General features: G+C 30.0%; 4 protein-coding genes and 3 long non-coding RNA genes across 9 annotated transcripts; 4 read left to right on the forward strand and 3 right to left on the reverse strand.

Annotated features, from left to right (window-relative positions):
* The first annotated feature begins 1,117 nt into the window (after positions 1-1,117).
* LOC136973447 (splicing factor 1-like) lies at positions 1,118-27,558 on the forward strand. Of its 3 annotated transcripts, none has more exons than XM_067268173.1 (13): positions 1,118-1,178; positions 1,279-1,432; positions 2,754-2,834; positions 5,088-5,261; positions 6,106-6,181; positions 13,967-14,119; positions 16,314-16,434; positions 21,659-21,811; positions 21,999-22,298; positions 23,054-23,212; positions 23,285-23,515; positions 24,783-24,920; positions 27,079-27,558. In XM_067268173.1, exons 2-13 carry the CDS (start codon positions 1,393-1,395, stop codon positions 27,343-27,345), a joined length of 1,893 nt encoding a protein of 630 aa, XP_067124274.1. In that variant the 5' UTR covers positions 1,118-1,178; positions 1,279-1,392; the 3' UTR covers positions 27,346-27,558. The 3 variants fall into 3 exon arrangements, with proteins under 3 accessions (XP_067124274.1, XP_067124273.1, XP_067124275.1); XM_067268172.1 differs by having other exon boundaries at positions 24,783-24,915; XM_067268174.1 differs by lacking the exon at positions 2,754-2,834 and having other exon boundaries at positions 24,783-24,915.
* Position 27,559: 1 nt separating this feature from the next.
* Positions 27,560-81,310, reverse strand: Sply (Sphingosine-1-phosphate lyase). The gene is given in 14 exon segments (XM_067268176.1): positions 27,560-27,754; positions 39,734-40,001; positions 43,964-44,081; positions 45,481-45,601; positions 48,931-49,077; positions 49,244-49,306; positions 54,509-54,616; positions 54,691-54,708; positions 54,711-54,729; positions 60,334-60,425; positions 60,521-60,772; positions 66,630-66,805; positions 69,259-69,424; positions 81,129-81,310. Coding segments are annotated over 14 exon segments (1,692 nt in total). The 5' UTR covers positions 81,162-81,310; the 3' UTR covers positions 27,560-27,643.
* A 10,531-nt stretch (positions 81,311-91,841) lies between these two features.
* Positions 91,842-92,616, forward strand: LOC136973439 (uncharacterized). Its single transcript, XM_067268161.1, has 3 exons — positions 91,842-92,249; positions 92,339-92,417; positions 92,513-92,616. Exons 1-3 carry the CDS (start codon positions 91,842-91,844, stop codon positions 92,614-92,616), a joined length of 591 nt encoding a protein of 196 aa, XP_067124262.1.
* A 207-nt stretch (positions 92,617-92,823) lies between these two features.
* LOC136973462 (uncharacterized) lies at positions 92,824-93,121 on the forward strand. Its single transcript, XR_010880497.1, has 2 exons — positions 92,824-92,906; positions 93,006-93,121. It is a non-coding gene; the product is annotated as an uncharacterized lncRNA (long non-coding RNA).
* A 59-nt stretch (positions 93,122-93,180) lies between these two features.
* LOC136973463 (uncharacterized) lies at positions 93,181-93,590 on the reverse strand. Its single transcript, XR_010880498.1, has 2 exons — positions 93,526-93,590; positions 93,181-93,440 (listed from the first exon to the last, which is right to left on the reverse strand). It is a non-coding gene; the product is annotated as an uncharacterized lncRNA (long non-coding RNA).
* Positions 93,591-96,822: 3,232 nt separating this feature from the next.
* Positions 96,823-103,999, reverse strand: LOC136973450 (uncharacterized). The gene is made up of 3 exons (XR_010880495.1): positions 103,758-103,999; positions 97,037-97,220; positions 96,823-96,963 (listed from the first exon to the last, which is right to left on the reverse strand). It is a non-coding gene; the product is annotated as an uncharacterized lncRNA (long non-coding RNA).
* A 19,936-nt stretch (positions 104,000-123,935) lies between these two features.
* Positions 123,936-124,760, forward strand: LOC136973440 (gustatory receptor for sugar taste 64a-like). Its single transcript, XM_067268162.1, has one exon. It carries the CDS (start codon positions 123,936-123,938, stop codon positions 124,758-124,760), a length of 825 nt encoding a protein of 274 aa, XP_067124263.1.
* Positions 124,761-144,179: the final 19,419 nt, after the last annotated feature.

Consider the following 144,179-nt stretch of genomic DNA (forward strand, 5'->3'; position numbering starts at 1 on the left):
CAAATAAAATTTTTTATATTTGAGAATAAAAAAGTACTATGAATAATTTGACTCTCTACTGAAATACGGTATATCTAACATCGAATAATGCACGAAATACTATAAATTTTACTACGTTCAAATTATTTCTATTCTTAGTAAAGATGAAATGGATTTGAATGATTTGATGAAAAAAAAGCGACCTAGTGTATGGACTATCTGCCATAAAGGGGTACCTCCCAGAAGGACTTTCTGTGGGAAACTGGTACCTATTCAAATGTTAGACGCGTAAAAAAATCCAGAAAACTTCACTCAGTCAGCCGGTCGAGAGCGAACCCGCGACCAACTACCAGCCTTCAGTAGGTTTTTCCCACTTGCTACCGATGGACATCTCCAAAAGGAAAACAACTAAGCTATTTTGGGATTTTTCCAAAGCATCTAGGTAAATCTTAGGCTACACACGTAATTCTCAGGTTTTACCGAAATTCGTGTTTTTACGCTAACAATATAGAACATATAGTGTAATGAAGGCCTCATGGCCGAGCGGTCAAGGTAGCAGCCTACCGCTCCGGGGACCCGGAATCGAATCAGGACGGGTCGAACAATTCCCAGGAATTTTCTGGGGGATGGTCTGTCCGGATATGTCGGGCCCCGTCCCTCACCCCACCACCCCAGTGTGGGCTTGACCGAACCCATACTAGGTTTGCTATAAGAGGACCTCTAGACGGCCGGATGGCCGAGCGGTAAAGGTGGCAGCTACTGCTCTGGGGGACCCGGGATCGAATCCGAACGGGTCGAATAATCCCCAGGAATTTTTCGGGGGTGGTCCGTTCGGATATGTCGGGCCCCGTCCCTCACCACCTGGTCGCACCATTGTGGGCCTGGCCGAACCCATAATGGGCCTACTAAAAGAGGCCCTCTTAGTGCCCACAGGGCGGAAAGAGTTAAAAAAAAAAAAAAAAAAAAAAGGGCAGAAAGAATTTAAAAAAAAGTTATATTAATTTGAAAATAGTTTAAATTTTTCAAAAGTTTTAAATAAAATATTATTATAATGAATAGAGAGAATTTTATTTAAAAAGAAAGAAAAATAATAAATAACGAATAATTCTGTTTTCTTTATCAATCAGCTATTGTCAATCGACAGAACTCGTTGCATTATGGGTATTAGATTTCGCCATATTGGCAAATTTTACTTAGGCGTATGTTATACTTTTACAGATATATTTAATTTTACGGTAAATTTATTTAATTATTTTAATTTAATTTCAAATGGTTAATACGTTGCGAACGTTTTTTTAGGTGTTTTAAATAGATGGCAACTAGCGCCAACATTTGACCATTATAGTTATTGACCTAGCGATCGAGCGACGTTTGGAAATTCTTTGTTGAAATTAAACCAAGTTATTATCAGCGATGAGTGGAAAAAGAGACAGAGATAGCGATTATGACTCACGTAAGCATGCTTTTCATTTATCGCCATTGAAAAATAACCGAGTTTAATTTAAAGAAATTCGCAGTTTTAACAAGGCCTAAGAATTAGGCTTAGAGAAATGTCTTTTGATGCATGCATTGATTACCGAATAATTACAATAGGTTAACGAAGTTTTCTTATTCTTTTATTTATTTATTTTTTAATACCTTTAATTCTAATTTAATACAAATCTTAATTAGAGTTGTATTAATTAAAGTATGAAGAACAAATATGATTGTCATATAGTTCTATATTGGATTTGAATTTTACGTTAATGTTACCTATGGTTCCAAAATGGAGGCTCGTCTCTGATTCCAGCAAATAGAAGGAAACAGTCGGGACGCACGTTCTAACCTAACCTATTCTAATAAATTACGATTATTATTACCAACAAAATTATTAGAATAGGTTAGGTTAGGTTTAGAACGTGCATCCCCACTGTTTCCTTCTATTTGCTGGAATCAGAGACGAGACGCCATTTTGGAACCATAGGTAACATTAACCGAATTGTATAATACTTTCTGAATAAATGTGTTATTTTTGGTAAGAATTTGAATTTCAATACTCGTAATCTTCAATACTTGAAGAGTTATGTATTGAATTTTCAATTAAATGATTTTTCTTTTGTAATTTGATAGTATGGAAGATGTTCTATTATTAAATAAATTACTTGGAAGGAAGAAAAATATATATAAAACTGTGTTTTCAGTTTCAGTGCTGTGTTAGATTATTGGTCAAGCATTTCTTTTTAATTTTTTAATTATTGAAATTTGCATAGGTTTTATAGATGAATGTAGGCCTATTCGAACCTAAACATTAAGTACTTGAAAGCGAGTAATCGGAAATTTTCAATTGAAAAAGTTTGTATATATATTTCACTATGAATTATAGGGAGAGTGGGGCTACAAGTTCCGTTTTTTAATCAACGTCATAATTTGTTAAGGAAACGAAATTCTAGCATAAGTATTGAGAGATTAAAATTTAGTAATATATCTAACTTTGCTATAAAGACAGTTTTTGGGGTTGTTTTGTGTAAGATTTTTTTATAATTAATAATACAATACCTAAAGTCGGAAAATAACAACTTACCCCGGTTCAGGGCTCGTTGTTAACAGGGTGGGGCAAATTGTTACGAGATCTATGGAAGGTGTAATATGTAAAAAAAAAAACAATAATTTATTTAACTAAGTATGTATTTAAGGACTAATCAATAATATCTTATGAATAATTAGTTGTTTTTCTTAAATTTATTATAAACTAAACATTTTTACTTTTTAACATTTATAATTTTTATTTAACGTAGATCAGCGATGTACAGGCTCCCTTTCCAATGTACCGGACTTCACTGGCCTGACTAAGATGGCTGCCGTCCATGCACAAAAACGTTCGATTTCATTTCGTATTTGCTAATTATATTTCTTTTTTTTCCTTATGGAGCTATTTCAATCAGAACAACTTACCCCGGGAACTTTTAGCCCCGCTCTCCCCTATTCCTGTTGAATTTGATTCAAAGCTTATAATTTAACAAAAGAGGTTGTTTGAGAACTGATTTCACAAATTTATAATGACTTCGTATACAATTTTATTATGACACTGAAATAAACTTAATGACTGAAAACTTGAAATGTATTCTGGCAGATTTTTCTTGTGCAAAATGTCATATCTTATCCTGCAAGAAAAGTGACAAAATTCAAAATTTTAATTGTAAAAAATAATGTAAATAAATTGCAAATATAATTAAAAACTAGAGTTATATTTGCAATTTGCTTTGAAAAATCTAATTATTTTTTTTACAAAACAAATGCATAAACTATATAAATGAAATGTGGAGATACAATATGGTATTTTGAAAGTTATGACAGATATACATTGATATTAGTTACAATTAACTTAATTCAGGAAAACAGAGTAGGCTATATTAAGTACATAGGTGTATCAAATGAAAACCTTAAAAGTACAATAAAATTCCAAAAAGTAAGATTGATTTGGTAAGTGACAGAAGTGTTCCGTGAGGTTCGTGAAATGACCAACAGGTTACAGAATGATGCTACAACAGAGGACAGCAGCACTATCAGTAAGCAGATGGCTGTCCCACTATCAGCATGCACTGCTGTAGAGCAGAGATCTGTGATGCATTTTTTGAGTAGCAAAGGTGTCAAACCTATTGAAATTAATCACAGGATGACTGTGCAGTACAGTGATTCCAGTTTGTCCCTATAGCAGGTGTACAAATGGTGCAGAAAGTTTTGAAGCAATGTAACTTCTGTGGTGGATGCCCCGTGACCAAGGCAGGCTCACCACATAGTGACAGACAAAAATATTGTGTTAGTGGAAGAGCTTATAAAGCAAAACAGCAAAATAGCCACAATTTTGGAGATTAGTTTTGGTTCAGTGCAGAATATTGTCCATAATGTGCTGCAGTTCAATAAAGTGTCTGTAAGATGGGTTCCAGTTGAATTGACTGCTGAATTGAAAGATCATCACGTCGATGCCTGTGAAGAACTTTTGCATTGTTTCCATGTCAAAAATGATGCATTTCTGGACAAAATTGTTACAAGTGATGAGACCTGGGTTCACTATCATCGACCAGAAATGAAAAGATCAAGCAAGGAATGGTGCCATAGCTCATCACTGAAACTGAAAACATTCTGCACTCAACCATCAGCAGGAAAAGTCCCGCTCACTTTCTTATGGGATGCAAAGGGAGTAATTCTAGAACATTACATGGATATGGGAGTAACAGTAATCAGTACTTCTTATGCAAATCTACTGAAAAAGTCAACTTTGCCTACAATCAGAACTAAACAATGAGGACTTCTGACTTCAAATGTATTGTTATAGCATGACAATACCTGACTGCATATGCATTTGACAGTTCAGACTATCCAGCATATTGAATTTGAATATCTCATACACCCACCTTATTCATCAGACCTCGTTCATAGTGACTTTCATGTGTTCAAACTGCTTAAAGAAGCAAGGCAGGCAAGCATTTCAGAAGAGATGAAAATGGGAGTGCACGAGTGGCTATGGTCACAACCAAAAGATTTCTTTAAATGTGGTATCCATGCACTTTTGAAGTGGTGGAATACATGCATTCAATGTCATGGAGATTATATCAAAATGATATCTATGATTTTTCTTAATTGTTACAATACAAAATGTATAGCACTTTTAAGGTTTTCATTTGATACACCCTTGTAAATACTGTTGTACTACTCTTTTTACAGTTGCATAATAAGTGTGGATAGTAAACTACAACAGACTTGAAATTATTGTTGGAAAAAAGACATTGTATAGTAAATATCAGTCAAAAGTAACTTGATCTCAGCCATCATAATAATACAGCAAAAGGCTAATTTATTAGCTATACAAGTGCTTTTAGGGATATTTTATAGAATTTACTTGATTTTTGTCTAGTAGTTTTTTAATAAAAGATTCCTTCATATCAGGTACTAGTACAACTGACTGACTGAATCCTGGCAATTACAATTAATAGCTCTGTATTGAAAACAACAGTAAATGCTTAAATGATGTGGAAATTTATTTAATCATGATTGATTACTTGTATGACTGGGTAGATCATAAAAAATATACTGCATATTATTAGGTACAAATTTAATCATTTTCTTCACAGCGGTCCATCAAGGATACTATGCAGAATCAACTAATTGGCCACCTGATATGCCTGACAGAAGGAAAAAACGTAGAAGTCGTTGGGGAGGCGATGATAAGGATAAAGTTTTTATTCCTGGTATGCCAACTGTTCTGCCTAATAACCTTAGTGGCAATCAGGAAAGAGCCTATCTTTGTAAGTATTTTATTTAAAGTCTCAAATATAAATTTAGTAATTACTATAAAATAAATCTCTCCTCTGTTCTGAAATAGTTTTTTATTTATATTATGATAGAATAGATGTAGCTAAATATAACTTTTGTTTTCTTAATGTAAAATTAATATTTAATAAATTAGACAATCTTAATTTTTTCTCATATTTTAAATGTTCAAAAATCGGCAAGTTTTTACTTGGGTAAGTATAAGAGTTGTTGTTTGTAATGGTTTTATTTAAAAGTCTATTTAAAAATGAGGATTACTTAATGGCAAAGATGACAATTATTCATACAGAATTTAAAATATTCCAGGAGAAGGATAAAAATGCAAAATAAGAGAATTTTTTACCCTGATGAATTAAATCTCAAATATTAATCATATCCGATATTTGAACATTGCTATCTTATGAAGAATTTTCATATTTTTTTTTTTTTTTTTTGTCTTACAATTTATATAATCTATTTTAAATATTTTGCATGTTTAGAATGCAGTAATGCATATTTTTAAGTATTGTGTTAATTTTTATCAAAAATTTTTAATTGATATAGTTATATTTTACTTAAAAAATGATAATAAAAATAATTGAAATGTCTAATTATATTTAAAGCAGAATTAAAATTTGTATGTAATTAATTAGTTAATTTCAGGAATATATGGACACTCATATAGGGAATTACATATTTACAGAATTTAGCATCTTTCAACAAAGAGTTGTTCGAGTGTCATCTTAACTTGCTTTTATGATCTTATAGTGACATGTTTTTTTTCCCTAACTTACATTTAATTTGGGGGTTTTACCCCTTCTCTAACCCCATCTCTTACAGTGCAACTACAGATTGAGGAAATTAGTCGACGGCTACGAACAGGAGACTTGGGAATACCTCCAAACCCAGAAGACAGGTTTGGCTGTTGGAGCCCAGCATAAAGCTCTCACCTTAATTGGTTTTTTTTCCATTTCTTTTTAAAACATACATTACTGTTTTGTACAAAAAGACAAGAATGTATGTAATTGAAAAGTTTGTTAATTAACAAAAAAAACCTCAGTAGAATGATGTAAAAAAATCACTGAAAAGATTTGACAAATTTTGGATTTCAAACTTTTATATTTATGTATTTTCAAAATTAAATTTGGCACAATTTTTACAATGTCAAATCTGCACTCAGTAAGTGTCTATTGCTTTTATTGATAAAATGTTTAAATATATCTTTTTTTACTTAAGATTTACAGTATATAAATTGCTTATTGAATGATGAAAAGAATTTATCATAATTTATATCATAAAGTGTGAAAATTAAATTAAAGTGTTTACAGTATTGCTGCATTATTTTTATACTCATTACAAATACTTCGTTCTTTTTTCAAATAATCTTGTATATACTCAAAGTTTGCCTTAAAAATTTCATCTTTAGATATAATTTTATCACATTTAAAAATATTTTATCCTTTCTATAATGTAACTTTTTCAATTTTTAGTATAACACATTTATTTTTTAAACCATATTATAGATTATCTATTTTAATATATTAGAGATTTGGGTATAAATTGCATGATATTTTTCATAGTTTGGTCTTTAGTACTGCATAAAAATATGATATGACTTGAAAAATGAATGTGTTATAATAATAAAAGGGCAAAGAGACATTCTAAGAAAGAAAAAATTATATTGTTAAAGAGAGAATTAATTTTAAGAAAGGTAAACTTATATTAAAGAAGAAGTATTTTGTAAGTGGTATAATAGCATAAATACTGTAAAATAAAAGTTAAACCTTTCGACCAAAAATACTTTAAAGAATGTTTTTTACATAACTGTTAATGTTATAGATCCAAATAACTTTAAAATAATAATTAAACTGTATTCATAAATGCAGATTTTCACTCCAAACGCATTCTTAATTTTAAAATTGATTTTATTCACAAGGTAACAAACATATGCCAAAGAATATAACATTAATACTGTTTACATAAAGATTTCTTCTGCAAATATTTGATTTGTGATTACATAGAACATTTCTAAATTTATATTTAATGTTTGCTCCTTCTGTGATATGCATACTCTTAGCAAATTGACTTTGTTTAAACTTATATTAATTATGATTAGAAAATTCAAAAATATTTTGTTTTATTCAAAACAAGTTCAGTTTTTTACATAATATTTAATAGCCTTACTTTATTCTTAATTTAAGCACATAATACAACAAAATGTAATCAGCATAATGAAATTACTCTGGTCCAAAATTTAAGTCATTTACAGTATAAATATTGGGGATAAATTCCCCTTTACAAAAGAAATTATAATAAACAGTAATTGTTAACATGCATTATGGAAATCTCCAAGATATGAAGTGCATAGAGATTTTGAGGTTTGTTTCAAAAATATGAGCAAACTTATTGTTAGTTTTCAAACAAACATTAATATAATTAAACAAAATATATACAAAAAAATTTGTAATTGAAAATATAATAATTGAAATCCAGGTAATAAGCATTAAAAAAAAAACTGTATATGTAGTTCACAATATTTTCAAATAGTAAAAATTATAAAATTGAATTTTATTGTATGCTTAATTATTTTTGGGACATTTTGTTAAGTATAAGTTTACTAAATTCTTATAATTCACAGTATTACTTAATATTCTTATTGATTAAAGGATATGTAGCATTTTTTTAAACAAAAGTTTAAAAAGTTATTCAGATTTGAAAAACAGACAGTTTTTAAATTAAATTCTAAATTTGACAATTTTTTCTTTATTGATTTCTTTTATGAATTTTAAATTTGACATTTCCCACTTTATATATATTCTATAAAAAATTATTTTATGGGTTGTTTTTATAATATGGTAATTTGAACTATTTCTATGAATCTATAAGAAACAATATTGCTTTCTATCCTGTATTATTATTTGTAATTCAAATGCCATTTGCTATCAATTGCAGTTAGTTTTAACTTAAAATAAATAATTCATAATTACTCATTTGAACTTATAGCTTTAAACCCTTAAATCTGTGACTAGATGTTGAAAATTAACTGTTCTATTATATGGAAATTGATTATAATTTTATTATTGCTTTCCAAAATAAATTCAAGATTAATTCAGTTCATTGACATTATTTTTAAAACTTTATTCAATTTGAAATCAATGTAAAATATTAAAAATTTTATAAGGAATTAATCAGTTTAAAACTTTGAAGTAAACAAGGACTTTAAGGCCATTGATAATGATACAGTTTTGATAGATTTCAATATATAGAAGATTAGATCTATTAAACGGTAGTAGAAATATCCTATAATTACATAGTAATTGAAACTATTGGTTTTGGATGATCTTTTTAAATCGTATGTTTTTGGAGTAGATGTTTTATTTGAATGATTTTTGGGTACAAGTTTGTCAATTGTAATCTGGAATTCTTTTCTAAACAAATTGATTATAGTTTTATTTGTTGAATGAAGGCCAGAACTTTAGTATACTTCAAATATTAGAGAAAGGATGATAAAAAATTAAATTTTTGAACTGATATCAAGTGATCTCAATTGAATTTCTATAAATTCATTCCTTCATAACCAAGAAACTATCTGTTTTTTTTAAGATGAAAATATACTACTATGATAGAAAAAGATTTTTATTAAATATTTTCCTGTAACTATTTAATCAAATTATACAGATCAATTTATAGACTAGTTTTAATAAATTCATTCAAATTTTAAACATTTATGTAAAGTAATTTAAACATTTAGAAAAACAAATTATATATATATTTCTGTTCTAATACTCAAAACATTATTCATTTCTCTACTTTAACATACACAATTCTGTATTTACAGGACAAACAATTATACAAGATTTTACATTATTCAATTGTATTGATTAAATTATATACTGTAATATATACTGTATGTATAAAGATATAATAACTGTTAATTTTAATATTATATAATTTTAAATGTATAATTATTGAAATTAGTAGATTAGTTTTTATAATATACTAAAAATTTAATATAGGGAAAAATGTAGCAAAGTAGATTTCTCTTAGAATAAGAATATAATTAATAAAAGCAATAGACAAGAATTTCTGTTACCAATTTGATAAAATTAATACTTTATATTTGCCAATAATTGTATATTTAAGAAAAATCAGGATATCTGCAATAAGTATTAATAGGTCATTTTTAAAACTAAAATATTTGTACTCTTAGAAACCAACTATAAACATGAAGATTTATAACTTGTATTATTACTTATTAAATATTTTCATAATGACTCAATCTTTAATGCACATTATGACAATCAAATAAAATATTTTAAATTAATTATTAATATAACTATAAACTTAAATGTACATTTAACTTTCACAAAAAATACAAAACATTTTTTATTTTTGTATACCCTCATTGTATTGAATACAATAAATTGTTACATATTATATACAAAAATTATATGAAAAAGTGATAGGAAAAAATTAATCCATTGTATTGCAAAGATATATATACAATATAAAAACTTTCCAATTCAGTTTTGTAGGAAAATTGTGTGTAAAGGAAAGCCATGAATACATGAATATTCTAACATTGAAATATTTGTTATGAAGAATTGGTATAACAGAATTAATCAAAACAGACAATTCACAGCAATTGATTTTGTAACTTTAAATCCTAACTTATAAAGAATAAATCATTTAAACAACTATATCTTGTTGAGTAAATTTGACAAGCAATTCTAATTTTTCTTGAGAACCAAATGAAACACATCCTTGTATTCATCTGTAATATTTACAAAATTTTTGTTACAATAAAGTTTATTTCATAAAAATATTTTTAAAATGAATGTTAATTATATAATTAATTTTTGGGAAAGCCATGCTTTTTGGTAATATAGCATTATTTTCCTTAATTTAAATAGAATTTACATATAACAATTAGCCAATAAATGTATTTCTTCAGTTTCATATATATATAAAAATAAATAAATAAAAATTACCAAAAACTATTTGCAAAGCTTCAGATTTGATAGTGAATATTCTAGTAAGATTTATATATTCATGTCAGAATATCAAATATTAAACATGATAATATAGAAACTTAGTCACATAATTTATATAGATTTATTAGATGACAAATTTAAACATGCATTACAATCTTTTGTATCCTCAATACCTCATCACTTTGTTTTTTCATGTATTTCATCATTCTTCTAAATTTGACATTTAATAATATAAAAGCTGTCGTCTGTGTGTGTGAATTTCTTAACTCCTGCAATTTTTCTCCAGTTCAGATGAAATTTTGGTTATATTTGTTTTATTTTCTGACAAAGTATAGGCTGCTTATTTTCAGAAATATTAGCTATGGACTAAATGTTTTATCGATTTGGGATTGGTGATCTCACTTATGTTGCAGTGTCGTCAGTAACCTTATTTTATTTATGATTGACCATGGAATTTCCCTTGAGTTGCATTTTTAAATATTTTGGCAAATGATGTATTTTAAATTTACTTCATTAAATTTAAACTTTAAAGAAAGATAGCTACATAATGTCACTTCTATAGCAAATTTTTAAAAAAACTTTCCATAGTGACCATGTGACATTCTATTATCCAGTTGGAAGTAACAATCTAACAAGCCTGTTATTTAAAATGTATTATTGCACTTTAATTATAAGCTATTGAATTTATGGAAATATTAGTTATTCTTCTTGATTTTCTTGAAATTGTACTTTTCTCAATTCTTCAGTCTTGTAGAAAGTAGTCCATCATACTTGATGGGAGAATTTCTAGATTTGTAGTCATGTTATATTTTTCAAATTTCTTCATATGAGATATGAGTATATATATAATGTGTTTGGTTGTTGCAATGTGATTTCCATAAAATTTAATGATATAGTTAGTCATTATGAAAATACTTTTGTTTGAAAGGAATTATATAAAGCATTCAAACAAAAGATTATTATTTCATAGGAATTTTTAAAAATCAAATAAAGCATTGTACTTTTTAAAGTAAAACTAAAATTTTTATTAATAATGGGGTCTTTTTAATATTCAGGTATCCTGATTAATTTCATCTTCTCTGAGGTATATTAATAAAAATGAAATTTTATAATATATAAGTTTAATTTTTCAGTAATCTTAAGTGTATAATTCATGTTTTTAAATATATTTGAATACATTTTTAAAACACATAACATGGTTAACAATCTATCAAATTCAGAAATAAAGGAAATGTAATGAAAATATATTTGAAAAATTAAAATAATAATGATTTTTTAAGGAAAATTCTAATAATTTTATACTTCAGCAACAATTTTTCTATCCAGAATATTTTCAATTTGTGAATAAATAAGTATTTTAGAGAAGATTAAAAATAATCAATCTTCAATCTGTTACATTTGACAAATATTTTAATACAACCAAAATTCTAAATATAAATGTTGAATTTATAAAAATCTAGACTATTCAAATTATAGGAAAAGGTCCATTACTCATGTGTTAATTAATTTACAAAATCATAGAGATGGTAAAAGACAACTGGCAGATGGGTTGCTGATCTTGGGGAGATGTCCTAATAATCTGTCAACTGAGAAAACCTATAGTAGTAGTATAGTCTAAAATCATCATTGCTGTTAATTTGGTTTGACTCAGCTTAGAGTATTCTGATGGTTGCCCAAAGGCTAGAAGTTCAACTTAATCGCCAGACAGTTATCTTTTATTATCTTTGATGATTTGGTAAATCAATTATTTAAGTTATTACTAAGTACAAATAAAAAACATCTTTAGAATTGGATTAAAATTTTTTGAATTACTTATTTGATTGTCCAAAATTTTCAAAATTAAAGTAATTAGTTATGAACAAAAAATGTTTAAGAAAACATGGAACGTTTAGTTCATTTGATTGAATTAATAACATGTTTTGCAGGTTTAATCTTTGCTTTTTGTTTGTCTTCCTACAAACTTTTAATGACAGTGATGTTTGTTTCATTCACTAATGATTGTTTTTGGTTTTTAAATGTTCAACAATTCAGAGATTTCAGATTGAATAATTTATTTTGTTTTAAAAAGAAACTTTTACTTGCAGCATGAAGAAATATTTTAACTAAAGAATTTGTTGTTTTACTAATTTTATTCCTAATTGTCCCAGGTTTCTATAATTAAATTTAATAAGACAATTTCCAACAGATCATTAATACTTTTTAGATCCAGTAGACAAATTCTTGGGATTGGCCAGAGCTCCGAAATCCATAGATATTAATGATTATAATAATAATAATGAAAGCCCTTTTAACGAGATTGCAGGAAATGAAATTTTTTCCTTTCAGCAATGGTGTGGTTCTCATGAATGGGATGGTGTAATTTAAATTAAATTAATGTTCTATTTATTATTTAGGATACTTGCCAAATTGGATGATTTAGGTTTATATTTATTTATAAAAAAAACTTGCCATAAAAAAATTAAAATAAAGGTTTAAAATTTTATCAATACTTATTTTAAAATAAGTTTTTTTTCAGCTGTCTAATATATAAATATGTAGTATTCAGAGATAGAACAATGAATTTAATAATCATAATTGAATTCCATACAGGTTGGGATGAGTAAGGTTTTATTACATGTGATAATTATATTAATCTAAAAAAAAGGAAACTACATGATGCTAATTGGTGTTTTTAATAGGTTTGATACCAGAACACCACCATTCTAAAATTATATAAATGTTATCGTTTGTTTCAAACTTTATTATAAGGTTTCTAATGCAGAAAAATTATTGTTAGGAATATTCTGTTGAATGTTAATTATACAGAAATATTAAAATACAAGTGTTGTGATTGCAGTTAAATTTCTTAAATGATATTGTAAAGTTTAATCTCGTCTGAAAAAAAATCAGTATTTAACTTATTGTATGATTTAAGAAATTTTCTGTTTAATACACAATTTTTTCCCTTGTTTTATACTGTACTAAATTTTTACAAGTAATTTCAGAATGCAATGGCTTTTAACATTAAAGTATTTTTAAGATAATTCAGATCATTAATTTTCAGAGAAATTATTAAGGTGATTTGTTGTGCTAAAAATAAAATATCAAATAATAATCTTAAATTAATTAAATAAGTTATTGATCATAATTTAGAAAAATTATTTCTAAAAATTATACACAAAATATTCTTAAAGAACATGCTACCATAAACATAAATTTTAATAATATAAGTTGCCTAGCAGATTTATTATTAATTTAAAAACATTATGGAAAATTTGTCATTTATAATAAAATTTGATTAATACCAACATTTAAAAAATTATCCAATTTTATAATATAATTTACATAAGCAGACAATTCAAAAATAAAAATTATTATAACAATAAAAGTATAAAAGTAATTAAATTCACATTTTAAAGTTTAAGCAAATGTTATAATTTTTTAAAACATTTTACAGTGTAAAATACATTGAAATTAATTTAATCTACATAATTTCAAAGACAGTTAACCCTTATACAAAATACATATGAATTAGGTGGATAAATGTAATAAATTACCCTAGTATTATGCTGATCTATAATAGTTTTTAGTAACAAAACTAAATTATAGTTTTAGTGTTAAATTTTATATTTAAGGAAAAATAGTAGAAAATTATAATAGATCTATAGTTACTTTTAAAAATGAAATCAATGCCATGAATTTTAGCATTTGAGAATTTTTAATTTCAGATCACCATCACCAGAACCAATTTATAACAGTGAAGGAAAAAGGCTAAATACGAGAGAATATCGTACAAGAAAAAGATTAGAAGATGAAAGACATACGCTTATTCAAGAAATGTATAAATTTAATACGGATTTTAAACCTCCTGCTGATTATAAGTAAGTAGTTAGAGAGAAATATAACTTTAAAGCATTTATCAAACTGAAAATAAAATTAATTATAAAAAGTTTATAAACAATTATAATCAGTAACAGTAATATCTGTAAAAGTTAAATAATCCTTTTATCATTAGGAAGTGAATCCTTTATATTCATTTTTCTGATAATTTCTTTATATTACTTCTCAAAATAAAGCAGAGAGAGAGAGAGCAAGATACTATTTTCTTTGATGCTAAATAATGGAAAGAAACAGTTCTTTAGTCCAGTATTTTATCTCAAATGAAGAAAATACTTTTGAAAACTACATTACTTTATTTCAGTAACACTAGACTTTTGTAATTAATCACATGGCATTCATTAGTATCAGAGAAAACGTACTTGAACATTCCTAGATGTTCTAAAATATCTAGGAATGTTATGTATGGATGTAAAAATGTGTAATTTAAATAGTTTTATTAATATTTTTAAAAAGTATTCATGTAATTCAAAAATCTTTTTATATACTGAATGATCAGTAAACTGGGTTGTAAAGAAATGAAAATAGTTTTAAATTATTAATAAATGTGAGAACCGAGGGGGACAAGCTTCTTGCTTGACCTTGCTTACCGGCAAAGTCTGTCACCATGTCAGGGGATGGCGATAAATCGAGTGGAGGGTGTAGCGAGGTCATGATGAGGTGTTGGTCATACTCAAGGATGACAACAGGTTTATCATAAAGAAACATTTAATAAAGCAAATATTGGCAGATACACAAACTACAAAGCTAGCATAAATTCTATACCATATTATTCTAGCATGACAATTAATACAGCAAAGTTCTTCCATTTTGTCATCGTGGATTCGGCCTAACTCGACTAAAGTCGTACAGGCCTAATTCAAGTTACATAAATTTGGAAAGGGTAACTAACTAAAACTAGTCGAGAGAGACATTGAGTTTCCGAAAGAATACCTGGGAGTTGTCAGTGATCGGATCCCGAATCTTTCCTAGAAATTGGTGGTAGTTTGAATGGAGGTTCTGGCTTCCTTTCGACGATCACCCAGAGGTTTAGGTGGAACCCCTTTTTATATCCGTCTTGTCGGAAGCTGACTAATACATCAGATGATGAAAGGGGTTATAAGTTCGATTTGTGACTAATAATTGTTTGTATTACCTGTCACAAATCAACGTCTCGTCAGATTTATTACTTCCGATATTGTTACTTATTTCATCTCAGTAATGACTAACATCTGCTAAAGACTCATAACAATTGTTTGAAAGTTTGGAAGGTTAAGATTTATCTCGCGATCTGTACAATAATTGTTTTTAGTTATGAATCATCACATCAGTGTTATTATTGACACAATCGAATGTGATAGGAAATGAGTGAGTTTATTTTGTTCGAACGCCTCGGTAAGGGTGACCTCTTCTCTACCCTCTGTCAAGTAATTATTCTAATTTTGCGCTAATTGGTTAACACAGTAGTTCGTAATGACAGTGAAAAAGGGTACAATTGACACTTGGTTGTGAGGGGAGAACCTTTCCATGACATACGAAACGCCTTTGAAAGAATAAAAGGTCACTTCTTTTAATGTGTCAGAGAAAAAGGAGAGGAAATAAAAGGTCATCCCCTTGACTTCTCACCGAAAGGAACTCGGAGAAAGAAGGGAAAGAATAATTAAAGGATTGACACTTACAATTCATAAGAGAGCTTAAAATCTCACATAAAGATGAAACATACCCAGTATTTTACAAAAATAATTGCAAATGCTTTGCAAACATTTCTTCATATATTAAAATTTATTTTCATATTTATATAAGCAGTGAAGTTTTACAAGCATCATTGTTGACATAAAATGAAATAAGAGATTATTAAATTTATTTATCAAATAGCATTTTAATTTTCATCATAATTAAACACTATTATTGCAACTTGAGTTTTTTTTTTTAAGTATATATTCTGGAATATATATGTGTGTGTGTAGAGATAGAAATCTCAAAAATAATGGTTTCTTCCTTATATAACTTAATGATTATTTATTTAATGTAATTTTAATGTACAGATTTAAAGAAATCATTTTATTAATGCATGAAAAGATTGTGTGAAATATATTATAATATATTATGGTATTTAATTTTTGAAATTTTTAAAAATAAATTATCCATATTTTATAAATTGTAAGATTTTAATAAAATTTAATTATAAATTTATTACAGACCACCACTTGTAAAAGTTAGTGAAAAAGTTATGATACCACAAGAAGAACATCCAGACATCAATTTTGTAGGGCTCTTGATAGGACCCAGAGGAAATACATTAAAAGCAATGGAAAAAGAAGTAATTATTTAATTATATTAACATTAATCATTTTAATACTGCTTTTAACCTTATTAATACAGTTTCATTATTATATATATAGTTAATAATTCATCTATTTTTATATTATAGGTATATCATACATTTAAGAGCATTAATAATTTAATTTATTTAACAACTATCATATATTGATGATATTTCTTTGACTGTTATACTAATATGCATTTTGGCTATCATTTAGAGCAGGGATGGGCAACCTTTTTCAATGTAAGGGCCACATTTCAAAAGTTTGAACTAATGCGGGTTGCATACAAGAGAAAAGAGAAAAAAATGCCAGTAAATCACAATTATTTATTCAAATAAAATTATAAATTAGCATAGGTATATTTAATTTAGCTTCTGAAACTGATGTAAACGTAATATATCGGAAATATTTGGTTAAATATTAATCACTGCTAGTTTTAAATTAGTTTCGATGTGTCTGTTAGCTTGTTTCTTGTTTTAATTTTTACTAAATTCATTGAGGAAAACTATTCACATACATAAGTTGTAGAAAATAACATTTGAATTTCTGCTGCATACTTCCTTAAGCTGAGAAATTGATATATTTATTCAAATTTTGTGCGACGTGGGCCGCAAAAAATATTAATGAGGCCTGAGGGTTGCAGGTTGCCCATTCTTGATTTAGAGCCCTCTTTAGTTAGTCTTTTTGGTCATGATATAAATTATTTAAAAACTATAACAGTCAAAGAAATATTATATGATAGTTATTAAATTATTTATGGTCTTAAATGTGTGATATTAAATTATATAAATTAGTATAATTTGATTATTATGTATATTGTTATTAAGGGAACACTTGGCAGAAATTGTTAAAAGACATAAAGTATATTTTTGATCAAAGTATAATATAAAATCATAAAAATAGCATAATCAAAGTATAATTTTTTGATTATGCTATTTTTAAATATACAATACATTTTCTGTATCAAAAGCTATTAAAAGTATTTTAAAATATTAGGTAATGCCAAAATCATTAGAAAAGTAAGACTTGTGATGTATATTCTGCTATTTTATTCCAAAAATGTCATTTTTATCAAAATTTGAACATTTGAGTCTCACTGTTTTCCAAGATGGTAGCCCATGTTATAAACTGAAAGCTCCTTTTTTTGTTTTTCCCACTGTTTGCACAGATTACTCAAAGAAACAGTATGCCCAGAGTTATAACATGTTTTATTGGCTAAGAATTCTACTTAATGTGTTTGGTGATTGGTCAAAAGTAATGTTGAAACATGTTTATTTGCTTATTACTATTGTGCCTGTGCAATGAGGTCAAATTATCACCTTCAAGTTGGAGTGAGTTGTTGTCATTTCTCAGTCATCTGTTTATTCTGTATTTGACATACAGTGGTGCCTCATTTAATGGACGCTGCGAACAATGGACTTTCTGTTTGGCTATTACGTGACTCGAGACAACACGGACTTTCCAGCATAATTGGTGACTGCTCCACAAGTGCGTTCTTTAATGGAGGTCGCTCTGCGTCTCCGCTACTACGGGAGTGCGCTGCTGTTTGTAGGCATTTAGGAACAACAGTGAAAGAAAGAAAGATGGCAGCGCCCGCACTATCGATAGTATCGTGATGGAGGAATCTATAATTCTAAAATATGAGCTTTTAAAGGCAAAAGAAGGCTCCCAATTGTAAAATTTAACCATAAAATGGATCATTTGTTGAAAGAGCATTCCAAATAGCCACGAAAAAAATTAGAATGCCGGCTACCATTCGAAAAAAATTCGTAAAGACACTTACATCACCGCGTGCGCGCTTTCACAATTTCTAAATTTTCATTCATAAAACCACATAATGGACCCGGAAACGAAACTATCTTAGCCATGGAGGACGCCATGTTGCTTTTCACTGTAAACTACTGTTTTTGCTGTTCGACGGCACGCACTCCCACCGGAATTTAGGAACACGTTTTGCAGGAATTTTTAAACGGATGTTGCTCACGCAGAGTTACGCGGAGGAATAAAAGAACGCACCCCATGTTCATTTTTTTGTGATACAGTACGGTTATTTTATGCTGCGGAACGAATTAGATGTTTTAATATGTATTTCTATGGGAAAATGCGTTTCATATAACGGACGTTTCACTTAACGGACATGCACCTGGAACAGATTAAGTACGTTATATGAGGCACCACTGTATTTATTTTTGGACAGTTTTATATTATTCCACATGTTACAGCAACAAAACAAGCATTTGGATTTAAAAAAAAAATAAATCAAGAAAATGAATTGGAGGAAGGAGGTCAACAAAAGCTGATACCATTGAAAATGACATGAATGTTGGAAATATTGATTCTAATTTAGAAAAAAAACTTTTGTAACTTTTCTAGCATCACCAGTTCTGAATGAGCCAGTAATTGATACAAATAAAGAAACTTCTGCTTGACAAAAACTGATATTTTAAAGAATTGATACCTTTCCCAAATGATGTTTTGGATATAGAATTGTCAATTTTAAATCCATTGGAAATTATCAAAATCACTTGATTGTCCAGATTGTTATCAACAGGAATTTAAAATTTTAGAGAAATGAAAAGTATTTCTGCAGTTTTTGATATATATTGTAATATTTGCAATAAAATAATTTAAATAGATCTACATACAATGAAGTAAACAAGACTTTGAACATTAATGTTAGCTGTTATGCCAGCAAAAAATAATGATATTGGTTTCAGAAAATGGATAAATTTTTTACTGGCATTAATATTACAAAACCTTTTCAGCTGAAAACATTCCAAACATTTTGTAATATTGTTGATGAAAAATTTCTTCAACTTTAGAACATTTACAGAATGTTGCAACAATTATAAAACATGAATATCAAATTTAGATATGAATGTAGCTATTAGTTATGATTATACACAAGAGAGGACACTCATCATTGTATGGAATTTGTGCTGTAATTGACATTTTGCCAGGCTTTGTTTTTGAAATTACAGTAATGATTAAATATTGTCATTGTTGTGCCTTGAAAAATAATTTTAAAGACAATAAGTACCAAATTAATTTTTGTGATTTATCAGGTAATATAGTAGGAGAAGCAGGCACTGCTGCTGTTCAAGTTTTATTAGTCACTTACATCATAAATGACGTTATAAATGTGACAATTTCGAATATGTTTCTCACCCCCTGAAATGGATAGCAAATTTTCTTCGTAACTTGACGTTCAAACGAGATTCAATTAAAATGGGATTTTTACAACCAAAAAAAGAAATAATATATTGCATATATATTTTAATTACTTATGCTACGTATACTTTTCAGTATATTCACATTTCTAATGCAAATTTGATATTTTCGTTATCCATCATATTCTTCACTTTATAATGACCAAGTTTAAATACAATATGGCTGCTAGCATGTGTCTCTGAATAGCAGACAAAATTCTCAATCCAGACAGTGTTTGCTATTTGGAGATTATATTGTGTATCCCATTTCTCTACATACTGGTGTTGATGGTCACATTTTATTTAAGTTTTAAGACTGATAGGATATAAAATACATACATGAAGAAAACAAGTTGTTTATTATTTATCCTTCAGGATAGATCACTCCTAAGTCTATGCATTGCCTGGCATGATTATATAGATTCTGTATTTCACTGTAGAACTCAGAAACTGGAATAAACATTCACATTCATCTGGATGTCAGAAATCAAATCAAACTGAAGCTTTTTTTAGGGAATAGAAAGTAATCAGCAGAAGCCATGTCTAGCAAATAAGGAGGGTGATTATGATTTTGACACTTGATTTTTGACAAAAAATTGCTTGACAGATGTATTGTGGAAGAAGCATTGTCATGCAACAAGAATCGGTAACCTGATTCAGCCAAGTGTGATCTAACATAAAATTATTTGGAGAAGTCTTTGTAACAATGCTTCGTAGAATGTAGAGTTCACTATTTGTCCATGTGATAAAAATTCATTATGCACTGTTCCCTGCCAGTCAAAGAAAATCATTATCATGGTCTTTGAGACTTCTGCACTTCTGCAATCAAACTTTCATTGGCTAAGGCAAATTTTCTCTGACCCATGCAGATTGGTATTTAATGGCTGGATCATAGGCAAAAGTTGTGTTGCCAGTTACAATCTTTTCAAAGAAATCTAGATCACCATCTGCTGATTCAATTAAATCTTGGCATGAATCAAATTGCTACTTTTTCTGCTTTTTAGTCAGTGTGTGTGGAAGTAATTGTGCACAGTTTTCTTTTTTTCAAATCTGACAGTGTTCTTGTTGATACCTACTTCTATCATTCTTAGTGACAGGTTGCAATTTGCAATCAGCAGTTGTTGAATCATGTCAATCACATCTTCATTTCAACACTCATTAGGGCAACTACTCCTAGGGTCATCTTCAAAGTCTTCCTATCCATCGTGAAACTGTGCATACCATGTATTTTTAACATGTAATATTGTGTTATTTTATATTAATAATTTTAAATAAACAAAACTGAAAATTCTGGTACTTAAATTACATTCAGAAATTTTAATGATATAAGCCTCTTATAAGAATATCCTTTTACTTTATCTTCTTAGAGCTTTATTACAGATAAATTTAGCTGATACATTTAACATGTTAGATTTACCATTTTTTTTAAATAGATTTCCTTAGGGCATTACAAAAACATTTTCAGAAAAGAATAAGAACTCTGAAATGTTAAACTGTACGTAAATAACTGTTATACCAACCTTACTAACATATAAATTTCATTACTCTGTATCAATTAGTAAAAAGTTTAGAAATTTCAGTAACGTGTTCCCTTAAAATTTTATTTTATTATTCTATTTTAAGGTTTTTAAATGTTGTTGATACTTTTTCTAGTTTGTTTTTAAAAATAAGTTATAAAAAAATAAATAAAAAATTTTATAAAATTTGTTTCAAGAAATAAAAAATAGTTAAGAATAAGCATAAAAAATTATTGACATTATGATTCTCAATCAACTAAGGAAAAGCCAATGAAGAGTAATTTTTTAATAATGACAAAAAAATGATTGTTGTGAATCATTTTGAATAGCCTGTGCAGAGCAGAAAGTGTAAATCTAAAAATTTTTTTCCATTTAAAAAATCATTTTGTGTTGTCTATGATGAATTGAAATATGACATAATTTATAAAACTTACAATAAATATAAGTAACTATAATAATAATTATTAATATCTAAAATCTATATTTTAACACAGACAGGAGCAAAAATAATTATTCGTGGTAAAGGATCAGTTAAAGAAGGAAAAGTTGGCAGAAAAGATGGACAACCACTTCCTGGTGAAGATGAACCTCTACATGCATTTGTTACTGCTAATAATCCTGAAAGTGTAAAAAAAGCTGTAGATAAGGTTTGTTGAACATTTGTGAAATTAAAACTAATTTTTAATTTTAAGAAATCGTAATTTGTTTTTCTAATAGTAATCAAACTATATGAAAAATTCATTTTATTATAATATTTTAATTATATCAATATATCTCTTCAAAAATTTATGGTTTACTGAAACTGAAATATAGAAATTTAAAATTTATTTTCAGATTAAAGAAATTATAAGACAAGGCGTTGAAGTTCCAGAAGGCCAGAATGACCTACGCCGCATGCAGTTGAGGGAACTTGCTTTATTAAATGGTACCTTAAGAGAAAACGATGGACCTCGCTGTACAAATTGTGGTTCATCAACACACAGAAGTTGGCAGTGTCCTGATAAACCAAATGTTACTAATAATGTTATTTGTACTAATTGTGGTGGTGCTGGCCACATTGCAAGAGATTGTCGTGAGAAGAAAGCTGTTCCTGGCCAGTTTGTTAGTACAGAAAAGTCTAAGATTGATGAAGAAGTTAGTTATCACATTATTATTATTTTTATTATTATTATGTTGGGTATACTCTGTTGACACCGGTTGCTGTGTACTATGCTGGACCAGAGTCAAGGCATAGCAACTGAAGCAAAACAAAAAACATTAATTAAAGAACACCTACTTTGGTATTCTTTAATTAATGTTTGCTTTGTTTGTGTATGTTCTGTACTTGTAGAATTTGCTCTCTTCCATGGATTCGATTACATCTCCAAGTGTAAAATGTCCTTTGTTCAAGACCCCTTTTTCTATGTAAAGTGTTTTGCATTTGTCTAGACCAAACTCCATTTGTATGTCCTTGGAGTATGAATGTGTGATTTGTAAGCGTTGATAAAGTTGTTTTATGTGGATGCATAAAGTTTTATGTCATCCATGTACAGTACACAAGATGTGATAATGTAAACTGTGTTGTTTTTTTCATGTCTCATATTGTAACCATGTATGTTGTTTAACATGTTAATGGGTTCAGGACTAAACAGAACCAGAGGACTAAAAATATCTTTGAAAAATTCCTTGCCTAATGGAGATGGATGTATTTTGTAGCTGTGTAGAATATGTAGCAGCCAACTGTATGGAACATTGTCAAATGCTTTCTGTAGTCTATATATACCATGTGTATGTTTTTGTGTTGTTTGTGTGCTTGCTATAGAATGACTGAATCTATGAGTAACTATTATTATTATTATTATTATTATTTAAATTTATGAATGCTTCAAAGTGATTATTTTTTTATACAGTATATGTCCTTAATGGCAGAATTGGGGGAGGCACCTCTTCCACCACCAAAAACAACTCCCACAGCAACATTTCATACTACTACTACTTTGGTAGCAGCTCCAGGTATACCTCGTCCAGTAATGCCACCTCCTTCATCACAAACTACACAACCTACAGTGGTATATATTGTTCTTTGTATAGGTGATTGTCTTTTATAATAAATTTATTATTACAAGCTATTTAATTTTTAGAGCGCACCAATAGGCTGGACAGGGAATGCTGCTAAACCACCAGGAATGATTGCTGCTACGCCACCACCTATTCAAGCTCAACCACCTGGAATGATGCCACCTCCACCACCTGGAATGGGTCCTCATGGCTTGGCCCCATTACATCCTCAGCCAGGAATGATGCAGTGGCCTCAGCCACCTCAACCTCCAACGTCTGTTGCCACATCAGCTGCAGTAGGCACCCTTGCACAGGTTTGTTACATTAACAGTTGAATTTTTTAGATTAAGTTTATGCAGTATGCAAAGAAGTTTTTATTGTAATTATCAAAATTTATTGTAAATTTACAAAGTCAAACTAACCGTTGCAGTTAACTTAAAGCATACAATACTTTAACCCTGAGTTCTTGGGTAAATGTGAATACTTTTAACCCAGTTAACATGCCATCTTCGGGCTTAAAGGACATAGGAATGCCAGTGCAGGATGAGATATGAAATAGGACGAATAACCAAAGGGAAATGAGCTATTATGATAGCAGATGGTGTAGAAGATGAAGAAGATTTTATGCCATCTGACATCTGTTTATAAATTTTAGTTTTTTTTTTACATAAAAATAGAAATATATATTTAATGATTACTAATGATTGGAATAAATTTTTAAAAAGCATGATAAAATATTAATTACTTTCAAATTCCCCCAAAATTAAATCAGTTTTAAATCAATTTGTCTTGTCTTTAATGCTAAATATGAATGAAATTGGCATTTTCTCACACAATTATTAATGTATGATGATAAATATTGGAAAACTACAAATATGTCTGACATTTAATTTAGTCTTCTGAGACAACATATGCTAACAAAACTAGATCTCACCATCTTTGCAGACTTGCAGATTTGTGCATATCGTAATCATCAGATCAACTACTTGTTGGTTTAAGAAACTGGCAGCAACTTGTTTGTTGAAGTGATTTAAAAAAAAAAAAGCTTGTGCCCTGATACAAAATGTCATTATGAGGTCATTATGTTGAAAAATAAATATGTACACACAAACTTTTGACAAGTGCCTTCTTTTTATTTATGATCAATCAGAACTTTTATTTTTCTATATACACAAATATTTTTTCATGTACAATACAGTACTTTAATAACTTATTTTATACAAAATCTCTTTTGTGATTAAAAATTATATATAGATAGCAATTTCTGCTTAGCAAAACTATTTATTTACAATTGAACTACATGTAGTTCAAGATGTTATATTACAATATATATTAAAGCGTAATGATTTATTTAAATATCTATATATATAATTGATCACTTATTGAATTAAAAAATGTTTTTAATTAACTAGAATAAATGTAAACTAATTGTATTATTAAATTTGATTTTTGGATGAAAAACAGAAATCTGTTGAGTTTACTCTGACATTTAAATAGTATCTGCAATAAATATATATTTATTTCCTTTTTGAAAAGATGATATTTAAAAACTATAATATCTTATTTTATTTTTATTTTTAGCCAACCTTAGGTCTTCAAGCAGTTCCTCCACCGCCACAACTTTTAGCGCAACCTCCACCTCCACCACCCCCTCCAAATAGTCAGCCTCCGATACCTTCTACTTTGCCATGGTTAGCTCCTCAACCGACACAAGGTAAGGTGATGTATTTATTATTTCTTACAATCTATATTCATTCTTTTTATTCACATTACTTTTCTTGAATCATTAAGAAAATATTTGTTTGTATAATTGCTTAATCTTAATAGTTACTAGAAATTACATATATGTATTTAATGCCTAATAAAATTGGTCAGATAAAGTTAGTATTCAGAACAATTTAATACTTTGAGTCACACACACAAATGTTTTTAAAACTTAAGCATAAGTATTTTTTAATGATCTTTTGAGAAAAGGCAATCTTTTTCATCAGTTTTCTGAATGTTTATAGTTAAATAGATATGACCTACATTGTCAATAAGCATATGCTAAAATATAGTTCAGCAGCTCAGAAATGACATAAAAGTAGAATTTTTTATCCTTAAATATAAAAATGTTAAAATAACCAAAAATAAATTTATCTAAAAGAAACTTGAAGATTACTTCTATAAATATAATAATTTTTATTACTGTATGTGTGCTTGTTCCTCTCTTTCATAAATTTTAAAATACAAACTTAATGCTGACATTTTTTCTTGTATTACTGGTTATATTTTCTATACAGTAATATTTACAAAGTCACTTTACAAATATCTGAATATTTGTGTGATAAGATTTCTTAACTGGAGGATGATAATAGACTTTTCAATGTGTGAAATAATTAGCATTCATGCTATGTTTTTTAAAAAATTGTAATGTTTTTCATATGTAGATAATCATCCTATACATTATGAATATTCTGTAATGCATCTTACATGTTGTATTATGGTAAAATAATATCTACTTAAATTACAGCAGTGTTTTTGATTGTTAGCTGAATCATTGAATGAATGGAAAAACTTTTCTTGTGAAATTGACTTTCATTTGTGCAATTTTATTTTAATTTATAATCTTGAAACAATAAATCTACAAAAGCAATGTAGGATTAATGGATGCAGATTTGTTACAAGTATGACAGTATAATCTTAATATGATGCTGAATAAAAAAAAAAGATTATTAGAACAAAATTTTTCATCATCTAATTTTTAAATGGTGATAAATTTATTTTATTGTAGTCCTTGGTCTGGTTTGCTGTGAAATGTTTTCATTCCATTACATTTTATTGAAGCTCAATGTATGTAAGAAAATAAAATCTTTTGTGTGTCTTTTTTCCCCATAGTGGGAAAATTGCAGACCCTGTTCTCTTTCAATACAGCTCTCAGGATTTTTAGGCAGCTAGTGTGTTGCATGATATGTTACCCACTGTGGTTTTTTTATTATTAATTGAGATTAGAAAAGAAACCAAATAAAAAATGTTTCAGAAATTGGAAAACAAAGAATATTAGTGATTTTTAAATTAAAAAAAAAAATTGTAGCTGAAAAAGAGCCTTGGAAATTGGCTGTTCAAATTTTTTAATGTAATGGTCAAGCTATTTCACTGCGTATTGTGCACCACTGCTCTGAAAAAGGTTCTCAAAATTTTTTGCAACACTCCATTTCTTTAGACTTAGACAGGTTGATTATGCCATATTGCTGTTAATTGAATTAATTATACATTTTCCATTCTCATTGTTTCAGTGGGTCTGCACCTAATTTATCTATTTTGTCATCTTTTCATTTATATACAGTTGATGTGATTTTGTATTTGTTCTTCATACCATATTTTTCAATACGTCAGTTTTATAACGTACAAAAACATAAATTAATAGCAGACTGTAAATGACAATTATTTTGCACTTCCCAGACACTAGATATTTACAGAGGCATGGCCCTCACTCATTCAACAGAGAGTAAGGAAGTAAGTCTAATGCATATTTCAGTTTCTGATGATAATGTGTACAATATTGTTTCCCTTTGCTTGCTAGTGTCTAGAATGAAAGGGAGAATTTTTACGAAGATAAATAGAATCAAGTTTCTGGTTATAACATGCAAAGGCACGTGTTGGACCAAAAACATGTTTTAACAAATATTTTTTTTCAGTACTCATTTATTTATTAAAAAGAAGACTATTAAAAGTGTATAATTTTTTCTGTCTAACACCAAAGTAAGTAACAAATTTAAAATCTAGATCGTTCTTAACAGTATTTACTGATATGCAGTAAGTATTTTAATATTAGTTCTATGCTAAGTATCAGTTAACGCATTATATAAAAATATTAAACGTAAAATATTTTTTGCAGGTGTTACAGCAGCATCGGTGGCACCTTGGCAACCGCAGCAGCCACCCGCCATGGTCACCGCCCCACTACCGGTACCTCCGCCTCCGGCGCCCGTGTTTCCCTGGGGAGGATACGTGGGAGTACCCCCTCCGCCCCCGGCCCAGCCCACTATGCCGCCGGGACTGGGAATACCTCCTCCTCCGCCGCCGGGAAGCACTCCACTTCCTCCGGCCACGGCGGCCGCCGTCACCACCACGGCCACTTCGAGTGCCCAGAGCGTGGATCTAACGGTCCTGGCCCAGGCCGTGCCTACATTGCTGGCCGCCCCTCCCCCGCCTCCTCCCAGTTAAAAATCCACGCTGGTCGTCTCTTTCGCCCGTTTATCTTCGTTATCTGTATATCTGCAGTGTCGTGCCACCCTCACCTGTTTTCACTTTCAAAAATTCTCATCCGACTTCGAATCTGTATTATCGATTATCGAATAAAACAAGTGAAACGAAACTTTTGGTAAATAACAAATTGTTTTTTATTGGCGGTAAATAATTGTTTAAAAAATTTGATGATAGTGTTGGTTGGCACGTGGACGTTACTCGGCTTTCTTCTGGTCGACGTCGTAACAGCAGTGGAGAAAAGCGGTGGCCAGTTCGGCCACGATCGATCGATCCGGAATACTTTGAGCTACGCCGTACATCGCAGCCTGTAATAAAGCAAAAAATTATTTTAACAGTGACCCGATCTTGAAATTAATCTGGTATTCGATGAGCCGGTTATCGATCGGTTGATCGATAACCGGCTCATCGAATAACCTGTTCATGCAAGCAGCTCTCCATCAGATACAGTACTAGATGTTAGCGCAATTATCAAAAATCTCATAATACATTCCGATAAAAAAAAACTTCCATTAACAGTATTAAGTAAAATGATAGTTTATAAGGTAAACCCCCCACTAATAAACTTTTTAAAACTGTAAATAAATTTGGTGAAACTAAATTTAATTTCTAAATATTGAACCGTGAAATATTGTGGAAGTATTTAATGTAGTACAATCGTTTAAAAAAAAAAAGCAGATAATAGGACCGTCCATTATCCATCCACTCCTCCCCTCTGGCGGTGGGGAGAGAACGTGCCGAAACGGTTGCAGTTAATAAGATCAACTCTGGAGATATCATACAGAAAATACATTATATTATTTAGTAGAATGCTCAATAATTTCAAAATGTTTTTGCTAGTAGTGTCTATATAGCAGTTTATTTGCATCTTGCATCCGCGAAATGTTTGATAAAACCGAGGAGTATGAACCCAGCTAAAATGGTGGGTTAGGCTGGAAACCGTGCATATATATGCCCAAGGACATATTTACACGCTATTTAACCGTGTGCACAATAGCACTAGTCTAAAAAAGTGCAAAAGTAAAACTCAAAGCCTAAGCAAGGCAAGACAGAAAATAAGATTATCAGGCGTATGTACAGTATGCTGCTTTAAGGCACTTTTCAATGTGACGATAACCTTTATTATTATCAACTTTGGACAATTGAATGTAAATTTTATAGTGTGCAGTAGACACGTAATAAGTCTTCAAATTGAGAAATGGCAAACTTTACGAAACAAAATAACAAATTCAAAATACCCGAGGCTGCGTTTACACTTAAAGTCCTAGGCACATCATTACGAGGCCCAAAAGGTGAGGCAATCCTGGAACAAAATACGTATTGGGGCTATATAATAAGAAATAAACGAAAAAATATTGTATAGGGAGCCACTAATTTCTCGGGCCCAGGGCAATTTGTACCGACTTGAACTGACCTGGCAGGACCGCCCAGAGGACGGCAAAAGGAACAAAGTAAAAACTTTGCTTCAAACGTTTATTTTTAAATACAAAAAATATTGATAAATCGAACAAAAATAAAATAATAATCTTTTTTAAATGTCTTGTTAATTTTATTAAAATGAGTTTTCACCCAAATATAGACTTTAATTTTTTGTTTAGTTGTTTATTTCAGTTAAATTTATTTTTAATCATTTTTGGTTGTTGTACTTAAATTAATATATTATGTATCTAAATATGGGACAGAGATAATTAAGCCTAAACTTCGTTTTTATTTCCTTCAATTTATCAATAATGGAAATTTTAATTGTCATTTGATATATGAGCAGTAAAACGGCAAAATGCAGGGAAATCAAAACCACACCCAATTTAACTTTATTGACCTATGTCAATTATGTTTAGTCAAACACTCCCCTTTTCTCTATCAAGTGTTTTGTTTAGAAGTTTGTATAGTTATAATATGTTTAAATACTCTTGCATAAAAATTTTGATTTAAAAAGTTTAAATGATGTACAAATAATCAAGTAACACATTGTGCAAACCATAATTTGGAACAAAAAATAACAGTGAAATATATACCATAATATGGGACAGAGTATGTTTAAAAATAATCGGTTCAAATTTAGATTAAAAATAACAGTTTTTCTGGCTTTACTTTTTATAATTAATTGCGTACATTGCATTTATTATGTGTCTGATTCAATAAATAACAACCATAGGTTATTAGTTTCATTCTGGCGCAAGTTGCTTCTAAAATAATTTTTAATTCGTTTCAACACTAAAAACGAGCGTTTAGAACTTGTGTTTGAAATGGGCATTGTCAAAAATATTTTTAAAATTGTTTCTACGTTCGTGAAGGTAGAACTTAACCATTATAATAATAAACCATATAACCACACTACTATGCAAATACGCATGCGTAACGACTGAGTTTCGTTACCGCTACCATTAGCATGAATGATGGTTAACTTCCAATCTGTTGCCGCTATGCAATAGAATATTTCAAATGGAAACGGAGGCCACAAATTTTTCAGGAGTCGCTAGTTTTTATATTATAATTGTAACAGAAAATACTTATTTTTAAATACTAAATTCATAACTACTATTTTTATATAGTTGTTTGTGAATAATGAGTAGGCTCCCAGTCTGCACGTAATGCGCGTTGTAGTAAATGAGGCGCCTGCCATGGATCAAGGTCAAATCTAAGATGGCCATTCAATGAGGCAAGGCAACCTATATTATACCAAAGATGTGTCTATTGCCAATTTCTCACAAATTTTTGTAGAAATGACGTCACTGATCGAAGATCTTCAGTAGGCTAACTCTGCCCCCTATTTAGCCGACTGCAAGCTTCCTGCAATTACAGTCAAACTTGTTTTTATGCGGTCTTTTTTTGTGCGATTTTTTATTTGTGCGGTATAGTCGGCGACTAGTCTCGTGCGATTTGTCATGTCTCACGTTGACTTATTATAGCTAAATAAAACTTATTATAGCATAAATGAACTTATTATAGTAATATTATTGCATGAATATGCGAAAAATGAAATAATTTATTTTTTAAGTCAACAAAACACCACCTGGACAAAAATATGTAAAACACGATGGACAAGACGATGCAGTCAAGTGCAGTCATTTGTTGTCAATAAATTCTATTTCGTACGGTTTTGAGTTATTTTCTATGTGAGACCTTTTTTATGCGGTCCCTATTGACCGCATAAAAAATATTTTTTTAATTCTGTTGCAAAAACTATTTTTTATAGCCACTCGTGAAGTTTCGTGCAATTTTTTTTATGCGGTCCCTATCCACCGCATAAAAACAGGTTTGACTATACTTTTAATTAAGGTTTCTCAAACGGGATCCCGGCTGTTTTTTTAACTCTGGAAATTCTTCTCATCCCGGGAAATCTCGCAAATTTCTTAAAGTTCACTTTTTCTTTTTTTGTGTTAAGGTTGAAGAAATTTTGTAAAAAGAAAGTATAATTACTGTACATCTCGGCAGATAAGAAGATAATTGAATGATAAAAACAAGCCCCCAAAATCCGAGGTCGTCTTATAGGACAGATACAAAAAAAAAATTAGATTGAAATTTATATAAATTAAAAAACCATTATAAAAAAGCAGACAAACCATAATTATTTACTAGTACAGAGTAGGGCATGTCCACAAAATAGAATATAGCCCATACAACGTTTGTGAATAGTCAAGGTCACTACCAAAATTCCCGAATTAGTGTGAATGTTTGCAATAATCGCAAGGCAGTGCTGCCGGATGCAAGAAAATAAAATTTGTTTATTCAAAAAATTACGAATAGGACATAATTCCGTACACGCTACACAGTATTATTATTCAGATGATGATCTAAACTAAATTCATAGGCCGTTGATAGTTTGGGGGTCGTCTTATAGGACAGATATATGCTAAAACTATAAAACATCGACGAAAATTTATACCTCGTCTTATCTGCCGAGATATACGGTAACTCAAACTGTCAGAATACATTTGTATTTATTAATTTTAAACCTACTTATTAGTTTTTTAAATTTTTGCTCGTTGTGTCAACTCAGATTGTCAATAATCAATACGTATTTGTGGCAGGACTCTGAAAATTCTTTACTTGTCAGAACCTGTAATACCTGGAATAATTGTGTTTATGCTGTCTTAAGTTTTAACCATGCCCAGTAGCTTCAATAACTGCATTATGCCAGGTTTGTAAATTGGGCAAGCATAGAAACGAGTACGAAGTCTGCGCGTATGAAGTTTTTCTTCATAAACCTGATTATTCAAAAGCCAAACGAACTGCCGAATTATCGGGCTATAAGCTTCATGCCGCTATTAAAGCAGCTGAGGTAGACAAATCAACAATACTTGAGAGCAAAAGAAGTACTGCAATGCATCTCGAAAACGAACTAGAAATCTGGTGAAAAAGCATGTAACATTTGTCTTCTCTTAAATGCATTAAAGATGATTCCATCCACATCAATTGAATTAGCGGGACTTTTCATTACTAAAATAAGAATCAGATTGAGTGATCGAAGTATTGACCATCCTTGCTTTTTAAAATCTTATTATAAAAATTTACAATAATATTTTGTATTATGTTTTATTTAAAAACGAAAATTACCTTTATGGTTCATTTTTTTAAATTTTCAACTCAATTCAAAGCATTTTTCTCGTTGTTGTTGTATATAGTTTCCAGCAAACTTTAATAATTTTTTTCTATTTGTGAACATTTCTACATAATTCAAAGGTAATTTTTAATATATAACTTACACAGCATTATTATGATTTTGGAGGTTGCGGAACATATTAAATTACAGTAGAGCATCGATTAACTGACTTATCGGTTAACCGACCGCGTTCTAGTCGGCAAATTCAAATGTCCGCTAGTGATGTGGCGCTACAATATTTGGTTATGTCTTGGCTACTTTAATATTATTTTTGTTAAATTTTTACATGTTTTAGCTGGCAGCACTGGCTCGACCATGAAAGGGAGGCTAGTATTTAAGCCAGGCCTAATACGCTACACTAATAATGTATTTTTTCATACTTTTCGGTTATCCGACTTTTCAGTTATCCGACCAACCCCAGTCCCCAATTAAGTCGGATAATCGATGCTCTACTGTACTTCAAAAAATGAAAAATAATTATATTATTTGATTTCAAGATATTTTGTATATCTTAAAAGTAATTAATTATATCCCAGGAAACAGTTCACATTTTCCCCGAAATCCCGGGACAAGCAAAAGACCGGGAAATGAGAAACCCTACTTCTAATCTAATTCTGCAAGTTTTCTATTCTTGATGTCACTCCTCTGGGTTAGTTAGGTTGGGGACAAGCATAGTCAATCATGCCTGAGCTATTATTTAATCTGTTCGCAACAAAATGGCTAATTTTCATATTGCTATTAAATAAAATTTTCAAAAGAGGAAACCATTAAAGCTAACGTTAAACCAGTGGCTATATGGTCTCTTCAGTAGTGCATGTAATGGTGAAAATTCAAGCCATTATAAGTACTTTTGAATTAAGTAAATTAAATTAAAAATATTCCGGTTTATATATAAATTTAGAAAATTTACGCGTAAAAATTATGACAAAGTCAGACGATAGAACAAATTTTATTTTCGGACATTTTGTAAGATTGTGATAACTGATAAGTTACAAAAACTTTTTGCATCAGTAAATAAAGCAGTTCATTTTGTCTACATTTGAGGAGGTGCCATGCAAAAGCAAACAAGTCCACTAAGCAATTGTTGGTAAAACGCAAAAAACTAATTGAATTTATTTTAAACTCCACACCTGTTAAAATTTATTGTTATTTTTCATTTTGTATCTAACATCAATATTTGAAGGCAGGTTTTGATAGGAATATACAGTGGGTGATCGGTTAACGAACATAATCCGTTCCAAGACTTTGTTCACTCTCGGATTATTGATTTACCATAGGTTTTTATGGGGATTTGATTAATTCGTTCTGGAGAATCCAACAGATAAAAAAATATATACTTTCTTACTACGTTTATTTATATGTAGGGGAAGGTGGGGCAAGATGAGGACTTTAAGGTTTGAAAAGCCATAAGATGGGATGAGAACGATAATTTTTTATTCTCAGCAACTACATCATTTGATAATACATAATTTGTTTTTAAAAACAAGAAAATTTAATTTTTTAAAATTACATGTAAATGCACCATCTTGCCCCCACCCATGGGATAAGATGGGGATATTATTTTTATATACAAGACGGACAAATTAAATGATTAAACTGTCGTTTTCTTTAATATTGGCGCAAGAAAAGTGTGCCCATTTATCACAACGCCTACATTTAGCCCAACTCTCGGTAGATGCAGATTATAACCATCCACAATAGAGGCATTCTGTGTCATTTGTCTTTTGTTTCTTGTTAGGCCTACCCTTGCTGATGCCTGTAACTTTTGAGTTTACGAAATTTCTTTCGGTAAACAAAGACCATCTTCCTGGAGGTGCCGAAACTGTTGTTGATTATTTTTGTTGTTCCATCAGCTGCTGCTTGTAGGTGTATCTGTTAGGATTGCTGTTTTCCCTGTCCTTCTGCTATTTTCGATTTTTTTCTTGGTTCCAACATGTTGAATTGGCATTATTTCTATGGGAGAGACTTGAATAAAAACTGAATGAGTAGGCCTACTCGTAATGGTGTAATCAGTGACTTGTTTCTGCACCCAGATTAGGCATACCTCCGTTTTCATGGTTTTAGTTGTCCCAAAACGAGCATCCTAGTGTGTCCTGTTGCTGAAGGAGCCTGACTGTCGTCTTTGCAACAATAATGTCTGTCTCCAAAAATACTTCTGGATTCATTGGCCATATTCATGATCAACCTGGGGCAAGACCCCATACTGACTGCAAACACAGGTCAACTTTATTTCAAAACTAAACAATTTCAGTCATAAAGGTTACTTCAAATACGATAATATCTTCATCTAAAAGGTAATGTAAAAGTTAATGATGATACTTACTTTGTAGCAGGCATAAAATTAGATGAAGTATTGCTAAAACATGGAAAACGTGTCTTACTTCCAAACAAAGAGCGATTCGGACGTTCTCTCCTCCCATGATCCCTTTTGAGGTTGACATTTAGTTCCCCAAATAACAGCCAAATGAAAGCACGTTAACCACGAATAAACAGACGTCTCCGTCTAACCCCATGGCCCCATCTTGTACCACCTTCCCCTAATAATAAAAATACATATAAAAATTCAAAACTGTGTATATTAGTCATGTTTTTTCTGTTTGTTGGAGTTAAAGAATCTGTCCAGTGTCGATTACTTTATTCTCTTCTTCAGGACTTTTCAGAATTAATTAATAGCATTGTAATTGTAGAGATCCCTGAGCCTATTAACCTTAACCTGGTTTGGATGCCATTCTAAGATGTTGTTCTGACATCTTCCCACTTCTTTACATGTTTAATAGCAGATATCGGCATTTATCCTCTTTTTTTGAAAAGAACACATATTGATATTTGGGCAAGTTTCTTGGTGTTTTTCATTCAAGAGTTCTTGGCGTTCTTCTGTCGTCAGATCAGTTTCGGATTCCATTATGAGCTCTTCAATGTTCTGTATTTCTCAGATGTGATTTTTGTTACTCCTTTAGCTGCTTGAATCATCTTGATTATACTGTATCTTTCTTAGATAAGATTGAACTGCGGCCTACTGTAAACCTGTTCAAGCCATACTGCCCAGCAACATCAGACATATTCTGCACACTCTATACTTTTGCTATTATACTCTCACCTTTCGGAAATAAAAACCCATGCAATACTTAACACGTGCTGCCCAACAGTCTCGCAAATACCATAAAAGAATTGTTTCTGCCAGAAAAATAAAAGGCTGGAATTACGAGGGAGAGTTTCAAAGTTCAGAGGAATACTGTTCAATCAGCATATACCAGGTTGAGCATCGATGTTGACGTCTCCCGCGCTCCGAAAAGTTTCGAATTGTTGCCTGAAAACAAGGGAAGACCAATCGGTATTCATATTTTACGTCGCTTCTTCTTGTGTTTGTTCTGTGAAGTGTTCGTTATCCGATTTGTTCATTAACCAATCACCCACTGTAGTTAGTATTTAATTATTTGACATTAAAATATGGACATGTTTCTTTTTCTTGGACAGAGTGGATATATATTTTTTATTTTTTTGCATGAATTATGTGAGGTTTTTTTTTCATTTTTCTGGCCACTACATTCTTTTTCACTTTGTTATACCGGCTACTACTTTGACTTTTCCGGACTGGCACTTTCTTCCTTCTTTAACTGCAAGTCCATTTTGTTGCAGTAGCTGCAAATGTCACTTGCCGGTGATTTAAAACCAATGTTAAATTCACCAAATACTCTACAAAACAAACTTCTTCACTTGTAATGCTACTCCAGAATTATCGTACATCTTATACAATTTGTCATGTTAAGATCGGAATGCAAGTAAATTTGCTTGGACTTTTTGCGATTGTAGTGGCTTTCTTGCCCTTTCAATTTTCTCAAAAATTCTAGAACAGCAACTTTTTTGCCTACTGATTGTAGCTAGTATGATCTCCATACCACAAGCCTCCCTTAGGCTTTTATTTTCCATTACCTTTTTAGCTATATTGTGCAACCTCATTGCTTTACTCTAGTTAGGTGCATAAAAAATTTTTTGCAGACAGGAATCACTTTTCCCTTACTGTTGAAAATGCTATATTTAACATTAAATTCACGTGGTTTTAAATTAGTGTTAGGGTTATTGACCTGAAGTTGATGCTTAGGTTGTCTTTTCTTCACATTGTAAAATAAGTTCATACCCAGGTTTTAGTAATCTTGTTCATACTTATCTGAAAATTCATAGATAGATTTTCTTAATGTATCTGTGGCCTAACTTTGTACACTTAAATCATTTGTTGTTATGGTGACATGACGTGAAAGAGTTGCACCCAAAGGAGCACTGTATTATTGTATTTTCTTTTTTACCCATATTCCAACAGTTTTAGATTTCTTTCTAGATCCAACATTGCCTTCTACACTTATCAAACCATCTTCATCCCTTTTTCACTCAATTATAACACTTAAATACACATTTATTAGTACACAATTTATTATACAAACACTTTAACATCAAAATCTCTGTTCCAATAGAACAGCAAAATGACACAACAAAACAAAACCACTTGTTGCATTCTGGAAGTCACCTGACTCAATCATAGCTTTTCATTGGCTGCAATGGCTATTTTTTGCTCAGAACACATATAGAGAGATGTTCTTTTTTGCACAGAATGTTGATTTTCAAAGCTCAAAAAATGTTGGATGTGTATTTTTTTGAATGAAACCAACTATAACACTAGATAGGAATGAGGCTGAAAAAAATAATCAATTCTAAACTCAATTTTTTTATGGATTTGTTTGCTTTTGCATGGCACCTCTTCATTTATTATTCATCGCTGCAATCTTATCCCTTGTAATTATGATACTATAAACTCAAATATGCAAAATATAAATGTATTCACTACACTAGAAGGCTCCAAATAAAGCCATACAATGAAAAAACAGATCTCCAAACTGCAACAATAAATAACTTATTCGGCAATTTGCTTATAATTGCACTACAATATACGAGTGGTAACCCCAGTTTATGTGCATCTTGGATTCTGACCTTGATCCAAGGTGGAGGGTACTGTGCTGTTTCTATGTAATACAGTAGAGCATCAATTATACGAATACCGATCAACTGAAACATTAGTTGATCGAAAGCGTTCTAGTTGGCAAATTCAAATTTTCACTAGGGCTGTGGCATTGCAGCACTCTTCCCCTCCCTGCCAAAATGAACTGTAGGCCTAGTTTAATGTACTATATTATGTAAGGTATGTATTTGTAAGACGTGATACAAATTATATTCAGTACAGTTTTGTGTTTAATATATTCTTTTGTAAGTGATCAGTTATCCGAACAACCCCAGTCCTGAATTGTTTTGGATAATCAAAGCTCTAGTGTACTGTATTTATGGATGAAACTAACGATTACATACTAGTTAGTTCGCACAATATTCCAAAAAAGTCATTCGTTCTGGTTGTGAAGATGCACATATTGTTGATCAGCATATTACAACAAATGTAATAAAGGAATATATCTCAACAATTTGGCTCAAATGCATATTTTTCCACATATTACTGTCTATTTTACTGTGGTTTATGTAAAATTAATATATGACAATCATTTGTAATCGTTTGCTGTAAATGATTTTCTATGCAACACCTCTTGCTCTCCTAACTGTTTTACCAGTGTATACGCATACAGTACAAAATTTGAACAATAAATATTTCATGATGCAATTACCGTATATCTCTGCAGATAAGACGATAATTGAATCACAAAAAAAGGCTCCCGAAATCTGGGGTTGTCTTATAGGACAGATACAAAAAAAATTAGATTGAAATTTATATAAATTAAAACCATTATAAAAAAAATGGATAAACCATAATTATTTACTAGTAGAGAGTAGAGTATGGCCACAAAATAGTGTGAGGACCAGGTTTAACCTGGCCCAAAATCTTTTTTTTTTATTGTTCAAATCCTCTCGTGAGAAATTGGAGAAACGGTCGAAATTCTAAGGATGTGCAGCCTTCCGCCATCGAAACACACTTCCTTTCCCTCCAGATCCAAACTGAGTCACGGAGATCGAATCATCAGCGATTCACCCACTATCGCGATTGGTGATCGAAGATAACGTGACCTGTAGTATATAAGGGGGGAAAAGGCTGAGAACGGGGTCGCTGAAGGTCCGCATAAGACGCCCGACCCGTAGGATCCGTCCCGAGAATCGAGGGCCGAAACCCGAAGCCACCAAGCCCGCCAACGACGAGCCGCCCCGACCGAATCCTCCTGCTTACCTCCACGACCGGAGAACCGAGATGATTAGTACTTCGATTACCCCCGATATATCCTAGGAAGAGGTATGACCCCTAAATTTGTAAACTCTCTCTCTCCCGTGGTTAGGAACTGGACGCATTAGATTTTCTGTATTTGTTTATCCGTTTAAATAAATCGTTATTTGTTTTCATCATGGTCTCCATTATTTCGAATATCACCTTAAACTTGTCGACGAACCCACACACTTCCTCCACTCGACCTGACAAATAATTACCCAATCCCGACAAGTCGGGATATCATAAAAATTTAGCCATCCTTGACAGTGGGGTGGGTCTTGCCGACCTGTTCGCCAAAGAAAAAGGAGGTACAACTCCGTCCTACCTCCCGGCGTTCCCACAATAGAATAGCCCATACCACGTTTTTGTGAATAGTCAGTCATTACCGAATCAGTGAAAATGTTTGCAACAATCACAAGGCAGTGCAAGAAAATAAAATTTGTTCATTCGAAAAATTACAAATAGGACATAATTCCATATACGCTATACAGTATTATTATTCAGATAATGATCACTGATCTAAACTAAATTCACAGGCTGTTGATAGTTTGGGGGTCGTCTTATAGGACAGATATATGCTAAAACTATAAAACTTCCACGAAAATTTATTCCTCATCTTATCTGAAGGTTGTCTTATCTGCTGAGATATACAGTAATTTATTTTATATGTTAAAATATTTGGATACCAGTGGATTTTTTTAGATAATTTATTACACAACCTTTAAAAAGTTTTCAGCCTTTCTAAGGCAGTTTCAGTTAAAGAAAATTCTTGGAATAGAACATCGAATTCTAAAAATATAAACTATTGTTCAATTCTATATGCTAATTTTAATATTTAAATTTAAATGAACAAAAAATACATTCAAACATTACATATTCAAAGTAATTCTCCACATAAACATGTTGGATGTTAGTATGTTGCAAGCTTACATGTGGTTCAAAAATGTAATTTAATCTCCTGTTGCCATTGGATACTGAAACTTCAGTATTATCTCGCCTAGTACTAAAATATTTAGTACTACTATATGATTTAAATTTCACATTCAATGAAGAATGCCTTAAGTATTAAAGCTTTGTCTGGAATCAAGCTGGATATTTTAACTGTTTTTGACTACATTAATCTATTCCACTGTATTACAGTAAAGGCAACCATGACACTGGCTAGAAATTTAATTTGCCATAAGACAGACTTAAATATTAAATTATTTTTACATATAAAATATTTGGCTATCTAAAAAAGCAACACGAATTTCTAGTTTTATAACATGGTGCCAATAATTTTGTAATTTATATGTTAATTGAAGCAACTGAATATAAAAATAAAAAATGATAGCATTGAAGTCAGAAATCAGATAGAATTGAAATGTTTATGTTGTCAATTACATAATAATTTATGATTAAGAAACTATTGCATAACTTAAAGAACGTACTCACCATTCCTTTTGCAGGAGATTTGGGATCTTTCATTATCAAAGCAGTACATTCTCTTATGTCATGTAACAAAGAATCTGCAATTCCTTCTTCAGTGTGTTGTAATGTAACACATATGTGAAATCCAGATGGATATTGGAGATTATTTAAATTCCAACCACGTTCATTCAGTAGAGAAATCAAACAAAATATATCAAATTCTTTAGAACCGACTGCAATTACACTCATCTGTGGTTTTCCAAATACAAAAATCCCTGGTATGGATCTTAATCTGAAATAAAAACCTACAATTAAAGTCTATAAATTATTAATCTATTTTTAATATTGATTAATCAAAGAAAACAATGAAAGTTATTGAAACTGCTTAAACTACAGAACTGGCAATAAATTTTCGATTATAAGTAATGACTCAATAATAATAATAATAAAAAGTTAGTGAATGTACTTTTAATTAACTTTGAGCTTAAAACCAGAAATTTCATTAAAACACATTTATACTTAAGCATAGAAAGCAGTGGGAAACTATTATGCATTATTACTGACAGAAATTTCTCCTTAGTAAGATGAGCACAAGAAGAAATAGAGACAAAAATGACATTAGGGTTGTAACAATTTCCAACTGCAACACCTTGCCCAGTAGGGGAAAGAAGGGACTTCCCAGATTGTCAGCCTGCAAAACCCTCATAGAAACACTTGAGTATTGGAACTTGGAATGAGAGGACTGCAACAAAAACTGGAAAATCTGAGAATGAGATGAAAATAAATAAATTAGACATAGTAGGACTAAGTGAGATGAAAAGACTGGAGAATCAATGAGTGACAATATCAAGCTTTGCTTTTTAGGTGAAAGGAAAGCAATGGAGTGGGGATAGCATTGAAAAGTGAATTTGCATTCTGGGTAATTAAAGTTGATTGCATAAATGACAAAATCATAATGCTCAGAATTCAAGCAGAATCAAAAGATCTAATACTCATTCAAGTGTATATGCCTAGCAGCTCTCATTCAGATGAAAAGCTATAAGAAATATATGAACAAGTGAAAGAAATTATGGAAAAGGAAGAAAGAAATGCCTGTCTATTGTTATTAAGAAATTGGAATGCTGTGGTGGAAAACACAAGAGAGGAAAATATTGTAGGAACATATGGATTAGGAAGCAAGAACAGGAGAGGAGAAAGATTGATTGAATTCTGCAAAGAACATAGTGTGGTGATTATATGACATGGCTTCAAAAGCATAAGAGAAGATTATATACATGGAAAGATCCTGGGGACAACAACAGATACCAAATAGAATTACTGTATCTCTCTTTAATTAGTATGTAGTCTATTATGAATATAAGCACCTGTCCAGGTACAGATAGACTCAGATCACAACTTCTTATTCCTAAAACTCAAAATAAGGTTCAAGAAGATCACAAAGAGAAAAAGACAAGTGAGAAATGGGATTTAGAAAATTTGAAAAGGAATAGTGAAATGTTTAGATTAGTATCTCAATAAAAAAGTCAAAGAAATAAATGAAGAGGATGCTGAGGACCAAACAAATTGTGAATATCAATGGAAGAAAAGATTTGATAGAGGAAATGGTGAATAAAATGAATAAAGAAGGTGGAAGAATGTGAACTCTGAAGAAGGAAGATTAAAATACAGAGAACTGAACAAATAAGCTAAGATGGGTGATCAAGCAAGTCAAAACAATGTGGTTTGAAAGAGAATGTGAAGAAATTGAGTCTGGAGAGGTCAAAAAGATTCGAACTAATGTGTGACAAAGTTAAGAATGCATTCTGGTTCAGAAGGGCTAAGAGAGTAACTATTAGTGACAGAAATGGAGAGAGTATAAATAATGAAAATAAGATCCTGCACAGATAACACAAATACATAAGTGATCTATACAGAGCAGAAAATACTGTAGAACTGAAGATAGAAGAAAGTGATGTGGATAAAGATAGGAGGAAGAGCTCCAATCTTGATGGAAGAACTTATGAGTACAGTAGGATTAAGAAATAGAAAATCGAAAGGTACCAATAACATTCCTATAGAATTCACCAAGAATATGGGAAAAAATGGAATTAAGAAAATTGTTAGGCTTTGCAATGTGATCTATCATACAGACACTGTTGACTTTCTGAGGAATATTTTAATTCCCATTCCAAAGAAAGAAAAAACTACCAAATGTGAAAATTAAAGAACAGTTAGCCTGATCTGCCATATCTCAAAAATCCATTTAAGAATATTAGAGAAATGCCTTTATGGAAAACTGAACCCATTCATAAGGGAAGAACAGTTTGGGTTCAAAAAGAAAAGAGGCACTATAGATGCAAAAGGGATGCTGAGAACTGTAGGATGATGATACATTGAAAAAGGAAAGGAATGTTGGTGTGTTTTATAGATCTAGAGAAGGCATTTGACAAAACCGACTGGAAAAGATTGATGGACATTTTGAAAAAGAAACTATATAGACTGGAAGGACAGGAGATTAATACTAAACTTATACAAATATCAGAGAGCAGCAGTTAGGGTCGAGTTATAAACTCTGTATCATATCCGTATGGCCAGACCGTATTCCGTAAGAAAAGTTTGGATCGATCAAACTTTTACAGTAGGGATATGGAAAATTGACCAATTGCACATGCGCTAAGTCACCATCAGTTGATATACAATTGGAAGTTGTACAGGAAGCAACCAACGAAACTTTGACAAATTAGTTGAAACCTAACTTTTGACCAATAATGCTGCTTCCGAATAATATAAAATTTTAAGATAAGAGTTACTTTAGTCATAAAAAAAATAGAAAAATGATAAAATGAATAAATAATTATAGTATTAGATGTGGCAACATCAGCCAATGATTTTGTGCATGCTCACGATGGGCTGCTTTGTAAACTGTAAAAAAGTCTGTTCCTTTACTGATATAGAAACAGCCTTTCAGTAGTTTATAACTATTGCTATAGATATCCAGTGTAACAAACATTTATGAATATGGATATAGTTGTTACAAAGTTTATAACTCGACCCTAAAAGTGGATGGTCAATACAATGAGGTAATCAAGATTTAAAAGGGTGTTAGGGAGGGGTGTTGCCTATCACTGCTTCATTTTCAACATATACTTGGAAGAGATGATTATGGAATATCCAGAGGAAGAGAAAGGCATTAAAATTAGGGGAAGGCAGATTCAGTGCCTAAGGTATGCTGACAATATGGCAATTTTGACAGAGTGAGTGTAAAATGAGAAAGATGCTGAGTGAATTAGAGGGGGGGATGTGCAGCCTTCAAAATGAAAATTAATGTTAACAAAACCAAATGCTTTGGATCGGAGAAAAGGAAAAAAAAGTCAACATCGATATAAATGGTGACAAAGTGGAACAAGTAAACGGGTTTAGATACCTGGATGCTTGGCTTGACTCTGAGTGCAGAAATGGGAAAAAAATCAAGAGGAGAATTGTATGTCAAAAGAGGCATTTAGCAAAATGAAAACACTTTTGTGCGAACCTCTGAAATTAGATTTGAGAAAAAGACTGGTCAAATGCTATATCTGGAGTGTTTTCCTCTATGGTGTTGAAACTTGGACAATACAACATTAGGAGAATAGAGGCCCTGGAGATATTGCTCTATCTGACATTCTCTATTTTTCTCCACAGCCATAAGGTCAGAAATGAGAAAGTCCTAAGAAGAGTAGGTAAAAAAAAGGAGCATATTAGAGACAACAAAGAGGCAAAAAGCTAATTGGATGGGACACAATTTGAGAAAAAGGCTTATGGAATTATGTTATGGAAGGAATGGTTGCAGGCAGAAAGAAATGAAGAAAAAAATGGTGGATGACTTAAAAGAGGGTAATTAGAGGGGAGTTGCTAAAAGATTAAAATGCAATTTTTTTTGTAGCTCTTCATGTAATATTTCAGCTGTCTATACAATTTTCAACTTCTTTGATTAGTTACAGAATAAACAATTCAAATTTTAGTGTGTTCCATATGCCCATTTACAAAAATTATTTTTTTAATGTATTTTAATAAGTCTAAAATTAGGCATTCAATTATTTTTGCCATATTTTGTAGTAAATTTAGTACAAACAGATTTGTAAACAACACACAAAACAAAAAATAAATAAATGTTTATATTAAAATTTTTTACTATTATAATAAAAATTATTGGAGTCCTATTGTAAGCCATGCATTCACTGATAATGAATGAATATAATAAAAACCTACTGCTAGTATATCTTATTATTTATAACACACCCATTTTCAATGTATCTGGTTGTTTTAACTATTCTTCTTGTGGTTTCAATGTAGCCATCTTCTCCATAATACATCATTGTGGCCCAACAAGTAGCAATATTGCTTCCAGCACGAGAGCCTATAATTAAAAATAATTTTACTTTAAAAAAATATATAATTTATTTTCAAAATGATGAATTCTATTATGATGATTTAAAGAATATTTATTTATGTAAACTTTCCACACACAGTGACAGAGTGGCATGCAACTATTTTTTTGTGACCAACCTCCAAAATCCTTCAGTAATGGAAGTATCCAGTAAGTTCTCCAGAGATACACACTGTAGTTGTTAAATGATAGCACTGAGCTTATGGCTATGTAATTCCAAATGTATGCATTTTAAATACTTCTTGTAATCCACCAATAATCAGCTTGAAACTCCCAATTTAGAAAACACTGCATTACATAGATTGGTGAGGCAATAAAAATATCTGCCTGTCATGTCAGGAAATATGGATTTTAATTCAGGTAGACACAGACTATATCCATGAAAAAGTCTTAAGATATATTGGATCCTGTTCTTTGCTATTCAGTCTGACTATGATGTCTAGCTGAGATCATAACAAGTACTGTATTTCCCTGAAAATAAGACCTAACCAAAAAATAAACCCCAGTTAAGATCTTCAGCCAGGCAGTTGTATTTAATATGTCTGTTGCAACCCACAATGAACACCCAGTCTTGTTTTCAGGGGAAACATGATACATAATAAAAGCTGCTTTATTACCTTCTATGCAACTAAAGAAGATAAAATAATTAAGCTATTTTTTATTAGTTAAACTATTACAAATGTATAAAATATTATCCTTCTCAAGTATATACTTTTCAGTCTTCTAAACACTTTCCAAGAATGTTTTCAAATCACTTTTGTATGACTCAAGGTTACAACAATATAAGATGCAAATTGTTGCATAAATTTTTGGTACCCAAGTAGCTAGGTTTTGTTGCCTGGCTATCTGAGATAATTCAGGTAATGCATGTCTTCAGGCATTTTATATCCAAATCATTGAAGCTTGTTTAACTTTTCAAAAATTGTATTAATTTGCATTTTTCCATTATGATTTAAAAAAATAGGAACTATTGATGATAACAGTAAAACCAACTATAATATATAAAAATTAATGACATGTTGACTTAATGTGTGAATATAATACATTGCAATATGACAGACATATAAAAAAACGATATTAGTATATTCAAACATGTCCAATAAAATAAAAATTATAGACAATAAACTTAATTAATGAAGAAAAAATGAAAAGGATTAATGTTTTTAATATCTTTTTATACAGTGATATCATTTAGATACCACCCACAACCTAACATTAAAATATATGAAACAATTTTGAAAGATAAATCTTAGAAAGAGAAGAATGTCAAAAATCAGAGTAAAGATAATTCTTGCATTTCTTTGAATTTAAATAAATTGTTTTAAGAATGATGTTTCTATTAAAGTTACTTCAATGTAATGAAACTTACCTCCTATATTTGGTGTAATATACACACCTCCTGGCCAATCAGTTTGTACTGTATATTGATAACGTAGATATGTGGGATTTCGATACAAAATTACAGATGATCCTTTTGGAGTAAAGCCATACTATAATAAATAAAATCCAAATTTAAAAATCAAAATGATAATAAATTTAATCCCAGGTAAATCAACTGTTTTTATAAAATTAAAATATATTTTTTTACATGTATTTTTCAAACATGATTACAATGCTATTTAAAAATTTGTACAGTATCAAACTAATTGTTTAATATTTTCATTTAAATTTTTTTCAAATCATATTTATACACTATATTTTATGTTTGAAAGACCACCTGTATTTTATTGTGTGAATATCCTATGACAAATTATATATCTGAAATCAAATTTAGTAACATTTACATATTTAGAAAAGTGATGAAATCTCTTAAAGATATTCAAGAACTGTTCATTTATATTTACATCACTTTAAATTCAAATGACTTAAAATAATATAATATTTCATAAAATGTAGTCTTATCCAAAGGCTTACTGTTCTCAGTCAAAAAATATTTTATTTACCTAATCTCAAATTATGAAAAAAATATAAGATCATTATTGATTATTAGAGAACAACTTACAGAAGCAAGAAATTTGAGCCGAGTTTTAAAAATGCACACAGGTAGTTCTACTTAAAACTAGGGCTGTAGTCTGGTTGCTGTCTCTCATCTTCAAAAGACAGTATCTGCATAACAATCCAATCACTGATTGGCCAAACATTGTTTACTTTTTGAGAGATCATTGCTTCAAACACAATTCTGGATGACTTTTTTTCTTGAAGATTAGCAGATATAACAAAATTGAGGTTACAGACAACAGACATTATCTAATATGGACAACTGTATGCTACTTGGAAAAACCATTGACTTAATGATTCTACATCAATTACTGAACCATTGAATATACTGTTAATCTTATTCATTACTTCCAGCCATCCATCCCTCAACCATCCATTTTTCAAAATACTGCCATGTAATTTTCCCTAAGTATCTAATGTTTTTCTAACTGTTATTAAAATTTCTATTTGTTAAGAGAGAACATTACCCAAGGCACTTTGACATTATAATCTGTAAAAACTTTATAAAACAACACAAAAACATATCTTTAACAAAACCACATGCTTTACCAATCTCTTGATTTCTTCACCATGTGCCACATAATTATGTACTTAGCATTTTCAAAACTTACAATTTTATAGGTTAAAATTCTGTACTGCACAGATAATCTGAACATGTATAAAACCTAGAAGAATTGTGTCATCAAGTACAAAGACTTGTTAAAAGTAACGGGAATTGCCTTTGTCTCTGGAAAATGAGTTTTATCTCTCCTTTTGACATCATTTCTCTTTGAAAGAGATGAGAACAATTGACCAGATATGGCCCCTGGTCTATTTACACAATAAAATCATGAAAGAATTTTTTTGGTAGACTGTTATATGTGATATTGATAATAAGATTTTTATGAATCAAACTTTTTTGTCAATGAGGATATCCTCATTGACACAAAAGTTACACTTCCAGATAGAATTGTCTAATTATTCAACAAACAGGCATGCCCCAAACAGGTTTGTAAATAATTACTGTTATGGTTCAATTTCATGCAAGGTAAGAGTGCCTTCATATCACTTCTACAGTTCACTACCATGTCACCAAGTTACCTGCCATCTAAGCTGATCTTGTGTGATAGTCATAGGCATCAACAGATTGGGACAAGTGGGGCATTTATCCTTCTCTGGGATCAAGTAAAAAATTTCACAAATTATAATTGTAAAAGTGAGATATGTAACCTTATACTTTCAACTATTGGATGCCTTTTCTGTCTTTTTGTATTGATGAAATACTGTACTCTATAGTATACTGGTGAAGAAACCTATAAAATTAAATAATAAAATAAAAATTTATTAAAATAAGAAGTAAAACAACTACAGTGCCTGTGACCGGTGTGCTTCTTCTCCAAGGAAATCAGAGAACTTCGCAAATGTTTTCGAACCTTTGAAAAATTTATTGATGTAATTATTTGTTTCCAAGTTTTGTCCTCCTTGGAAAATTTTTTGCAGATGCCCATGGTCATAGGTATTGGAAACATGAATGTCAAAATGGACAGGCTCTGCATGTCATCATTTATCTGATGGCATGCAGAGCCTGTCCATTCTGTCCACAAGACCATCAGAATATATCATTATCTAATCATGAGATAAGCACAAACAGCTGCAATGGCATCTTTGTCTATCATCACATACAAGTGAAAGTCTCACTACAGAACCTTGTCTTTTGTTGTATCATTGGCAGACAGCTAGCAAAAACAAATTTCTATGAGTAATAACAGCTTTTCATCCTGCCAGTTTTGTTTGTAGTAGTGCAGTGACAAAAGCATGGATTGCTATACCCGGGCAATGCATCATCTTTAATATCATGATTGTTCATTCCCAAACAGAACCTGGGTTTCAGGTTCTGTTTGGGAATGAACAATCATGATGTTAGAGTATGGAGTACTATTAGTGAGTGATGGAGAAGGTCGATGTCACATTTCACAATTTCTTGCCCATTGAGCATTTGGAACACCAACTTTAGCCATCTATAAGAGAGAGGGATCTGGAGCAGCAGTTACATCTATGGACAAATCCATTGTAGGCTACCATACAGTGTCAGTGTGCTTCTATGCTAAGCCATATCATTGCATAGCATGTATCCAGGTATGGAGAGTTCCAAGGTATTAAGAATTCCTTAAGATTGTACAATTGTTACACAGAAAATTACTCTTATGTTATGATATTACAATCAATAATTATTACTGTCATTATGTTCACACTAATAAAGTTTTATTCAATTTCAATGCCTCCTTTCTGGTCATAACTTTTTGGTCAATGAGCGTATTTTCACTAACCGTCAGATATGTATGCATGTGCGTATTTTTTCCTTAAATGCTTTGATGTTGGAACCTTGATATAGATATGATTTGGGTCCACATATAATATGATTTTTACATATTTGGGACTGTATTTTATAAACTTTACAGGTTGTTTGTACAAGTGCTACAGATATCAGAAATAAATTACAGATTATTTGTGAATAACACAAATAATCTATAGTTCATTTCTGATATCTGTACAGTGCATCTTTGCACATGTATAGTTCATCTGGGAATTATCACTCTTCTATCCAATTATAAACAAGCATGCAAAATTCTAATGTTTTACATTTGAACTATCTAATTCAATTTTTTTTAAAGTTCCACAAATGAACATGTTTTGTGTTGCCATACATTTTATTGATCATGTAATATTGTTCAGAATTGATTTGATATATACACCCTGCATGAAACATTCTAGTAATACTTTTCAAGATCTGTTTAAAGTATTATGACATTCAAATGTTGTATTTATAAAAAATAAAATTTACCTTGTGCATGTCAGCTGAAATACTGGTAACCCCAGGAAGTCTGAAATCACATACTGGAATATCGAATCCTGCTTCTTTCATAAATGGAAGTAGAAAGCCACCCAGACAGGCATCGACATGAACGGGGATGTTGTATTTCATTCCTAACTGCAACAATTGATGATAGTGTCATATGGCTATACAAGATGTAAAAACTACAATGACATTTTTGATTGTTTATTGTATTGAATATGTTAAAATATGTTAACAGCAATTTAAAAATTACAAAATTAAAAACTATATGCTAAAAAAATAAATAATGAAATAAATTTACTTTAGCAATTTCTTCTATAGGGTCCAATATACCATGAGGAAAAGGTGGTGATGATCCGACCAGCTATAAAAATAAAAACATTTCCTTCATTAGTCATTTAGTTAATTAGAAAGGTTACAAAACTTAGGTGAAATTAAATTAGACATAATTTTTTATTCTATTCTTTATAACAATAATTTATTGAATAAATGTATTTAATACATAAATTTTTTGATTCATGAAATAGGGTATATTATATGAAATTTTTATATAAAGTAAGTTTTACAAATTACAAAATTCAATCTGTCTTACAAAATGATACAAAGGGCATCCAAAAAATAAAAAATGTTTGGTTATAAGAAAGAAAAAGAAAACAGTAATGATAGACAAAGTTTTATTAAGTAATTAGTACAAGACCAGTTATTTTTCTATGTAGTCACATTATGAGTTGAGCACTTGTTGTAGCATAGCGTTAGTTTTTGGATTGTTTCCTCATTGACTTCCACTGCCAGTTCTTTCACCTTGTCATCCATTCCACAATGTTTGCCACCCAAAAACTCTTTTTCAGCTTGGGAAAGAGATGAAAGTCACTGAGAACCAGGTTGGGATTGCATGGTAAGTGTTCAAAAACATCCCAGCCAAATTTCTGAAGTTGACTGACTAGCAGAGTGCAGGTCGCACATTATCTGCCTTGATGAAATATTAATCATCATTTTCTCACATTTGCTTCATTCATAAGGTGATCACCATATACTTCAGTGATTTGTTAATGAATTTCTATAGGACAAACTTTCTTTGTATTTAGAAAATGAATAACACTTTGCACTTGATAGAATTTTTGTATGTTTTAACCTTGACAAAACAATAACAACAGTAACATGCCATTATCAAAACTCTATGCATGTTGATCTAACACAGAGACAAATTGACCTTGAATTGATACTAGTCATTCACATGTGCAGAGTGCTAGATGCAAACATTCTTTATTTTCTGGACACCCCTCATCTAATTAGAAAACATAGTGCTAAATTATAAACATTTGTTCATTTTGTCAGGAAAGCATAAAGTGATGAAAATTTGACTCTTTAAAGTTTTTATACATAGCAGATTGAAAATTATGACAAAATGACACAAAAGTATACAATTTCCTGATATGACAGGATGAATAAATCTTGTAATATAAAATTAAGTCATCTTTATGCACTAAAGAACAATAATAATCTACTTAATTTCCAATTCATAAATATTTTTAAAAGACAAAAAAATGTGTTAATTAAACAGATAAAACTTGACAGTTAATGGATGAGTTACTCCAAATACATTAAATGTATTATCATCATAAAGCTATTTACATTGTAAGCTTGGACAAACCAGTGACAAGCACTGCTTTATTAGACTCTAAGATCCGGGAGATATTTGGTTTAAATAAAAGGTGGGATGAGGAAGAAGGCAGGTCTTCTAGAAATGAAAATTTGAAACTGTTTTGTAAACAATATAACACTACTTCCCTAAAGGACCTAAACACACAACTGCAAGTTCTATATAAAACTTACATGAATAAGTTTATTAAGGATTCATAGACTGTTTTACTAATACTTTACTTTAAGGCTTTATATTTCATTTGTGGGTTTAAATGCATAGCACATATTGAAAACAAATTAACATTTGTTTGCTGAAGACAAATAAAAACCCTGTAAAACTTAACCATAATGCTTGAATCAGATTGTTTCTATTTGAAGCTGAATATATGGTACAATATAGCCAAAGATAATACATAATTTCTGATGCCTCAGCATCTGATGCATCAGCTTACAGGATCTTCTGTACTTTTAAGTATGATATGAATTCATTTAAGTGTTCAGAGACTAATCATTGTCTGAGTCTGTTGCAAACTCTGTTCATTTTTGAGAAGGATCTTTTCACTTTTGCAGTTCTAAGAGGACAACAAAATTATTCCTGAAAGTCTCCAAAAAATAGTAAGTGCATCATCAATGTCATTGTTTGAGGGGTCTTTAAGAATGAGAGACATGCAACAAGAACCTTGCTACTCAATTTAAAGTAATAGGAGAAGCATTTATATTCCTCTATCTATCTATCAACATTCACTGATAATGTTTTGACCAACAACTTGATTTCTTCATTTCCATAGTCTTGTTTGTCTTCTAATGATACTTTTTTGGTCCAATAGTTTGCATGCTACAGCAACAGCTTTGTTTCATCAGAGAAGTGCTTTTTGAAGTTACTTTCAGTCATATTTAGGACAATTACCTTTCAGTAATTTTTTCAAAAGATGAATTCTTAAAGTTTAGCAAAGTAACAACTATTTATTCATAAATCAAGTATTCAAAAATTATTTTCAATATCCTTTAACTAAATCCATATTATTTGCCTTGTAACACAATCACCATCTTCAAGCAAACCTAGTACAGTAGAGCATCAATTATCCGACTTAATTGGGGACTGGGGTTGGTTGGATAACTGAAAAGTCCGATAACTGAAAAGTATGATAAAATACATTATTAGTATAGCATATTAGGCCTGGTTTAAATACTAGCCTCCCTTTCATGGTCGAGCCAGTGCTGCCAGTTAAAACATGCAAAAATTTAACAAAAATAATATTACAATACCCAAGACATAACCAAATATTGTAGCACCACATCACTAGCGGACATTTGAATTTGCCGACTAGAACGCGGTCAGTTAATCGGGGGTCGGATAATCGATGCTCTACTGTACTTCATTTGTCATACCCTCCATAAAGTTTTGTCTGTTTATATTTCCATGAAAAAAATATAGACCTATTAGGTAACCATTAACATTTTGCATGCATATTTATGTCAATTCATTATTTGAAAGAAAAGAATGATTCCACCAAATAATAATAGTTTCATAATGACACTTTTACCATTTTTCTTCCTTTCTTTTCAATGCACTTCACAGACAGCCACAGATATACTGACATGTGGTGTGACAGCTGCATAAAGTTCAAACATGCATAACTTCTGATAATGTTTTTGATAAGAGTTTGTTTTTGATGTAGAAACATAATATGCAAAAAATGGCAACATGTAAGAAAGCAAAGTTGATCCTGTTTTCATTGATTGTAGCATCATCTATAACAAAACTGATAGCCGTATCTTGTGGCCCTTTGAAGTCAAGCATTTTAGGTCCAATAAATTTACGTAGGATGTGTATTTTTCAGGTAGTTTCAGTGGATTGATTAAAATAATCCATCCTGAATATATGCTTACACTTACATAGCATATGTAAAATACTATGAGTTATAAGTAAGAAATTATCCATGTAAATATAATTATTACTAGTTAAGTAACGCTGCATCAGTGTGTAGTCAGAACGAAGCTGCTCGCACCTTTATTTTCTAGATTCTGAGGGAAAAAATAAACAAAGAATCATTCGTTCTCAACAATATATTTGATTTCTATTGGATCATTTAAAGGTACAAATATAAGGTCAGAATAAGCCATTAATTAATTGCTATGCCAATGTTTCATGAAATTCTGGCTATCACTACGGGCCTTGGACTTACAGATTGCCTTGTAGCGATCTTTATTGTAACTCTTTAAAAATACTGAGTCAGTTATTTTTTTCACTCGACTCAATGTAACATAGCTAAGACCGATAGCTGTCTCTTTTTCCCTATATCTATTTTGATTTTTGGAAGAGTTAATCCCTGTGATTTATGTATAGTCATCGAGTATGCTAAGGTAAGGGGAAACTGTCTACAAGATCACAATATACTGCCATCGTTCGAAGAGCGTATTATGTGGATTATTGGAAACAGATTACCATAGATGAAAGGTCCCTGATAGCTATCGAATTCCACTAAAATAAACAGAGGAAGAGCTGGAGGGCGAGCATTAGGAGCATATATAATGTAGTGTATAGTTCCTAGTGAACCATTGACGAGACCTCCTTGCACCCATAAGTTGACTCTCAGCATGATTCTGGCATTAACTGAGAGATACAAATACTTGGAGAGACCAAGAGCTGAGTCATCTTTGGACGAAGGCGGGGCAATATCTGGAGTGTTTTCAGATGCTATATAAGCAAGAGGGCATCCAGTTGACTGCAAGTAGTCTTCGTTGCTTTGTTTAACTTGCTCGTTTGTTGGATATAGCTCTACTGCCGTTTGGAACTGATCAAGTTCATCTCTGGATAAATAGGCTCGATTTCTTGTCGTCAGAATGTTCAGATCTGTATCAGAGAAATCACCCGAAGCTAGATGTTGTAAGACATCTGTGAAGGAACTATCTGCGCTATTTTGTCTATGAGAATTACTAAGTTCAATGAACTTCTCAAAAGAATCAAATGCGAATGTAATGTAATGTCCCAACAGGGTCCCTACCTTGTTGGGACATTACATTGTAAAAAACACTCGAGTAGAGAGGAGTATCTTTAACAGGAGGAAGCTGACGAAAATCACCAAACAAATAGATAAAGAATCCACCAAACGGCTCATCTTTCTCGGGGTTTATCTCCCTCAATCTTCTCTCGATCATGTAAAGCATTCTTGCACCAATCATTGACATTTCATCGATGATGATGAATTTGAGCGACTTCATCTCAATCTGGAATCTCTGTGCAGCTTCTTCATTTAGAGATCGAAATTTCGTACTAACGATAGGAAGACGAAGGAGAGAATGGATCGTAAAGCCATCAATATTGATCGCTGCTGCTCCACGTTTTAAAAAGAAAACTTTTTAAACTTATTATTCTATAAAGATTCTTTATATTTGTTGTGTGTATCTAGTTAGCGATAACATTTACCTTTCAAAATTACTGTTTTAATGCTTGTCATATTTTCCGACCACTAGATGACGCTTCTACACGTGCGTGCAGGAAGCGACTAACACTTGACTTCATGCATTCCTTGTCAACATTATAACTCTAGAATGAGTTGTCCGATCTTGATGAAATTTTCTAGGACGACTCATCATCACTCAAGGATGAACTGATTAAAATTTCAACTCTCAAAAATGATCCATACTGAAGAAAAACCCCTATCTCCAGTTCTACAAAAACGGATCATTTTTGAAAGTTGAAATTTTAATCAGTTCATTCTTGAGTGATGATGAGTCGTCCTAGAAAATTTCATCAAGATCGGACAACTCATTCCAGAGTTATTTTGTTGACAAGGAATGCACGAAGTCAAGTATTAGTCGTCACTACGTTCTGACAATAATAAATGGAACTTATTTGATAATGGGACTTATTATAATAAGTCCGTCCCATTATCAAAATAATTAAATATTAGTTATAACTTACAAGACAAGTATTTTTGGTGATAGCTTTCTTCATTGCTTTTGTATCAACTTGCATTGTTTCCAAATTCATCGAAATCTTCTTTATTCTTATTTTTAAGTAATGAGCAGCCTATATGTAAGCAAAAATTTTAACAATTGCATTTGTTTATTATAAATTTATATTTCATTCTTTAAAATTTTTACCTTTTCAAATGCAGCATGAGAGCTGTGACAGGCACAATTCTATGAAAATAATTTTTATTATGTGAAAAATGTAAAAAAAAAAAAAATTAAAGAACTATTAAAATATTTATAAAACAATGTTAAAAATTCTTATAACATTGATATTTTTAGAACCTAACCACAAACCAAAATTAATATTCTAAATATATAAATGAAATGTCATAAATTTTTTAAAATGATAACTTACTATTTTTGATTCAATGAATATTGTAATTTAGCCTAAATATAAGAAGAAAATACAAATATAATACTATTCCAGTTAAATTTATCTAGATCAAAAAACCAATCTGTCTCTACTTGTTTATACAGAGTGACAAAGACCACTCATAGACCCCTTTTAAAATGAAGGGAAGTGAGCTTCATCAAAAATCCTAAAAATTTTGATAATTCAATTGGGTATGGTAATATTTTCAACTTCCAGTACTAACTGGAAATGGTTATCAGACTGAAAATCAAATTTTTTAAAACAGAACTTAGTATTTTTTAATTTAGATTTGAATAAATAAAATAATAATAATAAATTTGTCCCAAACATTTATCTGAAAACATCTCCACTGATCATGAGATGATCATGAAAATGATGCATGGAGAAAAATGATACTGTAAAAATAAGAAAATAACTTGTGTTACAAAATGTTTTTATTGACATATTGTTGATGTAGACAAAACAATAAAAATGTTGGCACAAAAATCACATGTAATTGATGCTGAGTTAACAAAAATTGTTACTGCTGCAACAGTGTTTTTGATGAACAAAAATACAATATATCATTAGTAACAATCTATTTGGTGATGATTTTAACTACTGTTCAATGAATGTTCAAACTGAGCACTCTTTTTACTGCTGCAAGCATCTCTGCTTGAAAAAGAATTTGTTGCTTGGAGAACTTCTTAGGACATGGCTACATTGCATGGCTACAGACTTATCAAAATGTGTCCTAGTGACACATTTTAATAGGTGTGTAACTGAAAATGAAAACTTATTTGAATGAAAATACAACACAATTGTAATGTTTAAATTTGTTGATACTGAATACTCAGCTAGCTAAAAATTATCACAACAAAATTGCTTGCAATAAGGCTCTACCAAGAAGAGTTCATCACACTTTTGAGATCATTTCATAGTCAGTGGCGAAGTTTCCAGAGAAAGGCTGAGACAAAATAATCTTATTTTTTTTTGTCTAATCTGGATCTAAATTAAAGCACCATGTTCCATTTTTAAAAAAATTTAACTTTTGGTCCAGATAGCTCATTTCCAGCCAGTACTAGAAATTAAAAATATTATCATTCAATAGAGCTTAACCGATTTATGTATCAAAATTTTTAAGATATTTGATGAAACTCACTTTCCTTTATTTTAAAAGATGTATATGGGTGGTCTATGTCCCTGTATAACTGTAAATTTTGCATGTGTGTAAATGATGGCATGTAAAATAGTACTGACATAATTACAAATTACTTTTTAGCATACTGAAGTAGTAGTAATAGTAGATTTAAATTAGACTGTAAAGAAATATTCCTGCAAAATTTGGATATTAAGATAGATTATGCTGGAGCTAGAATTTTGGAATAAATTATACACAAAATATGTAAAGAAAACATTTATCTATCAGAAGAATTTGGAAGATGAGTTTATTCTACAGATATTTTGTTAACATTGTTTATGAATTTAAAAACATTTTTATTTAGATTATTAGATTATGTCTGAGTTATTAGTTTATTAAATTTTAATTTCAAATGATTTAAAACTAAATCCAAAAAACAATTGGTCCAATTTAAAAGATGATTTACATCATTAAAAAGCAAAAAATTGATGACATAGGAAAAATCTTTATATTGATAAACTATATTCATTATTTATTTTTAAATGTAGAAAATAATTTATTTGTATTATGTAAAGGAAAAGTAGTTTAATATATTTTAAATGCATTTTTTTAACTACTTTTAGAATGTATTTGATTATCATCTTTGCAATTATACAATTGCAAAGATGACTTTACTGAACAATTATAAATCTCATCTTTTTCCTAATGATTTTGTAGGAGTAATTTATAAGATTAAAATATCTAAAATCTGAATGATTGTAAACCACTTTTACTTTTTTTATATACAATTTAATATAGATGTATGAAGGAATGAAGAAAATAACTTTATGAGGTCCAGTTTAAAAACCAAAAAAAGGTCAATGTATCTCTAATGGAGGTTAGTAATAATCCAGATTGAAAATACGGTTTAAATGATCCATGCATTCAGTATAGCATTAAAATGTAAACATTTTAAAATGATGTAGCATTTTAAAATGACGACAAGGTTAGAAAAAAAGTGGTTTCCCGAGGAAGTCTGAGCAGTTAATCAATTTTTACAAACCAAAAATATTCCATTTACTAAAATCCTCTATCAATTGATGGAGTGAAATCTGTTTGTTTTAAAAAATTTATATATGCACTGAGAACTTGTATCTGATGAAATATGACATTGTCTTCTTGCACCGAGATGAAAAAAGACAATATCATGTTACATGAAAGTGTTGCAGAGTAGTCTGCAGCAAGTCCACACTGAATTGTGGAGTTACTGCAGACATTTCAACAAGAAGTTTATCATCCAATTTACAATTCAGATCTGACCCTTTTTGATTTCCATTTTTTCCCATATTTTAAGGAATACATACATGTAGTCTGTTTATTCTAATCTTGAACTTGCTTTCATAAGAAATAATTCCCTCTAAAACCATAAATTAGTAAGACAGATTTAAAATTGTTTAATTACCAATAGTAACAAATTAAATGAGTTAAACCTACAAAGCCTTTTCTTTACTGTAGGTTTTCCTCTACCCTTTACTTTTGAAAAAAAGTGAGAGTGGAAGTCCTTTTGTGGATGTAAAATCTGTGTACCAAAGAATTGCTTTAGTTCTAGGAGTTAGTAGAGATACTATGTCAAAATATTCCTCAACTAAACAAAAACTGTTGACACCTAGAAAAAAAGGTAACAGAAGCAAATCTGTAACTGAAGTGGATAAATTCACATTGAACTGCATACAAAGATTAGTTACGAATTATCCAGCAATAATATTAATGTTGCATTAGATAACTTAATATAAACAACAACTCAACAAACCTGATTTTTGATTAAAGCCAGATGACTTGTGAAATTATCAGGCTATGATCAGACAGTTAATACAGGTAATAAAATGTAAAGATATTGAGTTTAATGGCAATCATTCATCTCTTCATAATGTACTAAATGTGACTTTTGGGTTTTTTCCAAGTAAATCCAAAGTATCTACTTAATTGTTTACATGAATAAAAGTTTTGGTAATCTGTCTTATGTAAAGCTTTGATTTTTACTTATTTTCAGTTTTTTTTTTAAGTTTTCAACCTTCCATGTTAGAAGAATGAGAAACAGTGAAAGGATAAATTTTGTCCAGCAAAGAGAAAAGGTAACTGTATATCTTCTCATAGTCATGCACAAGGTTAAAATAAACAGATTATAGTCATCTTTTCATTATATTGATATAGTGGTAAAAGTTGTCATTGCTAAGTTGTTGAAACAAAAAAAGTTTTTGAAGATGGAATGAATAAACTTGTTACACATTTCAATACATGCCTGAACAGGCTGAGTAACTAAAAAATAGTATATTGCCTGAAACATTTCTTGTATGCTTCATTTCGACAAAATTATTCAACTGCATTATTAGCTTTGTAGAGTTACTTTTTAATCACAATATATTTTCAGATACAATTTTTCCCTGATTCAGTAAGATGTAGGAATATTTGATATTATCTGTAATAACTATTCTATAAGAACAAAGAGTAAACAACTGTCAGATGGTGTTAAAATTAGTGATGTAACGAATAGTATATTCAGCCTCAGCTGAATACCAAATATTCGGCTAGGAGCGTGGCCGAATACCAAATATTTGGCCAGGAGTGTTGCCAAATGGCCGAATATGCAGCCAAACTATTCGGCTTGATTAACGCACGTATGAAAATTGGCGCACAAACCGCATTATGACAAAGATCGCACACCCTGCTCTCTATTGGCCCACTGTCACTAGGATTTTTTCTTCCATTAGGTCTAAATTATTTAAATTAATTAAATTATAATTATTAAAGTTAATACGAGATGGAGCCTAACATCTACCTCTAGTGCAAAATTGGTTTATAATTTATGTAATAGCCGTAAATAGCCCAATATGATTCGGCAGTTGTTGGTATTTAGATGTAAGTTATAACTTATAAGTTATTTTATTTGCAATCGATCTTTTTAACTCTTTAATTAAACACTAAAATTTTGTTTTTACTATGTATTTGTAGACTGAATAGTACCCTAAGGATATACTTTAGTGGCGACATATGGTCTAGTTTCTCCCCAGTTGTGGAACAGTTCAAATATATTATTGGGGAGTTTCTATTTTGTGATATTTTGTTGCTATTGTTTTTGTCAATATTTTTAAAATTAACATGATTTCAAATGTTATCTTTTCGCATATAATGAGAAATGCTCATTCTTTGCTTTATATATAAAATAAATTATATATTAGTTACTCATCTTCTAGAAATAGATAAATAATTCTTTCATTAAATACGATAAGTTTCAATAAAACGTTTCGTAAATCATTTTAAAATATCGTAAAAAATATTAAAATATACATGAATACGAATATAACATAATTAACTAAACAATAACATTAATGCCCAATACATTCTAACCTACACGCCATCAATGCCATAAGATATCGGGCTAGATAAAAGCTATAATATTATTTAATTACAAAATAATTTAATACTAGAGTTAGATGCTATTTTCTTATTAACTTTAATAATTATAGTTTAATGTTCAGCATTAATAAAAGTTACCAGAATGATTAATTTACTGTTTTTGTTATTTCTTACTCCTGTTTTTAGGTATTTGGTATTCAGCTGAATAGTAATTAAATATTCGGTATTCGGCTGACTAGTGATTTAAATATTCGGCATTCGGCCGAATAGCCGAATACCAGGTAGTAACCGAATATTCGTTACATCACTAGTTAAAATCCTTTTAATAATGCAAGTACTTTCAATGATACAGAATTGTCATCATCAGAATAATGAACATCTGGTAAGCCTGAAATTCCATTAAAATGTTTAAATGTTAATAAAATCTTACTACATGTAGAGGAATTCTATTCCAATTCCAAATGTTCATTAACCTGATGGCAACGATTCTGTATCATTGAAAGTACTTGCATTATTAAAAGGATTTTAACATCATCTGACAGTATGTCCATTTTATCTGTTCTTACATTGCAACATTTGGTGTGCAGTTTAACTTAGATTTTGTCAAATAAACTATTCTGAAAGTCAATAAAAAAATATTCTTTTGTTCATCACTCATCATAATTTTAAAAATAAAGTTTATTGCATTTGATAAATCTTAATATATTAAAAATATATTATTTTTGGAGTGTGTCTAATAATTATATAAATTATTTTTTATTATAAATAAGTAATTATAGCTTTAAAATTTACATTTCAAATTTTAAGTATTTTAATTTTAAATTTTTATGAATTTACCAGTTATTACTGACAAATTCAAATGACTACTTAATTAATGGCCACCTACATTTCAGGACACTTGATACCTTTTTCATATTTTGCATATTCTCTATATGTTTTACATGCTAAAATAATACTTTCTGTTCCTCCACTTGTAACCTAATTCCAGTATAAAACAAAACAAAATTAACATAAATAGAATACATGTTAAAACACATATTTAATTAGATAAAAATATGAAAAATAACACTTACCATACCACATTCTTCATTTCTTCCACCAAACAAATGACAAACCATTTTCACAATTTCAGTTTCCATTTTAATTACATCAGGAAATACATCAGGATGTAATGGATTAGTCCAAGCAGTCTTGTTAAATACACAAGTCATAAGATCTCTAACTTCAAGATCATTATTACCATACACAGTTCCAGACACACGACCATTTTTCCAATTAATTTTCCTACTATTCTGATATTTATCAATTTCTTCCAAAATGATTTCCTGAAATTCATTTATATCACTTTATTTAAAACTTGATTACTATATCACATTAATTCATATATAAAATATCAGAACCACAATACAAACATTTATAATCATAAAACATAATTTTTTCAATGAAATTCTTAATAACAAAGTTAATTTAAATACTTAACCTCATATATAATTCTCTAATTTTTAAATGAGATTTCAAGAAAACCAATTAAAATATAACAAATTTCTAATAGAGAAGGCAACCAGCAATCTCTAAAAACAGAGGAATCTCCCAGTGGCGTAGCAAACATAACTGGCGTCCAGGGCACAACACTTTATTGGCACCCTCTCCCTTCTCCAGAAACACACATAATTTGTCTTGGAGACCATTTGGGTGCCCCTCTGCGAGTGGCGCTTGGGGCATGATACACCCCCTTGCACCCCCCCTCGCTATGCCACTGGAATCTCCAAAATTTAATCTTTTATATATATATATATATATAAACCAACAATATGACAATAATATACAGTTGACTCCGCATAAGTCGACACCCCAAGGGGAAGTGAAAATGTGTCGAGTTATCTAATGTGACGACTAAAGCGAAGTTGAAAAAAACCACAAAACTACAGTTAAGAAAATACAGTAGTGCATTATACAGTAGTATAGGCTTACAATACATTGTGTCTTCCATTTACAATTACTCTGTAGATGAAAAACTGAAAAATTCGTTAATGTTGTTTATTTTGAGCACTTTTTGACTTTCTTTTTCAACGATCATGAACACCTTGAAAACATCATTTTCGCAATTGTTGGCAAGTAACGTCTAAGGATTCTTAATGCCTCTAGCATGAGAAAATACAAAATTGGATTCTGGTGTGACGTTGATGTAGATTGTATATTTTCTTTTTGTTTATCTGTTATTATTTTATACATAAAAATACATAAAATGTTAAGACATTTTTATTACTATGTATATATATATATATTTTTATATTATTAAATATATTAATATGTATTAATAAATGAATTGACTCCCCTTTTGAAAAAAAAATGAGTTTGCACCACACGTGTGGAGTGAATTCATTTTTCAGAAGGGGGTAATGACTTATTGGTGTGTGAGACAGCAAAAGTATGTCGACTTATCCAGTGGTGATGAGTTAAACGGTGTTGAGTAAACTGGAGTTTTTTAACATTAATGTCTATGTAAGTCGGCCAGGACCATAGAAACTGACTACTTAATCGATGGTGTCGAGTTATCTGGGTGACGACTTATGCGGAGTCTACTGTATTTTTTTTTTTTTAAAAGTGACAAAAAAAAAACATTTTTATTCATTTCATTAATTTTATGTATCCATTTTTATGAGTTTTGAAAAGAAAGGAACCTGATGTTTTTGACTGACCTATTCACCTCTCTCTTGTTTTATTCATAGTTTGTCTTGCATGTTATAAACATTACTAATATTACTAATCAACATAATATGTTGATGATCTACAGAAATTTGTAGATCATCAAAATATTAATATATGATTCAAAATAACATTTATAAAAACTGTACAAATATTTTTATTTTATTATGTAAAGTTTCATCACATAAAAGAACAAAATGTGACCTTCAAATCAAATGCTAGAATTTATGTGATTTGAAAACAGATGAATTAAAAATTGCTACTACAAAAACAACAAACAACTTAGTTTTGTTTAAATGCATTTAGTTGTGTATCGTTTGCATTAACATTTTCAAAATATGATTTGTAAACTTAGAAAAGTTAATTTTTTATGTAATAAAATGTTTAATCTTTTAGAAGAAAATAAAAGTTCAGTTGCTTTTAAGACATTACATTTTTGTCTGTCTACTATCTGATGTTGCAATTTCTGGAAATACATTCACTTACATTGATTTACACCTGATAAAACATTACATAATAAAACAAAAGTACGTACTTTATTATATAATGTTTTATATATATTATGATATAAATATATAAATATTTGTAAGAAATATGATTAATATTATCAACAGTATGAGATGTAGTTCTTGAAAAATCAGCACTTAAATTATTTTGTAAATGCAGACAATATATTTATGTAAGAGGAATTATTTTCACTAATTGAAATTTAATATTTGAAAACAGAAATTAAGAAAATGGCATCACTAAAGTAATCAGACATTCTAAATTATGTGGGACAATTTTGTTTTTAATATGCTGTCCCAATTTTTAAACTGTTTGAAAAATGTCACTTTTGGATTATTTCACAGTTATATTCAAAAAGAGCCAATATTTATTGCACAAATTGTAAGTCACAATATCACAAAATCACAAGATGAATCCAGTTATAGCATAAAAATTTTAATAAAAAATTTATAGAAACAGTAGGCCAATCAGCAATTTATTGTCCTGTCTGTCAGAGAGCAGTGAATATATAACATGTATTGTACAAGTTTCACAGTCATTTGAATTGGTGACATAAAAAAATTGATTGTTTTTGCTAATTATCTGGGTTAAAAATCACCAGTTATAGCTAACAAAACTACACTCCAAGTTGTAATTAACTATTAATTGTTGCTTTCATTGTAGGTCATTATTTTGTAAACAACTAGGTGTGTATTGATTGATTGTAACGTAGGCGGTGCACACACCGCAATGAAACCTTAGCACACGTCCTGAGCCACTGCCTCCCGAGCATGGTGGATATAACCAAGAGGCACAATAACATCCTGCATCGCCTGGCCAACACCTTTGACAAAAAAGGAGGAAATCTTCTCATCAATCAACGGATTCCAGACTTCCCAAATAACTGCCGGCCAGATCTAGTACTCCTCAACGAGTCAGCAAAGGAAGCAACGATAATTGACGTGATGGTGCCCTTTGAAAACGGGGAGGATGCCTTTCCTACTGCTAGATCTGCAAAAATCGAAAAATACAAGGCCCTAGCTGACTTTTTAAAAGGTAGGGGATTTAATACCTTTGTTGATGCATTCATTGTAGGTGCTCTGGGCAGCTGGGATCCAGCCAATGAAGCTACCATCAGACATCTAGCTATCCCTAGAAATTACGCCAAAACAATGAAGAAACTCATGGTCAGTGATACCATCTGTGCAAGCCGAGAAATATACATAAAACATCTCAGCGGCAGTCACAGCAGCAGCAACTACTATTGAGATCAGATAAGAAACAACACCTCTGTGTACCATAGTAACCAGTACACCAACTCATACCCCTCCAGGTTGCGCTGAGCTGATCAGGTTAGCTCCATCACTCAGACTCTCACCTACGATTATACTCTTTTTGGCTGGCTATGTGCCCTTGGTCATGCGTCTTCCTGTCCTGTAAATAATGTATGCATTTTCAGCTGGCTCTGTGCCCATGTTAACTCACATTACCTACATCCTCTGTGAAAACCTACTTTGTTTAGCAGGCATGAGTGCTGTTAGCAGCTCAGTGCTGATGATACGTGTGCCCATGGCCACGCGTATCATCAGCACTGATGCTGACTTGACTTGTTTATTCTGATTCATATAACCAATGTATTTTAAAGATAGTTTATTAATAATAATGAAAGGCTTTTAAATCTGTCATCGATGATATCAGAAGGCTAAAAAACTGACAGTTATCAACCAGAATCAATCACAACTCAACTGAGATCATATCAAAGTACCAGTCTAATATCCCACTTCTTACATTGCAGGATCTGATGACTTTAGACATCACTCTGGACAAACATTACATTGCATGTAAAGCAGATGTTAAAATACTTTGATAAATGTACTTTAACATCTGCTTGTTTTTAAAATAAAAAATGTATTTTAACATTATCTTTAATGAAACATAAATACATTATCAAATTACAAATTCATCTTTGAGTAAACTAATGCCAACTGTTAGCAAGATAGTTATCATCACAGACACACATTTAAAGATCATAACATCAAAAACATTAGAAAACTTTAAGAAAAAATAGTTTTATTTGCTATAAAGCTTCAATTATTTTTGAAGTTTATTCATTAACCATTTTAAATGAGAAGCATTTCACTACTTCTAAAGTTGACCACTAAGTTCAAAGTTTTTATCATAAATCCACAACAATTCTACAATCTTTCTCCCTTGCATTTCGTTTTTTAGGACTTTTGCCTGATCCCAAAAAGCTCTCATATTTTTATTAACACTTTTTGAGATAGGGCTTTTCCTGGCTTACATCTATAATGTGTTTGTAAACTATCTAAGTCCTCTTTTGGGTATTCTTATGTACTTGAAACTTTATTTCCTAAATTTATTCCAGGTTTACAGTAGACCTATTTTCTACATCCTCATCTCTCCTTTATTGTTTCTCAACAGTTAAGTATTGAATTTCTTTTAAAAACTTAATTTCTTAAAATACATAGTTATAGCTGAATAACTGAATATTGCTAAATCATTATTCACCCAAAAGCTTCTTCATATGCAAAAACTGATGAAAGTCAGATGATGCTGGATTGGGATTATACAGATATTATTCAAAGATTTTCCACTTGAAATATTTCAGCAATTCCTGTGCACTATGGCAAAATGTGACCTTGTATTGTTTTCAGCTCTTTATCTTTGTAGAATAACAATAACCATCAAAAGTTGTTGTTAGACCCTCAAAAATTACAGCAGACTATTCTCAGGAGTAATTTTACTTAATAATGCAAGGTCACATTTCACAAATTGGCAGGTGGCTTCTTTGAGGTGACGAAAGCTTAACTGTTACTACAGAAATTTTTGAAAGTTTTACAAAATTAAAATGCAGTTGCCTAACATTTTATGTAGTAGTTGTAACAGGATTTTATTACTGTTATTAATAATGTTAATAAATTTTTTTAACCTATCATTCACTTATAATAAATCAATAAATTCAGAATATGCTTCTTCAGTTTGAAGGCTAAAGTTAATTTCAAGCAATTCAAATAATTATTTATAGACAAACAAAGTCTGTTTTAATAATTGACTAATTAGTTAATGTGAGACACTTGCATATTTAGGCTACACAGTCAGCCACAATTCTGTTCATTACAGGAAGTCCTGACCTGCAATAGGATTGACCACATAAATAATGGATGGGAACAATGCCTCAACCTTTTCATACTATTCAAGAAAAATTATCGGAATTTGGGTATACAGTAGAGGTCATTTAGCCGAAAGCCGATCAACTGAAACATCAGTTAACCGAAAGCTTTCCAGTCGGACTGTGTCATGCTGAGTCGAACATTTTTGATACTAGATTAACTTCTAAAGTATAAGTTTTTTGTTTTTATATTTTTCAATATATTTATTTTGTTTGTACAAAATAAAGAAATAATTTTTAATGATACAATAGCCACGATTATTATTATAAAAATTTTCGTTAGGCTTAAAATCGATGAAAATTCAACGCAAAGCGACATGCAACAGAGAGAAATTTCAACATGGGATAGGTTAATATATTTTTTCGTACGTAATCAGTTATCCGAACAACCCCAGTCCCCAATTCATTCAGATAAACGAAGCTCTACTGTAATTCAATTGAAGAATCACTAGTAGAGAGATATCTTTTATTATGCACAAAGTGCAAACTCTATTTTAAATTTATTTCAAACTATAAATGATTGTTAAATTGTACAAAGCACTGAACTGATATAAAAAGTGATTTTATGCTAGGATTATGCAAGGAAAAACAAGAAATGATGATGATAAAAATCAAGAATATATAACATTTCCAGCAAGATGTAATAGTCATGTACTGTACATGTTAAATTCTCTAATTTGCCAGGTTGTGAATTCTAATCCTGTTTCCTATTTTTCAGATTTTATTGTTTGTAAGGGTACACATTACACTTAAATATTAAATAAAAAATTTTGTTTAATGCAATATTTTCAAAATATTACCTTTGACCAACCTTCCTTTGGTAGCTGAAGGTGGTAGTCTGGATTACTCATCATCTTTTTTGTATTGTTTCTTATCTGTAGAACTGCTTTCTCTATCTCCTTTGCAACAATTGTCCGAATTATTGGAAGTCTTTTTATTATAGAAAAAACGTTTCTCTTAATTACTTCCAACAGATCTGAAATGAAAAATAAATATGAATTTAAATATGAAGAAATCATTTAACATTTATTTTTAATAAAATAAACTATAATTATAATGAAACAATCATAATTTTTGTTTAATTTGTTTAAGGTAAGAAAAAAAAATTCTATTTATTTCAACAATCAGAAAGCAAATAAAAAATATATATATATTTTGCATGCTTTGATTTTATTTAGAAATATTCTATTGACAATGTATAAAATAATTCGTTTTTGTCTTTCTATTCTTCAGACACTAAGAAATCTTTACTCATGTTTATTGTGGATGTGGTTTGGTTTGGTTTGGTTTATTTGGTTATGACAACACAACACATGGGTGACCTACCAAGGGGAATGCATCCCAGGAGTTTCTACAGGAAATTTGTTCCTACTTAGGTGTTACTAGTGTAAAGAAAACCCAGAAAACTCCATGTGGCCAGCCTGTTGGAAAAGTGCAAACCCACAACCAACTTCTAGTGTTCAATGGTTTGTTGTGGATGTGATCAAGTCTACAACAGAATGGGTGAAGGACAGATGTCAAACTTCAGGCCAAAAAACTCCTATAAAAGTTTAAGGATCCAGCTTAGACTCAAGCATAGATCCTTTAGAATGGCAGAACAAAGTCTTTACTGAAGGATTAAATTGGGCTATATTACTGCTACTATTAATAACAAAAATAATTACTGGCCAACAAATTTTTTGTTGAATATCTATCAACACCTGTTCTTAACTAATTTAAGGATGCTGAATTCAGATCAGGGATTCCTTTCTTTCAGAAAGCTCTTGTTTTTTTTGCAGTCTATAAATGTCAAAATTTCAATTTTTTATGTTTTACTCATTGATCTCTGTATGTATTGATCCATATGTGGATAGATATTTGATGAAACACTCTCAAAATGAACTGGGAAATAAACATTAAATTGCAACATAATGTAAATGTCTTTAGTAATACAAACTGAAACCCATATCATCATAAACTAATTTAAAAATTAGCTAATTAACAAACATAGTTGCATAATAGTGTAAATTCCTTCATTGCTACAAAATGAAACATATACAGGTATAACCTATCCTAAAATGAGGTGATTAGTAAACATTACATTGCAAAATACTCTACATGTCTGTAGTGGTATAAAACATGGAAACACAGACAGGCATCAACTGATTGCTACATAACACATTTGGTTCTATACTGGGGGCTAAGCACAAGAGGCAGAAATTTGCATTTCAGGCTCTTTCATTTGTGACCTATTTCAGGACAATCCTGTTTAATGCTCCAGCAGTAGTCTGCCATCATATGTTTGTCCCATCTCCCTTGGTAGCACTCTTCCATGATCTTCAGGTCATGGAAATTCCAAAAGGTAACACCTTACATTTCCCTTTCAGACAAATCATGCAGCATTTCCTCACAGTTGTGACATACCCTATGTGGAGCCCATTTCTGATCTTGGTCTCCAATAGTAAGTCCGAAGTATGCTTTATAAGCATGCCTCACAAAGGAAGTTATATTGTCTTTGTTGAATAAGGGTGAAGTATCCACAAATGTAGCAGGAACTGTCTGAGTTGTTTATACATGGACATTTCCTTGTTGCCATGATCAGATCTGAAAAAAAAAATCAATTTCCATATCTACACAATTTTATTATATACCATGCCAATAACATAAAGTGCTGGAATGCAAAAGTTTGAATTACATGAAAACTAGAGCATTGAGAAAAAAACCGTTTGCAGATTTGAAATCAGCACACCCAAATTATTAAGAATCAGTGAAAAAAATCTCATGCAACTGAGAATTCGAAAAAAATTTGTTGGCCAGTGTTATTAATAATAGTAGCAGTAATATAGCCCAATTTAATCTGGCAATAATTTAGTTTTAATATAATTATTGGGCTTAGAGATGTTTACAGTATATATTAACCATTCAATCATTTAATTTAATTAATATTAAAAATTTGAAAGTAGTAAATTTATTTTATGAAATTAATCATATCACTTATTAAATTGCAATTATTTTGTTTATTTTTCCCAGAAAAATTAATTGCCAAATCAAAACATTTACTCTTTCAGCAGCCTTAAATAAGGAATAAGCAATGTTAAATAATTTGTGTTTCTCAGCATAATAGGACACATGCTAAAGGATAACATGTTCACTGCTGGTTGATGCAATTTTGTGTCAGGTGACTTTCATGACACAAAATCACATAGATTGGTAACAAATATGTTAAGATATTTTTAATCTGTGAAAAACAAATTACAAAATATGCCAATGTATGAATGAGAACAATGTTCTCTTACAAAACATTTGAACTGAACTGAATTTGTACTTTGAGTAATTTAAATTTTTACCAGGACATACATATACACCCTGTATCAATACAGCAAATTAAAAATAATAAAAATTTTTTGTGAATAATTTAATGTTTTTTATAAAATGTAAATATTACATTACTTTCTTCATCATTAAAAATTTTCCAAATCCAAGTAAGTAATAATGTTAAGGAAACACTATATAATATTAAAAATAATGGTTCTATGTCTGTTGCTGAATCATTAATCCATTTTCTCACTTCATTACTCTTCTCTGTAAATTCCAACCAAATTGTCTCAATATGTTCCTGAAAAAAAAAATAAATACAATCACATTTCTTACTTTTAAAATCAAAATAATTATTAGATAACATTTTTCTTATAAAAATGTTCACTTAGATTTAAGAATAAATACTTGTAAAATGTAAAAGTTGTTTAATTTATATAAATAACAACAAACTAGTTACAGATGAAAGATTTTACAATTAAATATTTATCATATTTAGAACTTTTTTATTGAAAGTTATTTTCATTGTATGAAAATTTTAAAAGAAATCATTCATTCAGTATGTATATGCTTCATCTAATTGTTTGACTATTGTATGCACATTTTTGGAAAATAAGAAACAATAAAATTTCAACATAACCATTAATTTTCAACTCTATTCTGAAGATGTTATGACGTGACTATGTTATCAGTAATAAATATTTTATAAATTTTTCCATACTTCCTGCTCAGTAGCTTTCCATTATTGTGTATAAAACCATTATTAATCATACTGACTCAGCAAACTTCAATCATTGGAAAGTACTGAATAAAAAGTTAGTTATCTGATAATGAAGAATATATATATAAATTACATTACATATATATTCATGTATATTTATATATAAGTCCTTTCATCTTAAATTTCTAGAGAAGAACTTTATTTGAGTTCAAATTTCAAGTAGTAATACTATATAGCAGGGGTGGCCAACAAGTCGATCGCAATCGACCGGTCGATCACCAAGCCAATTTTGGTCGATCGCTAGCGATGTCTTGACTTAATGTATTATATTTGTAACCGAACGCAACTGTGTGCATGCAGTTATGACTCGACTCACAAGCAGTGAGTGCACTTCGTACTGAAACAGTGTATAAACATAGTATGTATTTCACACTTCCCCCTCCCCACTTAGACTATGCCTATGACAACAAGTCGATCGTGACACGTTTTTACGATAAAAAGTAGATCTTATGTGCACAAAAGTTGTCCACCCCTGCTATATAGCAACATAATATACATGAACTACAGGAATACAGGATTCATATACAATTTCAAACAAACATTTCAAAAATTACTACTTAAATCAGAATTACAAATCATTATATAAATACAATCATAAAACAATAAAAAGTGGATACTCTGTTTGCCTTTAGTGTCAAATTCATATGTAATTAAATTTCCAATTACAGATAATCTGATAGAAATCCAATAGTATGATCATGATTAAATATTTATAAATTGTGACAGTTAACACTGATTCTACTAATTTCAACATCATTTACTATAAATTATAATTCTAAAAACTAACTATAATAAATATAGTAATTAAGTACAAGAAAATCAGTGAATAAATCTAAATAAAGAATAAAATTAATTTATTCAACAAAACTAAATTTGCTACTATATAAATAAAATTTGGTATAAATATTGCAATTTATTAGTTAAATAAACTTTCGCATATCTGGTAAGGCATTAAAAAATTGTGCCAATTGATGTAGACACAGATATAGATGAATTCATCTCACATTTTATCTAATCAACATATCAATAATCAACACTTTGTTGTCAGTGTTGATCAATTTTATTTAACCTAATCAAGAGAATACTCTGCTAAAATCTATTTTAAAAAAAAATCATATTAGAATCTTAATTCGTCTAGTTTCCAGATTTCTAAAATTGGATTAAAGGACACTTAAAAATAACTAATCTTCAGTCAGGCACATTTGACCAATTTGATACACCATGTACATTTTGAATTGTCATTTCTTAATAGAAAATTGTAGCCATGCCTCTTTACAGTAGTTTCATTTTTCTCATTCTTGATGGTGACTTCAATTCTTAAAATTTGAAAAACCTTCAAAATATTGGCAAAACTCGATTTTACGCCAAACTAGTTTGACATAAGTGTGTCAGGCCAAATTAGTTTAGAATTATTATTCAAGTATATTAATGATTAAATATATTAATGGTTCAAATAAAATTAAAAGGCAATCAATTAGATGAACAATATTTATTCAAATATAGTCTTAGTTATAAAAAATGGGGTTAATGTTACCCTATGTATCGAAGGTGGCGGCTCTTCTCCGAGTCCAGCAATCAGAAGACAAAACAGTGGGGACACGCATTCTAACCTAACCTAACCTATTCTTCTCAGTGTCAAATGTGGTAGCTGTATATACGTAATGTGAATGTATGTCTCTTTAATCCGAATAAATAAATCCGGTAGACTCCGGAAGTCTACCAGATTTATTTATTTGAATTAAAGAGACATACATTCACACTAATCTATTCTAATAAATTACCATAATTATTAAGTAGACTATGTTTGAATAAATATTGTTCATCTAATTGATTGCCTTTTAATTTTATTTTAACCATTAATATACTTGAATAATAATTCTAAACTAGTTTGGCCTAGGCAAAACTAGTTTGGCATAAAATCGGGTTTTGCCAGTAACATATACATATCAATCTTTTTTAAATATAATTTTGATATATTACACCTCTTCCCATTATATACTGAAAATTTAAAATATTGCTTGGTTTTTTCGGTAAGTACAGTAAACTCAAAAAATAATATTTAGATGCATGAGAAATACTATGCATGAGAAAGTGAAATAAAGTATGTATGAGTAGAATGAGAACAATAAAAGATTAATTTGTTAATTTGTATTTGGTTATTGATTTTCTAATAATAATAATGCTTTTAAACTAAACAATACATCAGAAATAATCAGTGGCGTGCTGTCATTGGAAGCGATGGAAGCGCCGATTCCACCTTCCAATGACCTTACCTTGTATTTTATAAAATATAAATTTTCATATTTTAACATACTTTGCATTAATTAAAATTAATATTTTATTATAACTGCATTATGTATCTTTTACAAATTTCTATACTACATGTGAAAAAAACAATAAGATTGCTATTGTATATTCGAATAATTCGGTGGTGGAAGGAATGTCGAAACCAGGTCAGTTTCTAATCAGCCAGATTATATAGGCATCGGCACATGAGGTTTACAGAGCACCAACCTCATCCGGTTTAGCTGGTAGAAGCAACACACGCATAAAGCATCTAATTTTATATCCCAGACCACAGCTGTTAGCCACCTGCCTGCTAGATATTCGACCGCCCTCGCCCGATTATGTGAATCATAAGTAGACTAGATCAACGGCGGGCAACCCCCGGCCCGCGGGCCAGCTACGGCTCGCAAAAAGTTTCTATCCGGCCCGCAAGATCTTTAATAGATTATTAAATTGGAAAAATAACTAATTAATAGTTATTAATTAAAATAACTAATTAATAGTTATTTTTCCAATTCTTTGTAATTTTCAAAAACGTTAAGAGAAATAAATGTAGTAATTAACTTTTCATTTATTTATTTCATATTTGCAGACTAAAAAAATTGCAAGTCACAAGAAGGCATCAATTAACTACTACAGCCCACAGAAAAAACGTAAAATTTATTCTGGCTCATGTTATAATAAAGGTTGCCCACCCTAGACTAAATTTGTAACTTAACCCAACCGACAGGAGTTCACTAGCATGTTTTTATGATAGTTCTGTATAGTTGACAGGAGTTTTAAAAAAACCATTAAAATATTTGATATAGTTATTCTGCGTTTATTCTGCTCTCCCATCTTATATTACTTACGGATTTCAATGTTAAACCGGTGATATTACGATTTAGTATGTCCCATCTGTAAGGGGATGGAGGAAAAAAAAGTGTACAATTCTAGTACAGTGTTAAAAAATTAACTGTTACTTTGGCAGCATCATTTACAACCAAATTTAATGAATGAGACGTACAATGGTACAAAGAAAGCTCTAGAATTTATTTTCCTTAAATTTACGATTTATGTATCGGTTGTCATAAAAAGTTCTTTCCACTTCTTTCCCAAGACTACAGGTATTCAAGTACAAAGTAACCGGTTTCAACTTATTTCTACTTAAGAAGTAGTTAAATAATTAAGAGATTAGGGAATTAGAAACATAAATAAAACCCTGATGAAAGAGCCGAAATTTTACTTAAACAGAAGCTTAACCGAACCAATCTCTTGCCAAGTACAGTGGGGTCTGATCTCTTCATAATATTAGATGTAATAAAGACAGAAATTTTTCCAGTTCAATGAGAGTGACCGAAAAGTTGTAAATTTTGGAAATTTCCGTGAACACTTGGTCCTAAAATGAATTAGTTAGAAAACGAACGATGGACAATCTGTTAAGTTTAACATATTTAGATTTTTACAGCTATGGTGAGAAACGTTTAAAATCTACAACAACCCTGTCGCGTCCTTTGAGATATACTAGTGATGCGACGAAAGAGGCATTTGACATTGACCGGTATTGGCACCCTCAGGATTTGGCATGCACACACCTACCTGGACCGTCTCTGATTCCATTCATTAGCCACTCGTAGGGAGCTATTTCACTAAGTGGATTGTTTTAAGATTTAAAAAGTAAAGAATATTTTGTTATTTTTATGTACGTTTCTTCACAAAGTTATATTTAATTATAAGTTTCTTTAAAAGTATATTCATACAATTGAAGAATTTTTTGTACTAGGCATGTATATTCATTACACATTTTGTTTCACCAAGTAAGTTTTTCTTATAATTTTAATTTTAGCCCTTATATCGTGGCTAGTGATTCAAAAATTTATTTTTAAAAAGTTTTGATTCAAGACCGTGTAATGAAAAAGAAAACATTATTAACAGAGAAAGACTAATACCTAAATTAAATATAAATATGTCACCAAAAAAATTTATGACGAATGACGATTCTTTTGTAAAATTGAAGCAATTTGGAAATAAAAGCGGAATAGAATTTAACATTGGTAGACAATATAAAATAAATATTGAAAATTATAACAAGATAATTACGATTAATAGATATATCTAAATTAATAGATGTTATATGTTTTTTCTCAAAGCAAGAATTGGCATTTAGAGGTCATAGGGAATTTATTGAATCTAATAACAGAGGTAATTATCTTCTATAAGTATTATATTGAACTTTCTTATTTATTAAGTACGTCAGGTAATCTATTAAAAATACATTTAAAGAAGTGTACAGTTTTACTGGCTTATCGAACAAACGAATACAAACGGCCCTGACGTGCAATTAATTGATTGCCCCTGTAGGTTGGCTTCTTACAGAAACACAGCTTCCCTATCATCAAATGTCACGGCACACCACTGGAAATAATATTTCTAATATACTGTAAGAATTCATAAATTATTTGCTTAATAATCAAAAGTTAAAAAAAAGTGTAATCATTTTGATACATTGTGCCATCATCTTTAAGGCTCTATGCTTTCCAAAAGGCTATTTTCACTCCATTTTATCCCACACCAAAATAATTTTACTTTTAACTAAACTAGTTTAATAAATAAACAATTATTGTTTAGTTATTTAACTATGGAAAATAAAATACAGTAGAACCTTGGTTAATAAACACCCTAGTTAATAACTGTTAACAAACTTATTTCGCAAAAATTCTCTCTCAGATAATGGATAACGAACACAATGGTTTTTTGTGTCAAATTTTAATTGTTGTTAGGCATGCATGAGGTAAACATTTCTTTTCTGAGTGTTTGTGCTAAACTTGCTTTTTTCAGTTTTGTGATTTATATATTTAATCAATAGGGCACCCAAGAAAGAAAAATGTTATAGTGGCAATAGAAAACATTTTAGTGTAGCATTAAAGAAAGAACTTATTGCAAAACACAAGAATGGCATGTGTTTCTGATATTACTAAAGAATATAATGTGGCAAAATCAACTATCTCTACAATTATCAAAAACAAAGAAGCACTTAAAGCTGCTGAAGTGGCAAAGGAGTAAATGTGATATCAAAACAAGATCTAAAGATCTAATAATCAACCATGTAAGTTATAAAAAAATTTTTTTTAAATATATGTATTATTATGTATGATGTAATCCTTATCTAGCTTCCTTTTGTAAAGTATAAGAACTGAAGAGGGGTCATTAACACCCAAAATGCATTTCCTCCTATAAAACTTATATCAATAAATGCTCCTTGTATGATATGTTACTGAAAAAAACCACTAGCTTTTAATTCTTTAAAAGATCTAAAGTTTCAGATGAAGTTGAAAAACTGCTGCTAATATGGATCATTGAAAAGCAACTTGCTGGAGACAGTATTAGTGAAGATATAATTTGTGAACAGGCTAAAAATTTACACAGTGACTTGTTGACCCAGACACCCAGTATAAGTGCAGACGGGCAAGACTTTAATAAAGTGGGCCGAGGGTGGTTTGATAGGTTTCATCAAGGAAGTGGCATTTGCAGTGTCATAAGGCATGGGAAGGCTTCGAATTCAGATGAGCAGCTGAGCAGCTGATCTGAATTCATCTGAATAAAGCAGCTGAGGTAGTAGACAAATCAACGATACTAGAGAGCAAAAGAAGTACTACAATCTCAAAAACAAACTAGAAATCTCCAGGCTACAGGTGAAAAAACACACAACATCTGTCTTCTCTTAAATGCTTTAAAGACGATTCCACTCACATCAATTGAATCAGAAAGGGCATTCTCGGTAGCAGGACTTTTCATTACTAAAATAAGAATCAGATTGAGTGATCGGAGTATTGACCATCTTTGCTTTTTAAAATCTTATTATAAAAATTTACAATAATATTTTGTATTATGTTTTATTTAAAAACAAAAATTACTTTTTAAGTTCATTTTTTTAAATTTTCAACTCAATTCAAAGCATTTTTATTGTTGTTGTTGTATGTAGTTTCCAGCAAACTTTAATAAATTTTTTCTATTTGTGAAAATTTCTATGTAATTCAAAGGTAAGTTTTAATATATATCTTACACAGCATTATTAATATGATTTTGGAGGTTGCAGAACGTATTAAATTACTTTAAAAAATGAAAAATAATTTATCATTTGATTTCATGATATTTTGTGTAACTTAAAAATAATTAATTCTATCCCAGGATTCCGGGAAACAGTTCACTTTTTTCCCAAAATCTCAGGACAAGCAAAAGACCAGGAGACAAGAAACCCTAATTTTCATCAAAGAAAATCCATTTTACAAATAAAATTATTCATTCTAGCCTGAGGAATTTTTGTAAATTGTATTTGCATTAATTTCTTTGGGAAAAATTGCTTTGGTTAATGAACAGAGTCGCAGAACAGATTAAGTTCATTAACCAAGGTTCCACTATATCACTCATTTTATTTACAGGTTTTACATTTTAATTTAAAAATTAGTATCCATATTGACTATAAACATTTTCAGATTTTAGTTTAATTTAGAATTTAAATAATTAATGGTACACCATAGCTTTCTATAAGGAAAGACAAGGATTGGTACATGACTATAGGTATATGTCTATGCAAAAATTCATCACCACTGTTATAAATCACAGGTGATAACACATGAAAATAAAAGACAAATAGCATTCTTTCTTATTTCAATAAAAAAAATGGCAGTTTAAAAATGACTTTAAAAATAATGTCTGGCAATCATTTGGAATAATTTGCAATGCATTTAAAAGACAAAAATTATTAGTTATGAAAAAAATTTATGCTGAAAACTTTGGTGAGTGACCATTATATAAGACTTTACATTAAATATTCACACTAACATAAAGTTATTAATAGATAAATAAAAGATTTTGTAAATTAATTTTTTTCTAGTTTTCCATCTGTTACATAGAAATAAATATATCTAATTATATTCTCAAGATGAACATATGAACATAACTTCAAGATCCTAAAGATAAATTTGTATGATTTGCTGCAAATTTTAGTTTCAAATTACATAAAAATTTTATATAAAAAAACTAATTGAATTTGGTTGAATGAAAAGAATCAAAATGTTACTAAAACATGTTTAAGAAAATTAAATAAATTACATTATTTAATACAGATATTGATTTTTCAAATAAAACTGCAAAGTGTCTGATATTTTCAGAAAATATCTCTACTATATGTGCATTTGGTAAATGAATTACAACAGAAAAAATCTCACAAAGTAAATTAAAAATATCTGTAATAAGATTAATAATACATGTCCAAAAACCATATTTAAATAATATTTATTAGATATAAAAACAAATTTTAATAATATTGATCAATTGAACAAAGAGGGCTACTTGTATTTGAGACAAAAATCCTTGCCATTTTTTAAAGTATACAAACAAGCAGCCTACAAAATGTTTCTTTTTCAATTGCAAAAATTTAAAAAATAGATTACTTAAAACAATGGAGTTGGATTAATTTCCAATTTTACGTAATTATATTGTAGAAAAATACACGAAAATTCAAACTTTCTTTCTTTTCTGACTTACGAGGATAAGCAACTTCCAAAATATTCTAAAACATTACATTAATAATGAAATAAAATTAAAACGGTAAAAGACAAACCAACTTTGCAGAGAGAAACACTTTAATTACTTTGGTATATCCCCTAGGGCCTAGGGGATATAGCCTACCAAAGGTTATCCTCCGTAAGTTGGAAAGGAAAGAAAATTTGAATTTTCATGTATTTTTCTACAATACAATTATGTAAGATTGCAAAAATTTAGAAATACATTAAAATTATGCCTGTTTTTAAAAATAAAATATTTAAATATCATATTATTCTTATATAAATGACTCAAACACTAATAAAGTTCAGGTGGCTCTTATCTAAAAGTTATCTTTTTTTAAACCAGAAATTAAAAATACATATTTAATAGAATTTCTAATTAAGAGAGAAATTAATATGATTAATTTTAAACCCACATATTTATTAACATTAGACTTCAATCTTTTTGGCAGTTAAAATAAATTATTTGTATTCCTAAAAAAGTTATATTATATAGATCTTCATACAACCATTTTTATGCCTTTTAGTATTGAAAGGTATTATTTTTATTATTTAAAAAAAAAAAAAAAACAGTTAAGGACAGAATCTTGTCATATTTCATACATGGAGGGAATTTTATAAATAGAAAAATTTACTTTACATAGAATCAAAGTTAAGAAATTATTGAGAAAAAAGTTAATAAGTAATAGGCAAATTTTGTACAAATTTTCACAAACAAATCAAATGTCCATATTCAAACTTAACAAATGCAATTAATAGCAGTTGTTACAACTAAAATAATTTCTATTTTAAATTTACTTCCAAAAATTTTTCCAATTCTAAATAGGCAACAAATAGTTGTTTGGCTTAATCATGTTTACAATAATTTTTCAAGTGTTATTCAATTTGATGAAATTCATTAACACTCCTTTCATTACCATAAACTTGTGAGTTAGACATTTTCTTACCATTAAATTCTTTGAACTTTATTCTACAAATTATGTTACGACTTACAAAATATCTTTTTTGATACATACACATACATTAATTCATTCTTGTGTGCAACTTTTATAGTGATTTAAGACAAATTAATTTAGTGAAAGAATTAACTTCCTAGATTTGTCTAGATTTGTGAAGAAAAATTTTTAAATATATATAATCTATATATAACAAAATTATGACAAGTAAAATAGATCACAAATATCTAATTTCACAAGTATACTGTATTTCACTTTTTTTGTTAATCATGATGATGCTTTCCTTATTTAGAATAATAATCAAGATACTCAATAATATAAAACTGGTGAGTTAGATCTAAATATAGATAAATGGAATTATAATAATATTCTAATTGAATATTATCTCACTTATTTAAATATAGCATACATAATGAAAATAATAATGATTCAAAAATATTTCTTTATCAGCAAACTTCTAATTTTAGAATTTAGGCTATAAAATCATTAAGTCTAATTATGAAAAATCATCAGGTCACACTACTTTGCAATCAAATGATGTAAACAGACCAAATGTAAAAATGATAAAATGAATTATCTGATTTTGTGTGTAAATTTTTGAATAAACTGTGCTAATCTTCAATTTCTTTTTTCCACAAAATAAATATTTTCAAATTTGATACAATAATCAGTTTGATAGAATCAAAGGAATATAGAAATAGTTAGAATATTTAGCTTTTATATAAGAATTTAATGCTTTATTGCAATATTTTTGTCAACTTAAAAAAAATTAAGAACATAAGAAATTGAAATAATAGTGAAACTTTTTATAAAAATGACTTTCATATTTTCTTTATTTTCAACTTTGACTATTCTTTATTTAAAAGTTATTTTTCTAATATTTACGATTTATCTAAAGAATCATTATTCATATATATATTTTTCCTTGATTATAAAATTCTTTATACAAGAACAAAAAAATTTTAATTTCTAAGCTTTTCTGAATTGCATTGCTTCATCCTCAAGGTTACATCTATATAAACTAGCATTCATATAAATTCAAACACATTTTTAATAAGCATTTAAATAGCTTTGCAGTTTATATACGTATTTATTTATATTCTTAAAATAAGGCGCAAGATCACAAAACATTACAGTTAATTTTGATGATATTTTTAAGGTATTATTTTATGTAACTTAAATTAACCTTGTTCACATATTTGGAAAAATTGTTATGATAATATTTGATAACCTTGAAGATGAATCAAAATCAATTAAAAAACACTTGGAAATAACTTAAGAAGAGATTAGTAATAAAATAAATATTTATATTTTTAACTTAAATTTAGTTGATAGGCAACTTTCCAAACTGACATTTTAACCTTTATAATAAATAATTAACAAAAATTTATAGTAATTTTCTCACTATTACATCAACTTAGTAAATCTAAAATTACAATAGTGTGCAAAACTTAAGCAACAATTGTTTTTTGCTGTAACTCCACAATAAATCACCTGGGAGACATGAAATTCAGAATATAGAGACAGTATTTTGTACTTAAAGGATGAAGAGAGCATACTAGCACAAAAATGAATAGAACACATACAGTATGGAATCAAAGCCTCCTTCTTATTGTAATCTTTCACTGTTTACGCTTACTGCACACGTTCTACGTGCCCTCATGTCACCTGTGATGTCTTCTTCCCCAATACAAATCACCTTTCTACCAAGTTGAGTGTTTATTGTACTGATTGCAACAAGCCCTTTTCTACAATTTCATGGCTGTCTGCTTAAAAATTACATTGTTGCTTTTGCACACCAGTGTATATGTTAGTAATAATTGTATACACACTCATTTAAAAACTATATCAGAAATAAATTAATAATGAAAATACTTGTTATTTATGTTTGATAATTAACTTCTAATTAAGTAATTATTAATTAAATAAAAAGTGTAGGAAATATATGTGTATCAAACTGATTTAAATCCAAATCATTAGCAAGTACCACACACATAACTTGATACCACTTAATTAAGGAATTCTTCAATCACATATTTACTAAAAGTTTAAATTACAAATTTTTTCACAACATTTTTAAATAAAAGATTGGTTTAAGGTTCATAAAACTTGATTAGAATAAGCTTTAATCATTATTATTTTTGAATATTTTTTAATCATTAATATATTCATGCTTATAATGATTATATATATAAATATCAGCAGAACTTCTGAATCACTTATTATATATGAAGCGCACAAATTTAATGAACCTTGATATTTTAACCTTAACAATTAAACCGGAACAAAGCAAACATTTCAAAATATCCTGTTCATATGCATTCACTGTACGATTGTTTTCCTTTTTAAATCATTGGAAATATTCATTCATAAATTAACAACAATAATAAGGGAGAATGAAATGTACATTTAAATCATATGAAATTGATCACTTACTATTGATTTACGAACTATGATCATACGTTCCATTAAAGCTCTATTAAAGCGTGTATTTTTTTCTTTCTTCTTCTAGATTACGCTATTTCATTGATAAATTAAAAGAAATAAAAATAAACAAAACAAAGCGAACAACCCAACAACCAGCGAAAACTCATACTAACTCCATGACAACGTTTGTTTTGTCTGACGCATGCGCATCTTGTTTATCGGATGCGTCATATCAGTAGGTCACATATGCAAATTACTAGTGTTTCGTCACTCTTTTTTTTTGTTCTCTCCCTTTTTGTTTTAGATGCGCTTACGGTCGATACTTTTATTTGTTATTGTATTTTCTTTTTAAACATTATGAATGGATGGAATGTAAGGTGAATTTACTTCACACATTTTGTCATTTTATAACATGTTTAGAGTATAATAATAATATTTAATGTAAATGTATACAAGAATAAATAGTTTTTTTTTTTTTTATTAATACTTATTTTCGCATAAAATTTTAATGTTTTGTCGGAAGAATGTGGATTTTTTAACACAGAAATGCTTTTCTTTTTAATAGGAAAATGCGTATTTTGACAAGAATTCTCATCTTAACACAATATTTTAGAACAAAGAAAGCTTTCGGTAGAAAAATGCATACAAAATAATGCATATAAGTTGCATTTTAATACAATAATTGTATTTTTTAGAAGGATAATGCTTCTATTTATGAAAAACACATTTGCAGTATTTTAAAGCAAACATGCACATTTTTTAAATAATAAAATTCATATATATTAAGATTATTCATTTTTTTAATTATAAGAATTTTTTAAATTTTCATTCCAGAATTAGCTAAAAATGATACATTTTTAAACAAAAATATATACTTAAAAATTCTATGATAAATATACAAGGACAAATACATTTTTAATATTCTGATGTCTATTTTTAAATACAAGAAAACATAATTTACATTAAAATATATCGTGCTTTATACAAGAATTAATATTTTCTGTCAGCTGTTAATATCATAACATTTCTATTACTCGTTTCACATCAAATCAGATTAAATTCTTATTTTTAAAAAATAAATTATCTGAAACAGAGAATTACAATAAGTGAGTCACGATGGTGCATCCGAAATAAATTCTGAAATTTTGGTATAATCATTATCTGTATTTTTTAAATTAAGGCATGACGCTAAAAATTTCGTGAAAAATTAAATATTACGCAGAGATAATTTATAAAAAATATAAAAAAATAAGACAAATCTCTGTTTTAAACTACGCATATTTAACAACTTAAATTAAACTAAAAATTTAATAAACATTTAAAGGAAAATAAATGATATACCTCATCAATATTTACAAATTTTATTTTAAATTGTTCTTCTTGTATAATAATTTTATTTATTTTTGCTTTACTGTTTTATTAGGAAATAGTAACGACGGTTTTGTAAGACCCTAATCCACGCGTGACGATTTTTAGGTACTGTACAATACATGCATTGAATGTTTAGAAAGAGCAATAAACTTTCGATTTAATGGACTAATTGGGTAAAAGTGGTGACCGCTATTGCCGAAAGTCTGTTAAATCGGATGTATCTTTAAAAAATTCATTAATAACGAACTTATAAAGTGGTCCTGTGGTGAAAAGTCTTAACAGGCCACTAATTATGAACCTCAGATAGAAAAAGCATCATCAAATAAACATTATATTTTTCATTATGAAATAAAATATTTCTTTTTCCGTTATAATCACATTTTTATTTTATTTTTACTTATACAGTTTCTTGTTATTTTTCTGTTATAAATTTAAAAAATGTTAAATAAAGTAATATTTGTAAGCATTTTTTATTACTTTTTAATTATTCAAATTAAATATTTTACCCGCGATTTTGAGTTATCATATTTCGAATTCAATATTCACTCACATTCGGAAAAAGGGTCGCATTCATTTCCCTAGACCAGCGTGGTTCTGCGATGCTCCTTTAATGTACTGTATAATATACGAGGAAATTCCTTATTACGTAAAACCTGATATTGTACAATATGTAGGATTCGAATTTATTAGTTTCATTTCTACTACAGCTTGCTTGAATTTACTAGCTTTAAATCCTAGCTTGAATTCTATACCTTGTACAGATTGCGAGTAGGATATTGCCCAAGTTCGTGTATACAACTTGTGTGCCGAGGCCCTAAAACGTATTAGAATCTAGACAAAAATCTGAAGTTATCTTCACTGTTTATTTACTGTAGTTTAACTGTATGTGAAACAATTACAAAAGGCATAGGCTATTCTTTCAGGCATATTTTTTAAAATTGTATACAGAATATAAAACTCAGTGAACTGATAATCATTTTTTAGTTTATCTTCATACTCATTATTATTTGTATTTTATATTTTTAATAAATTACAATAAACAAAAAATATTTGCTGACGAATCGTTAAAAACATTTGTCGGGTAATTATCGATCATACGATATCCTTGAACTTGATAGACCATTAGGTTAGATTAAATTTCATATATGGTATTCTATGACGACGTGATTTTGTTTTTTGTAAAGCTATACGATTATGTAAATTTATATCAACGATATAATTGATATAATTATTAGATGAAGCAATACTGTAATGTTATAACCAGGAAGTTAGGAACAAAATATTGTATAGTCCTTACGAATCAGCAAGGACCTTACTCCACTCAGGAATCACACGACATCGATCAAGCGCTGTCGAGAACTTGTTTGGGGCCCTAGGATATAGCAGGCCCCTTTGGCTTTTTTTTTTTTTCGTTTTTTTAAAATAAATGAAATACGTACTGTACATAGAATATTTCTTTATTAATAAAAACAGTCTTAAAGATTTTATTTTCTATCAGTAAAAATAATAGTAATTTTATAGGGAGAACGAACCATTAAGGACCCGGAGGAAAATTTCCAGCTTCTTTCACCTCTCTTCGTCCCAGCACCGATGGCAGTCCGTATTGACGAATTCGAAGCATTCGTCGCTACACTCGGCCGTGATATCTACCTCTCAGGCCTTATCCACTGAAAGGCTATCGCCACGCTCACTCCTAAATTGCGGTCTCCTTGGAACAGAAGATCTGTAATTTTCGTCGTAAAGCCGTGGTCCTGATCAGGCATCCAATAGGAGAGCATTTGAAGCAGGCTTGAGAGCAAAAGGCACTCCACTCTCGTCCTGAACAAAACAATAGAAGACTCGTAATTTGACCGAAAGTCACGGTCATAGATCAGCCAAAGAAATAATCGTGCCAGCAGTAGCGTAACAAGATCTGATATAAAAGGAGGACTCACTTTAAAATTTAATATGAAACACTGAATAGTCTCTATATTTTAATCATTTTGCGGCTGTAGAGACAGACTAGAAATTCTTAGAATGCCGTCCTTTCTGACGTAGCCAAAACGTAGGCTAAATGCTTCTGACATTAACCAGAACTTTCGTTACGGAATATTATACTAAAGTCTATCAGATTTTATACACTTTTTAAGTATGACAATTATACGTTTTACTAAACGGCACGGTTAACAATTTTTAATTAAAAATTACATCATGCATATTGTTGTGTGTTTACATTACAGAACTAAGTGGTAAGAGCAATTTACCTGATTTAATCAGATGGATTATTTAAATTATCTTCACTTATTTATATAGACGTTTTTTTTAATTAATTATAAATATTGGCATGTAATATTTGAAATAATTTGCTTTTTCTTTTGTGAGAGACTTACCCTATGTTCACCAATTTTGACATCTCTCAAAATCTGCCACTTTAGGCCCAGATCTACTGTGCCTATTTAGAAATCCTACTCATTTCACAGATTATCTATTTTTTCTTTCAAATTATGATAATGAAAGACATTTCCTATAGTTGAAATATGTATAATATGTACTGTATATCCTTATCAGTTTATTCGAAAAAGTATAGTAATAACGTGATAAAGTGAAAAGATTTTAAATACAGATATTAACAAGGACGTTTATTATCTTGTTTATAATAGATAAATAACTTGTTAAGTTTTATGATTTCTTGATAGTATTTGGAGTACAGTACACTTTTGATTATTATAGAACTAGGATCAACTAATAATGAATATTTTTAAAAATATATTCAATGAAAATAAAGCATATTTTCTTTTAAAATACATCTAATTTTCTCTATGTGTAATAATTAAAATAGTCATGTTTGTAAGGACTTATCACTGGGCTGAAATTTGAAAAAAAATTGTAGACCTATAAATTCCCACTGTCATCCATTGTCTGTCTTTCATTAATCTCGAGAACGGAGTTAGATCGATGGGTTAATGTAACCCTTGGTGCCAAGAATGGCGGCTCGTCTCTGATTCCAGCAAGGAAACAGTGGGACGCACGTTCTAACCTAACCTATTCTAATAATTTGGTTGCTGACGGCCGGATGGCCGAGCGGTAAAGGTGGCAGCCTACCGCTCTGGGGGACCCGGGATCGAATCCGAACGGGTCGAATAATCCCCAGGAATTTTTCGGGGGTGGTCCGTTCGGATATGTCGGGCCCCGTCCCTCACCACCCGGTCGCCCCATTGTGGGCCTGGCCGAACCCATAATGGGCCTACTAAAAGAGGCCCTCTTAGTGCCCACAGGGCGGAAAGAGTTAAAAAAAAAATTAATAATAATAATTTGGTTGCTAATCATTATGGTAATTTATTAGAATAGGTTAGGTTAGGTTAGGTTAGAACGTGCGTCCCACTGTTTCCTTGCTAGAATCAGAGACGAGCCGCCATCTTGACACCAAGAGTTACATTAACTGATCGATGAAATCCAGATGTGGAAAGATTAGCGATAGGAAGCCCCGATTAACTATATATAAAATTCCAATGCAACCGGAAATTATGTTATTTCAAAATTTCAAAATTTTCCCCTGAAAGATGTTAGATATATGACTGGCACGACTCTATAGCTAACGGAAAAGTATGATGTAAGGGCAAGACACTACAGTACCAATTTCAGGTGGAGAGCATATATTTTAAATTAAATAAATTAAAAATTGCAGCTTGAGCAATAGAATTTGATGGATAGCATTGGATGTTGCAAAACTTAGTGTATGATGTTCTTTCTATTGTCTCAATTCTTCCATTACGAATTGGGCGTCCATGGTAAATTTAAAAAAATGGACTCTAGTGTGAATATCGGTAAGCCAATATTTAATATATTACTACTAAGTATTAATATAAATCTAGTCTACTGATAAGTTCAGGTAATGTATCAACATAGTTAATTTTATGTGGTTAGTCTTAATTATTATGACTTATCCACTTTATGGTAGATCAGTTTGGATGAGATGGAAAACGATGTCCCGGAATGAATTAAATTATGAAGAGTCTGATTTCAAATAACAAAATGACAAAGCAGGACGATTTCGATCGGATAGAAAATCCGATTTTCATGAATACAAGATTCAAGAGAGGGTAACAGAGAAGTTCGTCTTTACTGGATACGGATCTTCCTGCTGATTTCTGTTTTTCCTTGACGTTGGAATTTTATTAATCACTTGTTAATAAGATTGGCTGTCTTCAACTTGGGTGATGGACTCCCTTGTTTTTGAATAATTTATCATAGTAATTTAATTTTAAACTCCTCAATAAAATTTTTTTTTTTTTTCACAAGTCCAATAGTAGGCCTAAATATGTTTACAGTTCTGTAAACCTCATGGTTGAATACATATAGGCTATGTGTATAAAGCAGTTAAAATTTCTATAATTTTAAAAACTTATCTACAGTTTCAAGACTATTTGTATTCAATGAATTAAAATAAAATATTTTAAAATGTTGTTTTGTTTACATTACGAATGAAAAAAGTGGGCTACATACTTGAAGTTTCACTACAAATTCGAAATTTTGAGTTGCTTGCTTCTGAGAAATTTGAAATGTTTATCATCATCGATTAGAAAATAATGTAAATTTATTTAATTGATATACCTTTACTAATAGGCTCAGAAGAAATTTATAAATCTTTCAAATGAATGTAATCTTATGCTGATATTACAAATTTTTGGTCACAACCATATGACATCGTTAGGACGTAATGTGAATAGGTTTATAAGTAGTTCTTTTTCCTTCTTCCTTTTGTGGGTAGATTTAAAAGGACATGTAGATTCAAAAAACTAAGATTTAAGGGAACCTTGGGCCCATCTACTTCTCTTTGAATACACCTCTAATTACAGCTATAAATTTATATACACTGCCAAACCTTGATTTAGTGCTACCATTTGTTTGCCTCTGAAACCAGCACTAAACTGATTCTCAAACGATCAGTACAGTCTTTTAGTTATTTGCACTGTATTTCTGATCAGTACAGTATTTCTTTATGTATAGTAATTAGGTCTACACACGAGTTTGAGCTTTAGAAAGTTGTCGTTTGCGATGCAAAATTGTATATTTTTCGTCGCAAACAACAACTTTCTAAAGCTCAAACTTGTATTGCAAAGGTTCACAAGTAATTCACAATAAATTGAAAGGTTCTTTACTTAATATTTATGAGGAATATCCATTTACAATACTCTTCGGCACTTTACGAGAGTGATGCTATTTAGAAGGACGTTATATCGAGATATTACTACATTTGTAAAACAATAATTTTCTAAAAATATAATGATCATTTTGCTTAAATATTTCTCTAATAATTTAATAGCTTATTTATAAATTCTTATTTATAATACAAAAATTTATTTTTGTATTCATTTATAACTTTATAAATCTCAAGTAGCGAAAAAATTAAATTACCATTTTTTAAATATAATAGAACAAAATCATTTTAAAACACGATTACCATTATGTTAATTTTTTCGTAGATTACATTAAATACTTTGCCCAGTTTAAATTTCAAATTAAATGTAATTACAAAGAATACATTATATATTAAATAATAATTATTTTAAACATTTTTATCTATTAATTAATATAAATGAATAAAAAAAAAAAAAAAACAGGAGATCCAAAGTGGTCGATATCGACTCCTAGGAGTCGATAAGCCGTTTAGGAGTCGAAAATTAGTCGGAGGTCGATTAAAGACGATTGGATAAAAATTATTTGTCTAATGAATTATGTTGCTATATAACATTAAAGATGTAAGTTCCCCACTGTAAATAGATATTTTGTATGAAAAAGGTGTGTGGATTTATACTGAATTACCAGATTTATTTATTTATTTATTATTGATTATATTAGAAAAGAAAGAAAGAAAACGAGGTCGAGAAATCTTTGAAACGGTCGGCAGTCAAAAAACTGGTGTTCATGATAATAATTAAAACTTAAAAAAAATGAAGCAGAATATATTGATTAATATAGGTCGTATAAAATTTAACATTATAATAACCGTAATTATACTAAGTGATTTCCATCATGTAAGTTATACTAAGCAGTTAAAGGGCTTCTATTAATTATGTGTATAGTTTTTGAGTCATTTTGAACCCTTCCCTTTTATGTACAGTACAATGATGTACTTTTCGCAATCCCTTTCCTCCCTTAAACCCGTAATTAATAGACGGCCCCTAATAAACTTATTGAAAAAATTTAGAATTATTTTGTAAAAATTTAAATATTATTTTCGGTTAAATATGTTTATAAAAGCCACTAAAGAAATGTAAAATCATATTTATAAAATTATAAATAAGAAACTTAGTTGTTATTATTATTTAATTGTAATTATTATCTTTGGCAATAAGTTCAACATATCAGCGAAACAAAAATATAAAGCATTAAAAATATGTAATAAGTAAAAACTTGTTATAGCAATGCTGCAAAATGCAACAACATGACAGAGCTCGTGTCATCAAGACAAACTGCCAATGTCACAGGTTGTTACATTAAATCAAGCAGAATTAATCAGAATAATTTAATATATATTTAAATCTTTTCTATTTGTCATATAGAATATGGCACTTCCAACATGATCCTCCATATAGTTCTCTATTGTGCTATTTGCTCAATCTCTCTCCAACTCTTTTCCAAACTATCTTCTCCGTGTCTTTCAATATTCAGATATTTAAATTAAATATGTGTATTGTTGTTCTAGGTAGACTTTTCAGTTGTTACAAAAATATATTTCTAAAATTGTTTTCAGTATAAGGAATCAGACTGATATCCAGTCCGGAATTTCATAATATTCAAAGAATTCTTATCTTTAATTTTGATTTCTTAAATTTAATTCACCAAGCTAATGATGTGATATAACTTAAGTTATGAAGTGTATGATCAATGATGCAGACCTGATATCCTGTGTTATAATTACTTAATCTTTAATTTATTTTTATTTAAAAAATATTGGAACAGTCGATAAAAGTAAAATTTCGTAATAAGATTCTCACAAATTTTAAAATAATGCATTAGGAACGTCAAAACTATTAAAACTACGTTACTAATAATTTAATAGTGTAACCAGACGTCCTGTTTTTTCCGGACATTTTTTCCTTTTTGGCTTTGTTTCTGATGTCCAGTAGAATTTTTAAATTGTCATGTTATATATTTGAAAAATTTCTAAGTGTTTTTAGAGATGGACATTAGGTAAATAATTAAAATTTACAATAAATGTATTGATTTACGGTGTAAATTAAATCAGTATTTGATAACTTTATTTTATTTATTGAGAAAAAAATTGAGGCCAACTACATTTTGGAGTATAGTGTCTTTTTTTTTTTGTTTTGTTTTGCTTACCATAAACAATTAATAATTAATTTATTTAAAATTTAAACTCTAATTTATAAATTAAAAACAAAGATTAAAAAAGAAAAACAGTTTATAATTTGTTTCATTAAAAATTCAATAAAATTATAATTTTATAAAAATAGAAATTATATCAGTTTAAAGATATAGGCTAAATTTCTTTTTTCATAATACATAAAAATAATGACAGTCAAAAATTATGCTGATTTGTATTTCTGTTATTGTTTATTTACATTTGTTGCTATGGTGTTTAACATTGATCGAAGAACAATGTGGTTTTACCTAGAAACATTACAATTAATTGCCTTATAAACACTTTCATACGCTAAACTCTTTAAATTTAATTGTTTGAATAGTTACAAATATATATATATATATATATCATTATTTAAACTAATTATTAACTTAAAATTAATATGTTATAAATTATTTAAACGTAATTTATCAAGACGATAATTTATCATAGTTCGTTTTAAGATATCGGTTCACCGAGTGAATAAAACCACGGAGTTGGTCGAGGGTTCGTGCCTGACCAATGGGCTGGACACGTGGCGTTTTCTGGATTTTCTTCACGTGTCCAACAGCCCAGTTTCCCGTAGAAACTGCTTCCTTGACAGATCGTCCACATGTTGCATTACCGATTCTATTCCATTAAACCATATTAAGATAAACTGTTTATTCTAGTTTCATTAAGTGATTTCGTATTACGTGTTACCCGCGACACTTTTCTCGTGTTACGCGAGCAACTGAAATGCAGAAAATTATCTTATTCTATAATTTATAGGTCTAATAATGTTCTTCTTTCCTCTATACTTACGGTAGAGGAAAACACTCTGTCGGTACAGGAAAATACTATGCTATAATATAGATATAATTTAAGGTAACTTGTATGACGACTTTTTTTATGGCGTTTAAAGTACCTAAAATAAATAGTTAAGTAGAATTTTTAAAAATAAATATATATTAAAAATGTAAATGGTTATGTAAAGTAAATATAAAAGTATTATATGTAATCATCAAATCGAAATTCGATAATGATTATTAACTATTAAGTATCTAAATATTTTTTCATCTTTTAATAATGTATTTAGTTGTTTTTTTTCAAAATGGAGTGCATACATATACTACTTAATACAAAACTCAATAATTTAAAATTATAGTATTGAGTATATAAATAGATAAATTATAAGATTGATTTGCAAAAATTTCGAATTAAACTTTTAAAAATGCACAAAATTTAATATTTAAAATAATATTTTAATATGTTAAAGTTGATATTTAAAGTAATTAAATTAATATAAATTTATTAAAAGTAAAAATTAAAAATAAAAACAAAAAGAATAACGACGATCAGAATTAAATATTAGTAGTATGGGTTCGATACATTTTGAAGTATAAAACTTAATTTGTATAGAATTTAATGTGAAGTAACGATGCAAATTGAATTATAAAAAAATAAAGACCGGTACAAAATGGATTACACTCGCGCCCTCTACCATACAGTCCGTACCGTGAACTAACTAGTGTTGACCCGCGTCGTGTTCTCTGTTCATCCTGACAGATAAACACGCGCTCCATTTGAAAGTTTAGAATCATCAACGACGTTAGAAATATCGTGTGTTATCGCAATATATTTTTTTATCTGTAGATAATATACGATCGGCTGTTAGTTTTTTAAAAAATCTGATTGGCTAGTATTTTATATAAATTACTTTTTTAAAGAGAGAACTAGTTTCTTCTACTAAAGAAAGTCATGTTTTCCGATTATGGTAAGTAATTTTTATTTTAATAACAATAATAATAGTAATATCCAACTTAATTTAGATTATCAAGTATTCTGGTCGTTCGTAACGATCTCGTCTTTGTCGTTGACGTCACGATTCTATTCGGTTGATTATACATGTTCGGGTTATCTGCGCGCGCAACGCGGTATAGAATTTTAACCAATGAAATTGTACAATTTTCGAAAGTGCAGAATACGAAAATATAGAGCACGTGGTACGGCACGAGGTAATCAAGATGTCTCGACTTATGTTATCATCGGAACAAATGGAAATGTTGGTAACCGAGTTGCAAAAGCGTCCATATTTAGCTAAAGGAAAATTGGACGGAAATATTTCCAAAAATACTTTACGAGATGGATGGCAAGAAATTAGGGATAAAGTGAACTGTCTAGCTGATGGTCCACTGATCGAAGTGGAACAATTAAAAAAAAGATGGAGTCAGTGGCGTTCCCCAACGAAAAGTAAAGCGGCTGCTTTAAGGAAAGATATACTTAGAACAGGTGGAGGGAAAAGAAGTACTCCACCATTAACAGATCTTGAAGAAAAGGTGTCATTAATTGGGAACGAAGAATTTGGATTGGAAGAAGAAAATTTATACGAGCTTGGAGCTTGCACTACAAGTTCCGTTGAACCTTTACATAATGTAAGTAATACCTTTTTATTTATAAATTCATTTTTTATATATTAAATATAGTCTATATATATATATATATTTATATTTATATATCGTAGATACAGAATATAGTTTCCGAAGGAAATGATGTGGAACCACATCGTGAAATAGTTGAGAGGGAAGATCTTGAATCTGCAAGTAAGTTATTTATTATGTCAAGTAATTATATTTCTTGACTTCAAGTTTATTTAGTTTTAAAATTAAATGTTTTAATCTTCCCGTTGTAATGCCAGATTCTGGATGTCGTCGTCGTCGTCACCGATCTTCAAATGAAGATACTGTAACTTCATTTATAGAGCAATCTGCATCTAATCAAAATTCATTATTAACAAGGTAAACCTTATAATCTTTTTGGAATTTATTTTACTTTGAAGTTGACTTCATTGATTAAAATATTAATATAGTTAGATAAAAATATTAAAACATTTCTCTTTGATTAAATGCTTTGTCTAGTTTCATTAAAAGTATCTAGTCATTTATGTGTATATATATATATATACATTTTTTTTATGTAGGCTTTCATCTATAGATGAAAACCTAGCAGAAAATAATGAACTAATAAGACGACAAAATAATATAATGGAAGAGAAAAATATTCTCAAAGAAATCTTGCAAACTCTGCAAAGGGTATTTATTTTATATAATTGTTTAACATTTTAATACTTTTTAAAAAATTTATTGAGTAAACAATATTTTTATATTTACATGCGTGTCTTCTTTTTTCAGTTTGCGTGATGTGTTCGTACTGCTAGCCAATTTAAACAATTTTGTCTGTCTCTTTTTTTATTTTATAATGTACTTAGAAATGAAATAAATAATAAATAAATATTTCTAAATAATAACTTAGTGTGTTTACTTATTTATTTAGTCTCTAAAGAATAAAGACTGGAAACAAAATTAATTCACTTTTTTCATTCATGTTTATTTTAACAGAATCTCTGTAATATTAACTGTTGCCTGACATTTACAGCATTCTGATTTGCAGAATGTTCCATTTTATTTATGCTATCATCATCATCATCATTTCCACAGATTTCTTCTGAAGGAATGTTAAATGCTACACAAATGTTATGTAAAATAGCACAAGCCATCACTATTTTTGCTGATTTTTCTGGAACATATTGTAATCCTCCAGCTGACTTCAAGTCAAGGCATCTGAATCTAATAATTAAAAATAAGAATTTTAATATATAATTTTGTAAAATTAGTAAATTGTTAGTAAGAAAAATGTGAGAATTTCTCATACCTCTGCTTTAAAACACCAAAACATCTTTCAATGGTGTTTCTGGCTTTTCTGTGAGCTGCATTGTAATTTAATTCTGCAGCTGCTGATGGATTACCTACAGGTGTAAGCAGCCATGTTTCTAAAGGATAAGCACTGTCTCCTGTAAACATAATTTAGAGAATGGTATTTACTTTTTCATACCAAATTAATAAGAAAATAATGTCTTTACATTTTTGTTTTAGTTTGGAATTACATGACACCGAAATATTTCAAAAGACAATATGTCTGTGAAATATATGCTTACCAAGCAACCATAATCCTCTTCCTATTACTCCATCTTCAAAGTTTTCCTGCAGAGTAGAATTTCGCCAGATAAAAGCATCATGCATGCGCCCCGGATACAATGGGTTAATATTCAAAATTCTCAACTGAGAATCACACACCTAAAAGCATAATTTTAGTCTTATTACAATTGAATAATAGTTGTTTATATCTTGTATTCAAGTGATATTGATAGTGAAATGAGTGATTTGACATAGAAATTTAAAGATACCACTTTATTAAAGACATTAATTTTATTTATAGTTAGATGGTTAATTTGTATAAATACTTACAACTTGAACATTAATAGAATGAAATCCTTTTCTATTGATAAATGATTCTTCATTATATTTGGAGGCTGGAGGTGCCTTGATTGCAATATGAGTGCAATCAATAGCTCCTGCAATAAGTAAAGAAATAGTAAAAATCATCATATAATTAAATAAGAAACTTTATCATTTTATACACTAATTTTAAAATTATAAATTGTAACAGCTATTTAAAAAAATAAAAGTAATTACATACTATATTATATTCTAATGAACAAATAAAAACAATTTACTCACCCACAACTCCTGGCATTTGACTGATGATAAAAAATCCAGAGGACACATCCAATTGTTGTTCTCTACTCCTAGGAAAAGAAATTTTGTGTCCCAATCGGCGGATGATACTGTTGACTACAGATGGCATAATTCGGGACACTGTCGACTGGGCAACTTTAAGTTGGCAGTGATCACCGACATTTCTTTGAAATCCACCAGAAGCAAAAAATTGTAAGGTTATCAATAACTAAACTTCTGGTGGAATTACGGTCCGTGACTTTCTCCGGACTAAATCATCCCGCAATTCGTTGCACAGCCACGCGGTAGCTTCTTTCATTAGACGAAATCTTGAACGAAATTCATCATCATCTAAATCAAAAGCGTTATCTCTATCGCGAAATACTCTTTCTCGAGATAGGGAACGTTTTGTGATACGATCGTATAGCACGAGTAGCATGGAGTCGTCCATATTGGATATAACGAAATCGAGGCGAAAGACGAAAGACCGGCTGAAAGACAGCTATCCGCTCGTCTCTGATAAAAGAGAGAAGCGAAGAGAGAAAAAGTTGTCCAGAATCGCGTTTAGAGAGACGCGACGATCTCTCGAGACGTAAACAAATGATTAGCCAATCAGCGACCGGCTTGGGAAAGACGAGAGACGAGAGACGATGACCAGAATAGGGCCCCTAGTTTCTTCTACTAAAGAAAGTCATGTTTTCCGATTATGGTAAGTAATTTTTATTTTAATAACAATAATAATAGTAATATCCAACTTAATTTAGATTATAATTTTTCTAGGTTAATGTTACCTATGGTAGCGAACATGGCTGCTCTGAAACAGTGGGGACGCACATTCTAACCTAACCTATTCTAATAAATTATCATAATTATTGCCAACCAAATTATTACAATAGAGGTAATTTATTAGAATAGATTAGGTTAGGTTAGAACGTGCGTCCCCACTGTTTCAGAGACGAGCCACCATGTTCTCTACCATAGGTAACATTAATCCAAAAGGATTGTATAATGGTTATACGTATAATTTTAAGTATATAAAAATTTATTCTGTGGTAATATTGTATGGTGATAATTTATTTATAACACTTTTTTTTTAATTACAATTTAAAAATGGCTTTTACATTACTTTCAGATAAAATTTATAAAATATTCGGAAAATGAAATTATTACTTATCAGGATGTGTTTTTCTGGCAAGATTCTAGGACCGAATGACGCAGTGGGGACGGGGGGCAAATTGTCGACCTCCCCTGGGGGAGCAAAAACGACTGCTCAGGAGCCCTTTTATGTAAATATGTAAATAAAAATTACTCTGTATAATAGCTGTGTAATTACAATTATTTATAATAAATAAAAAATGATATAATTCTTATATTTGACTGATTTATATTCTGTAAATTTTAAACAATAGAAGCATTTATACTATACTGAAATAAAACATTCTGTTATATTTTTAATGTTTAAAATTTATGAAATACTTGTACAGTACATATTTAGTGACAAATAATTTTTACAAAGTACAGTACATACAAATAGTTAAAATGAACATAATGTTTATTTTGCACAGAATGACATGCAATAATTATCTAGTATATAAACGGAACTTCATATCATATGATTTATGAAACCAGTAACCATCTTTGTTGCTAGAAGAAACATATTTTAGTAATTTGTAAAATAAATTAAAATTTTGCATAAAGTAAATAGTTAAAAGACTTTCCTGAAATGTGAAAGTTACTTGGTAATAATATATTGGTTGAAAATAGATTTGATTACTCTATCACAAATGGATGGCCCTGAAAAGTGCCTTTTTTTTATTGTGAAATCATTTATTGATTTTCTGCTTCTGTTATAGAATTCCTTAATGAAGCAGCAATTTCATGCAAAGCAGCAACCTTGTTTTTCTGCTGCTGCTGCCTTCCTTTCTTCTGCTGTTACCTTCCTTTCAATATTTTTTGCAATTTCACTCATTGCTTGTTGTATATTTTTTGAAGTGAGCAACTTTTCATCTTCAGTTCTATTAAGGCTTTCTGCCATACATTCCCCAACAGATTTTTCATGTTTTCTTTTTTTTCCTGGTCATAAATTTTTTTAAATTATTTAACAGATAAAAAAATACTTAATATTGCAAAATAATATATCCACTTACTGTTAACATTTCTTAATTAATGAGGTATTCAAATGTAGTTGGAGATAATCAGTTGGGTTGCAATCACTTGGAGACAGTTCAAAATATGCATTTTGATGAGTAGATAGACATTCTTTTAAGTATGCACTTTCACTTAGAGAATTATTATTATCCATCATAGAGTTTAATAGCAAGGTTGAGGCCGAAGTTTTCAATGCGAAAATATGTACAGTACGTCAGACGTTCAGCACCGCTTTCCTATAAGCCTAGAAGTTTGGAAAGTCAGTGGAATTGTGCTCGGCATTCCAAATGCCATTGTCAAACTTCTAGGCTTATAGGAAAGCAGCGTCGAACGTCCAACACACACGTTTTCGCATTGAAAACTTCGGCCTCAACCTCACTATTAACTCTTGTGCACTTTTACTCATCTCTTGTGCCCCATTTGGTTCCTATAATATATACAATTCCTATAATTACTGTAATTTAATAGGCATGTTTTAATTTCAATATGATTTTTATTACCTGAACTCCTGCCTCATCAACTTGGGATTCTTTGTAGACAGCAGTAATACTGATTAAATTTAACTCTTTCTTCAACTTCAGTTAATTTTTGATTAACTGAAGGCCCACCTCCTGTTTGAAATGTTGATTTTTTTTTTATTTGTGAGGCTTTACTTTTAATGTTTGCTTTCCAGTCACTCCATGTCTATGCAAATATTTACATTTAATAATATGTATTGCATTTGACATTTAATCATAATACCAATTCTAATTTGGTTATAAGGTTTATAGCAGTAGAAATTGCGGCAAAATAAAGTTTGTCATTTTATTCTTAATGAATGAATTAAAAAATACATTAATGACATGAAATTATATAGAAATATACAAAGAAACTTAGACATAATTTGTATAATTATAAAATGTTAGCAGAATATAATAATATAAATTTTTATTTTGTAGATTTTATCAAAGTTTAATGTTGGCTTTAATTCATTAGTTTTTTTTTTTTTACTAAATACTATTCTATATACATAACTTACAGTACACTATACACTATACATAAATTTTAATTTTTAAAAACAATATTTGCTTAACGGATGGGCTGACAAAATAAGACCCAGTAAATTATTTAAAATACTAAACGGTTAATGTGTACCTAGGTAGTCCAAAATGGCGGCTCGTCTCTGATTCCAGCAATCAGAAGATGGAACAGTGGGGATGCACATTCTAACCTAACCTATTCTAATAAATTACCATAATTATTAGCAACCAAATTATTAGAATAGGTTAGGTTAGGTTAGAACAGTGTTTCTCAAACTTTTTTGTCTGGTGGCACACTGAAATTACTAAACAAAATTCACGGCACCCCTATTATTATTATTATATTTATTATTATTTTTTTTTTTTTTTGCTTTTTTACGGTTAGTAAAGATATGAAGGATGAAAAGTCTTTGAAAAAAAATAAGTTTTTTAAAGTAAGTTTATTTCCAAACAACATAAAAACATTCAAAACAAAAGTTATTATTATAAAGGTATCTAGCAGTGGCGTGCCGTCATTGGAAGCGATGGAAGCGCCGATTCCACCTTCCAATGACCTTCCCTTGAATTTTATAAAATATAAATTTTCATATTTTAACGTACTTTGAATTAATTAAAATTAATATTTTATTATAACTGCATTATGTATCTTTTACAAATTTCTATACAACATGTGAAAAAAAAACGATAAGATTGCTATTGTATATTCGAATAATTCGGTGGCGGAAGGAATGTCGAAACCGGGTCAGTTTCTAATCAGCCAGATTATATAGGCATTAGCACATGCGGTTTAAAGTGCACCAACCTCACCCGGTTTACCTGGTAGAAGCGACACACTCGTAAAGAGTACAGCTTTATATCCCGGAGCGGTTGTGGGCTGTTAGCCACCTGCCTGTCAACTTCCAAGCAGCCAGATTATAGGCATTGGCGCATGCGCTTTACAGAGCACCAACGTCACGGTTTAGCTGGTAGAAGCGACACACGCGTAAAGAGTACGCGACTTTATACCCCGGAGCGGTTGTGGGCTGTTAGCCGCCTGCTAGATATTCGGCCATTCTCGCCCGATTATGTGAATCACGAGCAGACTAGATCAACGACGGGCAACCCGCGGGCCAGCTACGGCTGGCGAAAAGTTTCTATCCGGCCCGCGAGATCTTTAATAGATTATTAAATTGGAAAAATAACTAATTAATAGTTATTTTTCCAATTCTTTGTAATTTTCGAAAACGATAAGAGAAATAAATGTAGTAATTAACTTTTTATTTATTTATTTCATATTTGCAGACTAAAAAAATTACGAGTCACAAGAAGGCGTCAATTAACTACTACGGCGCGGAAAAAAACGTAAAATTTATTCTGGCCCATGTTATAAAAAGGGTTGCCCACCCTAGACTAGATTTATAACAACCCAACCGATAGGAGTTTACTGGCACGTTTTTATGATAGTTCTGTAGAGTTGACAAGAGTTTAAAAAAACTCCATTAAATATATTATTTTTTTTTTTTAACTCTTTCCGCCCTGTGGGCACTAAGAGGGCCTCTTTTAGTAGGCCCATTATGGGTTCGGCCAGGCCCACAATGGGGCGACCGGGTGGTGAGGGACGGGGCCCGACATATCCGAACGGACCACCCCCCGAAAAATTCCTGGGGATTATTCGACCCGTTCGGATTCGATCCCGGGTCCCCCAGAGCGGTAGGCTGACACCTTGACCGCTCGGCCATCCGGCCTCCCATTAAAATATTTGATATATTTATTCTGCGTTTATTCCGCTCTCCCATCTTATATTACTTACGGTGATATTACGATTTAGTATGTCCCATCTGTAAGAGGATGCAGAAAAAACGTGTACAATTCTAGTACAGTGTTAAAAATTAACTGTTACTTTGGCAGCATCATTTACAACCAAATTTAATGAATGAGACGTACAGTACATACAATGGTACAAAAAAAAGCTCTAGAATTTATTTTCTTTAAATTTACGATTTATATATCCGTTGTCATAAAAATTTGTCTTTCCACTGTTTTCCCAAGACTACAGATATTCAGGTACAAAGTAACTGGTTTCGACTTATTTCTACTTAAGAAGTGACTAAATAATTAAGAGAGTAGGGAATGGGGACATAAATAAAACCCTGTTGAAAGAGCCAGAATTTTACTTCAACAAAAGCTTAACAGAACCAATCACTCGCTCAGTACAGTGGGAAACTGATTTCCGTGTACACCTGGTATTAAAACGAATGACTATTAAGTTTAACATAGTTAGATTTTTACAGCTACGGTGAGAAACGTTTAAAATTTACAACAGCCCTGTGGCGTCCTTTGAGATATACTAGTGATGCGACAAAAGAGGCATTTGACATTGACCGGTATCGGCACCCTCGGGATTTGGCACGCACACACTCACTACACACCTACCTGGACCGTCACTAGTTCCATCCATTAGCTACTCGTATCAAGATATTTGACTAAGTGGATTGTTTTAAGATTTAAAAAGTAAAGAATATTTTATGTTATTTTTATGTACGTTTCTTTACAAAGCTATATTTTAATTATAATTTTCTTTAAAAGTATATTAATACAATCGAACAATACATTGTACCAGGTATGTATATCCACCGCACATTTTATTTCACCGAGTAAGTTTTTATAATTTATTTTTAATTTTAGCCCTTATATCGTGGCTAGCGATTCAGAATGTAATTGTGATATTGAAAATACATTTAGAGAAGTCTACAGTTTTTACTGGCTTATCAAACAAATGAATACGAATGGACCCTAGACCAGTGATTCTTAACAGGGGGGCCGCGGCCCCTGGGGGTCCATAAGAAGTTTGCCGGGGGCCGCCAAATTATGCAAAATTTCCTTCAGAATATAATAAAAAGAAAATTGATGTATAATCCGAATATCGTATTGAAAAGTGAAATAACAAAGATAAAGTTTTCCTATTTAGTTTTTATTTATTTATTTTGTATTTCTTCCTACATACAACTTTGTTAGTACAGAAGAAATAAACGTACTGTAAATATGCTACTTACACCGCAGTATTTACTTCTTTTATTCCAAAGCAATTTTAAGAAACTATTAATGCTTGGAATTTTAAAAATAATTACGAAAAATAGTAGGCTTTGAAAATTTAAATATTTTTGCAAAAGTTATGCAAAATCCTTACCACAAGTGGGCGTTTTAATTTTAGTTTAGTTTTAGCATCGACATTGGATCGATTTATCGACATGTTTCTTATTTTATTTTCTGTTAAAAATTAATGAGTTTTCATGTTTAATTGTGAAGTTTGAATGTTATTTAAATAGATAATGAAATAATAAAGTTATGATTTACATTTATTATATAAAAAATAAAGCAATAATAAAAAATCAATTTATTATAGATAAATTATCAAATATAAATTATTTTAAAAAAATGGGGGTCTCAAAAAATTATGAAATATTTGGTGGGCCGCGAGTATAAAAAGGTTAAGAACCACTGCCCTAGACCATCACTGACGCGCAATTAACTGATTGCCCCTGGAAGTCGGCTTCTTACAGAAACACAGCTTCCCTGTCATCAAATGTCACGGCACGCCACTGGTATCTAGTGATAAAATGAGCTCTCAATTTTTTATGATTTACTAGTGCTAATTGATTCCTTAGCTTTGCTACCAGTAACCACTTCTTGATCATTAGAATCTTCACGTTTTCTTTTTTTAATGAAAAAATTATTCATGATATTGAACAACATAATTAACTTCAATATTTTATTATAAAATTTAATTACAAGTTAATAATTTATTTTTTCTTGTTGTAAAGAAGAAAAATATTTTTATATGATGCTTTTTCGTTATTGTCTGAACATATAACAATAATAAAAACAATTACTGCATATTGCACTTCTACTCGCTGCAGGAACAGAAGAACAGACAACTAGTAACTAGTTAGTTTTTTTTCTAGTATTTACGTATCGCCAATTACCAAGTCACTGAGACAAGTGGTGACGTAACAAGATTAGTAGAAAAAAACCAATATTCATTTTTTTATAATTGTTTTAATTATTTATTTAATTTAATACTTTAATTCCATTATTTTAAGTAATCTTAATTTAATTATTTAAAAATTTTGCGGCACCCTTGTGGTGTACTTGTGGCACCCCAAGGTGCCGCGGCACCCGCTTTGAGAACCACTGGGTTAGAATGTGCATCCCCATTGTTCCCTGTCTTCTGATTGCTGGAATCGGAGATGAGCTGCCATCTTGGACTACCTAGGTACACATTAATCTACTAAACATGCAACATATATATGACTATCACCGTTGCTTACAAGATAAGAGAGGCTATTGGATTTTGAGAATGCGCAGGGGGACAAAACGGTTTCTCACGGTGGCCGGCAGGGGCGCTGCTACACCCCTAAAACCTGAGTTGCAATGAGTAGAAAATGCTTCTTAGTGCCTTGTATATATTGTTGCTTATGAGTAACGGGTACGTTTATTCTGATTTATACAAGAGAAAATGTGCAACTGGATTACGTATTAAATGCATTTGCAATCCACTTGTTTATGGGGTACACAAGTGAAAGGAAATATTACTACTCCCTTGAGAAAGTTACTTTATGAAACAATATTGTACCTGTCAGCTGGTGCTCCTGTTTTTTATACTTAATCTCTGTAAAGTGAAATGTTTTGTCTACAAGGACTATATTAATTATGTAGTAGTATATAGTCCTTGGTTGCTAGGAGAGTGTTCTGAATCATGTGATGGAATGCAATCGATGTAAATATACCATGGTTGGAAAGTGAATAGGGGCGTAGTACTTTGTCGTCTTTTTGTTTTATTATTGCTGAATTAAAAAAATATAAGTAAAACAGAAGGCAGAGTTAATTTATTACAAACAAATGGATGATATCACGTATATTGACTTATCCTTGACATTCTTTCTTCGTTAATAAGTTCAGGATATACATTTTAAAGATTATTCCTTCATTCCTTCCCACATAAAGCAGCTTATTTAAATCGTTTTGTTAAAGAAGCACTTTCTCATACTCAGAATAACTCAAGAGGATATGGATAAGCAGGATATATCCTCCTTTCGCCTGGTTTATTTGTTCTGTATAATATTTATTTACATTTTTAAAATATTTTAAGAATCATATGATATATTATCATAATATGGCATGATTAAATTGATAAAGCAGAAGGCATAGTGCTAATTAGTTTTAAATGACAAATGCTTTCATATAAATGATTGATTGATAAAATCATATTTTGTATTTATTTATTTTTTAATATTGCTGACAAAGATAGAAAAGAGGAGTATTTTAAATGTTTTTGTGTATTGATTTGAAAGAAGTAATGCATATGATTCTATCATCTAATCTTTCATAAAACAAACTTTGTAAATTTCTTTAACTGTATTTATCATATTTTTGCTTTATATTTATATTTTTTATAAATTTATAAAAATTTTCAAGTGTCTTACATTTGATTTTAAATAGAAAAAAATCTTATTACATGATGTAATACTTGGTTTCAGTTACATGTCATATCACATAAAAGCTTATGATTTGTAGAAAAATAAGAGTAACTATGAATTTCTTCAGTAGTGAAATAATCTAAAAAATTTCTCATTAATTAAAAATCAATAATTTAAGAAATCATATCTCAGGATTTAGAATGCATGAAAAAAAAATAATTACTAGTAAGCAATAATTTTATATTTTATACTAGTAAGCAATAATTATTTAAAATTATTACTAGTAAGTAATAATTTTATTTATGGAAAGAGATATTCACATAAATAATTATTTTGGTTAATAGACTTTTACTAAATTCTTATAACATACCATGTAAATGCATAAAAGATAAACATATAGACTATATCTATATCATTATATATTCATTAGATGCAGTTTGGGTTAATAAATATAATGTGATTAAAAAGTTTACACAAAATTTTAAAGCCAATAAAACAACTGGGTAGTTTCTACACTCGCAAAATATTTATAAACAAAATATATAATCGTTATTTTAAATTTCAATGGATTTGACAGCACTTTAGCCAGGGAATACTGCCTTAGCTGGTATGCGTCCGTCTCTGAATAGGGGTGTTAAGACGCCACCTAGCGACAATATTTAGCAACACTAAACGACCCTCTTTTCGAAGCGAAAAGTTCAGAATGCGATAGCCTTTCTTATCTCGTAAGCACCGCTATCACTTACTTTTCGCCATCTTTCCGGATCTTTTTGTGAGCCGACTCCATCGAAATTCAGACGGTCGGCTATTTCTTGCCACAATTTCTGGCAATCTTTACGGTAAACGAAGAATCTAATTTACCTGACATTAATTTAGGGTGTTCTTCCATAAAATTAACAAGCATCTCGAACTGGCGACTTGTGGTTCGCTGGCTTCGTTGTGCTTTTTTAGACATTTTAAAACAAAACTAAAAACTATTTCACTAGCGCTGCTAAAAAGCAAGTGCTAAAAGTACTTGCTACGACAATGCTAAAAGCAAGTGCTTCGCTTAGAAAATGGCGGGTTGCAGTCACGTGACAAAAATACAATGTTAACTAAACTGCGATTGGTTAAAGCGTAATAGCTATCGATAGCATGGAACCCAGACGCACCTCGACCCATAGCGAAAGAGCGCGTTTTTTTATGCAGCGAAAGTGTAGCGAAATGACGTCACGAGCAGGTTGGCCATTTAGAAACGGGTTTCAGAGGATTAGCTGTAAAGCGCTTCTCGAGCGCTGCAAAAAAAAAAAAAAAAAAAAAAAAAACGCGCTCGAACCCACTTAACGAGGAGCACAGAATAGCGATTTGTCTAAAATTCGTTAACTGCCTTTCGGTAAGGCAGCGGTTCCCAACCTTTTTTTGACCAGGGACCACTTTGATTTCATTGTTGTTAGCAGGGATCACAAGGTTTAAGAAAAATAAACTGTCAATCTAAAAATAAACTTTAATCAAAACTTTTAACATAAGTAATCGTTAAACTCAAGAGTAACATGCTTTAACAGTACTATTATAATAGAAAACATAACATTTTTAGTAAAAATTAAATTCAGTTTGTATCAACGTGGGAATAATAATTTAAAATGAATAAAAATTTTAAATCTTTCGCGGACCATATTTTAGCTCTTGCGGACCACTGGTTGGGAACCGCTGCGGTAAGGGGACTTATTGAATGTCCCGTGTATCGCTCTCGTTGAGTTATCGGAAGAGCTCAGAATAGGTCCCCTGAATACGTTACATTTTTCACAGACAGGTGAGGTTCGACCGAATCAGAAACCGAAATGGAATTTTACACTATTTTCGGTTAAGATAAACTTATAAAAAATATTAATGTCCAAAAATGAATAAACGTATTACGTTTCATTTCCAGAATCTGTATGTGCTTAGAGTTCAGATTACTACTTATAAGTTAAATATGCAGCACTTTTGTTTGTTAATCAACTTGGACCATCTGTGATGATTAAAATAAGCGACAATTTGTATATACTTGTGTGCACTGATATTTTTAAAATTTGAACACAATAAAGAACTTTTAATGTAAAGACACTGTTTTACCTCTTCACCAGCAATTTCTTATCCATTCCTATTCTACGTATAGTAGTACCCACAGAGCCCATTATCAGGACTATAGATCTGGGGCTTCTTTTGCGAACGTAAGACATCATACGAGTGTAAACTGAAGTACTGACTGACGCGCTGACTTCTAAACCAGATTCGGGATTCAATTCTCTGGAATAAGCAACGAAATATTAATTGCTGCTCTGGGGCCCACTCGGCCTTCATTGTAATGAGTGCATTTCCTTCTAAGCAGTATAAACAACTGGACAGCGAACCAACAGCCGACAAGATTTCAAGTTTCGATACCCGATGCCGATACTGACCGGTATCGATACTTTAAAACTACTCGTGATGTGTTGAAAGACGTATGTTCTATGAAGTTTAAGTATTAAGCTAAGATCCAAACGATGTTTCACTGGAAAAACGTTAACTTGGAAGATTATATTTAAAAGAAACATAAATGGGTTTATAAAATAACAAATAACGTTATATTAATTGCAGTTATTAAATAGTTTGTAATAAAATTTTACTCATCATCTACGATAGACTATAATATGCATTTCCTGAAATTAAAAATTATCTTTCAGGTATGTAAATTTATGATCATCATCATTATCATAAAAGTCTCAAGTTTCAGGCTATTATTTCCCAATACTCGAAATAAAAATATTTTAAAATTTCCCGGAAATCCCCGGGTCAGAAACCTCAGTAATATATAATTACATATTTGCTATAAAAAACGATAAAATACAATGCAATATTACTAGTTAAAACTTTCAAAATATTAAGTAAAAATATAATTGTGACGTTTGAATTGAGATAGAATGAAAATAAATTAGATATAAAACTAATAAAATGCATTTATTTTAACAAGAAAAACTCTCAAAGTTTCTTTAAAAATATTATATTTTATTATATAATTAAACATCATACAACGCTTAAAATTGTCATTTAAAAAATTATTATAAAAATTTCATAAACTAATTACAGTCAATTAATTGAAAACGCAAATTAATAATACAGAAACGTGTGGAAATGTCCTTTCTATTATAATTAGATAAAAATGTCAAAAGAATTAAATAAATTTAATAAAATTTGTTATCTTATATAATTTATTCAGAATCATTTTTCAAATATCAATGTAAATATTAAAATTAGTTATTAATTTCCATTCTTTTCACTATTTCATGTCTTAGGAGCTGTGCGTACGAGCACTTGGAATCATTAACATTCATTATTATATACTTTTACTATATTTCATATTAGTTTCCATTCTTTTATCATACATTTTAATGTTCTATCGAATAATCAGTAAATATAGTAAATATACTGTATGTGATTAGTAAATATACTAGTCGCATTCCTTTCACTTACTCCCAGAATATAGTAGGTGGTCTAGCTGAAAAGATATGAACGTTATTACTCCAAACTTTCTGAATGCTCTGTAATGGGATGTACAGTACAGTATAAAAACAGATAAGTACAGTATTGCGTTAAAGTAAGAAATTTCACCATCAAAATCTGGTCGCTAATCACTTCTTCCCCTGTCCCTCTAGATGAGGACGTACAGAACACTACATATCATCTGTGCTGTTTATTCAAATTACTTTCCCGGTTTTTATATAACAGAGAAAATAAGGCGATTGGTTAAAAATGATCCCTTCCAAGATTTTTACATCTTTGGACTTAAGGGACCTTGAAACGTCGAAAAATGCAAAAAGTTAAGGGTTTTACTTTTTCTGTATTTATGAATGTTAGCGTGTGTGGAGGTACGATTTTGTTCACCTACTTTGAAATTTAATAACTCCTGTATCTTTCGTCGAAAATTTGTAAGTTTGCAAAGAGGTTTGTGAATTGGGAAGAAATGTTTCTTAGAAATTTTCATGAAAATCAGACCATTAGTTCAAGAGATATTATGGGAGTGGAACCATATTCCAAAAAGTTTCCAAGTTACAAAATGTTTTAGAAGCTTGTCCCTACCCTCAAAATTAAATCTTTTTTCCTTTTTTTTATAATAATTAATAATATAAAAGTTATTTTTTAATATCGTATTGTAAAGGATGACGCCATGCACAATTTTAACTTCGTGGTAATGTCTCACAAGTTAGTGTTTCTTAAACAAGTATTTTTTGCCGGGAAAGTTACGCGATTTGTTGCTGGATTTTATATTCTATAATACCTTTTTGATATGTAATTGCTTCTCATGTGTGTGACCAATAAAATCAATGTACGTTTATTGTGATTCTGTGAGAAATATTTTGCTGTCCCGTTTATCAAAACACTGACCAATGAAAGGTTCACCTAACCACAACAAATATTATAGAGTTGAGACACTTGATAAGTGATCTACCGTAAGATTAAAAATTGGCCCTTATATATCTTTCTTAGAATAGTGTTCCCTTATGAAGACCACTGCTTTAAAATTACTGCCGACACGGCACTTGTTTAAACAGACTAATACTGTTCAGTGCTCTGTTAACGAGAGTTCCGCTAATGTAAAACATAAGGAAGAAAATTGGGAAGATGGGAAAGTGTTTTAAGTTAACGTTATCCAATGTTCCATTAAGCGAATTCGACTGTGCATATACAGTGAAACCTGACTAACCCGAATCGGTCAGGGGAAAAAAAAAAAAAATTCGGACTTCGAGTTACGGAAATTTGGCTAAAATTAAAGATTTTGTTCGTCGGTTTATTGGTGGCAGATAATAATCTATCCATAGGATGAGCATTGAACACGAGACCGTGTTATTTATCTAACACCTGGCTTTTTCCACCTTTATTGGTTGATCAACTAATTAAGATGGAAAAAGCCAGGTGTTTGATAAATAACACGGTCTCGTGTTCAATGCTCAATATACAGTAAAAACACGGTTTCAAGAACATTTAAACTATTTTTTTATCCATAGGATATTTGCGTGGGTTTCATTACGTAGAATATTCGTGTGAATGTAAACCTCTCGGTGTTGTTCAGAAATTCGAAAACGCTTAACCGAATGGGTAAATAAGCTACCGAGAAAAAGTCTCCCGAGTGATGGATCAGTTCACTCCTAGGTGTTTAGTAAGGATTTTTTTAATTGCACTATTTCGCACCTAGAATCGATTTGTTTTTTTATTTTTTTTATCACAAAAGTAGCTCTTTATGATTGCTATATTTTTTTAAATTTTGCCTCAAAGGATAAAGTTTTTACGTAGAATTCGGCTATAATCGATTTTACTTTCCCGACTCTTATATATAACATAGTTATATTATATATTTTGAATCAGAATACTTTTGATTGCCACTATTTATTATTAATTTTATATAATACATTTCAATAATGCTTATAGCGTGCTTTAAAGCAATTTAAAGTAAAGAAATTATCGTTATTAAAGATAATGTGTTATATAATGATTATTATTTAATTTATTGGTAAAATCATTAGTTTAAATTTACAAAATAAAATTACAAAATGCAAATATAAAATATTTAAAAAATTGCCAAAATGAAACTTTAAAAATAAAAAATTAATAGATTATTTAATTCTGTAAATAAATAGATATATAAAATTTCTTTAAAATCTTTAAATTTTATTTGAATATTAAAAAGTCGAGGGGGTAGGAGATCGTATGTTATATCTGGAGTAGGGTCAAACTTAATGACGACTTTACTCGTTATCAGCATTTACAATTTTTTATAAAACCCATCCCTCTCAAAATCAAGCTTTTTGTCATTTTATAATAATTATAAAAAAATTTGATAATAAAATATCATAACAGATGGCGCCATACGCGCAGTCGTAAATGTCGCCGGGAAAGTTAAGTAACTCATTGCTGGATTTTTAAAAATTGATTTATCAAAAATCCATATTATGTTAGTCAGTCAAAGAAATCCATCATCAATGAAAAAAATTTTAGATTCGAATGGCAATTACATTATCTAGGTCACACGCTATATGGAAGCCACCACGTCTCAATGTTATATGACATTGATGTTTATTTTTAGTCGTACGTGTTTCCCGCAATTTATAGAAAGTTTCTGATTAATTTATTCGATAGATCAATGGTATTCAAACATTTTAACTGCGATTTTAAGATAATTTTCCGCGACCCATAGATTGAATACCACTGCGATAAGTGAACATTAAGAATTTCATTTAACAAAAAATTAAAATTAAAATTAAAATTTCGGAGGGTTTATGCAAATATTTTATCAAAACCCCATTCGTGTTAAACAGTTCGACTAATTTGAGTTAATCAGTTTGATTTAACATGTAAATCCCAATGCTAGACGATCGAGGGAAGTAAATGAATTCGTGTTATCCCGGTTCGAGTTAACCACTTTCCACTGTACATACATATATTACAAATTAGTATAATATAAATTTAAAGTGTATAAATTCTTACCAAACTGAACGCAGAAATTTCATAATTTTTATGTAAGTAGTTTGCCTTTTGCTTGAGAAACTGTTTAATTTTTTAAAATATTCGTACGTTTCATTTACTGACATCGCCATTATTTTTCTAGCAGAAATGCCGTAATATAAAGAAAAAAACGCAAGGCACAAGAAACAATTATAAGACAATTTAGATAAGTTAAGCCGATAAGAGTTTTTAAATTACAGTCGACACCCAGATAACTCGACACCACCGGTTAAGTAGTCACTTTTCTGTGGTCCCAACCGACTTACATAGGCATTAATGCAGTGGTTTCCAACCTTTTTGTACCTGCGCCCCCCTTTAAACAAAAAAAATTGTTGCGCCCCCCTAATTTTTCTAACAATCTAATTTCATAAATACTCAACTGATATTATAATTTATTTAATGGGCTACAAAATAATATACAATATTATGTAAAAATATATATATAAAAAAATAATTATTTATTATAAGAAATAATAATTTTAAATGTAATAAAAACAAATCTTACAAAAATACAAAAAAAAAAATATATAATTAATACAACATTATAAAAATTTAATGCGATGGTTGAGCTGCATGCCCCCTTGCAACAGCTTCGCGCCCCCTAGGGGCGCGCCCCACAGGTTGGAAACCACTGCATTAATGTTAAAAAACTCCGGTTTACTCGACACCGTTTAACTCGTCACCACTGGATAAGTCGACATACTTTTGCTGTCCCACACTCCGTTAACTCGTCACCCCTCCTGTAAAAATGAATTCACTCCGCACGTGTGGTGCGAACTCATTTTTTTTTCAGGAGGGGGACTCGATTTATTTATTAATGTAAAATTAATATATTTAATGATATAATAATATAATATTAATATATATATATATATATATATATATATATATATATATATATACATATTAATAAAAATGCCTTAACATTTTATGTTTTTTATGGATAAAATAATAACAGATAAACAAAAAGAAAATATACTATCTATATCAACGTCACACCAGAATCCAATTTTGCATTTTCTCATGCTAGAAGCATTAAGAATCCTTAGACGTTACTTGCCAACAATTGACAATAGCGAAGATGATGTTTTCGAGGCGTTCGTGATCGTTGAAAAAGAAAGTCGAGACAGTTAAGTGCTCAAAACAAACAACACTAAACGAATTTTTCAGTTTTTCATCTACAGAGTAATTGCAAATGGAGAACACAATGTATTGTAAGCCTACACTACTGTATAACTCACTACTGTGTTTTATTAATTGCAGTTTTGTGGTTTGTTTTTTCCAACTTCGCTTTAGTCGTCACATCGGATAACTCGACACATTTCCACTTCCCCTTGAGGTGTCGACTTATGCGGAGTCGACTGTATTTAATTTTAAGGAATTCAGACCCTTTAACAAGCTCTGCCCTCTCGTGCCAAAAATTATAAATATTTGATGACAAATATTGTTATTTAATTTTGAATATGAAGTAATTTTACACCGTACGGTACATAATTGCTAGACTGTTTAATCAAATTTTTCTTTCGTGTACTTAAATTATAATTTAAAAATACAAAAATGAACAAGTACAGAAAGAGCATTAATGGCATAATTTCATTTTTTTTTTTAATTTATGACAAAATATTAGAAGCTAGCAGATGAATCGGCGTTGCTCGGGCAAAAAATAACAACAGCAAAGATTAAGATTATTAGATTATTTCGTACTTCTAACCCTTATATTATATTATAGTATTTCATTTACATTTAGAAAGGTTTATCACGCCGAGTGCCCAATCTAACACATTTTAAAAGTTCTTAAAATTGTGTACAGTAGAGGAATAAAGAATTCTTAATATATTAGAAATAATTAGGTTTTCGTCTTCCGACGCTAATTAGAGAAATTTTAGATGAGACTAAAAATATGTTCGATTTCCCGTAAAACGCTAAAAACCGCATCTAAAATAGTACAGTAGAAGCCAAGTTTTTCAGAGTAATCTGTAACCCTCTCCCCCGTGGGGAGGAATTTTCAAAAATCCTTTCTTAATGTGCATTCTCATGGCGTACCCTAACTGTGTACTAAATTTCAGCTTTCAACTCCTAACCGTTTGGGCTCTGCGCTTATTATTATTATGTTGGGTTATGTGAGATATACTCGGTTAACACTGGTGGCTGTATACTATGCCGGACCAAAGTCAAGGCATAGTAACCAAAACAAAAATTAAAGAAGTGTATCAGTGTATGTCTGTATTCAGTAATTTCCTAACGATATGACATGTATTATTGTGTGAATCTACGATGTAGTTGTCTGTATGCTGTCATGTTTGTTTCGAGTTTTGTGATGGTGTAGTAAGTACGGATGATAAACTCGTTCATTTCTATTGACCATTTCATCCGTTGGCGTGGTTTTCCAGCCTTTGTGGTCTGTGGATGCATTGCCACAGAAACACCAAGGCTAGGTTGGTTCCTCAGATCTGTTGAGGGCATTGCAGTAGCCATGCTTGGGCCGATGCTGCTTTCGCCTCCGGTAACCAAGGGAGACTGTGGCCTATTTTTCGAACGTGAGCCTCTGCCTAACAAGGTTCGCGTTCGTGGGTATTATTATTATTATCAACCCGTCTTGATTATAAGATGAAGTATTTCTATTAAAATATTTTAAATCATTGACATAAATAAATGAATTATTGTATTTACACAATAATTAAATTCGTATATAAATTTAGAGAATGCAATTAATTCATACTCTTATTAAATATTTCATACAAGTTTATAATTCAGATTAAAGTAGATATAAATTGTATTTTAGTTTTTTAATTGGTACCGGTACTGTACATATCTTTTTCGTTTATACATAAATCAGTTTAACTGTAAATTAATCGTAGGAATTTTATTTCATAAAAAATGAAGACTTCAAACTCTAGAATAATTTTTAATAATTTCTTTTCTACACTTTTAAAACTTTTTGCAAGTCAACAATTATGATATATAACAGGCTGAAAGAGATGAAATAATGAAGTGACGGTCATAAATATGGGACGGCTTCCTCCAAATAATCTTAAAAATACATGAATAATACAAATACAATATGTTATTTGATTATTTCATAAATGAAATACGTTTTAAAATGAATAATTTTATTGTCGGAACGAAGTGACGACTAAGGGCTGTTTCACACTGTCACCGACCGGTCCGACCGGTCCGACCCGCCCGAGCCTATAATCGGGCCGACTAGTAGTAAAAGAATTCACACTGAGTACGATTATGTCGGTGGCCGACTCGTAAGAACCAATCGGAACGCGTCTTACAGATCAGAACACTAGCCAATCGTGGTAAGTTTTTCAATTTAAACAGAAAACACGGCCGTCTTTATAAGGTTGTCGTGTGTTCGCGGGCTAACGACACCATTTTAGCATTTTTAATGTCGCTTTCTCTTGTAAATGAAATGTATTATGGTGAATTAAAGTAATTCGTTTTGTTAATATCGATGAATGCCTGCGTATTTCTTAATAAAGTTGTTCTTAAACGAAGCAAATAGACGGAAATAAAAAATCGTTCGTAACTTTTAAACGGTTGATCGTAAGTAATTTTTTTTAATACCAATCGATTCAGCGTATCAAATTACATTTAGATATGTCTACGTCTATTCGTTAATATGAAGTTTAAGACTATTTTTTAGCTGGATACCTTTCGCTTTACTCTAACCAATTATTTTTTTCAATGTCGCGTTTATAATCGGCTCGCCGAATATCATAAAGCCATGGATATTTTCTGACTTCGTTTATTAAAGCTTCCGAGAAAACTTTACCTTCCGCCATTTTCTAACTTCGGATAAATCTAAACTCTGATTGGTTATAGCTTCGAAGCTCTCATTGGCTGTAGCTCACCGACTGCTCCGACGCGACTACAAATATTTAACTTTTTAAATCTGTCCGACTGGAACGACCAGTCGGTCGACCGACTGCTGTTGCCATGGCAATACGACTAGGAGTCGGACCGGTCGGCCCAGTCGGTCATAGTGTGAAACAGCCCTTATAGTCGTTGACAAGGAATGCATTGAAGTCAACTATTAGGGCTGTTTCACACTATGACCGACTGGGCCGACCGGTCCGACTCCTAGTCGTATTGCCATGGCAACAGCAGTCGGTCGACCGACTGGTCGTTCCAGTCGGACAGATTTAAAAAGTTAAATATTTGTAGTCGCGTCGGAGCAGTCGGTGAGCTACAGCCAATGAGAGCTTCGAAGCTATAACCAATCAGAGTTTAGATTTATCCGAAGTTAGAAAATGGCGGAAGGTAAAGTTTTCTCGGAAGCTTTAATAAACGAAGTCAGAAAATATCCATGGCTTTATGATATTCGGCGAGCCGATTATAAACGCGACATTGAAAAAAATAATTGGTTAGAGTAAAGCGAAAGGTATCCAGCTAAAAAATAGTCTTAAACTTCATATTAACGAATAGACGTAGACATATCTAAATGTAATTTGATACGCTGAATCGATTGGTATTAAAAAAAATTACTTACGATCAACCGTTTAAAAGTTACGAACGATTTTTTATTTCCGTCTATTTGCTTCGTTTAAGAACAACTTTATTAAGAAATACGCAGGCACTCATCGATATTAACAAAACGAATTACTTTAATTCACCATAATACATTTCATTTACAAGAGAAAGCAACATTAAAAATGCTAAAATGGTGTCGTTAGCCCGCGAACACGCGTACACACGACAACCTTTCAATGACGGCCATGTTTTCTGTTTAAAATTGAAAAACTTACCACGATTGGCTAGTGTTCTGACCTGTAAGACGCGTTCCGATTGGTCCTTACGAGTCGGCCACCGACATAATCGTACTCAGTGTGAATTCTTTTACTACTAGTCGGTCCGATTATAGGATCGGTCGGGTCGGACCGGTCGGACCAGTCGGTGACAGTGTGAAACAGCCCTAACTCTAGAAACAGTTGTCCGATTTTGATGAAATTTTCTAGGACGACTCATCGTCACTCAAGGATGAACTAATTAAAAACTCAACTCTCAAAAATGATCCATTTTTGTATAACTGGAGATAGGGGTCAAAACGAAGATCGCGTTTTTCTTCAGTATGGATCATTTTTGAGAGTTGAAATTTTAAATAGTTCATCCATGAGTGATGATGAGTCGTCCTAAAAAATTTCATCAAGATCGGACAACTCATTCTAGAGTTATAATGTTGACAAGGAATGCATGAAGTCAAGTGTTAGTAGCTTCCTGCACGCACGTGTAGAAGCGTCATCTAGTGGTCGGAAAATATGACAAACATTAAAACGGTAATTTTGAAAGGTAAATGTTATTGCTAACTAGATACACGACAACAAATATAAAGAATCTTTATAGACTAATAAGTTTAAAAAGTTTTCTTTTTAAAACGTGGAGTAGCAGGGATCAATATTGACGGCTTTACGATCCATTCTCTCCTTCGTCTTCCTTTCGTTAGTACAAAATTTCTATCTCTAAATGGAGAAGCTACACAGAGACTCCAGATTGAGATGAAGTCGCTCAAATTCATCATTATCGATGAAATGTCAATGATTGGCGCAAGAATGCTTTACATGATCGAGAGAAGATTGAGGGAGATAAACCCCGAGAAAGATGAGCCGTTTGGTAGATTCTTTATCTATTTGTTTGGTGATTTTCGTCAGCTTCCTCCTGTTAATGATACTCCTCTCTACGCGAGTGTTTTTTACAATGTATTGTCCCAACAAGGTAGGGACCCTGTTGGGACATTACATTACATTCGCATTTGATTCTTTTGAGAAATTCATTGAACTTAGTAATTCTCATAGACAAAATAGCAGAGATAGTTCCTTCACAGATGTCTTACATCTAGCTTCGAGTGATTTCTCTGATACAAATCTGAACATTCTGACGACAAGAAATCGAGCCTGTTTATCCAGAGATGAACTTGATCAATTCCAAACGGCAGTAGAGCTATATCCAACAAACGAGCAAGCTAAACAAAGCAATGAAGACTACTTGCAGTCAACTGGATGCCCTCTTGCTTATATAGCATCTGAAAACTCTCCAGATATTGCCCCGCCTGCGTCCAAGGATGACTCAGCTCTTGGTCTCTCCAAGTATTTGAATCTCTCAGTTAATGCCAGAATCATGCTGAGAGTCAACTTATGGGTGCAAGGAGGTCTCGTCAATGGTTCACTAGGAACTATACGCTACATTATATATGCTCCTAATGCTCGCCCTCTAGCTCTTCCTCTGTTTATTTTAGTGGAATTCGATAGCTATCAGGGACCTTTCATCTATGGTAATCTGTTTCCAATAATCCACATAATACGCTCTTCGGACGATTGCGATCTCGTAGACAGTTTCCCCTTACCTTAGCATACTCGATGACTATACATAAATCGCAGGAATTAACTCTTCCAAAAATCAAAATAGATATAGGGAAAAAGGAGACAGCTATCGGTCTTACCTATGTTACATTGAGTCGAGTGAAAAAAAAAAAAAAACTGACTTAGTATTTTTAAAGAGTTACAGATTGACTCGTAGCGATCTTTATTGTAAGTTTAAGGCCCGTAGTGATAGCCAGAATTTCATGAAACGTTGGCATAGCAATTAATTAATGGCTTATTCTGACCTTATATTTGTACCTTTAAATGATCCAATAGAAATCAAATATATTGTTGAGAACGAATGATTCTTTGTTTTTTTCCCTTCATAATCTAAAACAATCATTCTTAACAGGGCCGCCTAGGCGGGAGTCCATGAGAAGTTTGCCGGGACCTCCAAATAATGCAAAATTTCCTTCAGAATATAATAAAAATAAAATTGATGTATAACCGAATATCGTATTTAAAAATGAAATAAGAAAGATAAAGTTTTCCTATTTATTTATTTATTTTTTCTTATTTCTTCCTACATACAACTTTGTTAGTACAGAAGAAATAAATGCAAATATGCTACTTACACCACAGTATTTACTTTTGTTATTCCAAAGTAATTCTAAGAAACTATTAATGCTTGGAATTTTAAAAATAATTAGGAAAAATAGTAGGCTTAGTAGTAGGCTTTAAAAATTTAAATATTTTTGCAAAAGATATGCAAAATCTCTTCCACAAGTTGTGGGTGTTTTAGTTTAGTTTTAGCATCGACTTTGGATCGATTTATTGACATGTTTCTTATTTTTTGTTAAAAATTAATGAGTTTTCGTGTTTAATTGTGAAGTTTGAATGTTATTTAAATAGATAATGAAATAATAAAGTTATGATTTACATTTATTATATAAAAAATAAAGTAATAATAAAAAATCAATTTATTATAGATAATTTAACAAATATAAATTATTATTAAAAAATGGGGGTCACAAAAAAATTATGAAATATTTGGTGGGCCGCGAGTATAAGAAGGTTAAGAACCACTGTACTAGAAAATAAAGGTGCGAGCAGCTTCGTTCCGACTACACGCTAATACAGCGTTACTTAACTAGTTTAAGTTAATTTAAAATTTTTCCAATTATTGTTTTTACATAAAAGATTAAATTTTAAGTTTCTCTGTGTCCGGGAATCATGTCAAATGTTTCTGACATTCTTATCTATCTGGACCTGGGTCGGAATATCATATCATTAGCCTATCGCTCTGGAGATCTGACATCGAATCTGGCGATCAACCTCAAAAATTTTTCATAAACAGCCCTTTCCAGATGTATTGGGCATCTGATCATCACCATCTTGCCAGCTTCATTGTAGACCTGGTCGGACACACGATAGAGTTGAAAATAGAGCCTGTTAGTGCCCATAGAACGGAAAGAGGGGGAAAACATAAGACTAGAGGGAACGAAAGTAATTTGGATTAAAATTAAAGATGCCAAGTTTTTATGAAGGGAAAAAGGGAGGTGCTAAAAGGACAACTCGTTCATTTTTCAGAACATTTTCAAACAATTCTTTAAAAAATACTGAGTCGATGAGATTGACAGTTATTTGGAAAAATCAGAACAGTTGGCAACCCTATCAAAATAACGTTTAATATTATTCACTATAAGTAACCATTATAGTCTTTTGTGGAAATATCAATTAAACCTGTTAAATTAATTAATACTATCGAATATTTAATGATTATATCATGTTATAAATTCCGATATTCTTTAGATTTCCAACTTCATTGATCTTTTGATTCAAAATTATGAAAAATCTAAAAAAATTATAATTTTAAAATTGAGTTGTTATGAAGTTATTAAAATTCCTTTAGGAAAACGGTTTAGTTTCATTGAAAGGTATAAACTTTTTCAAAAATATTACAAATACTATAATTCTGTTAAAAATTATAAAAATGTATTTAAAAATTAATTTAAAACTCAAACTTAATTCTTAAATAATACATAAATAATACTACTGAAATTTGTCAGGATTATTTATTAAATTTTATGTATTAATATATATACAAACTTTTATACATTACGTACAGAAATGGAGATGGTATGCAAACCGTTATATGCTTTCTTTATTGTGCTGCAATTTTCAAAAATTGCAGGCTTATAAATTTCCACTGGCATCAATCCATTTCTCTGTGTATCTGTCTGCATATCCTTCCTTAATCTCGAGAACGGAGTTACATAGATGAAAATCGAAACCAGATATGGAAAGCTTAGTGGAATGAGACCCGTATTAACTATATACGAACTTCCCGTTTGGGCCGGAAGTCACCGTTTCTTCAAAAATTTTCTCCTGAAAGAGCGGCATGAATAGATGACCGGCATGACTTCATTGTTAACAGGAAAAGTATGATATACAGGGACAAGACAATACTAAAATTGAAAGCGTTGTGACGAAAAATTGCAGTCATTGTGACGACGTCACAATAAATAATTGCTCGTTTCTTTTGATTTCCATCATACTCTAACTTTGCATACTTTTTATAAGTCATTTTCTTTGTTCTCATATCAAAGAACTTATATAGGGCCTATAATTAATTTCTGCCCTTGAAAATTTTGTACTTTGTCTGTATGCCATTATTTCTTATTACAGGGATGTTAAGTCAGTCTCCACACCTTTTTATTTCATTTCATTTTACGAAAGCCTCAAATTATTCTTCTGTTTGTCGTTTTTGAAAATAAATAACATAATTTATTTAACTTTATGTTTCCATTTCCATTATATTATGGTGAGCAACTTAGAAAGTTAACATAAGTTCAAGCCTATGGATTTAAATTATATTAAGTTATAAAACTAATTGCATAAAACATACTGTAATTTAAAAATTGTAAATTGAAATCCATGCAAATTAAATAAAACTTAACTTCGCAATATATATTATGGAATATTTAAAGATATTATTAAGATATATTTAATCCTCTCTATTATATCGACAGCATAGAAATGGTTAAATATATATTAATAAAATTATGTTTTTAACATTATATCTTATAGGTCCACAATCGAACCTCTGTCAAACGGATCCGATATAAAACTAAAAACCTGTAAAAACGAAAATAAATCTTGGAAAGGAACGGTTTTCTACGTAAGATACTTTCATATTTTATAAACCGGAAACCTGTCTAACCGGAAAAGAAAGACTTTTAGGTTTTAATTGCGTAACAACCCGAGTAAAGAGGAACTTTTAGGTGTAACGGCAGCTAAATTCTATATTATAATTAAAGAACACCGCTTTTCAAATTTTTCTTTGTCTACATGAATAAAAATATAACAATTTATAAAATAGAAAATTCTAATCTGTAGTATTACGTTACGTTTTAGACAGGTTACTATACAGTATTAGGTATAGCCTTTATTCTTATACATTAGACGAATGTGGATTGGACGAAATATTCGATTGGTAAATTTAAATTTTCTCTTATTGGTACATTTTATTTCTGTGAGATCAATTTATTTATTTGCATTGTTTTATGAAAACAAGTTTAATTCTATTGGTCCTCTGTTTTATACACCACGCCTTTAAAATATGCTACACAACAGTTTAAATACTATGGAGACAGTTATCGATTCAGTAAACAATCTGAACAACTCTCAATTTCCTAAATATCAAGATTTTAATAAATGGATGAACAATAATTTAATTAATATTCTACTCCGTTATTTAGAGGTAAGCAATTTCAAATACAATAGTTAAAAATTATATAAAATTGTATAAAAAAGTTATATCTTAAATATAAGTCTATAGAAATTTAAATGTTATTGTTAAATTAATTTTAATTATTCGCATATATTAGTTTTTTATTTATTTATATTTATTAATTGTACATAAATCGAAAAAATATTTGTTTTTTGTTTTGTTTTTATTTAAAAAATGTATCTAAAATATGAGATTTGCGAATATCTAATAATTTAATTTAATTTCTAACATTGATAATATGTTTAGAAATCACTTTATATATAAATAATTAGCAAACGAATATATTTTTTACGGAGTTGCAGGCTTTAAGCCTGCTTAGTACTAACATACTTTATAACTTCCAATATATTAGGTACTTAAATCAAGAATTAAGATCCCTAGCCCCTATCTCTCGAGAAAATCAACAAAGTCTTGCACCTCTTGGATGCAACATTTTACTGATCCTTCTCTTAGAGATCTTGTATCCATATCTTCACCCACGGGTTGTAAGACGACTCTGCTGGATTTATTTACTTTTATGTTTTAGTTTAAAAGATAATTTATAAATAAATGTAAATTTTTCAAATATGCAATATATATTTATTCACAATTTTAATATTCAAAGAGGTGAAAATATTAAAAACCATTTATTTAGAACTGATTCTATTACATTAACTTCAAGGATTGATTTTCAGAAAATTTTCTTAAATGCTTTTCTGATCGATTCAACGTTTTTATATCGTGACACTAAACATCTTCCATTTTTATATTCTAAAACACATTACATATTATAAAAACGTTCTATTGCACGAATATCCAGCAATTATATAAACATTTAAAGGCTACTTTACCAATAGAATTTTTCTGTCCTTGGTTTCATAAATCATTTCTGTAAAAGTTTAATGTTTATACAGAAATCCTAGTACTAAATATATTGATATTGGAATTTTATAAGCGAATAAATATTTATTTATTTATAGAATCTTTTAAAATATATTATTATAATGATATTCTAATCGAATTTTTATTGAAATATTTATCAGGTTTGAAATTGTAAAATCGGTAAAAAGTATAGGTAAACAATTTGTGAATAAGTTAAAGACGGTTATTTTTTCATATAGGAATAAAACGAAAATATACTATTTATTAATTTAACTTTAGAAATATTTGATTTTTTAAAAATTTATTGCATTTCATAGAGATCGGCGAGATACATTTTTTTTTTCTTCTAACGAACTACTGACCTAGTTTCAGCCCAAGTCGATGCTTGTAAATTTTAAATTATTGTGGAAACTATTAAAAATATAAAACATAAAATAAAATAATATAAAGTTCTACGGAAAAAACTAAGAGGACTAGTTAAAAACCTGCTAATTCTTCCAAATTTTAAGGCTTTAGGTAATAATAAATAGCATTACACCGAGAATATATGCTGTTCGTTGAAAACAATCATAAAGTATTTAAAGTATATCATCGATTATAGAGTAAATTGATCGATATGATTGATAACAGTGTTCATCATCAAGAAAGTGTAACCTTTAATAGAATCATTTTCATGATTATCAGTAGTAGTATCGTAAAAGCCTACACCCATTCCTCACTTATGTTGTTGAGATGTTGACCCAATTGCCATTCTAATAGATAGCATAATAGGCATAATTGTTGCTTAATCATCTAATGCTTCGCGCTATATATCTAGTCAGCCAGTTTAGTAAAGTAGTATGTCTATTGAAGATCAAAATTCTTGGAGATTAAATATATACTGTACATCTTCCTACAGCATATCTGTCTAAGTTTTGAGTGTGTTCAACATCCACATCTGTGTTTTGATATAGATTTGAATTATTAACACGTACATTTTTTACCGTATTTTCGCAGAATGACCGGCATGCCGGTTAAAGTGCGACTAAAATTTAAAATTAATCAGATCTAACAAAACTAGTCGTTAATTAAACGTTAAAGAAAACATTCTTCCAAGTACAATAAAATAATCCCATTGTAATTTGATCGACTTAAAATCAGGAAGATAGCTTTTGTTTACAAGACAAAAAACAATCAACGATTTATTGACATTAGTAGTAGTAGTAGTAGTTGTTGTTGTTAGTCAGTAAAGGCTACGCTGACCATATGCCCTGACCATAAAAATAGTACCTTCTTCTCAAATTTCACACAAAGGCGATATGTTAATCGGTGTAAGCTGAGATAATTTACAGTGAGTTTCTTAAATTTAATATGTTTAGGATTTATGGGTAATTAAGTCCTTTACAGATGAGCCTGACCCAAAATGGAATCGTTCAAAATAGGTGAAGAATGGGGAATGACATTTCGACATGTACTGTACAGTACATACAATACAATCCATAATAAACTATAAGATCAGGATCGGGTTCAAACTCAGATTATTTACAGCGATTAAAGTGTTGTCTTCTGGCTAATTATTTTTTCGCGTTATTCTAGAGACAAAAATGGCAAGTGTCTGCCTTTAATTGGATCCACTCCGTCGTCCATCCCTCACGAGTAAGTTGATCTGGGTACAGTTATAAGTTAGAATAATATTAATTTCCCTAAAGGAACCGCGGATAGGTCAGACCGCCTGAAACCGCGACGGCATTTCAACGGAGACCGCGTTGTTTAGGGTCACGCTAATAGAAATGTTGATCCTTTATTCTCTATTGTATCTTCCGTTTTTGTATACCCGTGTAACTTTTCTTTTGTCTATTAAATATGTTACTCTATTTTAAGTAAAAATTAATTACAAAAAACATGGCCGGCGTTATTACATTTAATAATATAAAAAATATAATACGACATCACAAAGTTAAAACTTTGTGATGTCGTATTATATTTTTTATATTATTAAATGTTACTCTATGTATTGCCGACTCCGTATCAACGACCTCACTAACTTTTCAGACTCGCTTATACCCTACGCCATCTCCTGACGCGACGCCGGTAAGAAGGGCCGAGCTCACCGCTCTGCCCCCTCCGTTCACAATGCACTATGCTATGGTCAACAACATGAATTGTAGTAGAACGGATTTAAAATAAATATATTAAAAATTTTCTTGTTTATCCATTGTTTTTCTTATTTTTATTAATTTATCCATGAATAAGTAGTTTTATCTTTATAAATATAAGAAATGGCTGTAAATACTAGATGCGAGCATATGAAATGTGTGAATATGTAATTTCTACTTTACTTACTTTTGATAAAAATTTCAGAAAATTTAATACAGTCATTTAAATTTATAAAAAAGTGCTAATTCATTAATTACTTTTAATAGTATAATTTTTTATTATTAATATTTCCCCAGAATGTAGTGCCATCGCGTAATATTTCATTAGTTTTCAGTAGTTGAAGATATCTTCTTGCTGCTAAAAGAATCTGGGATGAAATCCGATTAATCATGGTATCATTCTCCATTTGTCATATATACTGGCTGACTTTATTGAATGCAAAGTGTTATTATAATCGAAGAAATTCAGACTGACCATATAGCCATTGTAGAGCTCGCGTGATTCTACATCATATCCATTATCGTTATACGAATTATAGTCCTCGAGACACGGATTTTTATAATATTTGTTCCTCAAACGAACATTCCACTTAGTTTTGGAACCACTTAGTTCCTCAAGTCCCGATTGGTCGCTCACCTGTTTCCAGGGGAAATTCGAAGGTCTCTCAGGTTCAAGAAAGGTCGACGTCACATTCCGATCGAATGATCTTTGAGGTTCAAATAGTTTAAATTCTTTTATTAATTTATTGGCATGGAAGAGTTAAGACGAGTATGGACCTCACACCATTGTGTCACACGTTACGAAACCATAGCAGAAAAGTTAAAATTTTATTTTTAATATTTGTTTAAAAATGAAAATAAAAATGTAAGCATATATATTTATATACTTATTTTTTGTTACTAATACATAATTTTTTTTCCCTAGGAAGAGTCCTCAATGATATCAAAACGCAAAATAAAAGCGTCTACAGGAAACATACTGTTTGATGCATTTCAAAGAAGAAAGGACGATTCGTATCTCAAGAAATTCATTCATGTATTTTGGCCATTAATTACATTATTGAAAGTGTACGGTTTAAATATAGAACAAGATAGAATTTCTTGTTATAGTGTATTTGTAACATTTCTTGTATTTATTCGAATTTTAATTTCAGTGGCAAACGAGGTAATGTACGTAATAAAACATCAGCGGTTGGTAATGATTATAGAACATGGTTGTGAACTTATCTCTATAATTAGCCCCTTTATTTCTTTCATGCATTTTTATTCTTCACGCAAAAAGCTCAAAAATATATTTCGGTTGTTAGATTTTTCGCTGTATATTAAAAAATTAAGAATATGGAAAAAGAAGGATTTTTATGTCTTTTGGCTATTATTTATGGAATTCTATTGACATCGCTAAGAATATTAGATTTAAGAACTTACGATAGAGAAGTTTATTTTGAAAGATATATGTTCGATGTAGACATAACACAGTTATCAAATATGACATGTGATGGTCTTGTTATTGCTGATTTTTTAACATATATATGGATAATTGTTGTACCAAAAGTTCTATTTTACGTTCTATTTTCATCACTTTGTAATTTTATTAAGATAGAATTTCTTTCATTCAATAAACGTATACATAATTTGCAAGAATGTACTTGTTCTAGAGGAAAAATTATCAAATTGGCTTATCATTATATAAATGCATGCGAAGCAGTTTTAATAATTGATAGCATTTATTCCTCATTACTATTTTGGTGGTTTGCTGGAGCATTAATTGATATCACATTCTCATGTTTCGATATTATTGAAAAAACCGATTTTCTCGAAACTCTGATTGAAAAAATATATTACGTTTCTATAATATTTTTTGAGAGTGCATTCTTTATCATCTTAACAGTTCAAGCATCAGATGTTACGTTAGAATCTCAAAAAGAGATTAATCAATTGTTTAGGCTCTCTACTTATTCTATGAATTATTGCCCTGAAGATAGGGAAGCGAGTCGAATTCTTCTGTTGAGATGTAATCTACTACCGCCCCAATTTACAGCTTGGAAAGCTTTCTATATTACAAGATCTTTCATTTTTACTGTATTCGGATTAATATCTACATATTTGATTGTGTTATTTCAATTACAAGCACCTCCTGGTAGCAAAAATTCAGAGGAAACTTGAATTCTTCTATTTTATCTGCATTATTTTTGTAAATTTCATACACATTTATTTTACTGATTTATACATTTTTAAAAACTCGTATTATTTATATTTATTTTAATAAATTTAAAATTATAAAAATTGTAAATATATTATTGAATCTATATATATCTATATCTATATATTGTAAATATATTATTGAATCTGTACCGGTAAATATTGCATTCGCAACAAGAAATAATATAAAATTTAAAAATATAATGTAAGTAATGTAAAATCATATAAAGTCAAATATAAAATTTAAAAACATCTACGTTTTCAATAAGTAATTATGTATAAATGAAATACAAAGAAATAAATAAACCCAAAGATCAGCGTTGGTCTTCAAGATAGTCTTGTAATTACTTGTATTAATAATTTGTATACAATACAAAATTTGTACATGCAAATAAATATAAATAAGGATTTAACAATATTTTAATAAATATCCGTATTCAGTTGTCTTAATTCTGTATCATTATCATTGCAACAAAAAAGAAATAAATGAACATATTGTACGTATACGACTGTGCAAAGTGACTAGGGAACCCTGTGCAAGGGATCCAAGAGACTTTTTGTTTATATCGAATCAGGAGCAGGGCCGGATTATCGAATAGGCAAAGTAGGCAAATGTCTAGGGCCCGTAATTCGGAGGGGCCCGGCTTCAGTAGCCATTACCTAAAAAAAAAAAAAAAAAAATCAACAGCCATCCGTGCGTCAGAAGTAATCTCCGCCACGAGATCTCTCGCACCATCTAGAAATATTCCTGGGTGACACCACGATATCCGCACCGGGTGTCACCCATGCTAGCTACGCTAATGTCACATTATATAAGATTTGTTTAGAAGCAACTTATTTAAATGGGGCCCCAATTTAAATTTTGTCTAGGGCCCGCTAGAGGCTTAATCCGGCGCAGATCAGGATTAATAATTAAATGTATTTAACATTATATGTATATATAAACATATATACAAATTTGTTTTAAATTAATGGTTTCATAGTATAACCATTATATTCTTATTCCGTTTATTTATTTTTCGAAAAAAAGATGAAAATTTGTATTTTGCATCGAAAATAACCATTACACATTAAAAGATTTTTTGTATGAGTAGAAAGACTTATATCTTTAAGAAAATAAAACAAAAACAAAATTTGAGGAACTTGATTTTATTAAAAGAAACATTATTTATGAAGTAACAATGGCTGTTTGGAGAAAGAGCCGCAAAGGCTATAATCTCCATATGAAACTGTATTAAGAAGAAGTAACAATGGTAAATTTGCATTTCTTTTGCAATCTGCAAATTTGCAATATATATATATATATACAATCGAGACGAGTTGATAATGATAATAATAATAATAATAATAATCAGTGCAGAGCCCAAACGGTGAAGAGTTGAAAGTTGAAATTTGGTACACAGTTAGGGTACGTCACGAGAACGCACACTAAGAAGGGGTTTTTCGAAATTCCTCCCCACGGGGATGAGGGACAGGATTAAAGCTTCTATATACATTATCGAGACGGGCTTAAACGGTTAGGAGTTGAAAGTTGAAATTTGGTACACAGTTAGAGTACTGTACGTCACGAGAACGCACACTAAGAAGGGGTTTTTCGAAATTCCTCCCCACGGGGATGAGGGACAGGATTAAAGCTTCTATATACATTATCGAGACGTGTCCAAACGGTTAGGAGTTGAAAGTTGAAATTTGGTACACAGTTAGGGTACGTTACGAGAACGCACACTAAGAAGGGATTTTTCGAAATTCCTCCGCACGGGGAAGAGAGACAGGATTAAGTCTTAACACTTCCATCAACAATGGAAATGTTACGTAACAATAAAAGTTTTAAGAGAAAGCGACGTGCAAGACGCAGATGGAGAAAAAAAAGAAATAGAGTAATATGTTAGAGCATATTCGATTTTCAAATTTAAACAGATTAGTTCGGTTTTTCTCGACTTTTCTTCTTTAGAACATTCGATGAAAATCGAACGATATAATCAGAACACGTCGTGAAAATCGAACAATATTAGAACATTTAATTTTCAAATTCGCTCTTTCTTTAAAAATACTTAGTTTGTTGATGAAATTACTTTCTTTCTTTTGTGACTATAACGTAATAATCTTAATCTTCGCTATCGTTACTTTTGCCCGAGAAATGCCGGACCTACCTGCTAATATATATATATTTTAGTAGATCACAAACATAATTACATGTCTAAGAAAAATAATTAACAAACTATTGAAAAGAATTCTCAAATTATTCGTATTTTACCGATTTTTGCGCACGGAGATATTGATTCTGATTATCTGTGCATTTTATTATTATTAACCATCCGGATAACGGCCGGATGAGCATGCAGATTAAATGGCAGCCTACTGCTCTGAGGGACCTAGGATTGAATTCGGACGGGTAGAAAAACCCATGAATTTTTCAGAAGATCTCGCTTCATTTATGGTCTAGCCGAACTTATTGTGAGTATAGAAATAAGGTCCTCGTAGTGCCCAATGAGCGGAAAAAATAAAAACTAAAATTACTGTATTATTAACGCGTTTGTGAAGTTTTTATGGCGTCTCTTTAACGTATTTTAGTGCTGTTTTGCACTCGCGTAGCGTCATTTGAAAATTTCAGCTACTGACAAAGTTTTAGATTTAATTGAAAATTTTGTATTCAGTCAAATTTTGACACTTCAGCATTTTGCATTTCTCGACGTTTTAAGATCTTCTGATTTCAAAAATTCAAAACAAAAACATCAAGGAACAAAATTCTGTATATATGTATGTATATAAAATAATTAATTAATTAAAATTTAATTTTTAATTATTAGTCTTAATACAGGGTAATAAAGGTCCAGCTTGTAGATTGAAGTTTATTACAAAAATTAAAATCACGTAAGTTTATTTGGAAATGCGTTATCGTAAAAATGTTATAATTACATATTAATTATGACCCGCTTTAATTTAAATAAATATTCAGAGAGACTTTTGTTAATTTAAACCATTCTTTTCGGTCGATTGTTCAATTTAAATAAATTTACATAGGGAATTATTTTTGTAAAAATTCAATAAACGAATAATTTTTTTTTATCGAGAATATTTTATCAATTATTGGCCGACAGGTAAATCGACAAATTTTTTCAAATTTGAAATAAAAAAATTCCTCGAAAGAACAATTTTATTAGACCTATATTTTATTTAATTCATGCTTAAAACACGAAATACAAAATTTTTATAATAATTTTGTTATTTCTTTTTTTTTCTTTTATAAATTACATAAAATTTCTTTGGCAGAACTATTTCTTGTTCGAAATAAAGTGACACTGACACACAACCACTCAAATTAACAATAATTACAGTATAAGTTAATATAGCGATGTTCGTGTTTTAGTTGAAGTAGGTCAGTGATGAGCAACCTTTTCTTGTTGCGTGCTGCAAGTGAACTTTATAAACTTTCAATTGGACCGCTTGCAGTTTTTTCTTACGAAGTTTCAGGCTTTAAGCTTGCTAAATACCAACATACTTCATAACTACTAATATACTAAGTACTAAAATAATATAAGCCAATGATATGCATATTATTAATATAAAGTTTGTTGATAGGCTAGCACAATAATAAACACAACATGCAGAATTAAAAATTGAAACAGACACGTAAATTTATAAGCCCTCATTGGGACACCTTTTACTAACCAACACACACCCTTCTCTACATAACATTCTATGGCCTTTTTGTGCTCTCTGAGCGGTAAAAGGCCTAAAACTACATATATATATATATATATATATAGTTTGTCATTTTTTCGCTAATCAAGTTTATTTAGAATGTTCTTTGTCACGAATATCAGCTTAATTAGGGTTGCATAATTGCACGAAACAGAAAACAGAGAAACATTTACGTTGCCAATGTCCAAGGAGTCGAATGAGGCCCGTGGGTTGCTCACGGCTGATATACACGTTAAATTTACATATACGATTTACATTCTGAAGGATCGTTCATACATTCGTAACGCATTTTTTTTACAATTTTCAATTACTATCTCATCCTCTGTAACGCTCTGTAACGCTGACGCATATACTCATTTCCCAAAATTATGCAAAGCATATCCTCTACCTCTCTTAATTTTACTAAGTAATAATACACACACGGGTACCGAATGTTGTATTATTTTATTAATTACGGGTATTGTATAACTACAAAGAAGTGACTTAACAATACGGTTCGCTATGCAACACTTCAGAAACAAAGATAAATTGTTCTCTTATCCAAGGGTTGATAAGAGAACAATTTATCTTTGGTGGTACTACTGAAGTTTCACTATTGCCTTCTTTACAATTATCTGGAACTTTACACCAGCTGTATCTACATGTTCCTTATTAAATCATTCATAATCTTCTATTTCTCCTAAAATGTCTTCAATTTTTTCAACAAAATCCGTCGCGTTTATGCAATGTGTTTATTGAGTTTATCTATTTTAATCATGTTTTCATTATGTCTAAACAAATACTAACTTTGTATTTTGTAAATTGTGTTTTCATTTTTAAAATGCCAAATGTGCCACATACATTTATGATTCAACATCAATTTTAACCAATAAATTTCGACATTCAACAACATACAAAAGCCTTTTTATAAATGAAACTTGTTTATTAATAGGTTTAAAAACTATTTTGACTATTTTTGTCTAAGCTTCTATCATTAATCTACAAAATGACGAATTTCATAAACTTATGCGCTACTTCTCTATTTTTATCATTCCATGGGATGCCTTTAAATATGCTCTAATGCCGAGTCAACCACTATGTCGCTGCCTCATGTAACCATTCATTCTGTTGTATTTTTCCATAATAATTAAAATCCTATAATAAATTTTTAAAAAAAACTTTAAAAAATTACAAATGATTTGTTGAGTATTAAAATATTTATAGAAAATTGGTTTTATATAATTTAATATAAAATATCAAATTTGAATTACAGTAATTTAAAAATAAAATTCATATTTATCAATTGATTTGGAATAAAGATATAATAACATCCATGAAATTTTGCCTTTCCTTCTTTCCTTCGTTATCTTTCCTTCCTCATTTATATACAGTATATAGGGGGAATTTGCAATCTTATAGCTACATAGAATAATGAAATCTTAAAAAATAATGAAAATAAGTAAAATTAATTTTATTTTAATATTTATGTGTATTTTTAAAACTCTATAATGAATAAATTACTATAGCAAGCTATTGTTAAAGGTTGGAGTGATATGCTTATTTCAATTATTATAATAATTAATCTGTAAAGGCAGCTTAAAAGTTAGTCATTACTTGAAAATTTTTCTACATATTAAAACATAAATCAATGTAATTTTTATGTTAATAATCTATAACTAAATAATTGTGTAAGAAATAAAAAGACTTATTTTTTATAGACCAAGCTTTATTTTAATATTTTTATTAATTAAAATTAACAAAAAGTAGTCTTATTAATTAATTAATTAATTTACAATTATCTTGTAAAATGCAAATATTGATGTATAAGAAGAGAAATAGAAAGCTAACCTTTTGAAGTAAAATTTGTTTCAGTCGCGCCATTTGTCGGAAAAAATAATAGAGAATTCTTTAAATTATTAATTATCAAATTATTATAAATTATTGATAAAATATAGGATAAATTAATTATAATAAGTTTTTATTCTCGGAAACAAATATCGATTTATTATAAATATGAATGAAATAGTATTAATCTTGTGTGAATGTATGTCACTTTAATCCGAATAAATAAATCCGCTAGACTTCCTCACAGCTATCAGGTTAGGTACAGTACTCCTTTATTGGAAATTACAAATGCATTTCGGGCCTATGTGGCGTTTAAGCCCCTCCTCTTTTAATACTTCTGTAGCATTACACTGAGGAGGGGCTTAAACGCTACATAGGCCCGAAATGCATTTGTAATTTCCAATAAAGGAGTACCTAACCTGATAGCTGTGAGAAAGTCTACCGGATTTATTTATTCGGATTAAAGAGACATACATTCGCATTACGTATATACAGCTACCACATCTGACATTGAGAAGTAATAATCTTATTAGTAATACAGTAGCAGTAGCACAAAGGGGATGAAGACCCAGGACTACTCATAGGTATTGCCTGAGTGTGAAAGGGGGATAGGAAAGATGAGAAGAATTGAGGAAGGCGGGAGGTGAAGAAAAGTAAGATAGGATAGATGGTGAAGTAGGAAGACTCATGAGCGCCTGCATCGCATTTATAGATGACAAGGAAAATACTAAGTAAGGCGTAATGGGTGCATTAATACAGTAATAAACATACAAAAGGTTCAATAACAGTAGGATGAACTAGTTAAAGGTAGGGTCAAGTGTGCCGGTAGGGCGGATGAATTTTTCTAGGGCTGCAAAAATATCCGGATCTTCCACGAGAGCTTGTGGTGGACAGGGCCAATTGAAGCCAAATAAATGTACAATTAATAAAAAAAACGCAAACAAACGTCATGTAATTCATTACATTTAGCACAAAAAACATTCAACAAAAGTAAGTTAGTTTTCAATTCAAGTGAAATGTTTCATTTTTCCGTTTTAAAACAAAAAATATTCCGGAATATCCAAACCAAATTTAAATTTTTTTTTTTTGAAAACGTCAATAAGATTACATAAGATCAGATAAGAATTACTGCTAATTATGATTCATATTTTTTCTTTCCAAATTATTAATCTGAAAAAAGTGGTTTTTTCAGATCAATAAACTACAAAGATGATTTCGTAAGAAACCATATTCGTAGAAAACTTCGCAGCAGTAGAAAACTTATGACTTATATAATTTGTCGCAAGTTATTCTTTTACTTGTAGTTTGTTGTCTATGATGTCATTCTTGACTGTTGAATGTAAAAATTCATTTGAATTCCTATGCTGTCAAGAAATACGTGAATTAATAATGACGTCCGAGAAAAATTTCATTACTCAATTAGGAATTCTATTTACGTAGTATTAAAACTGGATATCAATGCTAATATTCTAAACGATAATATCTACGCCTGTAATGGCGAACCTGTAATCCTCGCGACGATTTCTAGGTACCCACGTTGAATGTTTAAAAGGTATCAAGTTTATAAAAATTAATTATATTTTATTATTTATTATTATATACTCCTTACAGAAAATCTCCTCTAGAAGGAAGGGTTAGTACAGTCAATGACCTTTACAATAAAATTTATATTATTTTCCAAATCGTTTCGACAGAATTTATATTCGAATATACAATAGCAGTCTTATCACTGTTTTTCACATGCATAGAAATTTGTAATAAGATACATAATGTGGTTATAATAAAATATTAATTTTAATTAATTCAAAGTACATTAAAATATGAAAATAATTATGTATTATATATTTATTATGTATTTATATTTTAGCAAGGGAAGCGACGCTTCCAAGCTTCCATGGAAGGCACACCACTGCTATGCAGTACGCGCATAATTACACTAGTATTTATACATTATTGTTTAACACCGTATATAGATTCTATACTATTATGTTCTATACATGATGTTAAACAATAATATTCAATTCAATTCAATTCAATTCTTTATTATAGTAAGGAAAAAACTCCTTGTTACAGGGGGGTAATTTAAACATGAAAGAAACCCGTAATATCTTATTGTACAGTACATCATATGTTAGTTTGGTTATTACACATAAATTGAACGAAAAAGAAATAAATATATTTATACATATAAGAAGTTATAGTTGATTATCATCCTCTGAGTATTGATTACTAACATTGTTGTTAAATATATCGATAATTTGGGTAAAAAAATTATTTAGCTTGTACATTTCATTCTTTAATAAATCTCCAATTCTTGATTTATAATTTAAATTTTGGTTCATTCCACGTATTTCTATTATTTCGTATTTTTGACGATATTTTTTAATAACTGTACAGTCTTTCAGTAGATGAAGTATAGAAAAGTTGTTTGATTTGCATCAATAGCAGCTTTGATTGGAAAAGTTTATATATGTATTATTAACCAGTAAGGAATATTTATTAAGACAGAGTTGTAAGCATAATCGTTTAATATTCATATTTATATCGGCTGTAATAAATCTGGAACTAGAAGGAATTTTTAAAATCTGAGTACCAGGGATTATAGGTTGATTTCAGTATTGATTCTTGATCCTGAGTTATTGACTGCGATATGGCCGAATCCATCAGTAGTGTGTAACCGTTTTTCCAATTTATGTCAGATTCATCTAGTAAGGCACTTGAAATTCTATACGATTGAAGTGTGTTGTTAAATTTATATTGCCAAGTATCCATGATGGAGTTTAGGACATTAGTTTGATACATATTTTGGTGTAAAAATTTTATATTTTCATCGTCTGTATTTATAAATCGGTAGTAAAATCTTATTAATCTCTTTAAAAACCAAGGAAATATTTGAATTCTATTTGTTTCTGCTCTGATAGAATAATCCGGCACCGTTCTCTCGAGCTTGAATATTTTACGTAAATAATTAATGTGAAATTTTTCAAACTTATAAAAATGATCAAGAGCCCACGCCGGGCTGGCGTAAAAAAGTGAAGAAAGAATAACAGCATTGAAAATTTTAATTTGGAGTTTTAAATCAGAAATTTTTAACGTTGAGCATAAATATATAGTATTATCAATGAGTGTATTAATTTTTGCAGTAAGAACTTTCAAGTGCTGTTGATATAATGCATTCTAGCTAAAAGTAATTCCCAAGTATTTTATACTGCTGACAATTTCGAGAGGTCTGCCGTTTAAGTAGAAACCTGTTCCTTGATTAGTTAATTTAGTATTTTTTCTGAATATGATTATTTTTGTTTTGGAAGCGTTAATCGATAAATATAACGACAATAAGTATTTATTTACTCTATCGATTTTATGTTGTAATGTTATGCGAGTAGGTGCTAATAATACCAGATCATCTGCATACATGATATGGTGGATACGACCGTTGATATGTATTCCTTCATTATCCTTATCGAATAAATTATTTATATCATTTATGTAAAAATTGAAAAGATACGGAGATAGAGGTTCACCCTGAAGCAGTTCACGATTTGTAATTATTTCTGGATTATTTAAGTTGTCATTTACAATATAAAGTTTATAGGAAGAAAAAAGACACGTAATCGAGCCTGAGAAACAGTTACCTGCACCATAATGTTTTAAGTTGTTGACCAGAGTCGGAACATGAACAGAGTCAAAAGCTTTAGTGATATCAATAAAGGCAGCGTAAATTTTCGTTTTTTTTGAAAATATATTTGAATAATTGAAGATAATAGGAAAATAGCAAATTCCGTTCCTCTGGATTTGGTGAAAGCGTATTGAAATTCTTTGTTGAGATTTATTTCTTGAGTCCATCGCTGAAAACGGTTTACTAGAATAGATGTGAAACATTTCCTTAATACTGGGAGAAGAGCTATCGGTCTATAGTTCTCAGGATCCAAACGATGTTCTTTTTTGTAGATCGTAACTAATTTAGCTGTATTCCAATTTTCTGGATATTTAGACGTTTTATAAAAGAAATTGAATGAGTCTAGTAATATTTATTTGCCCGATGGAGGTAATGATTTGATAAATTTGGAAGTTATTAGGTCTATACCAGGAGCAGATTTTAATTTCAGCTTTCGAATTGAATCTTCAAGTTCATCGGAGGTAAACGCCAGATCAAACAAATTATTATTCAGAATGAAGGATTTTGGAGATGGATTATTAATGTTTGGGAATCTATTAAAAAATTTATTCCAAGTTGAGATTTCTATGTTTACTCGAAGTAATGTTCAAAATAATCCACTCAGTCGGTTTAACGTAGCACAAAATTTATATTTACAGTAAAAAAATTGTACAAAATACTACAAATTGGAGTCACAATTAAATATGCACAAACACTAATCTAACGACAACCGACTATTCCCGTACACGTTCGTCGAAAGATACTCCTTACGACCTCCACAGACAGACTTGTAACTAACAGCACCTCCGAGTCAGGAACAAGTTCGTACTCAACCACTGAGGTTTACTTTCCCCAGATTTCCTTAACGTCCAACGAGAGAGTTAGTTAGCACTTCGATAACGACGATCTCCTCCGATCCGATCTTCCCGATACGAATCCAGCCGATCCCGATACGAACTCACGATACGAGCTCACGATACCAACTCACGGTACAAGCTCCCGTTCCCGCCGAAACTACGGCTTAAATAGTCCCAACCTTCGAATCGTCCGCCAATCAAATTTGGATTCTTCCACAACGGCCGCCAACGGTCATTTCTCGCCGGCCAATCGTAAGTCTGTCGTCGATTTGAAACACAACGGTTCTTCCCACGGAAGTTTCTAACGGCTGTTTCTAACGGCTTTTCCGTTATAAAAGTTCGTTATAATAAAACAGGGCGGAAATCGCTCGCCTAGCGATTCCAAACCCTACACTCGATGATCTAGTTTTTTCCTCCTTAGCCTCTGTATTGTTGTCCAGAAGAATTCTGTATTTTTTGTAGAAATCAACTTATGTTGTAAATTCTTGAAATAGTTGATCGTTTTTGATTTTAATAAATTAAAATATATTGTTTTTAACTCTTTATAATTCGTAAATGATTCATTTGAATAGTTTGGTCCAAATTGTTGCAAGGCTTTATTCTTCTTTCTTTTCGCCGCGTAGCAGTGGAAGTCGTACCAGGGTTTTTTGAATGTAGTATTTGTCGTCGTTTTAAAGATCGAATTTTTATAAATTGTTTAATTTTATTTACCAGTTGTAAGTATTTTTCATTTTCATTAGGAATAAAAATTCTTTCTCAGAGGTAGATTTAGTTGAAATATCAAAGGAGGTACAGATCGGGAAATGATCAGACCTAAATTCAACACCTGAATACCAGATCCGACATAAGTTCTGAACAAATTATTAGATCTATAACCGAACACCCATTGTAATTTATACATGTGAATTCCGAAAGGTAGTCAAATCTTGATCTTCCATTCATAATATATACAGTAGAGACTCGTAAATCGGAACCCCGGTAGTCGGAATCGCCGGTAATCGGCACGATTTTCAGTCGGACTGTGTCGTGCTGAATCGAACGTTTTTGATACTAAATTTACTTCTAAAGTATAATTTTCATGTTTTTATATTCTTCAATATATTTATTTTGTTTGTACAAAATAAATTTTTAGCGATACAATAGCCTCGATTATTATTATAAAAATTTTCGTTAGGCTTAAAATCGACGAAAATTCAACACGAAGCGACACGCAACGGAGAAAAATTTGAACATCGGACAGGTTAATATATTTTTTCGTACATAATCCGTAATCGGAACAAATCCCTAATCTGAACAACCCCAGTCCCAATTGATTCCGATTTTCGGTTCGCTACTGTAATTGTAATTGGTGGGTATGATTAAACAGTTGCAGTCCAACTTTATTATATTTTTTATCTTTGGATTCTCGAGTATTATTGATTAAAATATTGGGATCGTAATATATTTTATCCATTAGCTGGGCTATTCTAGCCCATTCTAGCCCTTCATATCGCCTATAATTATAGTATATGGTGAAATGTGCTTCCATTTTTCATATTGGTCGAATATTCTATTCATAATTTCTAGTTGTTCTGGAGGAACGTATTTCAGTAAAATTATTATAATTTTTTAAAATAGCAATGTTATAGTTGAATTCGTAACATTTAGTAAAACCATTATATAATTATCAGTTTTTTGTTTAAATTTAATTTTTCCAATATTTTTTTTAATCAACAAACATAAACCTCCATACGGACGGCCTGGTCCATCAGGTTTTCGAGCAGTAGTTGAAAAAAAGTTAAACTGATCATTATTATTATCCAATTTTATATTCGGATTAGTAATCCTTGTTTCGGTGATGCCTAGTATATGATTGTTATTTAATAGATAGGCAAAGTTATTATTCTTGATTTTTTTCCCTAGACCTTGGCAGTTTCAATTAATTATGCGTAATAAATTAGCTTGTTTTTTTCATTATTAAGTTCTTCTTTTGCCTTATTTAGGACGTCCGAGTTATTAAATCTTTTGAAGGAATATACTCTAAAAATTCTTCTACGTAAACTAATTGTTGCTGTACTAAACTGTAAGCAATTTTGTGCTGATTTAATAAGAAATAATCATCTCGTAATTTAATGTGAAATCCACGTTTTTTTAGGTCGATATGATGTGGTAAAAGCATTTTTCTTCTCAGGCGTGAATCTTTAACTAAATCCGCCGCCAAATTTACATTCTGCCATTCTCCTAATAATTTATTTTGTTTTAGTTTATTAAAATTCATCAATATAGTATTACGTATTTGTTCTGATTTTAGAGTTATACATTTAATGTTGATTCTAGGATTAGGAATGTCATGAATAAATTTTATATCCTCTTTTTCATTATTTGGCATTTTTAAGACGAATGTAAGGAAGTCTAGAAGTTCTTTATGATTCTTATCCGTCATAATATTTGTAAAATCGTAAATTATTAGCTTATTATTATTAATAGAGTTAGTCATAGCACCAAGTCTAAATTGTTTGTTCATTATAAGTATGCAGTTTAGTCAAATCTAGTTCAATTTTATCATATTTTTTATTCACCAGTTGTAGTTGTTTTTTGAATTCTATTATTTCACTGTGAATATTATTAATTTCTTCTCGAATAAACGTAAATTGATTATCAATCTTTTGGTTGCTAGCCGTAATAAGTTCGACTATCTATAACCATGACTCTGGATTAGTTGACTCGGTTAAATTAGTAGATTTAGATTTCTCATCTGATGTATTTGGAGAAACTGTTCTTCTTGTTTCTGTATATTCAGTTATGAGATTTACCTCGGATCCAGATGATTTTGTACAGTTAGACGGTTGATTTGAACGGTTAATAGGTTGTCTTCCTCTTCTAGGAGGTGTTTTCTGCAGAGGTCCAGGATTAGGTTCGATGCCAGATATCAGCAATAGCAGCAATATTAGTTTATAGCAAATCATTATAATACCGAGAAAAGTATATTTTACGGTATTTGTCAAGAAAAGAATCCTTTGGTGAAGCAGAGTAAAAAAGTCGCCAACAGCCTTGACGATCAGAGCGCCCCCTGTTAAACAATAATATTAAATAATAATAATGAACAATAACAGTATAGAAGTATATAGTATACATACTAGGTTTGTCCATCATTTTATCTAGGACATCTTGGGGAGAGAGGTTCCCTATTCAAAGGTTAGAAATTTCTCCCTAAAGTAACCAAGCAAGTACTCGTGAAATCTCTATAATGATGCCTCATACTTCGAATGTAATTTATTCCAGGAGATCGTTCGAACTCCGAAGCGAATTTTTGTCGAATTAAGGCGTTTGAACTCTGAAGCGTTCGAAGTATGAGGTACCACTGTACTCATAACATTAAATGAACTTATGCTTACAATATAGATGCTCTGCTTAGTAATGGTGAGACTTCAGAAGCTGTACAACATTCATTATAGGCTTTACATAGGTTTTATTTATCATTAACAAACAAATGTTACAGTTTCTGTCTTCAACATGTACTGTACATTAATACCTATAAATGATATATAGGGTCCTAAAATAAATATTAGTGAAACATACTTTATTTTAACAACTATAAATCCTTAAGTCAATTCATCTACCGGCTATCTTTTATATAAAACAGTATTAAACACTTAAACATTACTGTAATAATAATTGCAGTAGCGTGTTTAAGTCTTTTATAGAACCGATGTAATGTCGTTTGCAAAAGTTTATAATTTTTCCTTGTAACCCATTTAAGCCGAATCTCCCAGATCTTGCACTCTAGATAAAACATTGGGTATGTCCATTGTATAATTATATATTAATACTCTTTTACAGAAAGAAAAAGTTCTTTATTTTACAATATTGCAATAAATAAATAAATGAACTTTTAAATATTCAAGTATAACTACAGATAGTTTTACTAATAGATTTTTAAATACGACCCATTTAAACCAGTATTAAAAAACGAAAAATATTATTAAAACATTTTTTTTATTTTAAATTACTTTTATGTTGTTTAGTTTAATTCATATTCATCTACAATTATCAACATAATCATACCAATTAAGGTTTTTGACCCATAAATTCCCGGTTCAAAGAATTTTCCTAGAATTTTCAAGAGATTTTCCAAAAATTTTGAATTCTTGGAAAATCGGGAAAAATAGCTCGATACTGCAAACTTTTCTATTTCTGGTGTGTTAAGCTTAATTTTATAAAATTGTAGAATTTATTATTATCATTATTCTTTTTAATTTCAGTAAAACGTGTATTGTATCAAAGATACTGATTAAACTTTTATCATGAACTAATGAAACTAACAACTGCAATATTATTTGTTACTTCATAAATCGATTTGTGTTTCTTCTAAATATAACACTATAATATCATTATATGATTAATATGACTGAAAACCAAGTGCCGGATTCTGAAAGTCTAAACTATAAACATTGCCACACTAATAGACATATTCATTTATACATATTTAATATATATAATACATAACTATTATATATATTTATTATGTTGACCCCCTCTGAGTCAGTTGGTTCACACTATTATCTTTCTTATTAAGCAGTTCGTTAGTTAAATGCTTCAATTTTTTGTGTGCTTTTTAGCTTTGAAAGCATCTAAAACTTACTTTATACAAGGAAATTTCCGATAAATAATTGTTTTGTAAATGATTTTGTCACATTAACTGTACAGAGATTTATTTTCACACCTGATATATAATTTACACAAATAAATTTTGCAAAATATCATTATAAATATTCTTACAAAATGAATAAAAATTTGCGAAATTGGGACGAATACATTCTTTTTTATTTAAATATAAAAATTAAATATTTGCATTATTTTTATAGCTACTCATTTGTGAAAGAAATGTAATTAAAAACTTCCTTTTAATGTTTTCCTTCTCTTTATTGTGAAACTGCAGAGAGTTTTGTCAATTGTCAAAAGAAAATTTTCTAGATTTACCTAAAAAATTTTATATTATTTTTTAACATGCAGATATTATATTAAATATTTACAGTATATATAGTTTTATTTTAACTATAACTTTAAAAATTTCAAAGAACAATTAAAAAAAAGTTTTTTGAAATTATAATTTTTATTTTATTTTAAAGCAAAATAATTTTGATTTCAAGTGCATATAAATTAAAATTTGAATTTTTAAAATGTGTTCTTTTTTATTCGGTTTATTTACTTTTTAATTACATATATTCAATTAAAATTTTTATGATAATATTATTAGTTTAAAAAATTACACATTTACATTTATTAATTAGTTTTTGAACAACTTTTCTGTTAGAAAAATTTAAAATAATCAAATATTTTATGTTTATAAAAGTTAATAATTAAAGTTAATATTTTATTTTAGTTTTAACATATATTTTTAGTATTTTAAATTAATATATTAATGCATATATCAATAGCATATATACATAGCCTTCAGCCTTTCAGAAGTAGAAGAAAAAGCAGACCACTTACTTTTTGAAGTCCCAGTAAATTAGAGAACAAGAAAATTATACGGAAAAAAATGTATTTTACTTTTTAAATAATAAAATTAACATAATAAAGGCATTTTTCTTTCATTTACAAAAAAATATGAAGATATGTATGTCTTTGCAGCATGTATAGATGTGTTCTGGTTGAAAGAATAAATCTGTATAACTGATTTTTATTTAAAATATTTTAAAAATCTAAATAAAATTTATTTAGATTTGTAAATAAAATGAATGCGAATAAACAAAAATATTTTTCAGAAATATTTATTTATTTTTTTTTATCATAAAAAATCTAAATAAAATTTTATTTACAAATACTTATAAATATAAAAACAAACAAATGGACCTCTTAATAGATAATCCTTTGGTAGAATTAATGTAAATATTTATTTAAATTTAAAAATCTTATTGAAATAAATAGGTCAGCTAAGTGAAATTTATTGCTTGAAAAATGTCAACATAATAATTGCTTGACAAAAAGAAAATATTGTAAAATGTCTTTATTGTAGACATTCTAAGCTAAAATCGTTAATAATGTAAATATTGTATAATATTGTATTCAATTTAAATACTTAATACTATCTTATTTAATTAATTACCGCATTTTACGGACTATAAGACGCACCTGAATTTTGGAGGCAATTTTTCGAAGAAAAAAGTGCGTCTTATAGTCCGTAAAATACGGTATTTATTTTTCATTGTTTTCACACATAAGCAATGCTTCATACTGACCAAATCCCAGCAACAGAACAATAACATTATTATTAATTTTTTGTTTGTAAATTGTAATTTTTAATCATATATTTATACTTTATTAAATGCAAAATAATATAAATTGATACGGTATTAGTTTTTTATGTTAAAATATTATTAATAAATGTTTTTTTTTGCAATTTAACAATTTTACTGCTAAAAGATGGCACCAAGTGTATTAGTCATCACTTCTTAATAGAAAATCTAAACGAATTTATGCTATTATATTTTAAAATAATTACATGATATGTTTTATATAAAAATGTTAAATTATTTTATGTTTGTTAAAATAACAAATTAGTTTTATTTAAATAGTATTACAAAACAACGAAAATAATTCATAAATATTACATAATTTGGAAAATAAATAACTATTGTTTTATAATTAAAATACATTTTTTAATTGCACAAAATTAAATTTGAAAATTTTTGTACTGTTTTTTTACTTTATGATACTTAACCTTTTTATTAAGGAATTATTATTCCTTATACACTTTCTTATGAAATGTTTTATTTCTTTTTTAAACATTTATATGTTTCCTTATGACAAATGGGTGAGAAACACATTTTTCTAAGTAAATAAGTGTTTATAGAAATATAATAATAAATAAAATAGAATAATTTATGAAATATTTATTTCATAAATTATTCTATTTTATTTATTTATTACTATTTATCATATAATTTAAATTTAATAATACTCTAATTCTCTACAAATTGTTTATTATAAATAAATAAATTAATTAATTACGGTAATCAACTTATTTTTGAATAAATACGTTTTACACAGATATATTATATTATATTATAATAATAATTATTATATAAAATAAAGTATTTTCATTAATTTCTTGTTTGTAAAAGCTTTATTGAAAAATTATGAAAATCGATTTATTTTTAATAGTTATTACTATTAATAGTTTACTTTAAATGTTTTATTATAAGCTATTTTATAAAATAATCGATAATTTAATTCATTTACATTATAATAATTTAATCTTTTATATAGAGAATCGTGGGCAAGTGTACAAGATATTTAAAGTGACTTTATAGAACACGAAATGAGACCCTGTTTAGAGCTTAATTTTTTATTGCTCTACTGATTTTTGAGTTCATATTAGCACCTACACTGTTAACTTTTTGACCCCGACACGTTGATTCTTAGCTTCAAATTAATTTTTTAAAAATAAATTACAATCTGTAATGATGAAATTGCGTTTTATTTATTCATTGAATGGTAAACTTACAATTAAAACTATAAAATGTACTAAAATAAAGTTTCACAGAGGATTTTAAACGAATAACTCTTTGCAAATAATAAAATATTAGTTTAAATAATTGATTTTCAGATTAAACAGCTTTTAAATGAACATAAAACTTTTTCATGAAAGCTGAGGAATTTTAATTCTTCGGCAAAATTGCTGAAGAATCAATGAAGGACTGCTGAATAACTACCTAAAAATTGCTGCCTAGAAAAATCAAATAACATACTTTACTGTATAATTGTAATGAAAGACCATTGAAAAGAACTAATAAAAGAAAAGTGAATGAATTATTTTACTCCATTTAATTAGTAATTAAGAAATTTACTGAAAAAAATCTTGTGTTGACATTACAGCAACCTTTTGATTTTGAATTAATGAAAGAGTATTGAATTGAATTGTTACAATAATAACACAAGATTCTTTAAGTAAATTTCTTAATTTAATTACTAATTAAATACGGTAAAATAATTTTTAAAATAAAAAAAATAATAATAGTAATACAGAAAATAACTTTCTAAAAATAATTATAATTATTGTTATTTTATTAAGAAAATTAGTAATAATAATAATTGAGCTACAGTTTTTAAATTGCAGACCTGTACATTCCCACTATCGTTCGTCTGTCTGTCCTTTGTTAATCTCGAGAACGGAGTTAGATAAAAATCGAGACCAGATATGGAAAATTTAGAAGCGGTGACATCGATTAAATATATACAAACTTTCGGAACCGACCGGAAGTGATGTGATATTAATTTAAAAATATTACCCTACTATACAGAGCGATAAATTTGGTATAGAATTTATCCTTACGATAAACTAAGATCAATAATATATCACTCGATCCTCTAAGGTATTCACGTGATCTTACATTTTCTGTGATAAAAGCCACGTGAAAAATGAACTCATCATAGAGGAAAAGTAATTTCAGTTTCAGATTCGGGGACAAAAGTTATATTTATCTTTAAATTAAAATTCGATATAAATTCAGCCCTCAATTGTGGCGATGTCACAACAATCTAGTTATTATTATTATTATTATTATTATGATTGCTGTTGTATAAGTTTATTCTCTAGTTAAAAGTAAATGAATAAAATATTTCGTAAGATATTTGATTCACTGAATTTAAAATATAATAATATAATTTTAATATAAATAATTATACACTATTAATAAAATATACATTATTTATAATCATTTCTAAGATTAGGAAAAAAGTAAGTAATATAATTTATGATAATTTTACATCCATTATTGCTATGTTTTATAAGAAGCTAACGAAAAAATTAATTTTCTTCTCACTATTCATAATATGACTCCCTTCTCTGAAAGAATTATATAATCGACACGAGATGATGAGGATGATGATAATAATAATAATAATAATCAGCGCAGAGCCCAAACGGTTCGGAGTTGAAAGTTGAAATTTGGTACACAGTTAGGGTAAGTCACAAAAACGCACACTAAGAAGGGATTTTTCGAAATTCCTCTCCGCGGGGGGGAGGGACGGGATTAAAACTTCTATATACATTATCGAGACGTGTCCAAACGGTTAGCAGTTGAAAGTTGAAATTTGGTACACAGTTAGGGTACGTCACGAAAACGCACACTAAGAAGGGATTTTTCGAAATTCCTCTCCGCGGGGAGGGACGGGATTAAAACTTCTATATACATTATCGAGACGTGTCCAAACGGTTAGGAGTTGAAATTTGGTACACAGTTAGGGTACGTCACGAAAACGCACACTAAGAAGGGATTTTTCGAAATTCCTCTCCGCGGGGGGAGGGACGGGATTAAAACTTCTATATACATTATCGAGACGTGTCCAAACGGTTAGGAG

Source organism: Centruroides vittatus, unplaced genomic scaffold (genome assembly GCF_030686945.1).
Source record: "Centruroides vittatus isolate TY-2023 unplaced genomic scaffold, ASM3068694v2 contig_3175, whole genome shotgun sequence".
Lineage (NCBI taxonomy): Eukaryota > Metazoa > Arthropoda > Arachnida > Scorpiones > Buthidae > Centruroides > Centruroides vittatus.

Bases quoted from the DNA above. Each gene is read 5' to 3' on its own strand.
- LOC136973447 (XM_067268172.1), top strand. From the start codon at position 1,393: ATGAGTGGAAAAAGAGACAGAGATAGCGATTATGACTCAC. The intron at 22,299-23,053 runs GTTAGTTATCAC...TTTTTTATACAG, and splicing joins AGTCTAAGATTGATGAAGAA to TATATGTCCTTAATGGCAGA. The intron at 23,213-23,284 runs GTATATATTGTT...TTTAATTTTTAG, and splicing joins AAACTACACAACCTACAGTG to AGCGCACCAATAGGCTGGAC.
- LOC136973439 (XM_067268161.1), top strand. From the start codon at position 91,842: ATGTCTCGACTTATGTTATCATCGGAACAAATGGAAATGTTGGTAACC. The intron at 92,250-92,338 runs GTAAGTAATACC...TATATATCGTAG, and splicing joins CCGTTGAACCTTTACATAAT to ATACAGAATATAGTTTCCGA. The intron at 92,418-92,512 runs GTAAGTTATTTA...TTGTAATGCCAG, and splicing joins GGAAGATCTTGAATCTGCAA to ATTCTGGATGTCGTCGTCGT.
- LOC136973440 (XM_067268162.1), top strand. From the start codon at position 123,936: ATGGAAAAAGAAGGATTTTTATGTCTTTTGGCTATTATTTATGGAATT.